General features: G+C 46.6%; 7 protein-coding genes across 17 annotated transcripts in view; 2 read left to right on the top strand and 5 right to left on the bottom strand.

Moving 5' to 3' along the window:
* Positions 1–22,002: 22,002 nt before the first annotated feature.
* On the bottom strand, positions 22,003–33,521 carry oma1 (OMA1 zinc metallopeptidase). Of its 3 annotated transcripts, none has more exons than XM_027025994.2 (8): positions 32,774–33,521; positions 31,981–32,209; positions 31,616–31,789; positions 30,676–30,783; positions 28,309–28,437; positions 27,590–27,664; positions 26,740–26,850; positions 22,003–22,659 (listed from the first exon to the last, which is right to left on the bottom strand). In XM_027025994.2, exons 1-8 carry the CDS (start codon positions 33,199–33,201, stop codon positions 22,513–22,515), a joined length of 1,401 nt encoding a protein of 466 aa, XP_026881795.2. In that variant the 5' UTR covers positions 33,202–33,521; the 3' UTR covers positions 22,003–22,512. The 3 variants fall into 3 exon arrangements, with proteins under 3 accessions (XP_026881795.2, XP_026881793.2, XP_026881796.2); XM_027025992.2 differs by having other exon boundaries at positions 26,740–26,889; XM_027025995.2 differs by lacking the exon at positions 22,003–22,659 and adding an exon at positions 23,618–25,278 and having other exon boundaries at positions 26,740–26,889.
* A 177-nt stretch (positions 33,522–33,698) lies between these two features.
* On the bottom strand, positions 33,699–40,922 carry mysm1 (Myb-like, SWIRM and MPN domains 1). Of its 2 annotated transcripts, XM_027026004.2 has the most exons (20): positions 40,684–40,922; positions 40,073–40,142; positions 39,912–39,982; positions 39,742–39,807; positions 39,547–39,619; positions 39,301–39,399; positions 38,387–38,858; positions 38,058–38,262; positions 37,695–37,825; positions 37,456–37,559; positions 37,192–37,269; positions 36,853–36,938; positions 36,667–36,718; positions 36,508–36,558; positions 35,949–36,023; positions 35,566–35,754; positions 35,123–35,255; positions 34,800–34,905; positions 34,553–34,610; positions 33,699–34,458 (listed from the first exon to the last, which is right to left on the bottom strand). In XM_027026004.2, exons 1-20 carry the CDS (start codon positions 40,740–40,742, stop codon positions 34,120–34,122), a joined length of 2,517 nt encoding a protein of 838 aa, XP_026881805.2. In that variant the 5' UTR covers positions 40,743–40,922; the 3' UTR covers positions 33,699–34,119. The 2 variants fall into 2 exon arrangements, with proteins under 2 accessions (XP_026881805.2, XP_026881806.2); XM_027026005.2 differs by lacking the exons at positions 39,912–39,982; positions 40,073–40,142; positions 40,684–40,922 and having other exon boundaries at positions 39,480–39,619; positions 39,742–39,767.
* A 472-nt stretch (positions 40,923–41,394) lies between these two features.
* scrn2 (secernin 2) lies at positions 41,395–46,995 on the bottom strand. Of its 2 annotated transcripts, XM_027026003.2 has the most exons (10): positions 46,916–46,948; positions 46,366–46,492; positions 45,695–45,857; positions 45,158–45,339; positions 44,581–44,780; positions 44,172–44,387; positions 43,229–43,394; positions 42,772–42,952; positions 42,478–42,636; positions 41,395–41,838 (listed from the first exon to the last, which is right to left on the bottom strand). In XM_027026003.2, exons 3-9 carry the CDS (start codon positions 45,854–45,856, stop codon positions 42,484–42,486), a joined length of 1,260 nt encoding a protein of 419 aa, XP_026881804.2. In that variant the 5' UTR covers position 45,857; positions 46,366–46,492; positions 46,916–46,948; the 3' UTR covers positions 41,395–41,838; positions 42,478–42,483. The 2 variants fall into 2 exon arrangements, with proteins under 2 accessions (XP_026881804.2, XP_026881803.2); XM_027026002.2 differs by lacking the exon at positions 46,366–46,492 and having other exon boundaries at positions 46,916–46,995.
* A 4,338-nt stretch (positions 46,996–51,333) lies between these two features.
* Positions 51,334–91,742, bottom strand: suco (SUN domain containing ossification factor). Of its 4 annotated transcripts, none has more exons than XM_027025999.2 (24): positions 91,482–91,742; positions 74,129–74,237; positions 72,766–72,864; positions 72,237–72,592; positions 71,401–71,517; positions 71,011–71,146; positions 65,276–65,381; positions 63,646–63,773; positions 62,779–62,846; positions 62,204–62,311; positions 61,955–62,060; positions 61,117–61,137; positions 60,807–60,862; positions 59,639–59,730; positions 59,310–59,375; positions 58,399–58,482; positions 57,253–57,343; positions 55,619–56,812; positions 54,782–54,869; positions 54,528–54,632; positions 54,262–54,410; positions 53,576–53,667; positions 52,772–52,824; positions 51,334–52,122 (listed from the first exon to the last, which is right to left on the bottom strand). In XM_027025999.2, exons 1-24 carry the CDS (start codon positions 91,517–91,519, stop codon positions 51,598–51,600), a joined length of 3,987 nt encoding a protein of 1,328 aa, XP_026881800.2. In that variant the 5' UTR covers positions 91,520–91,742; the 3' UTR covers positions 51,334–51,597. The 4 variants fall into 4 exon arrangements, with proteins under 4 accessions (XP_026881800.2, XP_026881799.2, XP_026881802.2 ...); XM_027025998.2 differs by having other exon boundaries at positions 52,772–52,827; XM_027026001.2 differs by lacking the exon at positions 71,401–71,517 and having other exon boundaries at positions 52,772–52,827.
* A 672-nt stretch (positions 91,743–92,414) lies between these two features.
* tmed5 (transmembrane p24 trafficking protein 5) lies at positions 92,415–95,480 on the top strand. Its single transcript, XM_027026019.2, has 4 exons — positions 92,415–92,730; positions 93,610–93,707; positions 93,814–93,994; positions 94,777–95,480. The coding sequence occupies exons 1-4, from the start codon at positions 92,566–92,568 to the stop codon at positions 94,993–94,995; spliced, it is 663 nt and encodes a 220-aa protein (XP_026881820.1). The 5' UTR covers positions 92,415–92,565; the 3' UTR covers positions 94,996–95,480.
* A 2,323-nt stretch (positions 95,481–97,803) lies between these two features.
* On the top strand, positions 97,804–99,444 carry pigc (phosphatidylinositol glycan anchor biosynthesis, class C). Its single transcript, XM_027025997.2, has 2 exons — positions 97,804–97,886; positions 98,162–99,444. The coding sequence occupies exon 2, from the start codon at positions 98,244–98,246 to the stop codon at positions 99,132–99,134; it is 891 nt and encodes a 296-aa protein (XP_026881798.1). The 5' UTR covers positions 97,804–97,886; positions 98,162–98,243; the 3' UTR covers positions 99,135–99,444.
* Positions 99,445–99,538: 94 nt separating this feature from the next.
* The window catches only part of dnm3a (dynamin 3a), a 34,063-nt gene continuing 23,601 nt past the window's right edge, over positions 99,539–110,000 (bottom strand). For all 4 annotated transcript variants that reach the window (XM_027025996.2, XM_035523943.1, XM_035523942.1 and 1 more), the window contains 5 exons: positions 106,535–106,646; positions 105,254–105,418; positions 104,729–104,961; positions 104,275–104,460; positions 99,539–101,161 (listed from right to left, as the gene is read on the bottom strand). In XM_027025996.2, coding sequence (XP_026881797.2) covers positions 101,122–101,161; positions 104,275–104,460; positions 104,729–104,961; positions 105,254–105,418; positions 106,535–106,646 — 736 coding nt within the window. In that variant the 3' untranslated portion in view covers positions 99,539–101,121. The remainder of the gene's footprint in view (positions 101,162–104,274; positions 104,461–104,728; positions 104,962–105,253; positions 105,419–106,534; positions 106,647–110,000) is intronic.

Here is a 110,000-nt window from a genome sequence, read left to right on the forward strand (position 1 = left end):
CCACAGGTGCCGTAGTCCAGTGCCTTGCGCTGAACATCCAAGCCAACCTAGGGACCGAGCAAGCCAAGTCTTTATCTGTCAAAGTCTTTCTTTTTGTTTATCTTTTCCTGGATAAATATTTCGGCTTTGTTCCGAACTCGCGTCCTGATCCTTCTTCATCAGCATGGAACAGGTACTTTTCCCATATGGGCATGTGATCAGAAACATTCCATCTCCGAGGCAATGATGCGCTACTCTAAGATAATAAGACACCATGGTAGAAGGCTGATCTGCAGAGGCCCTGTACATCTGTCTGTCCATCTCTCCTTTTAAGCCTCAGGCGTTCTTAGTAATTCTGCAGCTGTCTTACTAAGACTCTCCCACACTGAAAGTTCATCTCCTTAGGAGGTTTGTGGTGTTTTTTTCCCCTCTGCAAAATAATAATTGTCTCTGGCGTATTTCTGCGCTCGATGTTTTTTCTGTCCACCTCCCTTCTGTTTCTGACTACCCTTAACGAGCTGGCCGGAACAGCGGGCAGGTCTAGCTTGCTTTGTTCACCGGGGAGCCTGAGCTCACGCTGGTACAGGTAACGTGTGTGCAGGGCTGCGGTTCGTACGACCAACTGGGCCTGATTGGGTGTCTGCTGTAGAGTAGGAAGGAGGGAGGAGAGAGTGAAGATGTGATCACAGCCTACTGTGGTATATTTTATTTTTTAGCCCTCTTGTATGAAATGCTCCACAGACAAGCAGCAAAGCTCTCAGTCCCTCCACACCAGCGTTTAAAGCCCAGACAGTTTAGACAAGCATTTTACCATATTCTCTTCTGAATGACAGCGTGGCCCGTTTCAGCCACGACCCCCGGCGACATGTGGCACGCCTGGATCTCAAACCTGCATGGCAGCCATAGGGAGCGCAGTGCCTCCGCTAGGAGCGCTCGTCTGAGCAGACGCAGCCAAAGTTCTCCGTGCACACGACCAGCCGAGCGCAGAGTCCCAAGTAGACACACACACACACACGCACACGCACGACATCAGGTAGACACGCGCTGGCACCCCGAGCATGGCATGCTGCAGGGGCACGTGAGAGCGAGGGTGACAGCGCACGCGTGCAGTCACGTGAACCTCGTCTACACCCTGCACACGCTGACAGAGAACCATTCACCTCTCTTCTCTACGGGTCACACTGTTCTCTCTCTCTCTCTCTCTCTCTCTCTCTCTCTCTCTCTCTCTCTGTCTGTCACTCCCTAACTTTGGCTCCCTCAAGGTCACACCTGCCCTTACAGACGGTGGGGTCTCTCGTTACCACGGTACCCATCTATTTCCCTGCCACACTGTCTTGGCGCCAAAACCCTGGTCAGAGCCCAACTGCTTCTCTCACCCATGGTCCTCTGGTCGTCATGACAACACCCTGTCAATCAAATCCTGCAAACCCCACCCATCCATGCTAAAGTCGCACATACGACTTTAATGGCATACTCATCATCGATACGTTCTGAGTTCATATAATCAGTAGGATATGGGGTCAGAAGTGTGACGCAGTTCTACTGTCAGTAAGAAGAGAGATTTTTGATTAACCATTTCATCAGTTCACCAAGGTTCACTTTTCCCAACTGTGTGAGAAATGTTTTATACATGTATATTCACAAAGATAAATGGTGCCTCTGGCTGAGCAGAGACAGCTGGGTAATATCTACTCCTCACTATTAAAGCAAACAGCAGAGACCAAACCGACTTCTCCCTCTGAAGTCCTGAGCCTGCGCATGAAGTTAATGGAGACTACTCTCGTGCTGCCTAAACAGTGTGGGGTTTATGCCCCTTGACACTAACAGACGTCCAGCAAACGCCTTTCTGTGCAAAGAGAGAAGGGACACAGAGCGTCTCCTCCAACGCAAATAAGCACGAGAACCAACACAGCGTCAACGCGCTGCCTCAGAGCAGGTAATTTACATATATTAATGGGGTCAGCAAGAAACAAAGAGAACCTGATCCTGGACCTGATCCTGGACCTGTGTGCTATGCGTGGGTGGTGTGATGCGTTGGACTATTGCGCACTATAGGAAGACAAAGCTCATTTTTCAATTTCTTTAAACAGGAGTGAGTATACAGGTCTGCCATGGCAGTAAAGATGATGTCCTGAGGGGACGTCCTGAGGTGGGTCCCGAGCTTTCAGAGGCTGCGCTCTCTCCATCTTCATTGCAAAAAAGATATAGTAATGCAGCTAGACTGAGGGGAGGAGACTGAGGGGAGCTGGACTGAGGGTAGGAGACTGAGGGTAGGAGACTGAGGGGAGGAGACTGAGGGGAGCTGGACTGAGGGGAGGAGACTGAGGGGAGCTGGACTGAGGGGAGGAGACTGAGGGGAGCTGGACTGAGGGGAGGAGACTGAGGGGAGGAGACTGAGGTGTCTAACAAAGCCTCCTGATCTCAATGCGGTGAAGTGGGCAAATAGAGATTTGACCCCATACAAAGGTCATTCTGCCAGTGCAGTGGATCAGTCCACACACACACACACACACACAAACACACACTCTCTCTCTCTCTCTCTCACACACACACACACACACATCCTACATGTGGTGAAGTCCACGCCAACCCCAAACCCTAAATATCTAACACGAGACCTTGTGCAGACTAGCGCATGCAGACTCTCTAGCAATGCTCCAGTCTTTAAGCGTCATTTTCAGACATCACATTAAGGATCTGCATTTCACAGTAGCGTAGCAGAAAGGAAGATAAATCTAACTGTCATTCTCACATTACAAAGCATGACACACCCATAGCCGCCTGACAAAGCTCACCGTGCATCGGTCTGCAGCTACTCAGGAGGTGTGTTACGTGTGCTCACTAATTTGAACATTACAAAAGCAACAACACTAAAGGAAAACACATCAGTGAAGACGTATGCTTGCTCACAAATAAGGCTGGATGGCTTTTTAATCAATAACCTGCCTAATAAGTCATCAGTAAACACAAATCGAAAAATATATATATACTAGTAACTGCATACACTTCAGTCGTGCTCAATAACACAGTTTCACCTCACCACACACACACACACACACACACACACACACACACACACACACACAGAATTCTTATGCACCCACTCACAAAGACGCAGAGCTATGATCCACGTTCGTCAGAGCAGGTCAGGTTATAATGATGAATATATGGGAGCACTCCACTACAGATGGAGAAAGAGAGAGAGAGACTGTGTGTGCGTGTCTGTGTGTGTGTGTGTGTGTGTGTGTGTGTGTATGTGTGAGAGAGAGAGAGTGCGAGGCATCTTATCACACATAGTTGGCCAAACAACAGGCACATTTAGAGCCAAAATGGTGGTATTAATTATTCATAGAACTGGGAAAATAGGCCAATGCAATATTTATCTGTGATATTGACTTGACAGTGAGTGAATACTTGAGCACTCCACCAGTCACACACCGGGGGGCGCTCATGACCCCCACAGCTCAGAGTGGCAGTCTTCCCATGGGCCAGATTCAATTAAAGGAAAAACATGTGCTCACACACACACACACACACACACACACACACACAAACACACGCACACACACATCCAGGGAATTATCTGCCCTCCTTCACACACACACACACACACAAATATTCACAGCTTTACACACACAAGTGACCACAGTTGTTAATATAAGGTACATTTACAAATGTGTCCTCAAACACAACACACGCAGAAGCACAGCACAAAAACAGACAGACACACGCACACACACACACACATTAACTGGATAACTGTCAATCAGCAACTCTTCATTTGTAAAATGCATTAGATGGAAAGTGCGCAAGAGTTGCCATTTCTAATGCATTTAGGGATTTTTTCAGTCTGATGGCAAGGCCCTAATCCACTAAATCAAGTGGCTGGTCACATGAGCGATGAAGTGGACTCCAGGAGAGAGCCGTCGCTGGCCTTAATGAGAGGGCTTCCCCGAAGCCACGGCAACGAGGAACTGATTAACGTACCCCACCGCATCACACATGCTCAGCTCAGTGAACCCACACGAGTGAACCAGGAGTTGCTCGAACTACACAAATGAGTAGGACACCGGAAAAGCAAACAGTCCGCATGGAACTCACGTCCACAATTAATTCGGATTTATGTAGTTAGTTGGTTTAAATTTACAGGAGGATGAGCGCCGCAAACGTATGTGTTTGAGCTAATGGGCTCGTGAATCTGAATATCTGAACTCTCTCTCCATCACTCACAATCACACACACACACACACACAATTGATATATACAACCAAATGTGTGGTCTGACTACAGAAGTGAAATAGAAACAGCGTTTGAGCATATAAATGGAGTAACAGAATCAAAAAGGTCTCTTTGACAAGTAAACAGTGTCAGCATAAGAGCGTTGCATGTATACAGATGATTGTTTTGTGTGTACTTAATGAAAGAAATACCAACAACCCAAGTTAGATGTGAAACGCCACGTACCCAGAGTGCAGTGGTTGCCATTCTCTCTGATCTGATTAGAGTGTGTAATGGAATTAGAACAGCAGTGCTCTGCATCAGCAAACACCATGGGTGTAAGTTTTAGCAAAAGTGCAGGTATGAGTGAGTGTGTGTGTGTGTACACATTTGGTGGACTGCACCCTCAGCTCTTATCCTGCATGAACTGAAGGCAGCACGTATACTTTTCAGTTTGTTCCTCCTGGAAGTCTAAATACCAAAAACTGCCCTTACGTCTCTGTGACTGTAACCTGCACCAAAAATGAAGTGTTGTAATGTAAAATCTTCATCACATTTTTGAAACTTAAAAAAAAGCATCTTAATATTATTGAAAAATGGTCTCTCTAATCCCACAAAACATGCACACATCACTAACATTTGGACTGAGCACAGATACAAAGGCAGTGACAACCAGAGGACATTGTACAGTCCTCCACTGTAGACCACCAAACCGCCGGTTCAGAGTCCTCCACTGTAGACCACCAAACCGCCGGTTCAGAGTCCTCCACTGTAGACCACCAAACCGCCGGTTCAGAGTCCTCCACTGTAGACCACCAAACCGCCGGTTCAGAGTCCTCCACTGTAGACCACCAAACCGCCGGTTCAGAGTCCTCCACTGTAGACCACCAAACCGCCGGTTCAGAGTCCTCCACTGTAGACAACCAAACCGCCGGTTCAGAGTCCTCCACTGTAGACCACCAAACCGCCGGTTCAGAGTCCTCCATTCCAATTCAGATTCCAAAACCGGCACTTTTATACATGCTTATACACAGTCACACACACATACACACATATCTATCTATACACACACTCACACATTGTTTTGCATCAGACTACTGCTGAAGTCAAACTGCACACAAATAAACTATGCACTCCTGTTGCAGTCTTGCACATTATCCTACTTGCTGCTAGAGTACTGTACTAAACCAGCACTGTACTCTGAACTGTTCTGGCTGCTACCGGTGACTGCTATGTTCAGGGTAGCATGTCACTGATTCCTATGCACAACTCACTTTACATATTCCCAGTACTGTGTACTGGACTAAATAATTGCACTGTCTACTCATTTTGTATTTGTCCTGTCTTGTATTTATTATTGTTTATTTCATGTTTATTTAATGACATTTTTGCACTATATTGGACTGTTTGCACTTGTGTAGCATGTTGTCTGTTGCACTGTTGTTTTATATTGCACCATGGTCCTGGAGGAACACTGTCTCGTTTTTGTTGTGTACTTGTATATAGCTGAAATGACAATAAAACCTCTTTGAACTTTGAACTTGAACTTTGTAGACCACCAAACCGCCGGTTCAGAGTCCTCCACTGTAGACCACCAAACCGCCGGTTCAGAGTCCTCCACTGGAGACCACCAAACCGCCTGTTCAATGGTGGTTTGTGCAGGACCCTCCAAACGGGCTGTTTCCTCCTCGACCTCGGTCTTGTCCAGCCACACTGCGTCCGCCTTCCCATACAGTGAGGAGTTATTTGATTATATAATTATTACTGATTTAAGTTACAGCTATCAAGATCCAACATGTCCTTCAAATGAGGTGCAATCAAATTGGGCTGCCGACACGTCAGTAAAAGTCTAAATATGATGAACAGACCTTTGGTTACCCTAGAGTAGGTAACCTGCCAGCCCAGCAGATATGGTAGGTTGGCCCATGTCCATATTGCAGGAGTTTCATTCTTTACCCAATTCACCAGAACAACAGATAGAAACTCTTTTACCTACAATGATAGGAATGAAAGGAGTTCATAATCTAATATATTGTACATTCACACAGAGGAACAGAGAGGAAGAGTTTGGGATGCTTTATTCGCGACACTTAGCTGCTATCGGTGAGATAGCAGAAGAAGAATTGCGAACGTACCATTAAGAACCCAGCACAGCGGCTGCAGGTCACCCCAGTGGAAGTGATGGGAGAAGGGGCCTTTATGCCGTGCTTAAAGGATATAAACGCGTACTGTAATGGGGCCCGATATCTGATCAGATCAAGCGGGGGACGCCTGGAGAGAACGCCAGCGCGCGCAGTAAAGACGGAGAAGACGGGCCAGTCTATCTTCCCCCCCCCATTTGGTCCCATCCCAAACCCAGCGGTGCCCTCTATCTGAGACCTACAGACATTACACATGACACTTACGATTCCCTCGGGGCTCAGTTATGATAATCTGACATATTGTAATCCTCAATTAAAATAATCCAAACGCATCCTGAGGGTGTACGCTCTGTTCACTGGGGTGAGTGCGTGTCGGTTCACTGGGGTGTCCACAGAGGGCAATAGTGAGCTACAGCTAGCAATGAAGCAGCACAGACAGACCGTGTTCTCACGCCTGTGCTTTTAATACCCACTCCATGAGGAGAGGGGTTTGTTTTCACTAAATAAAAGGACCCTCGCAGTTCCTGTTTACATCACATAATGAACTCTGGCTGAGCTCGCCGTGCCTTTAATGGAATATAAACAATGCTGAATATTAGTAAACACAATTATTGTTGCAACTGTTTGCACAGTGACAGTGGAGGAATTTTACACCTCTTGGCCCAACGTCACACTACCGCTCGGGTGTGTTTATGCATCTAGTGTAAATATAACTGAACAAACTTAAGTACTGGCACCGGCGCAGAGATCCCTGACCACACACTCTGACCTTCAGAACCTGACAGAGTCTTTGTCGGCTGAGACAGAGAGGAAGAGAGACAGAGAGAGAGAGAGAGAGAGAGAGAGAGAGAGTGAGAGAGAGAGAGAGAGAGAGAGAGAGAGAGAGAGAGAGAGGGAGAGGGAGAGGGAGAGGGAGAGGGAGAGAGAGAGAGAGAGAGAGAGAGAGAGAGAGAGAGAGAGAGAGGGAGAGAGAGAGAGAGAAAGCCAACAGTCACAGTGCAGTCCAGTTTTCTCCTGGGTCTAATATAAAGGCATACACACACTTGAAAAAGATGCATGGATGGAAGGATACAAGTGGATGGATGGATGGATGGATGGATGGATGTCTGGATGGATGGATGTCTGGATGGATGGAGCTCTTTATTCCTTTATGATTATGACAAAGCACTGGAGTCGTGAGCTTCAGGCACTTGGCACCCATGTCAGTCACCAAGTTATTACCACAGGACCGGGTTACCATGGAAAGAAAACAAAAACCCACCCTCAGACCAGTCTTCACGTCAGCAGCTCCCATTAATTACAGAATTGAAGGCTAAATACGATATTGCAGTACTTTCTACAGAAGAGTAACTTGTGGGGGCTGTGTGTGTGTGTGTGTGTGTGTGTGTGTGTGTGAGGCTTGAGGAACGACAAAGGGCGGTAAGAGAGTCCTGCCCTGTATTCTATTACCCCACTGGGCCCAGTGAATGCTTGGCTGTGTTTTTCTAACAGATACAGGAACTCCCTTTTACCCCCAGACACACACACACACAAGAACACGCGTGCACCTTCCCAATGATCGATAAGCAATGATTAAAATGATTTATAGTGGGACTTGGTATCCACTGACTCTAATCCATCTCTGACAGACAGTGTGCATAATGAGAGGCTGGATATAGCATCAGGGCCAGCCTCCCTGCAGACGCAGCAGATGCCCCATAGCCACCTTAACCAACTAACCCACTTTCACAGAGACAGGAGGGGAGGGGCATGTATGTGTGTGCGTGTGTGCGCGTGTGTGTAAGAGGCTAACGATTGCACAGTGAAGAAAAAGGCCCATTTCCATATCAGCTTTTGCATACCATCAAATCCCAACAACAACACCCCTGTTTGCAGTTGAAAGGGAGGTGTCCCTCTTCCAGCCGAAACAGACGTGAGAAAACCGACTCGCCTCTAGCCTCTACATGGACCTCGCGGCTGGCGTCGGGCTCGGAACAGAAGCCAGGAGTTCTACTGGGTTTGAAGCGAGTTGTCCCCCGACGCGCTCCGGCGTTTCTGCCGCGCGCACGTCCTGCGTGGGTCTGGCGTGCGTCCATTTCTGGCTCTGTCAGAAAATGGTGCGAACAAGCTTAGCGCCAGACAAAAGGGAACAGCAGCAGACCGACTGGCCTCCTTCCAGGGAGCACGCCGGCGGACCGCGGAGGGGGCAGAGGGGGTGCTACAGGACCCTCTACAGGACTGGCCTGGGACCAGCTGATAGTCGCGGCCATTTGAACCTGACGTTGCCAGGTCAATCTGTTTTGACTCTGGTGTCCTACAGACAAATCCAGACAGCACACACACCAAGTGAAAAACACAGGGCACACAAAGTGGGTCATATAAGGTAATTACATCTCAAAATATACAAAAATACACAAACACACAAATATTATATATATATATATATATACACACACACACATATACATACATATATATATATATACATACATACATACATTATATATATATATATATATATATATATATATATATATATATATATATATATGTAAAAACAAACAAACACACACAAACACACACACACAAATACAGATCGACTGTGCAATGCAATTACAAATGAAGAATGGAGACCAAGTTCAGAAGCAGTCTTTCATTTCTTTCCTGCTTTCATGTCTCTCTTCCCCCCCCCCCACACACACACACACACTCTGCCTTTGTCTGTTTGAACACTGCGCTGTTTGATAGAGCTGACCTTTTCACGCCTCTTGAGTTTGAATAGATTTGACTCCTTTTCTATGAGCTGCCATCACAGCAGTGTTCAAACGCACGCAGAGGCAGATACAAGCAGACACGTACGTACACGTGCCATTTAGCACAACGTTAAACTAACAAACGCACATGTACACAGAGAGAGACGGAAGGATAGGGAGAACAAAAGTCAGTGACACTGTGCTGAACCGCAGAGAGGGGCCGCCAGCGAGCAGGGGAGCTGAAGTGCCCCGAGCTCCCCGTCCAGAGGACAACACATCCATCACCTGCGCGGGGCGCAACTTCCCCGGATTACAGAATTATGTGTTGCTTATGTGTTGGACAAATAAGACAGCAGGGGGCATGACTGTTAACCATATAAAATGATTTAATATCAATTCATTTTTAAATTCACACATAACAGAGGGAGATGGGGGAGAGAATAGACTTCTATCAGCTTTGTATGAGCTGCCATCTTATTTCAATTTTATTAGGCTGCATTTTCTCAGATTATGGCCCTATTATAACACCCTATATTAGTACAATACATAAAGAAAGAATATATATATATATATATATATATATATATATATATATATATATATATATATACACACACACACACTCACACACACACACACACACAAACACACACACACACAAACACACACACACTGTAAATGCATGTTTGCAATGTATTTGTATTCATCGTCATTCGTGTCATTCAATCCCCTGTATCGTCCTGCTGTATTCCGATAGTAGCAGATAAGCATTGATGGCAACGTTAGCGGAAGTACCTACCTGAGAATTCACCTAGTGCTAGGGATGTATGCCTACTGGACCATCACCCTGGTGAGTCCTGCCGTACACCCTTAGATCAAGACTAATCTCGCCTAATCTCACCTAATCCCATTAATCTAAAACGGACATGTTCCCTGGTGTGTTCCACTGTGCGAGTGACAGCGTTGTACACCATGGCAGCTCCCACATTCATCTCTCTGCTGCTCTGTTTCTTAGGAAGGTAAACCTTCAAAACCTGCTGCCTGCTCTCCTCCATCTGTATTGAGAGTGCGCACGCGTGCACACACACACACAGGCGCATGTAGTCAAACAAAAGGGCTTTGGCCGTTTCCTGCAAACTACAATAGTTCTGCACCGCGGCTGCACATGCACACACGCGGTGAGAGCTGCCTAAATGCGGGCTCGTTCTAGCGTGGCCGCCTTAACCAGAGTGAGCGAGCGAGCACACACCGTGAGTGAGTCTTTGACCGTCTCGCCCTGACTTCACCTCTCCCCCATCAGCTCTCCCTGCTTGTCCACTCACCGCTGCATCTACAAACCGCCTCCAGGTCCGTTTGCTTTCCTCGTTTCGATCTACAGCAACAAAGCTCCAGGATGGAGGCTCGAGTAAGCTAAATGAAGAGCTCAGAGGCTGAGAAACAGAGGAAATCTGAAGACAAAACTTTTAAGAATTCTTTAAACGCTGAAGGCTGATAGAGACGAGCACGAGAACACTGCTCTGATCACAAACTTAAAAAGCGCAAGGCCGACACCCAAAGCGTAACTAGGCTTACACACGAACACATATCACAACTCAGAATGCTACACGTGGCAGCGCATGACCCTGGAGCAGGCGCCGGGTTCTCACACCCTCCCTCGCCCCCTCTCCGCCGTCCCGGAGCACACGGGAATAATGAGTGTCATTACCGGCAGCAAGCAGGCGCCTTTGTCCACGAGGATGTTACCAGCCAGGGCTCTCAGTCAATTATTCAGAGAGAGGCAGGGAGAGAGAGATGTGCTACTTACACCATGTCTAAGTAGGCCAAAGAGATGCAGAAAAGTAACAACAGAGGGAGCTGGGGGGGGAGCGCTCGCCGCCTCGAACGGGTTGGGAAAGAACAACGGAGAAAAGGAGGAAGTGGAGGCTTCAGGCCCATTCCGCCTCAACGTCAATGCACGCGCCACAGCGGATTTTTAAGCGAGCTCGTTACCCTAGTCCCGCCCACAAAGACATAACGAGCAAAACACCGAACGAAGACCAAAGAAGACCGTAGACCTGTCACCGTAATGTCGGCACAGCCGTGCCAGGGCCTTGGGCTTCTGTCACGGTCCAAGTGCTCGTTTCAGGCCTGTCCTTAAAGCGGAAAGACGCGTCACTGTGAATAACTGGCAACCTGCACTGTCCCAGTGAGTGCGTGCGTGCGTGCGTGCATACAGACACGGCTTCACTGAGCCGTCTTGTCTTATTACTGCAGGTCTACACACACAGCTTATGTGTGTCTGACGTATTAAAATTAAGAACAGTCAATTCACTCTAACATTATACACACTGTAACATCACATCAATTATGAATTATGGAATCATCATTTTGCAAACAGAAGACTGAATGTTGTACAAATGACTTTGAACGTGTTTCTCTCTATTTTTCATATATTCCAGTGCCCTCTGGTGGTGCTCCTGTAGCGCGTGCTCTTAACAGGGACCTGAGGAATAAAAGCAGCAGAGATGCTAAAATGCTAATTGAAGACGTCTGCGTTAATGCCTGCTCTGTTGCTGGCATTAGCAGGTATTACCTGGCTCAGGCACACACACACACACACACACACACACACGCAAACGCACGCACACCTCACCCTGAGAGTCATGCCTGCTTTTATTCAGCACAGCACATCAAACAAGAAGAGAGGGAGAGAGCGAGAGGGAGAGAGGAGAAGAATGAGGACCAGAGAGGCAGGGAGGATGAGGTACGGTTAGGAACGTGAGCCGAGCTTAATCTGCGGAAGGCTGATATGGCGCTACTGGCCCGTGCGATCGGGCGTAGTTATTAAGCCAGTGTCATTAAAAGTTGAGGAGTCCCAGAGAGAACCTCTCAATGGGGCTGATCCGGGTGTGCCATAAAAGAACCGGGACTCCGGCTGCTACGGCAACACGGCCGCGGATTAACCGGCTGGGGTGAGCGGGAGGAGATTAAGCCTGATGGGTATCACTGTTGCGAGTGGACTGTGTAAAAGGAGTCAGATAAATACAGCGTGAGGTTTTAGCCTGCATGAGCAGTGGGCGGGGGAAGAGAGCACCACTGTATATAGCATCTGTGGCTCATCCCATTTCCTCCACGTCAGCCAGCAGGCACAGATAGAGCCGCCCTCGCGCGCTCCCCGCTTTTGGCCTGCTGCGCTCAGATGCACGGAGCGGCCAGGAATCGCAGGCACCGCTGCAGACAGACGGACCTGCTTTTTAAAACGTGATTCGTTATTCTCACTGTGTTGATGTGTTCTCCCAACCTAAAGTGTGTAAACAGAAACCTGAAATGTGCTGTACAAAGTTGACTGTTTTTTGTGTTACTGGGCCTGTTTTCACCTCTTAACTATTAAAGACTGAAGATTTTTAAGCAAACAGAGCACACATTTGAAATGCGTGCGCCCACACGCTCACACTCACAACACCACACTGCTCAACACACAGATGCTGTGTGAGCTTGTGCTCTGGGGACTCTCTCTTTAATAGAGGGTGACACACAAGGCCTTGTGTAATACAAGGTCAAAGGTCAGAGAAGAGCCTAAACCCCACATGCAGAAACTACAAGTATAGGGGTAAAGGGAGTGCCCCACTTCACTTGGTCAGATGCCACCTCTCTCTCTCTCTCTCTCTCTCTCTCTCTCTCTCTCTCTCTTTCATCTTTTGCCCTGAACTGTAGTTCTCCCTCCATCAGCATTTCTCTGCACCCCACCCAGCCTTAGCTGCCAACCTCGGTCATTAAACGCCATCTTTGATCGGAACGCGTATAGTACGTCAAGCATGTTTGAAAGTCTGCGCGCGTGATGGACAGGCTCTGCCTATAGATTCCAAGTCTTGACGTGCACCCCAATTTGCCAGACACCACGCACCGCGTGCGTGAGTGATACGTCTGAAGAAGAGTGGAGCTTCTGAACCAGAAAAAGGGAGCATGTAGCACCTGCAGCTGTGGTTCGTCTGCTCTCACGACGAAGCGCGAGGAATTATATCAAATATGTGTCAAAAGCTGGAATTTAACTATAACTGTGATACAACTAAACCAAAATAGGCATACAGAATGCGGTTCAATGACTGGTTGCCATGTTTTATGAGCTTGAGGATGTGGACGAGAGACAGAGGCATGAAAATGTGCTCTGTTTACCAGCACTTCCATACAGACAGGGTAGCTAATAAACCCAGAGAGCATGATGTCCAGTCAAAGGAGCGAGACAGGGAGAGGGAGACAGAGGAAGAGTGAGAGAGAGGAAGAGAGAGGAAGAGAGAGGTAGATAGTAGGAGAGAGAGAGAGGGAGAGAGAGAGGGAGAGAGAGAGAGAGAGAGTAGGAGAGAGAGAGGGAGAGAGAGAGTGAGGGAGATAGTAGGAGAGAGAGAGGGAGAGAGAGAGAGTAGGAGTAGGGGAGAGAGAGGGAGAGAGAGAGGAAGAGAGAGAGTAGGAGAGCGAGAGGGAGAGTGAGAGAGAGAGTAAGAGAGAGAGAGAGAGAGAGAGGAAGAGAGAGGGAGAGAGAGAGTAGGAGGGTAGGAGAGAGAGAGAGAGAGAGAGGAGGAGAGCGAGGGAGAGAGTAGGAGAGTAGGAGAGAGGGGGGGAGAGAGTAGGAGAGAGAGAGAGAGAGGGAGGAAGAGAGAGTAGGAGAGAGAGAGCGAGAGAGCTTTCCTGCTGGTGTGTGTTATTAACATGTAATAGATGTAAACGTGCTATTAACAGCTAAGGGAGGCACTTCAGATTGCCAATCTACATCACAAAGAGAGCTGTCCTCAGTCAACGCTTCAAGATTAAGGAATAATGACTGAAGGACTTTAGATACATATCTGACTTCATATTTTACAGATATTATTTACTACTAAATTAACACTTAGGAAATTGATCTCAGAATTTTAGCAAAGCCGAATTTCAGTCCTATTTGGATTCCATCGGGTCCTTTTCGATCCATGTAAGAACCCGTGCAGCTCGCTACAAAGCGCTAGCACAGCGCACCTGTTCTCCCCCGTGGTGGTCCAGTGGTACAATCCACAGATGACACCGTGGGGTCACGCAGGGTTTCTGACCCCTGGTCTTCTCCAGCTCACCGTAATGAAAAACAGTTGTCCTGCCGTGATGGGCCGGGTCCAGACAATCAGGGAGGATCGATGTGAGCGAACCATCCCTCGTCTCCGCCGGCAACCACCCCACGCCTGAGCCAACAACACTGCATTTTCTCATTATAGGGGTGAAACAATTTGGAGGCATGGAGGTCAGAGTCAGTGAGGCAGGGTTACTGGGCCAGAGGGGGCTATGATGAGGGGGGTGAAGGGTCAGTGACTAAAATGAAATGGAAGATGGCAATAAAATAATGAAATGGTGTTCAGGGAAAGCTTTCAGACAAGATGTGAGGTTTAGCACCAGTAACAGGTCCTGTGATTTCCTAAAAATTTCTCTTCTATTCCTAGATTAGGATGTCTCTCCAGTGTGAAGGGAACCCAATTTGAGTACAGTAGGACGAAACATTCCGCGTGAAAGCACCTAATGAAATAAGCATGTGACACGGCAGTAAAAGGCCACAGGAGGACGAGCACGAGGACAGCAGTGTATAAACCTCACCACCTTGCTGCAGGTGTCGGGCCCAGAGGACAGCTTGTACAGGCATGTAGGCAGGGCCGGTCCGAGGACCGACAGCATCAACATCAGTGTAATAAACAAAACAATAAGTACTAGTTTGTTAGTCAACATAGGTTCAGTGCTCATTTAAATGATCCACAAATAGATGGGTCCTTAGTCTGCATTTGAAGGCTTATTTTAAGTAATTTTATTAAGTACAGCTATCTCGCTGTGTTGGTATTTCTTGCTTGCAGATCAATATTTAAACGAGAAAAATGATCCATCATTATAGTGATATTTCACTTAACAAAGTTAGTTAAAGCAAGTACAAACAACTATGTTGAATAATCGTATAATATTCTTCAAACAACCACAAAATGAGAATGTTTAGATATTTACACTAGATGTTACGTTTTCACTTGATTTCATATTTTTTGCAGTGCTCACGCAACCAACCGAGACCTTGAACAGGGCTAAAGATCTGACTTCGCTACTGCCTGATAAGTGCAAGCACACACACACACACACACACACACACACACACACACACACACACACACACAGGTCTGCCCACTCAAATCCTCTTTCACCACTGCCATTCAGCATTAATTCTCTTATCTCTCTCTCTCTCTCTCTCTCTCTCTACACACACACTGCAGAATTCTAATATATCTTTGAAAACTTTAATATATCACTAACAAGATTTCCTGCTTGAGTGTTTTAATAGCTCAAACTACCCCATCAGCTTGAGTCTTCCTCTGTGTGACAGCTTCAAATCTCCCCCAATACTTGCCCCCATCATGAGAGAATCATTAGTGTTACAGGACCGCTCACATGTGAGGACAGAAAAGTGTGTCACGTCTGAAAATAATTGGCGTCTCAGATATGTTTGAAGGCATGAAGTGTAATGTTCAGAGCGTCCTCAAACTCTTATACTGTAGGACTACAGACGTAACACACCACTAAGACATTTCAGTGATGCTGAACAAAAGCATGATATTGCAGGGCACAGGAAGGAGTCATGCAGCGTAGGTTTAAGATTGGCCTCATGCACGCAGCTACATCATTACTAAACTTGGTTTATATTCCTGTGTCTGAATGCCAATCTCTGTTTACACACAGACACACACACACACACACACACAGCCAGATGATCTGCAGAGAGTCTGTGATACCTCCAGTATATCATGTGCCCATGCCAGCTCCAGCTGTGACGTTCTGTGCTCGGATGTTTCGGAAATTGGTGAGAGCTGAGGACTCTTGAGAGACAGAGAAAGGAAGACAAACCTCCCCAAACAACACTTATCATTGCCATGTCCTTCAAGCATACACATCGCACACACACACACACACACACACACACACACACACACACACACACGCTCCGCAGAGTGCCAACCATGGCGCTGGCACAGCCAGAATGTAGCATGCTTATAAGGCAGCTGGCATCCGGGCCCTCATCAAATTATCTTCAAGGCAGTTTTGACTGGATCTTCATTAGACCCTTCATGTCAAATACTCACCATTTCAAAGAGATGGTAAAATCAGATAAAAGTCTGATTCCTTTGACATGGAAGCTTTTCACCTGCTGACATCTACCCCACATTCTTCACTATGTGACCAGGCTAACAGGGTTTACATCAGTTGTTTTGTCAAAGTGGTGTATGCATGGATGTATAAATGCATTTTTAGATCTGAATTACATACCATTACAGTGGCTGAGTGGTGGATAGGGACTTTATCACCAGACAGAATGCTAATTTCACCTCATTTACTGAGCCTCTGATCTAATGAAACAGTCAATCTATTCATTAAACTCACCACAATCCACTATCAGGACCTGAGACAGCAACACAACTGCTCTGGCATTGCACACACATTGATCTCTGATCACTGTGGGAATCAATCAATTCAGGAGTTAGACCGACTGCATGGCTTCCCCTAAAACAGAGAAGCTCTCTCTAATGCATTGATTCTCCATCAATAAATGGGTTACACTCAAGAATTTATCGAATGAAAAGCTTTTCTGAAATCTTGGATCTTTACTCACAAAACGAGGCAGAGACATGTGGGACAAACGATATCGGATCTGTGTTTCAGCACGGCGAGGCCCGTATGTGTGCTGGAGAGCGTAGTTAAAGGCTGAGGGGTCTCCTCCAACGGACCAGACAGCAGGAGACTCGCGCCTTTCGCTTACTGGACCCTCACGAGTGAGGCTTCGCCCAGCAATTAAACAGGAGCTGAACACGGAGACGGACGTTCCCATCGTGCCGCGGAAGCTCCAGATCTCAAGCACAAGAGCCCCGCTCCCGAATTTCAATGACTCCGGTTTTTTTTTGTAGTCATTTGTGGGGGGGGGGACCCACAAAGGGGGCGTGTAAAGGGCAGGCGCCGTCATCAGCACGGGCTGCACGTGTGTTGTTCGAGGCTGGGAATTGTAATGTCATCATCTGCATGTGTTCTAAAACAGGAGGCGGGCAAGTGTTGGGAAGGTTAATGTGAAATTATTCAAACATATTCGTATGCAAAACAGCCGCCCTTGAGCCACTGACGGCGCCGAACAGAGGCGTGTCCAGATCCCAGGTACTGGAGTAATACATCATCTAGCCTGCCGTTTCTTGGGCTCAGAGAGGACGACACTGGGAAAGAACAGGAGTGACAGAGCTGAGTTAGTAAAAGCTCGTGTTTATGGGCGACTGCGTGGCTGGTATTACACCATTACTGAGAACGCAAATGGCACCTTAACGAAATGAGAGAGAAAGCATGTGTACATGAGACTGAGAGAATGAGAAAGGGGTGTCATTACACCAGACTACAGTACCCAGCAGACCATTCGTCACCCAGTCAACGGCGCGACCAATCGGAGGCGTTTAATCAGATCTGTGGCGCCAGAGTATTGAACTCACCTGTATGTCTTGATTACAAGTGTTAGGTTTCAGACTCACAGTCTTTGCGAAGTGTTGCCGACAGTTTATCTTAAAGCATATCGAGCGTCCTTTTTGGATGGCCTTTCTGTGTGTAGTACCCTGTTCTCGTATTTCTGGTTTTTGTCTTTTTGCCTAACCCTTTCGGATTCTCTGCCTGGTTCTTTTCATCATTGCTCTTTTGACGTGGATTGGCCCCTTTTGTACCCCGGATTATTCCCCTACCCCTGTCCAATGAATAAATCGTCTCCACATCCTCTAGCGTCTAGTTTTGCCCCACCCATCACGGGGGGTGGGGGGTTATATGAAACAAACAGATAAATCACCTAATCACGTTTACAGTCCTACCTAGTAGCGTGAGGACTGTCAGAATTCCAGCACGGTTCTTCCTGCCCCTACTACCATCCAGATGACGACGACAGGAGCAGCATTCGGTGCATCTGATACGCTTATCTGATACAAGCGGGACTGATCAGCATGAGTCTTATCAGATAAGCATATGCTCGGACTTCCTGTGCTCCCCATGTTCCTTGACGCTGGAGTGGAATATGTCAGTTACCCATTATGCCCTGCTGCTTGGCTAAACCCTGAAAACAAGCAGATAAAAACAAAACACCCAGTACAGACCTCCCCTGCCCCCCAGCCGGTTCTTCCACCTCGGTGGTCTTTCACTTCATTTCCACTGCTGATAAGATTTCTGATCTCCTATTGGTACCATTGCCTCATACTCCGTTAAAGGTCCAACTCGGACATGCTAGAGGTGTCTAGGTAGTTCTTTAATACCACACTCTGAGCACATACACACCAGTACCATGCTTCTTGTAAATAAACTTTGAGGGATCAGCCCCTGCAGTAGGTTAAGGGCCACCTGGAATGTTGTTTGGGTAATTATAGATGGTGCCCTTAATCTTTCTGCATTGTTAAATTCTGTCTTATCTATAATGGTGTGAGAAGATTGCTATCAGTGACTTGAGAAGCTTGAAGGATATCTGCTTGGTAACAGTGGTAGGAGATATTAGTGATTCAGTACATCCTAACTGGACTTAAAATAGCTCCCCCTGGTGGTCAAAAAAATTCAGTGGCCGCATTTCATAATCTGAATCGGCTGTTTGCCAGTATAGGTGAGCAGTATTTTTCTGGCCACATATGGAAACTGCTCAGCACAGTATATCACAATAACAAGTAGGCATAATCGACATAATGGACACAACAATGGGCCAAATACAATTAAGATACGGCTTTGGCTTTGCTTGCCGTATTATACCGTTATTCCAGGGGTTGGAACGTCTCGGGCAGGAAGGATCACCAGCAATCACGCCGGTCTAAATCAGTTGCTAAGGTCAAGGTGAATAGTGACGAGGTGAGTCCGGGTAGGGGACAATAAGGCACTGGAGTTTCCACTATCCATGAGGTGTCTGCCGCAGATCTGTAGTCACTGGACCAGACTAGAAGAATAACTGTGCTGGGGCAGTGATTGATGGTGAAGAGTGGGCTGTGTTTTAATGTAGGTGAACAAGTGGTCCTGTTGTTTTCTAATGGAAAACGTTACATAGTTCTGCTCCTTAACCTTCCTTGCAACCTGCAGATCATTTCAATATCAGATGTTTGCGTTTGGGTCACCGGACCATAGTAACAGTTCCAGAGATTACACGGACACGGTATTCCTCACCTTTGCAGGAAAGCTTTGGTGACAGTCAGATCTATTTATACGAAGTGGGTCAGGATTCTGTACCACAGGAACAGGGACAGGCAGGGAGAGTTCATTTTAAGTAACTCTTAACAGATGTACAGCAGAGAGTTGAGCATCTCAAGTGTTCCATATGCCATGCTAAAATGAGAAGTGTTCCTGAATTAAGTCCTTGGTGAAAATGCCATTCTTTGGTGTGTATGAAATCCATTCACATTAAAATGCACACTTCAGTGTAGGCTGAAGTGCACATTTTTATGTTCCAGACATCTGAATGGAGCGTATGGAGCCATACAGAGTAGTATGGAGTGGTATTGAAGTGTATGGGGTGGTATGGAGATGTATGGAAAGGTATGGAGCAGTATGGAGGTGTACAAAACAGCGTGGAGGTGTATGGAGCGGTATGGAGCAGTATGGAGGTGTACGGAGAGGTATGGAGGTGTACAGAGCAGTATGGAGGTGTATGGGGCGGTATGGAGGGGTATGAAGGTGTATGGAGAGGTATGGAGAAGTATGGAGGTGTATGCAGATGTATGGAGCTGAGGGACACTGGAGAAAAAACACTCTTCACAGTGAAATTTGGAGAATGAACCTACAAATTTTCAAATACATCCAAACCATAGACAGATCATGTCATGGAGGATATGGCCCCTCTGAGTCAAGAAACAGCAGAAATACAACCAATCAGATGCAGTGAGAATCAGAAAAGAATACTCCTGTTTAAAGGAGAGAGAAATTCAGAGAACAGATTTCAAACTGGTGTGCTGAAAAGGATGACCACATTTTAAAGTTTGCAAGTAAATAAGGTATGTAATTTGAGTCTGAATAGGGAACTGCTTTTGAGAGATTCACCTTTCTGTTTAACAGCAGATGTGTGGGTGTGGCCAGCAGGACTGTAGGTGTGGCTACAAAGACACACCATAAACAGCATCATGGGATACTGTCAGGCCACCCATGCATGAGCAGATGTTCCAATCTGCCTGCCCACCCATTGCTCAATAGTGATCTTCTGGGGTGAAAATTTGTTGTGAAGAAGAAAATAACCCACAACTGTTCACTATAAATCGATCCAAGACCCCCCCCCCCCCCCCCCCCCCCCACACACACACACACACACATATATGCACATATCTCCGTATCTCCTCAGATCATTGGTTCTCTCAGCGTGGGCCGGCCCACCGACCACAAGCAAACCAGTGGGCGGGAGGCATCTCCACGGAGATGGTCTGCTCTTACCCTCCGGCACACCTTCCTCCCGATGCCGATGCTAACACGCGGCGAGGACGAGGGCTTCAGCAGCTCGAGCCGTTCATCTATCCGCCTACCTTTCTTTACAGACCAGCCGCCTTGCTACTCCAACGCTGCAGCCTGGCGCCTTGACCTTTTGACCTCCACCTGCTCAGCCAGTGACTGAGCGTTTCCAAAGCCATGTCCCCCAGATAGTTCTGGATTTCCTTGATATTTCGGGGTCCGTAGCTCACATTGCAGACTCCACTGTGAGGTGCAGGAGGAGACTGCTCAGGCAGCCATGCACACAGGTCGCATGTCCTGTTTCATTTGTATCAATAATAAAAAAAAATAATAATAAAAAAAAACAAACTTCTGTGGAGTCTCAGTTAACTCAGCTTGGCAGGACAGCACCTACTCTGAGCTGCCCGACATGTCTGGACTCTGGCTGACCACAAGACTCTGGTCTCTGAAACCCCCAGGTCTACAGACTGACTCCATCTTCCGTCTCTCCCCCAGCCTCCCATACCTCTGCTCCCCCTCCCCTCGCATCTAATTGGCTCGCCAGCCCATGGCCGGCAGCCTGCTGTTCCTTATGCAATCTCACAGCTGGTAATGAGTTTCTGCTGGAGCTGTCCCACGGGAGCGGCCAGCCCGAGAAGCGCGGCGGCTAAATTAACGCTTTCCGAAGAAAAGGAAGCACTTTGGCTACAGGGCTGCCAATTTTCAGCCAAACACGCGCTACATGCCTTCACGCACTCACACACACACACTCAAATAGGCCAAGCTGCCCTGCCAGGAGCTGTGGGACTGGCAGTATTGGAGCAGACGTATGCCAGGGGGCAGCGCTATAGTGCGCCGGGCTGTCTGGGATCCCTGGTGAGACACACCTGTCTGCCAGACTCGGGAAGAAGACAAACATCATCTTTAATAAATGAGCAAAACGCCATACTCGGGCAAACGCGGCTCACTTTTTCTAAAAATGTTTTCTTTTCCACCAACCCTCTCCCACCACCCTCGTTTAGAAACAGCCAATGGCTGTGTAGGGATTTCATGTTTGTACACTTCAATAAAGCGCAGGATGTGTTGCACACGATACCTCTCAGCACTAACTACAAAGCATGCAGCCTGTGCGACCCTGAAGGTTGCGAGGGAATCCCTGAACAAGGCCTTTGTGCACTCACAGCTGGACAGAACACACACTTAACACCCGTAGAGACGTCGCACTGTGATGTGTCTAATTGCACAGTCACTGACATTTAAAGAACCTTATACATTATGCGTACAAAAAACCCAAATTATGGTCACAAAAGTGACCAGGAATGGTTCCCCTGCTGACAGACAAATCTCAGATATACTGTAGTTAATTCACCTCTACTGGAAAGATTCAACCGCATCACACAAATATAAAACCTTTGCATAGGCATATAAACCTCTATGATCGAGAGGTAATTCTAGACATCTAGAAAGCTAGAGTTTAATTAAAAAAAAAAGGAGTCAGTGGCCACTTATTACACACCATAAAAACAACAAACTGTATTGTTCATGTACCAAGTGTTCCAAGCATTTAGCATAAATAGTCCTATGCTCACACACACAGAGGACATAAAGACTATTTCAGGCTTTTGATGAATAACGTAAACAATAAATCCACCCGCGTAAGGTTAATTCTAGCAGGAAAGCAAACCAGAAGCAAATTTACAGTTGCTCTCGTGTTTACATAAGTGCACCAACCTCTGTTCCCACTTTCATACGTAAAATCCTTCAAGCCGCACTCATCCTCTGCCTCTCACGCGACCGTATACACGCACACGGCACCGTGACAGCCGGTAGGCCTCTCGCAGCCCGCTCTGGAGCAGCTCTGTCCTCTGAAACCGAGCTCAGGGAGCCAACGGGAGCGTGGTACTAAAACCCTGCTGCTTCTCACTCAGCGTCTGCCACACTAAAGGCCAGTGTGGGCCTGCTGGTCTGGCAGCGTGGAGGTCCATGGGGGGGGTGGTGGTGGTGGTGGCATGAGTTGCTCAGACTCCATCTTCTCCTCGCGTCCATCTCCTTCTCGTTTCCTGGCCTCCTTCTACGGTGGCGGCCGCACGCCGGCGGGAGAAGGTCACCCGGGGGTCAGCGGCAGGGAGGGCGGGGCATTTGCAGCTCGCGCGGATCTCTAGAGCCTGCAGCGGCAGAGAGACAGGCGAGAGACTTGAACTTTGACCCATTGACCTTACACGCACCAGTCTATGGTGCAGATGACGGAGGACTTTAAGAGCAGTGGGAGGGAAAGGGTTAAAAAAAAAAAGCACAGATTAAAACCAAACCCTCTCGGGTATAAGGTTGGACAATATTCAGTATTCAGCATTCAGAATTCAGTCCCAGCCAAGCCTGTTCCCTAAGGAGACCAGACACCTCTCTGGAGACCATCTGATCAGTCTCACGTCCACCTTCTGACATTCCCTCCGAGGACCCGAGTCAGCAAACAAAATCTTTATAATGAATGAGCACGGAGCTAGGCTGGAAGAACACCAAGCCAGCGTGGAGCGTTAAGAGGGACAGTGATCTGGGGACGGGAGTCCTGCAGCGAAATGCTTAACAGAGAAACCTTTTCTGATCAAAGCTACACTCGGAACAATCTCCCCGGAGAAACATATCAGACGCGGCCCTCCACACAGACTCTTTTCATTAGTCGGGGAGAGAGTCGGATTTAAGGAGCACGCGGATGTTTGAAGATTGGGTCATTAGAGGGGACTCACAGCACCGAACAAATATATCAATGTAAAAACTCTCCATCTGAGAGCCGCATGTCCATAGAAGCACAGGGAACAATTACCCATGGGAATGTATTAGAGCAGTGTGTGCCCCGAGATACTTAAGACTGTGTGCCCAATTAAAATACACGCGCCACATATACAAGGCAATAAGTCAACAGATCAACCAGGAGCGGCTGTAACTTCACCAAGAGAGTGTGTGCACCGTGACCACTGCATGTTTACACAACAAATGTTTTTACAGTGTTATTAGACAATACAGTTATCACACAGTTATTACACAATACACAGTTTTTACAGTTTGTAAAAGAAAAACATCCTTATATATGAACATCACTGCACTTAAGTCTGTGGGAAGTTTTATTCATAACGAGTTCATGTAAAATATCAACTACTAACAATGTCTGAACAATCTTAGGCTCTATTGCATTATGCTATCATGCTTCTTTTGGCTGGAATGAATGAATGAATGAATGCCCACTTCCCCCGAGTACAGAGCAGAGACATCAACACGGATGTATCAGCCCACAGACAGGGCGAAAGGTGCTAACATTTTAGCAAGACGACTCACCTTTTCCCTTCTCTCTCTATCTGAGACACACACACACACACAAATATACAGAGAGAGAACTCGGAGCAGAATGGTCTTCCACTTGACTGCCCTGCAGTGGGGCTGAGGCTGTCAATCAAAAAGCCATTCTCACACAGCACTTCCAGCCCTGTCTGCTGAGAGTCCCGTTAGCTCCAGTACGGCGGGACCCCAGACTTGGAGAGTTTTTAAAAACACAGAACTCTGTGGATAAGAACCATGACACGAGCAACGGCCGAGACACTGGTTGGACCGTTAGTGGTGCTGTTGGCCATTTTTGACACTGGGGGCGTCTCACGGGGAAAATGAAGCCAAATCCACAAGATTGCAAAGGATCATACACATGTTGAACCACGTGTGAACACACGCACACACACACACCCATGTGGAGACACACGTGAACACACACTCACAGCAAAGTGAAAAAGCACACACAAGGTTGATGGACAATTAACGTCCTCACCATCTGTTCCTCCTGTGTTTGAGCCCACCGAGTGGCTGAATGCAAGCAGGATGCTTTCATTCACTGCAGCGGGTTCAGACTGAAGGTTAAGTAAGCCCCCGTGAGCCACCAACACACACACACACACACACTTCCCAGCGACCACCACTTTGCATTGTATATTAAACAGGCAGTTTGTGGAGTCAGTGATGTGTGACAAGGGAGAGCACAGTGCATGTTCCTGGAAATGAGTGTCCTCCACACTCAACTCCCTCAATGCTTTTCTCCTTCTCTCTGTCAAAATGAGCTCTTCATTCGGAAGCCCACGGGCGCACACATGTGCGAGTGCAGCTCCGCGGGAAGGACAGGGAAGGCGCTGATGGATCTCATCAGCGGAAAAGGTGCTGGCGGAATTCCAGGGGATCTTTGGGCCTCGTCTGGAACGTGTCAAGCCACGCAAGATCCAAAACGCCGCGCTCGACAACAGACAACAGCTTTGCAGGGTCCTGAAGTTATCAAATCAAGACAGGTGAGAAACTCACCATAAAAGCAGCCAGGCATTTTAATATCAGAGTGGTTTAAAAAGAAACAGCGCCACCTGTAGGCCACCGCTGTTTTGTCTTCAGGCAAAAGGCAGAAGGGTTGAGTAGTCGTTTCATTAAGTCATTAAGTCCACAGAAGGTCCAGGTGCTCCGCTCCATCCATGGGAGAGCAGGCGCGCTGGTGCTCAGGGTGTTCAGACGTGCGGCATTGCATAACCAAACGTTTCTTCTGCACTGGATAGCATTCGGCTAACGCAACAACAGTGTGCGCACATTTCTTCTCTCGCGTCGTGTGTGCGTGTGTGTGTGCACGAGCGCATGAACTCTGCAGAGCGGCAAGGTGGTCTCCAGACGTCTCGTTAGTCCGCGTCTGGTCTGGAAGTCTCTGCCAGGCCTGGGAGCTCCACCCACTCTCCTACGGCTCCCCTTTGGGTCGTACTCATGTATTTTATTATCTGTAAAAAGCAACAGCAAGCACACTGTATGGCTCATGCGTGAGCGCCACAGCATGCGTGCGCAGTAAGGGTTAATGCGAGGCGTAACCGAGTCTGAACACGGAGTAAAGCCACAGACAAACAGCGTGCAGACGTCCCCCAGATGGAGCCCTGACATCCCAGAGCTGAGAAAAATACTGCACAGGATCATATAAATCTGTACCAGCACATGTAGGGATTATGGGCTTGTTTTCTGTATTTGTTGTTGTGTTTTCATTAGCAACAGAGATTGAAGAAAGTGAGAATATCAATTATCAAACACACAAGAAGCCAGAATCATATTCAAGAAAATCTAGGGTTTTTGACAAAGATTTTGGTGTAACAAAATTAATTTTGATGTAAGAGTAATAATGCTGCTAAAAAAAAAACGACACCAGGTGCCTCCACTTCCATAGCACAGGTTCCTGACACACAGCGTACAAAAGCAAGCGCCACACTCCAGACAGTCATGAAGTCTGTCTGTCCCTCCCACTGCCAAAACCTTTTACACCTCTCACCACACTTCAGCCACTTGAACTGCACATTTTAGTGATGGGAGACGTATGAATTATGAGCATACAGCATAGTACACACTACACAAGCACCCAGCATACCACACAACCGCACAACACAAGCGCCCAGCATACTACACAAGTCCCCAGTATACTACACAACCGCACAACACACTACACCACCGTCCAGCATACTACACAACCGCACAACACACTACACCACCGTCCAGCATACTACACAACCGCACAACACACTACACAACCGTCCAGCATACTACACAACCGCACAACACACTACACAACCGTCCAGCATACTAGACAACCACACAACACACTACACAACCGCACAACACACTACACAACCACACAACACACTACACAACCGTCCAGAATACTACACAACCGTCCAGCATACTACACAACCGCACAACACACTACACCACCGTCCAGCATACTACACAACCACACAAGCGCCCAGCATACTACACAACCACACAAGCACCCAGCATACTACACAACCGCACAACACACGCGCCCAGCATACTACACAACCACACAAGCACCCAGCATACTACACAACCACACAACACACTACACAACCACACAACTCCTCCCTGGATAGTCGACTTCCTTGCTTGCTTCTGTGGTAGCTGCGCCACATATTTGAGTGTGGATGTGATTATTTGAAACAAATTGAAGACACTGCTTAATCAAAATCATTTTACATGTAGAAGAATATTTTATGACTCATAAAATGGCCACGTGCTGCAATCCTGTCCAAACGGAGAGTTTTCCGGCCTGCATTTACTCGCCTGCTCAGGTGGCCGCTTGCATTACAACGCAGCGTCAGCAGTCCTGGTCTATACACTGTGGTAATGACCACCGTGTGTGTGTGTGTGTGTGTGTGTGTGTGTGTGTGTGTGCGTGTTACCTCTGGCATGAGCCGGTCGAGGTTCGAGATGCGACTGCGGTAGGAGGGGTGGGTGGACAGCCACTCAGGGGCGACAGGCACACCACTCAGCTGATCAGCCAACTCCATCTGCTGCCAAAACACAGACCCTGCTCTCACATCCGCACACGCCTGGGGGGGGGGCAGAGTGTAAACAGTGTTTCAGTGCCCTCAAACAATCTGCATAAGCCATGATATCATTCTGTAGCATGTTGTCTAGAAAACGCTGCTCCTTCGCGCTCCCACCGCGCTACGCCGGCCTCGGCTAGCACCCTCTCTCCACGCTTTTCTTCAGCCTCGCGTCGGCCCACACGCACTTATTAACGGGCGCTGCAGGAAGCCCCGCGCGGTTTCCCAGGCAACGCGCCGGTGTCCAGGGCCGTGGGTGAGAGGGTAAGAGCGGAGGGGCATCTGTTACCACTGGGAAAGGGGAGCTGTTCATATCACTGGATATAAGGAGGCCAGCCTGGGAGCCGGAACGGCCGCGCGTGCAAACACTGCCATCTAATGGCCAGCGGGGATACTGCACTTGTCATAACACAATCTATATTTTGCCTGTGTGTCTCCTAACAGGCTTCTGCAACTATTGCTACAGGGTTACACCACCACCTTCCTGCACTCATCTCTTCATACAGCCCAGCCACATCAATTATTACTCGAATTTTGCATATTGGCATATCATTACCGACTAACATTTAAACTGAAATGAATTTAAATTCCACACTTAAATTATGCAAGCAGTTTTGAATAATGCTTGCTCATCCGCTTTCACAGACGGCTCAGCGTCGTCGAGCGCCGTGCAGGCGTGCGCTTGGCTTGATGGCCGAGGTACCTTCGCAGCCAGCCGCAGTGCAACCTGGTCGGCTTCCACTTCCAGACTCCGGCTGTAGGGTCGATCGAACAAAAACTAGAACACAAGGGACAGAGAGTATTCCCTCAGGACGCTGCTACTCTCAGATCAGCTCGGATAAGAGCAGCGGCACATAAAGGGGAGAGAATGCAGGGTGAACAAGAGGACACGCTCAACAACACTGTCAGCGAGGGTGCAGAAGCGGAACGAACAGCTCAATCACGTCTAAAGCGTGTCGGACTGCAATTAAAGTCAGCATTATAACACAGAGTGACTTACAATTATTGCTCAGAAGTGCCAATATACGCCATCGTCTGCTCTGTGTTTTGTTGCAGACCCGAGCATGGAGATGTCTCACTACAATTGACTTTAGGATCGGCGTGTTCAGAATGCAAAGACAGCCGCACGGCAGAATAGCTTGGGCCCAACGGCGGCCTATATGGAGCGATAATTCACTTTTAGGAGACACTTTTTAAGAGAAAAACTGCACAGTCACCATGCAGAGGAGATTGCTATCAGCTAAAATGAACCCAAATGTTTCTGCATTTCATCGAACGCTGAACAATTAAAGCACTTGTGCATTATAACGCAATTCCGGCTGTCATGCACACTGAGCAATTAAGGGTAAGCAGGGGCGTGGTCATTTGTCTGGCTACATGGACTCAGTAAGACGCGTAGCCTGTCAGACAGGCAAGTCTCACCTGGGCCAGTTTGCCTTGGATCCAGTGGCCCAGCACAGCAAGACTGTCTCGAGGGCAGACGGTCCACATCACTGTCAGCAGGATAAAGGACAGCAAGTCCACAACGTGAGACATACTGGCCTGCTCAGCCTGAGAGAGAGAGAGAGAGAGAGAGAGAGAGAGAGAGACAGAGAGACAGATGGAGAGCACATTAATTCTTTTCAGTTTATCACCTTTTTTTGACAGGCCAATTATGTGAAAACATTTCTGAAAACAAAAAGGAAAAAGCTAACAATTCCAAAACAACAAAGCTAAAGTAAATTATTACCACCACCAAATTAAAATACCATTATGCAAATGAAGGCGAGTGAAGCCCAACGGTCAGACCCTTTCTCTACGACCGGCATGGCGAACAGCGTTAGCAAAACTGTGCCGCAATGCAGATGGCACTGGCGCTTTATGCCACCTCGCGGAGCCATCAAATCGCTCGCGTTCAAGCGGCAGGGCACGTGAGCCAAGGTGAGCCAGCGTGAGCCAACGTGAGACGCCCACGCTCATATGCTCTTTACTCGCTCGCTCTCGACCGCATCTCGGGGTGTGTGTATGGGCGGCGCGACGCCCCAGAAACACCCAGTCCCAAGGCAGTCAGAGCACTTCAGACGCAGAAGAAACCCCAACGAGGGAGACACGGTCAGAAACAGCTACTGTGCTGCACTGGGACGGCACAGTGAACCAGTTTTATTGGACGCGCAGAGTGACGGTAACAGCCGACACAGGACATTAGGTTTCTGTGCTAGAAACGTGGCAAATGTTTGGCCGTTTAAGTTAATGAGTGTTTGTGGGAAGCTTGACGGAGGCAGAGAGACAGAGAGAGAGAAAAAAGAATGAGATACTGATAGCATCAGAGAGCAAGAAAGCAAGACAGACCGAGTGAACGAGAGAGTGAGAAAGGTTAGAGAGTGAATTAGTGAAAGACAGCAAGAGAAAAAGCTTCTGACTTCTTTTTGGCTGAGCATACTGCATCTCAACTGCTAATTTCCTCAAACCACGGCCAGCAACAAAATCGATAATGACAACCAGCGGTGTAGTTCACCCAAAAAGTAATCCATAAAAAATGACTAATTATATTTTCTCACACAGCGACGGGACTACATTACTCATGTCTATCTGGAAAAATGTAATCAAACTTACTTCTAAGTTTCCTTCTTATACTAAAATATGAACCTGACAACCAATAATCTTTTCACAGTAAACATCACAGACTCACAGCAGACATACAGAAGGCATTTCAGTCCAGCCAAAAGCCTCACACCTTGTTAGATGGTCTGACAAATCACCCATTAAGTTTGCAACAGTAAAAGGTTCTTCAGAATTACTTATCTTCTTACTCCAGTTTTTACCTTTAATCTTTTATAATAAGAATCGTATCCCCCCCCCCCCGCCCCGCCAATATCATTCAGTCTTTCTATCACTATATTTATCTTTGCCTCAACTATGTGAAGAAATTCATACCTCTTCTTGTACTTAATGTACATTTGTGTGTCACAAACTGTTAGCAATGAATGAAATAAAAGGACTTTTTAAATGTCCTAAACGGGGCATGTGGGGTTTGTTGTGTACATTTTTGGGTTATAGTTGCGGGCAGAAAATAAACGCGATGATACATTATTACACGAGGCCTTTTTTTAGTACTCCTGTGTGCATACATGACATTACAAGGAAGTCTTTTATCCAGCAGAGACCAACAGTGCCCACGCCGGTGACAGATGAGCTGGTGGCTTCGCTTGCTTTCGCTGTTACTGGCTGTCAGCGTGGTACGGACCTTCTCACGGCCTATCTAGTCCTTCACGCTACAGCATGGACCGTGCTAACAGCGCAACGCTAGCTAAGGCCTTCGCCTTCGAAGGCCATCCTCGTGCTCAGCGCAGGCTGGTGATGCAACAGCGCTGAAACACCGCCGTGGCGCTAAAACTGCAGTGCCCGCTGCACTTAACGCAGTTTTAAAGGGGCAAGCCCACTTCAGTGCAATTCAACACCAGCGCGGAGACGAAAGCAGGACACGACGTGGGCACAAACCGAGAAAAACGTGCAATTTAAACCCAATGAAGGGTGCTTAGCATCTAAGGCAGAATGCAACGAGAGGAAGAGGAAGGATGGAATATGAATGAAGCTCCTTAAGCACTAGAAGTGAAATCCCAGCCGATTCTGGAGAGACAGGGAAGGACAGAGTGGAAGCCTTGCCGAAAAGACTAGAAGCTCAGGCAGGACTCTGTAAAGAAAACAAATTACTTAAAACGCTGTCACTTCCATATTGGGGGGGAATACTACTGACAGCAGCGATGATCAATGGATCGTGTGATGTGATGTGTATGAAGGGGCGGGACTTACAGCATGACCAATGAGAGCATGGGCCATCTCATGCCCCAGGACAAAGGTCAGCTGGTGGACGTCTTTAACAGCCTCCAACATTCCCGCAAACACAAAGACCTTCCCATTCTACCACATACACAAGAAACAAACAGTCAGAAGACAGCATTGCAATTGCTTAAAATATTCAAGTTTTTGTCATCAGTAAACTAATAAAGTAGTCAGTAGTCAGTCAATATGCCTCATGCTACTCTCTAAACATCCAATACTGCAAGAGTCTTATAGTATAATGGCCATAAAGAATAATTTCTGTCTCTTTATTAGAATACAACCAGAACAGACAGGATATTTGTATGTGTTATTAAAAACCAGAAAACAACTTCTACAGGCTACAGTGGCAAGTATTTACTGTAACCTCGCCTTACACTTTAGTTACAGGAACCTTAAAACCTGAATGGAATGGTACCAGAAGATGACTTCAGAAAAGAATTCAAGATGTGTTTAGTGCCAAGGGAGGACACACTAAATACTGACTTTTGCCTGTAGAAACAATTTTGTTCTGAAAATTGTGGGTTTTAAATTCTGTACATATTTCCTGCATTTTCTGTGTGTACCTTAATAAAAACTGTCAAATGATTATATATGATTATAATGATTATATGATTATATAAATGATTATATAAAAACATATCTAATGGTGGCCTAAAGCCTAATACTTCTGCACAGCACTGTACATACAAATAAAACCTTAAAAGACTGCAGTTATTTCTGTCTCCACCAAGTGGTGGGCAGAGACAGTAACATGCAGCTTGTCACACTGAAAACCATAAGAGGGGCCATTTCACAGCAGGCAAAAACATGTGCATAATGTGAATGTTTACGTGCGCTAGCCGGCATTGACCCGGCTACAAAGTAGCGACTCAGCGATCTTGTTGATTCTCCAATTCCCCGAGTGACTCACAGGCAGCACGAAGGCGTTCAGAGCAGGGCTGTCCACCACGTGGACCGTCCAGGGTACCGAATCGATCCCTTCAATGTCGTGATTCCTCTGAACCAAGTGCTGCACTAACCGTTCAACCACTTGATGCCGGGGGTCGGAAGCTGGAACGAATGAGTCCTTGTGCTGCTCCATGCACTGGTTAAGGGTGAAAGGAAACAAAGTGCATCACATAAGACTACAAGTACCATAAGGCCTCACACAAGCAAGAATGAATTTTAATCAATTAAATACTTCTCAAAATTTTGTACGTGCACTGCGATCACCCGTTAGTCCCTCAGTCTTCTGGCTTTGTCTTCATTTTTTGGAAGTAAAGCAGCCCAGCTTACCTCATCTGAAGCGAACTGAGACAGATCCATAAATTTCTCCCTGCTGAAAACCAGCAGTCTGGTCCTGCCAGTCAACGGGGTCTCTTCAAGGTGCGTGAGGAAGAAAAGCACAGTGACGAGCAGCAGCCCTGACCAAGCACCCGTGAGGGCCCATCGCCGCTGCCACGCCCACTCACGGAAAACCTGCTTCTTATTGGCCGGCAAGGACTTCCACCACAACCTGATGCTCCTACCAGAAGAAAGACCAAGAGAATGAGGACATCGGCGGAACGGCGGAGTTCTCGGCAAATATGTTTCGTTCCTCCTCTCCTCTTGTTGGCATCCACATCAAAGTCAACAAAATATGTTCTTTTAGGTGGAAAACGGGTCACTTTCACATGTGACCAAGAGACCCGATGTGCCAGTGGACTGAATCTTTTAAAGCTAATCACTTGTCTCCTGAGGCTGGTGTACTCAAAGAAGGAATCAGACAGACCTACGCAGTAGTTTAGCTTTAAGAACAACAAATGACACTGATGAGCCGTCAGGCTTTTTTACTGCTGGCATCCACCATTAATAATAATAATAATAATAATAATAATAATAATTTCAATTTATATAGCACCTTTCAGACACAAGGTCGCTCTACAATGACAGATGGAGGAGAGAGAGAAAAGACAACAAAAACAATCGACACAAACACAATAATTAAGGGATAAGAAGAGAAGTTAAAATAAATAAACACTGAAGTGGGGACTAGGGTGTTGCATTACATTTTTAAGTGGGTTACTTTTATGCTCTTTAGACATCTCACCTTCCCAGTATTATAGCAGCAACCTTTTGCAGGGGTTTGAAGACCAGCCATACGAGTGGAGCGGGTACGGCTCGGTGTCTGCCCGAGGTGTGGAACGTTTTTACGGGTACCTTTATGGCTGGGAAACAGCGGCCGAGCTGCAGTCCGTGGACTGTTCCTGGGTAAAGTAGTCTCGGACCTGCTTCTTGGCAGAGTGTCAAACGACTCGAATCAAACAATGAGGACCATTTTAAATCGCAAGCAGCGTGTGTCTCGAATAGCTGGAGTCGAACTGATGCCCAAGCGCACCGGAAGGGGTAAGAGAAGCACTTTAAGCATCGTCCTTGCTGCCACCGGAGCAGAGGCGGAGCGTGTGCAGTCCGAAGGCGGCTGACCACCAGGAAAGAGTTTATCTGACTTTTAAGAGGACGAATGCAAATCATGGCCATTCACCAAGACCCTGGGAACAGACAGCTCCAGACACTTTAACTAGCGAACTAGTTATTAACTATCTCTAAACGTCCTTACGAACACAATAAAACATGTGGTGAAGTGTTAAAACAGGCCGTGCTGGACGTGTATTGTCGTTTTGTAAAAGGACGTTTTTGTCATCAAAGCTCGACGCCAAGTCGGGTTAACATTAGAATGAAATAGATCTGACGGTAGCTTCGTTAAACCCAAACGTAAAGATATTTATGTCGAGTTCATTTGCAATTCAATGAGCCCTCAAACCCCCGTCGTCCCAGCGTGAAGACCCACGTCTGACCGACTACTGTCGACGGTGCGTTACATCAAAAACGATCCGTTCGGGAACTAGACGTGCGAATACGGTTCCAACACGAGTTCACTTGTCAAAAATAAGAAAATATTTACATTTGCTGCATTTTGCTGACGCTTTTATCCAAAGCGACGTACAATTATGACTGAGTAGAAAATATGACAAATGTTATAACAAACAATGTCATACTTTTATTTTTATACATTTTTAAGTTGAGGTGTAATTAAGAATTTCACTTGAAACATTGTACAATTAGATACACTAAAAAAGGCTATTAGCGATTATGTTAATATGAAATGCAATTTTTCCCCAATCTGAAAAAATAAACACTTAATCTAAAAAGTGGGGAGAGAAATTGAGCACAAACATTTACATTTCATCCACTTCATACACTGCATCTGGCTAACCTGCTGTGCAATGGACAGAGGGTGCGCATAAGGTATTTAATGGCTGCAAAACAATTAACACACTAGGCATACCAGTTCACACAGTAAATGATTAATGGGATGGTCTCGTTTAGAAAGTCAGAATAACCAGATTACTCTCCGCAATAGCAGAAATTCTCCCTGGAGAGTCTGTGGACCTTAGGTCAAATGCCTGACTGGATAAGAGGCCCATTCACTTCTTTACTGGGAATAACGTGGTTGCCAGGACCTGGGGAACATCTGCTCCCAGGGGTTCTGGCTTCGGGGCCGAGCTGCTTCTCCATAGCACATGTCTCCTCAAAGTCCAAGGCTATATCGTGGTCCGCTGGTTCAGAGGCAGCGAATGTGTGTAAAGGGGACTGCGTAATCAGCTCATGGCACGTCAACAAGGAGCCAGCCTCTTGCTTAACAATGAAGTGTGTAACAAACAGAGTTTCCATCTGGACCAGAAATGTCTCCGTCTCTGGTATCCCTGGAAGGAACTTCCCCAATGACACAAGCATCTTTGGAAAAGAGAGTTAATTTAAACTTATTACGCAAAACCAGAATCTATTTATTATTTTTAATAAATTATCATTCTTGATTGTGTTTTGTTACCTTTTCCAGGCATGTGAGACTGGAGTTTTTACTGTAGAGCCTTTCCATGGGTATGCACCTGAAAATACAAAACGCATCAAGAGGATTAAACGCTGACTGAAAACAAACGCTCCAGGTACAGTCTTAAAGTCTAAGACACCACAACGTGTTGGGCAGGAAACCTAAAACTCCGCTGAAGCAATGGTTTAGTAGGTCACATTTTATTAAGGGTCCTGCTGGCTTGGTGTGAAAACGGAAATGCACTGACCCATGAGACTGCCTGTATTTGAACACCACCCACTCCGCTCGCCTCATTACTTCTGTCCAATCAGGCGGCTCCGTGGAGACTTCATACTCAAACTTGTAGGGAAGCTCTAAAGTAAACACACGCATCCCAGAGTGATCAGAAAATCACAGAAATTCTGATACAAATATGTTATACCAAGGTTTCCAATAAATAAATAAATAAAATAATAAAAATAAAGGTTTACAATAAGTTAAATATTTTGGGAAGAATGTTGAAACATCATTTGGACAGTCTACAGAGTTTGCCTAATGTGGACTTTAACTGAAGAGAGACTGAATACTCACTGTGTGTTCCAGTAGTCTCGGTCTCTTCCTGAACCAACAGGCAGGTGGTCTGGGATGTCGGAGAAGGGTTCGAGGGGTTATATGGACTCACAATCATCCCTACAAATGGAGCTCCTCCCCGTGAGAAATAGCTCTGCCAGAAACCACAAGCCAGGCGTCAGGATGCCAGAGAGAGAGAGAGAGAGAGAGAGAGAGAGAGAGAGGTTACCTTATCTTCTTTCAGATTCTTTAAAGTATACTGTCTTAAATCAGAGATATAGAAAGTAGCTGTTTCATCCATTTAATGGTCCTTCAGAACCAACTTATTTTAAATCTGATGGTACAAATGATGAACAATTTCACCGCGAGGGATTCATTTCCCTGTATAGGGAAAACCTACTTCTACCATTATTGTTTACTTGCATTGAATCTTTGTTAAGGCAGCACTCCTTAGAGTCTTATACCTGATATTTCGCCTGGGTGTCGATATCTCTGAGAGAAGGGTTGGGCTCAAAAGCTGGATGAGAGTGATACCAGCCAACGACATTGTGACCTTTGACCCCCAGAAGCTCAGAGGCTTGGGTCTGGGAGACAGGGTCCATTTCGCACTGCAGTCCAGTGCTGAGGCTGTTACATGGTTCAGCTGCATAGACCTGTGCACACACACACACACACACACACACACACACACACGATTAGCTACCCACCACCACCATTATAATAACCACACAACGTCACAAGTAACCGATCGATCAGATTTTGGGGTTGTATAAGATTCTAGGCTAGAACAGTCCATGTCAAAAGCATTCAAGTATTAGAGTATCTGCTACCAGATCTAGCTTCTTACCTTCAACACTTTCTCTTCATCATCGTAGGATCCACCCAGGAGGCCAATCACCTCTCCCATAGAGACATGAGCGTGCTGCCAGAAAAGAGAAGAGACCTTCAGAAGCTCTATGAGAACATTGCTTGGAGAAATTATCTTTAGCCGAACATCATCTCTGTTCCCTCCGTGGCATTATATCAGAGACTTGGCCATGGTACCGGCGCCGAATGCTATAATCGGTTTTGCTAAAATAGCATGGTGACGATCCAACAAGAACGTAATCCAGCCTTCACTAGCTAGCTTTTCACATTCCAGGAGGTCTATGAGAGTATCTTCTGTGCTTCATTTCAGTGCACAAATTTAAATCCACGCAGTAAAAGAGTTTTTTTTTTTAAGTGCTCCCTGATAAAATGAACAGCGCCACCATGTGGGCAGCCCCAATCCCTGTGGAGTTCCTGACCCTAGACTACACCTATAAGTGTCCAACTACACTGTGTTTCATTCAGTAGCGCTAGTTTCATAACCAAGCACGGCACACGCACTGAAGTAAGGGCCACCCAAAGGCTGGCTGTAAGCCTACCACTTCCATGACGAGCAGAGCTTCAGCACACACTATAACCCGGAACGGTTCCTGACGGGAAAGGAAAAGTGTGACATTAGAATGCGACTCTTTATGCAACACCCTTTAATGCATATATGTTTACAGGAACGCACATATGAGAAAGGGAGCGTCCCTGACCTGTCTGTCCTCTCCAAAGGTCTTGCATGGAACAAGCTGGAATGGGTCAAAGCTGCAAAGCAGTAAAAAAATAAATAAAGAGAAGAAACTCTTTCTTTAGGTGTTAATGCCACCTTGTCCTAGTCAATGACGTAGTCTATGGATTTTCAGCAAGAAACGGGCTGACTGACGCAGTCACACGCTCACCCTTCACGTTTAGTCACTTTGCAGGGCCGAGGATGTCTCTTCCTCATCTCCTCTCTCCTAACAGCCAGTTCCTCTGCACTCAGGTGCTACAGGGCAAACGTGCACACACACACACACACACACTTTAGAAATTGTGTGACATACCAAACTGAGGTCTTTCTAAACAGCTTGTGTGCAGCAGATGTGGGTCTCTGCGATATATGTGGTAATTAGAGGGCAAACTACACACACACGCTTCCATTTTCTAGACTAGACTTCCACATTCACAGCACTACATGAAATTCACATTCTAACATACATATGTGATGAATCTCAGGTCACACTCTGCAGTTCCACTACCTCATATGTCTGACCCTCCAGGTCTTTGGCGTCACACCAGTTACCCCACGCATCCCGCACCCGCCGTTTCCTCGCACGCTGACAGACAGACAGACAGACAGACAGAATGAGCCCAACGCAGTACGGTTTCCACAAAGCCACCTACTGGAAGCCCAACTGCTTTAACCACATTAGTATCTACTAATCCCTGGTGACAATAGCCAGTGCGTGGGACGCAGGTAGATAAGTAAGGCTGTGAGGGCAGCGTGCACAGGCCTTGCTTACCATGGACTGCAGTCTCTGAGCCAGCTGATACGTCTCCAGGCTGTCTCTGCTCTCCTTGGCCCGAGAACGATCTACCGGCCGTGGGCGGTTATAGATGGCCTGATCTAAGGCAGGGAACGCAGGGACACAAAATGTTCGTTAACCAAATCAATCGATCTGTACGGCAAAGTTGTTCAGTAGAAAATCCAACAAAAGACGCAAAAGCTTAAAAGGTCGGTAGGCAAAGTATGGGGTGTTACCGCAGTTGAAGTTGATGGCTCCTATGAGCTCCAGGTAAGTGTGTATTCGGCCGATGCAGTTTACATCCCCACAGTTCTTCAAGCCAGGTCGCACCGACGTCTTATTCAAGTACTTGGGTTTGCTCTTCTCCCTGACACACACGCAGACACACAATGAAGGCAGGCTGTGCACAGGCACCGAGGCTGGATGGGCCAGCTGGTTCAACGCAACCCTATTACCAACATCTCTGCAATCCCCTTCATTTGCTTTTGAGAGTGCCTCGAAATCCAAATAGCGTGTCGAATTGCATCTTTCCGATCTCACATCACTCGCTACATTTTGGCAAAGCGCTGTCAACATTTCTGCAGTCTCAGCAGACTCACCACTGGTCGAGTATGTAATTGCGGATCTTGAGATATCTCTCTGGGGTTTTTGATGGACGGCCCTCAAAGAACTCTGGGATCGCCTGCTTTTCCTCCTCCGTGATGGTACTTGTGTCCAGTGTCACTTCCTGTTCAGGAGCCTTAAGCTCCTCCTCTTCCTCATGTTCCTCTTCCACCTCCTCGTCTGGACACCTTCTCACTTTATCTGGCACAACACGACAGAAATGTCAGCAGGTTTCAAAAGTCAAAGTCACACAGTTGCTGCTACTTGTACCATTTCCCGTCTCTGTGAATATGCCACAGTTATAAGTGCAATACGAGGCAAGTACCTTCAGCGCCCTCGTTCACAGGCAGGGTGCGCATCTCCGTGCTAGAGGCAGAATCGCAGGCCTCTCCCTGCCCTGCACGCTCCGGCTCGCTCAGTGTCCGAGAGACGTCCACGGTCCCCTCGGGGCTCAGACCAGCAGGTCTCTCCTCTGTTTCCTCTGGACTGGAGATGTGGTCATTCAGTCTGCCTGTAGAGAGCGCGACTGCGGCGGGCTCTACTTGGTCATGACGGTGGTCAGAACCTTTGGGCTCATCCCCGAGATCAGAGTGGCTGTCGGGCTGCGACGCCTCGTCACTGAGGTCATCGGTGATGTCGACATCCTCGTCGTCAGACAGCTGCTCGATGCGTATGGCGTTGGTCAGTGTGGGGAGGCGTGGCGAAGCAGAGGGAGGGCTGGATCCACTGGGCGGGGCATGAAGCAGCGACCTCTGGGTCTTAGCAGAAGACACTACACTATGACCATCAGCTTTAGCCTGGAGGTTACAAGGTTAAAGAGGGAAGATTTGAAATCTGAAGTGACCAGGAGGCAGTGTGAATACAATATCCCATAAACAACAGGACTATCATTTAAGTGATTGCTGTTTCCTAATTACTTAATTTTGCTAGGCAAATGAATGCTAATTACCACAGCACAATAAGAAATTTAAAAACCCTGTGTTTGAACAATCTGTCAACAAAAACAGTTTTATTAGTAACTTACTATAAATGCCATATCAGAAGCCATTTCCAATGGTCGACCAAAAGAGCAACTGATGCTTAAGATTATTACTTCAGAAGATTTTTAACAAAGCCCAGAGATGATTGGAAAAATCACAGCAGTATCAGCACATGAAACCCACGTCTTCAAACACCTAAAGACGCAGCAGGTCCCACGATGGCCGGAGGACACAGGAGGTCCACGCAGCAGTGTCCTACCTTGTTTTTGAAGTATTGCCTGGCATAGCTCTTCACCTGAAGAACAGTCCGAGTACCGATCAGCTTCGAAATTTTGGTCCACCTCCGTCCAAACTGAATCTAAAGATCATACCAACAGTCAGTGTTCCGCAAGCATGTGTCCATCTCAGCAGCATTATTACTGTGTGTACAATAATTACGTATCGGTCACTGCAATCCATGTCAGACAGAGGTGGTGTTTCAAAGAGCAGGGAAACAGTAACAAACCAGGCCTTTCTCAAAGAGGTCCTTCTCCCCCTGTGACCAACGAGCAGAAGACCCAGAACTCTTCACTGGTGACCTGAACAAGATTCAACTCCCCTTAGCAACAGTTACATTGTACATTTACAATTAAGCGGTGGAAAACGATCCTACAAAATGATTTATAAAGACAATAAGAGAAGGCGCTTCTGCTGAACTCACTTCTTTATTTTATGCCTGTCGTTGGTCCACGTCACCTTGGGTACCTTCTTACCAGTGAAATAATATCTACAGCATTGTTAAGGACGTATAAAAGGCAATTCAGAGTGGATTTAGACACTAAAGGTACACAGTGTAGGTGAATCATGGAATGGTTTTAAAACACAGGATACTGCTCCTCCAGAAGCATGGTCTCAATCACCTCTCTGTTCTCCTCACTGATGGAGCTGTCCAGCGTCCATGGCTGAGCCAGAGAGAACATGAGCCGGTTATTTCACTGGAGATGGAGGTGACAGACTGGACCAGTTTAATAAACCTTAAAATGTACCCTTACCAAGACTGCAGTAGTGGTCTTCCACGCTGAGTGCAAGTAGTCATGTTGAAAGATCCTCGCCCCGGTGTGGCTGGGAAAACCAAGTACCACTCATGTATTAACGATAGCTAGCTAGGTGCACTTTTCTTTAGTTATTCTCACACCTGAGTACAGTTTAGGAGGTAACTGGAACGCCTAAACGCCCAAAAGCATTAACCTCCACACTGAAACACCGGTCTCTTAGAACTAAACCGCTTAAAACCACAGGTCAAATAAACCAGGAAAGCTAACCTAAGATAAAGCTAGCATTGACACAACAGAGGCAAAACACAGACAAATCCAGCGCTGGCTGGATTATAATCCCTAGGAGATTATAATGAACGTTGATGAACTTTATTCTATCAGTAAAAGTGTATTATTAACAGAATCCAACGTTTTATGCGTATTTGGACATGTCCAAGTCACTTAGCTAACCTGCTAGCTAGCGTTAGCACGGCTAACTCAGCTCACACTCAGGCCTACGTTTGACAGGCGTGCTCATCATGATACCCCCAAATCACGTCAAAACGCAATTGCCCCCGAGACTGCCACACTACGAAGCTCTACGGGGCATTTAGAAGCAGTTTTTTTACCCTTCATCGGTGCCACATTCGTCCCCTTCGATGTCAACAACGTCCAGCTCGTCCGCCATACTGCTGCTGAGAAGACGAGCGGTTTCCCACAGTCACCACCGCGACACCTCATGGCAAGGTAATAACTATCGTATAACACATAACGAATAATAACTACCCTATAACACACACAACTACCATATTACAACTAATAATAACTACCATATAACATAATACTACCATAACACAACTACCATATTACAACTAATAATAACTACCATAACATAATACTACCATAACACACAACTACCATATTACAACTAATAATAACTACCATAACATAATACTACCATAACACACAACTACCATATTACAACTAATAATAACTACCATAACATAACACTACCATAACACACAACTACCATATTACAATAATAACTACCATAACATAACACTACCATAACACACAACTACCATATTCCAACTAATAATAACTACCATATAACATAATACTACCATAACACAACTAATAATAACTACCATAACACACAACTACCATATTACAACTAATAATAACTACCATACAACACAACATTTATTGAGCGATATAATAACCTATGCAGAATATGCACATGCAATATTGACATACGATCTTACGTATAATACACAGGGACACACAGGATAGAGTAGTGTAAAGAGTAAGAAACAATTGTCAGAAATGAAGACATCAAGCACAGAGTCATTAAGCCTTTATTGACTTTCACCTCTTAAGGGTTAACTGAACAGCTGAACCCCTCACACTGGAATGATCAGAACTGCTCTCTCTCTTCTCTCACACACACACACACACACACACACACACACACACCTTAGTCATCCATTACTTACTCGTTAATTCAGTGCATATGTGGCCATCCTGTGAGACAATGACATGATTATGGTGCTCAACTCACACAAACGTAGTTTCTGGGTTTGTTTGTTTTTGTTGTTGTTTTTAGACACACTTTTAAGTGGCGCGGACATGAAGATTTGTTGCATGGCGTGAGAGGACCCGACAGAGGGACTGAAGCTGGCAGCGACCCCCGCGGCCCACCCGCCCACCCGCCGGCAGATCAGCAAGCACTGGCGACGTTCACGAGACATCTGTAGAACGCCAGAAAGTCCACGTCAGGGAGACTGTGCAGAGATGGATAAAGACCCAGTCAAGTGAATAGCTCGTGTTGTAGCTTGCATGAGTTGAGTCATTTATCACCAAAAATGCAATGCAGAATAAGAAATAATCAAATAGAGTTGATCTGTGTTTTGTGGCAGCTTCTTCAGCCTTTATCAAAACTGCATTCTACATAGATGCTCTCTCCATCCATACTCTTCTGCCTACAACCAACGGTAGCGAACACACTGCGCAAATGTTCTTTCTATGACAACACAGTCATCCAGGCTTAATATCAAGATTTGGACCCATTTTGACACTGGGACTGTATATACCACTAAATCATGGATCAGGTTTCACACACAACACAGCAGGTTCATTAATATTCAAAAGCTTTATGCTCCCGTGACATTCTACACGTCATCCAGAGCACGCGCACACTCGCTGAGTATCACCCAACATCACTGGGACTGGACACTGCAGCTGCTGAACACAGAGCACACCATTCCAATGCAACCCATACAAAGTCCCTAACAACTACAATACTTTTAGTCATACACATTTAAAAAAAAATTTAGACGGTAACCATTAGTGTATGGCGTATGAGTAATTCTTCCCGTTTCTACTGGTCAGGAACCTCACACAAGGCTGGTCTTTCTACCTACTCTGTCTCACTGGTAAAGCTTGATCTCCGCGTCCACACAGTCAAAGAAGAGGCCCCCAAGCTCCTGGGCCTCCACCTCCCCCCGGAGCATGGCTTCAATCTCCTGCAGACACTGGGACTCCAAGAACTCCATAGTCCTCTGTAGAGACACTCCAGCATCCTGACGCACACACACAGTGAGCATGCAGCCAAGGTAGTTGGTCACCTGGCTTATCGCTATTAAAGACGTGAACATGTTACATTTCAGAGAACGGGCAGCATGCCGGCCGCTAGGCTCACAGGACTATAAACTGACCGGATTAGCCTCCGCGGCAGCGAGAGCAGCCTGGTGGGCTTTGTACAGCTCGTGTTTCCTGTCCACATGGCGCTGGAAGCGAGGCTGCGTCCTCGCAGGATCATCCGGGCCATACTCTGGAGACATCACCATGGCAACCGGAGCCACACCTTCCGTGAAGATAAACGGCTTGAAAACAGACCTGAAGATTTAGGAATGTCAAAATAAGACCCACAGTGAAAAGCTCTTACACCATTATGTATAAAATGAATTTCACAGAACATAATAACAATATGAACAATAACACTGTATGCACACACCCAACATCTAATGCTAGCTTTAAGCAGTGTCACTAATGACATAATAGAGAATTAATCCATACCATTGCAGGATTTCTGTGAACTTTGTGATAGTACCTACTAGGATCCCTCATTATCTGATGCACTGATAACATTCTGTCGTCCCTTCTGGTGCCCACCTGGAGGGGTCGGGTGTGGCAGTGAAGAAGTGAACACAGGGCGTGGTGGCGTCCCGCGGGAGGATGGACACCATACTGCCAGTGCTGCAGAAACCTCCGGAGTCCATGCAGATGCCGCTCGGCTTGTCCCTCAGAATCTTCACCATAACCTCTGCTGTCACGGAGCCTGTGGTGCACGCACGCAGGGAAAGTGTCGGCTGATTACAAGTGCAGCACAGCCAAACCTTCGTGTATCAAACTCTCTTATCCTTCATCTTTTACACAGACACTCATCACCTCACAGACTGCCCTAGCTAAAATATTTTAAATATGTATTTTTCATCTGGGTCTAAGCTTAAAATATTGAAAGATTAAGTTTAAAATTGTCCACTGATGATGTGTGTGTAATTACACACACACACACACACACACACACACACACACATCTAGTCATAAGGCAATTCTTTTACTAGAAAAATACTCACTGGCAGACTTCTCAACAGTAGGGGCAGTAAGATTTAAAACAGTGCAGTGCTTGAGAAATATTTAAAATGTATTAGAAGTTGTACCAAATGTTTCAAATAATATAATGAAATGAACAGAAATGTAAGAAATTAACTGCAAAAGCAAATAAAGAAAATGAAGTCATACTTAAATTTCTCAACAAGATTACTACTCATTCACACTAATTCTTCCAGTCTTTGATTTCCTTTTTCCTGGTTCCCAGTGCTTTTTTGGTTCTGGAATTACTCTTCTGCTTCTACTTCCTGTGCAGGTTCTTGTGTTTCTGACCTTTGGCATGTTTTATTCCAGGTGGTGGGTCTTATAAGAAGCTGTTTGCCTGGTGACAAGACCCAGATCACTGCCATATCTCACAAACTGAGAACTGTAGTACACAGGTGGTTCACCTACACAGGTGCGATGCACAGTACCCACCTACACAGGTGCGATGCACAGTACCCACCATCATGTTCCTGCAGCAGGGCTTTGCCTCCCTCATAACGGGCCTTGGCCAGCTCCATCCTGGCGGGGGGCTTGTCTGGGGTGAAGGCAGAGGTGAAGCTAAACTCTCCCTCTCCGCTCCACCAGCCCTGGGCCTCGGCCACCTCACGCAGCTCCGGGTGCTCGGCTGAGATCTCTGTCCCTATTGTCAGCTGGTTGGAGATGTTCTTCACTCCCTCTGTTGAAGAAAAGAGAGAAAAAAAAACAAAACAAAAAAAAAAAAAAAAAAAACATGAGAGTTCAGGCTGCTATATTAGTATCCATATTACCCAGAGTATTCTTTTATATCTGACCAGTAATTCCAACCAGTCACAATGTTCAGGAGCTGCACTACATACAGCTCTAATCCTTTGATCTCTGACTGGTCTGACCTGTGAATTTCTGTGCAGCCCACAGCCTGCCGCTGGTCTCCAGGACCCAGGCCTGGTGCCGGTCTGCCAGCAGGAAGGTGTTGTGGTAGCTGAAATGATCCGGGTCTTCCTTGCAGGCTCCGCCCTGGCTGTACTGCTCCAGAAGCTCCGTGATCACCTGCAGGGCCTCCTGTGCATTCTCTCCACGCTCCAGTCCCAGCCTGAGCACACGCGCCACACACCGGGATCAGAGCCTGCGGCTGGGCTCTAGGCCCAGGCTGACGTCACTCGTCCACCCACTACACCACCCAGGGAACATGCATGCGGTCATCGTTGTCGTGCTCGGGACAACACACGACACGGCACCTCAGCTCCAGCGCCGAACGAACCGCACACGGCACCACACGACGCCAGCCAGTGCAATTCGGTGCAACGTGAGGCATGTCTGTCGCGCCGCTCCGAATCCACACTAACGCTTAACACTGAATAAAGAATCTCCAAGCCCACCCTAGCCCCATGTCGCACAGTCTACCTGCTGTCTACACCCTAACCACAGCCCCAGACGGCGGAGGAGGACATGGCACTCAGCCAGACTCACCGGACCAAGTCCATGCCCAGCAGAGCCTCGTCCTGACTCACAGGCTGCCGGGTCCACACCCCCTCGTTCCCAATACACACGCCGTGTTCGTTGGCTCCCATCTCTGCCCCCCACAGCCAGGCGGGCCTGCTCAGCACCACTGCATGGGTACGCTCCACCTGTGGGACCGAGATGTATGTGCACTGGAAGGGAAAACAGAAGCATAATTAAGCACTCTGCCTCTCACCCAAGGTTCAGTACTGGCAGTTGGACGTCCCCAGCATGACACACACGTGTCAAACAAGCTTCCATTTTTGACCTAGTTACAAATTAGTCAATGCACTTTTGTTTACTGATAAAGGGTTCAAAAAGCAAGAACAGGGTGAGCTAATGTTGGTTTAATGCATAAACCCACTTTACTAAAGCCACTGGAGCTGGAACTTAGCTTTGCATTTTTTTTTACAGAGGCTCCAAGAGGAGTATTTTATCCCCAATCAGTTCTGGAGACATTCCTAGAGACGTAAAAGACGTTTAAAGGGGTTAAAAGGAGCCACCCACCTGCACAGTGCCCCCAGGGGTGTGAGAGGCTCCAGGGTAGTAAACCACTTCCTGCACCTCGTCTCTTGGCCGGTCCGAGTTCTTCCCAAATATCACATGATCATATTTAGAACTCGGTGGTAGAGACACAAAACAGTCACATGACTGGGGTGGTTCAGCCATCCTATAATAAACAGATGGACTGAATTAATAGAGAATATCGAAAATGTGCGTCATATTGATATGAGACTACTTATAATCATCATGTACTTCGCACAGTTTGAGTCCAACCAATGCAACACACTTGATTATGGTAAGGAAGCTCTTAGGGGCATCTGAATGTTAAAGGCACCTCTGGAACAGGAGTTGGCATTCTAGTACCGCAACCCATGAACCCAGTACACAAACCTTACATATGTACTTCAAATCATGCAGTTTTTCAAAAGGCACAACTTACACCCAAAAGGAATTCATTTGCTCATTGTTATTCACTCATATGCCATGATATAGCTGTAGTGATACAGCAGTAGGCCTTTCCTCGGGTCATTGACCAACTTCTAAGATTTGGATTATTTCATTTAATACTACAGTTTTGTTTCTGGTTGTGTGATTTTGCAATAGACATTTTGTGTAAAAATCTTTTAAATCCATAGAGCACTTATTTTTAGAGACAGTTCACAGACTACACAGACCCTGCGAGAGAAAAGGCGAGTCTCTGGCAACATTAGACCTTTTGTTCCCATCTGCACCGAAACAGCCCGCTACGAAACCAGTCCGTTTGGCAAATCATTTAATCGCATCAGATTGCTGTGTAGTTATCTAGAGAGAGAGAGATACAACACAAGCAGAAATGCATCTGCCTGACAGTGATTAGGAAGCAGTCTCAACGTTAAATCTTGCACAATGCTAAACTGACAGCTAGGCTGCGGCTTATCCGTTCACCTTAATATGTCCAGTTTCTGCAACAAAAATGCGTTGTTTGATGGATGGAAAACCCCAAGAAATCGCTGTTAACACATAAAACTATCAGAGATAATTGAAGAGTTTGACAGGACGGTTTATTTCTCATAGTCTAAGAAACGGCCTGTCTGTAATAACGCTTCACTTGTAACCCGCATTGTGTATAAAGCTGGCACAAAAAATATATATATAAACATGACATGTGCATGCGTTACTTTAATTTTCAGTAATTCCAGTGTAATTTTCCAAATCATTGATACATCAATTTAATAAAGTTATTACCTTTTTAAAGCTCCAATTCGGGAAGCAAGCCTGTGGAAGGCAGGGTTCCCACTGTAAACCTGGTACGAAAGCGTTTTTAAAATAAAAGTCTTTTAATTTGATTTCTGGGCTAGCGCCTAACACAGAACGAGCAAATTGTTTAACTTGATTTAACTTAATTTTACTAATTAAAATCTGGCCTGGGCTAATTAGAAAATCCAGGTGGATGGTACAAAATACTACATGAACTTTTATTTTATGAACCATAACTATCCACATTTAATTGTTGTTGTAAAAATTCTGCCTATTCACTGAAGGTTGAGGGTTGCGAATAACAAGGCTGCAGCCAGTTACATGGCCATGTGATTTCGATCAGCAGTGCTCCTGTCCATTGACTGTAGTGAGTAAAACCAAACCCTCCTTCTGCTTTTAGATCACCGTGAAGGTGCTGTAACATCTTCCAATGTCATTAAAAACATACATAATTTCCTCTGCACATCTTAGATCCAAATCGGCCTGAGTGAGGTGTGTTCTGTGCTGCTAATTCACTGTGGAACAAGTGTTGGACCATTCTACTGTAGTGCACAGAGCAGGTGCAGTCTGAAGAACAGTGGGGTTACACACACACACATCCCTCTGGTTTGGTGCGCATAATAATCAAACTGAAAACACCAGATTAGCAATTACCCAGAAAATTGCTGACATTAAAATACAAGGATCTGGCTATGATGGACATGACACACGAAGCCGAGCAAATGAAGGCTTTTCATGAAGGTTTCATTAAGGTAAATTAAGATAGAGGAAACAAGAATCTAATGTTTACTGTGGTAGAGCAACTGGAGCACAAATAATGAAACCCCATATACTTTATAATAAGAACACCACAGCTGAAAAGCTGATAAACACACCCAAAATGTTCAGGTGCAACTCACGACAAAGATGCTTTATTAATTTATTTAAAAGGTAAATCTACATAAAATACATCAAAGTGGCTAAATCATTATAAAATTCAACATACACACATAGTTCATTAGAAACCCTTCTTTTATGAGAGCCTTACTTTGGATGATGTTGAAGGTTACAGTTTTGCAGGAACAAAGTTATGGCCTGATTAATGAAGTCTAAATGCTCTTTTGAAATGATTCAAGAGGACCTCTTTAAAAAGGCTTAGTGATCACTGTAGCTAGAATTATGAAATAGTAGCCTACTGTAGTTCATCCTGCTAATTACATTTCTGTAGGACTTCATGCTGTGATGTGTATTTCTATATTTTAATTGTCATATGAACTGTGATAATTCTATTTTATGTAGGCTACATAATGTAGCTGCAGTATTTAAAATTCAGATTCCAATAGCATCTTGATACAAATTACATAAGGTAATTTTAAATGTTTGTATTGCATTTAACATACTGCCTTTCTCTTGTGTCAGTGCTGTTTCACATGGTCTGCCAGTTAGGGGTGGAAATAAAGAACACACATTGTGGAGTATCAGTCTAAAAGGCCATCTTCAAGTTTGGAATGCTAGATTATATATAGATTATAATATTCAATAAAGTGTTCACTCATTTTATGGCCAAAATACAATTCTCAGTCTACCTTCCATTAAAAAGGTTTGGTGTATTGCTTTTATGGTCTGTATTCTATTGCATGTACATTGTTCCTCCAGCCACAATGTACTGGGAAGAGAATGTGCTACCAAGCCAAAAAAAAAATTTAAAAAATCTCAGACTACACAGAGAAAGACAAAAAGAGAGAGAGAGAGAGAGAGAGAGAGAGAGAGACGAGACGACACGAAAGCAGTGACGCATGCAAACCAGCATGCGATGTGATATGGTCTTAAAGACCAACAGTGATGGTATGTAGAAATTACATGAGACATGGAAACCTTCCAAAAAGTACTGCAATTTTTTTCCCCCCCATTTTCCAAAGCTTATTAAATCTCCTATACCTTACTGAATAATTTCAAAGTTCAACTTGTAAATGAAATACATTTTAAAAAAAAACAAAAAATACAAGGCTTACAGATAAACATCTTTACTTAGATATGATCTTTTTATATCTAAAGCCTTGTTCATTCTACAGTGGAAGTGTCCTTTTATTGTAGTGCTTTCGTTACCCAGAAACCACTATACCCAAGATGAAACTAAAGCATCAAGAAAAACAAATAAAGAATGCAGTTAAAAACACAGCTATGAAAGACAAAGTGTTTTTATTTAGAAATTCACAGTTTCTATTGGCACTACATCTTAGTAGTTACAGTTACTCTTGTTTCAAAAAATACTGCGCAGCTCATCCTCATAGATCATCTGGTGCATGTGATGCCATCTACTGGCCGACTTGAGCCTCTGGCCACTAGAGGGCACCAGACAAACACAAGCACGGGGAAAAACGAACGAATGATAGTGTAGAAAACAAAATGCATGAGGAGTACTTCAAAGTGCTGAGGAAGAGTGCGTGTCACGTACAGACACAAGCCTCTGATCAATAGGTTGTAGGATAGATTCATCTTTTTCCATTCAAAACATCCATAAACACTCAAAACAAATTACACAAGCACATTTACATACAAATTCTTAAAATAAACAAACAAACAAACAAAAAGCCAAACTTGATGTAGACAAAGAGCATTAAACACGCCCTCTGAAACTGGAAAAACTCTCAATCACATTGCAATGTTGCATTCAAAACCAGTCCAACCTTTCCCATTTTTTTTTTTTTTAATAGAATTCACATTACTCCACCTTGAGAGGGAGCTCAGTGTTGCTTTCAGTCTCACCCTAAACACATGACACGAGGACCAGCCAGTTAGCTGAAGACACCGTCATAACACACAAACATGTTTGACTGAACAAAACCTACAGTGGGATGTGGTCTGGCAACTGTGCTCCAGCGAGGACACACCTACACAGAGACGGAGACACAGATGGTGAACGAGAGTGAGAGAGCGCAGCAGCTACAATGTCAGTGTGAGGTGGTGGTTCATTGACATGGGCACATGTAGGAACGGAAGAGAGAAAACTGAGTGCTCGAGAGGTTTTACACCAACGGAACGAGAGCAAGTGGGTTTGAACCATTAGCGCTGGAACAGAAACAGCTATGATTAAACAGGGATCCAGCACTTGGCTGCCAAAATTATAAAAGGCAGGAACTCATCAGAACAGATCCATCAGCAACCATCTATCCCCAAACGACGTTTGTTTTTCGTAACCCTCAGAAGGGCTCAAATAAAACCAGATGCACGTTTACTACCGTTTGACATCTGCTTTATCATATGCTAGCATTAGCAATTTCAGATGCATAAAAAAGTGAAGACCGTCATCATCCAAAGATCAATGTAATGGTGCTAAGTGATGCATTTAGGCTAGCATTCAAGACTCCAGCTTCTGCTGTTAAGAAACAGCATACAGAAAACTTGAGACGAAGGTAGGAAACAAGAAAACACCTCACGAGGGTGTGTCTGTACCCTAACACATTTTTGGAATAAGTATGTGGGAATGCATACTAGGTGTGTTTGTGTTCGTCAATATTCTTCAATCACAGGGACATTAGGAGGGTTAAAACACCCTGCTCGACCCATGACCTTGAACTCAAAACAGCTCAAGTCAAAAAAGTGACATTTAAATAAATAAATAGATAAATAAAACAGTAAACAGCATTCACTGTAAAATCCCTGTGTGTGTGTGTGAGAACATACAGTATATAGTTCTGCGTAGGTGTATGTGTGTAGGTGTGTTGAGCAGGCGCACAGCATAAACAACAACAGTGGCTCATGCAGTAAACTCACTCAAAAAGCTGGAGTCAGGACATGGAAAAAAGCCTCAAGAAATTTAAGTTCTGTATTTGACTTCATGTTTAAATGCATGTGATTTCTAAGTGTGCATGTATTCATGTAATTTCTGGATGTGACTGTGTGCATGTATGTATTCATGTAATTTCTGGATGTGACTGTGTGTATGTTATTTCTGTATGCGATTGTGTGAATGTGTGTGTTGTCACTAGTGTTGAGTTCAGATCCTGCCTGAACCTGCAGGATGGAGAGAGAGAAAGAAACAGGAGGAAGATGAAGGCTAGACTAATGGATCTGTTCTTCATACGGTTCTCCTCACTGTTAAAGAGGGGGGTAGGGGGCATGCTCTTCTGTGCAGACTCCTCCCCCTTGTCCTAGACATGGGTACCACGGCCTACTGACATGAGATCTACTGATAAGAGTCAGGTGCTGGTCCATGCCAGAAGAAATGACTTTGATGGGGAAATACGGTCTCATTCATACTCCTCAAACGTTTGTGTGTTCTTTGTATCATGCCCCTCCACAGAGAAATAAATTGGGTTTCTCTCCAAAAACGAAAGAAAATGAAAAAGGACCCTTCACCTCTATCTGTGGTCTGTACATGTCCTCGTGAGAGTCTGATAACGGACAAATAAAGGCACATAAAAGGAGAGGATCTCAGAATGAGAGGGTAATGGTGTTTTGGGTGGGGGTCGTTGCCAGGGAGTACAAGTTCCATTCTGTGCTTGAGCATTGTGGCAGATTCTAGATCTAAATGAGAGAGCGAGAGAGAGAGATACACTACACGTCTAAGACCATCCATTCCCCCTATCTGATGTGGAGGTGGTGACCTGGTGAGGGAGTGATTCAGTAACTTTGCCGCACTGAATAGATTTTGGTGGGAGGCGGTGCTGAAGGAGGCATTCGCTTCAAACTCAGACACGGCCAGTGACCGCCGCCACCCCAAATGTCCCCACACCGAGGTCCTGTTTCCCCTTCATCAGCTGAAGCGCTGGCATGACGGCCGTTGTCACGGGAATGGGGCTGCGCAGGAGGCCCATCCTGCAGCGCCCGTGCGGCTGGGGCGGGCCCGGCCCCTGCTCGGTCATCTTGGACCGACGTCGCTTCAATGACCTCTTTTCTGTCCGGTTTGTGGTAGGCTGGAGCGGCTGGCTGCCGACGCTCTCGTGCCCAGCAGCAGAAGAGGCACTACAGCAGGACTCATCTGACGCCGTGGATGAAGTGGATGAAGAGGAGGAAGACGAGGAGCCTTCCGAGCCACCCTCAGACATGCCCCCTCTGGATGAGCAGGCAGACACGTTTCTGTCACGTGCCGACGGCAGGAAGTGATCTGCGTGGAGGCCGTTGCTTTTCAGGCCACCTTTAGTGACAGTCACCGAGGCGCCGGCAGCCCTCGGGTTCTCCGCCTTCTCCACGCCTTTCATTTTGCAGCGCTTTTTCTGTGACATCACACACACACACACAGGTTAGAAATTCAAACATGCATCTAGATGCACTGGAACCACCTTTACACCAAGGGAGCACGGTGCTAGTTTATGTACATTAAAAAGCACTAATCACAACACCAGGTGTTTCAGAGTGAATCAGAGACAATATGTGGATCACCCATAAATAAGCACACTCATAGTACACGACAAGCTTCTGAAACTGTGGTGACACTGATAACTACCAGGAAAGCATGAGATGGAGTAGGGCTGGGACAACACAAGAGGACACCGCCACCACAGCGCTTCATCAACACCCCCAACACCTTTACATCCAAGTCAGCCAAGAAGTAGTTCGCCACCATTACCATTACCACCAGTTCTACATTACGCCTTGCTTTCTTTCTTGTGCTTTACTCATACTTTTTTTTTGGCGTTCTTGGTATTTTTATTCCGGGCCACTTCTTTTTTGGTCTTTAAAAAAAAAAAAAAAAAAAAAGGAAAAAAAAAAAGAAGTTTTAAACAAATAGGGGCTAAACAAACACTAAGAACTAAAGAAGTGAACAGGCGAGGTATTTGGAATGCAGCCCCCTATGAACCACAAAAGTCATGTGCCCACAGCACCCACCCCCCACACCCAAGGCAGGTGAAGCGAACACTGTACCTTTTTCTCTGGAGAAAACCTTAGAGGTTCTACAATGTACAAGTCATCAGGACCTACTATAAGGGAGAGAGGAGGCCAGCGTTAAGGCGTGCTAGTGAGAATAATGAACACAAACTTGAGGACACTTGCAAGTAGCAGGAGTTACTGCATAACAAAACACACAGGAATAACAAAAACGGCATGAAAGACAACCGAATTTCTCATTTTTGTTTCAGATTTTTTCGAAAAATAATATTCTGTCTGTTTAAAAAATAAATAAATAAATAAAAATTAAAAAAGCTGCAGTTAGTTACTACTTGCAAATGTCTCGACGTGAGCCAGCCAAAAAAAGAGAGAGAAAAAGGTGGCTCTGGTGTCACATGCTCAAAGCTAAAACGTGTGTTCAGTGTGTCCTGGACCCTTTGTTTTGGTTTAGCAGGCATCTGGGGTGGAGACACTTCACACGCAGACGTTACCAATGGCAACAGAACCTCATCATCATGCTTAGCTCTCCTACAGAGCAGCGCAAAGCCGCATGGTGGTGATCAGAATGACAGGGCCAGCACAGAGATCTCCTCACATTAGGAGACCAGCAGACGTCTCCCCCGCGCAGCACACGACGTGTAGTACACATTTAGCATGAGGGCATGTTGTCAGACTGCAGCACAGCACCGCAGGCTTGAGAAACAGGGGAGCACAGCTTGGCTGACTGGAGAAGAGTAAGCCAGGAGGAACTGGCTGCTGTGAGTGTGAGATGTGTAAAAAAAAAAAAAATTAAGAAAGAGAGAGAATATAGAAGAGTCTTGTCTCATGTGAGACTCTTACCTTCTGATGTAGGCAGCTGAAAAGATGTGGCGTGAACGAGAGGACACGAAACTCTGCGCTTCAGCCTTGTGTCATCATACGATGAGAAACATCTGAGTGGGAAGAAAGAAAGGAGCGAGAGGGAGACAGAGGGACAGAGAAAGAGAGATGGGAAAGTGTGTGTGTGTGAATGAGTGAGAGACAGAGGGGATATTAAGTAAGAAACAGCAACAAAGAAACAGAAAGGATGGGGCCATTCATAGCTGCAGGGGAAGGTGGGTAATAGCTCCATTTCAACAGTTCAATAGTCTGTGGGAGTGTGGATTTTTGCATGTGGCTGTACCTATTGGGACTGGGGTAGTGGTTGTGTCTGTGTGTGTGTGTGTGCGTTGTTGCCTTACCTCTTTGGGCTGGGGTAGTGGTTGTGTGTGTATGTATGTGTGTGTGTGTGTGTGTGTGTGTGTGTGTGTGTGTGTGCGTTGTTGCCTTACCTCTTTGGGCTGGGGTAGTGGTTGTGTGTGTGTGTGTGTGTGTGTGCGCGCGTTGTTGCCTTACCTCTTTGGGCTGGGGTAGTGGTTGTGTGTGTGTGTTTGTGTGTGTGCGCGCGTTGTTGCCTTACCTCTTTGGGCTGGGGTAGTGGTTGTGTGTGTATGTATGTGTGTGTGTGTGTGTGTGTGTGTGTGTGTGTGTGTGCGTTGTTGCCTTACCTCTTTGGGCTGGGGTAGTGGTTGCTCACAGGGACAGCTGTGCTCTGGCTGTGACTTGGGGAGCCACGACAGCACTGCACGCACAGAACTAGACCCAGCAGCAGACAGAGCAGCAGAGACACCACCAGATAACTCTGCCTGTCTGACACCTGTGACGCACACACACACGTGCGCAAAGATGCACTTTAACAGCAGCATCTGCGTGTCCGTGTCCGTGTGTGCGTGTCCGTGCGTGTCCGTGTGCGCGCGCACGCGTGTGTGTGTACCTCTTTCTGTAACTGGCTCACAGTAGCAGACAGGTTAAGCATGAGCTTGGTGATGTTCTCAAGCTGGCTCTGTAACATCTGGATGGACTCAGTCTGCTTCTGATCCTGTAAGAGCGCACACAACCATATCAAACCATATCAAAGAGCAATTCAACATGAGCCTGACAGCAAACACAAGCACATCAGCCTGCAAAACACTACAGTTCAAATCTATGGATGCCATTTCAGTTTAACATGTATCTGATGCTAATCACCTGCTCTTCTGCAATCCTGGAAGTGTTCTGCAGTTTAATGATGGTCTTATTAAAGGCTCTCTGCATCTCTTCCATTTGTTTTCGGTACCTGAGTGACAGCAAATGAGACCAATCAATAACACCACACAAGAGCACAAACCAGCCAATCACACTTCAAATAAGTAGGAAATATCATTAAATAAACAAGTGTGTGTGCATGCGATCACCAGCTTCTTTATTAGAAAATCACTATCAGTGTCACACATCTTGTAGGTACATTTTATAATTTACAGACTCTGTTCCATCTGTTGCCATGCAGTTTATTAGTCAACCTCCATCCCGTTCATCATTGGTCAGTTTCTGACCTCAGGGCCACTGTTGATTGGATGTTATTTAGGTGAAAGTGGTGCTGCTGTATTCAGAATAGTCTGACATAGCAACGGCTGCTATGAAGGAAAATTCGGATCCACAGGAAGAAATTAATCAGAAAAACTACATTAAATTACTTACAAGTTAATTTTCAGTTTTAATTTTTCTTATTAGGCTGAAGACTGGTGAAGTCACTGTGTCTCAATCCTTTCCCTAGCTGGCTGTCCAACAAACCAACTGTATATTACTGAGAGAAATCATACTGCTTTGTATCTGTGACTTATAAATTCTATCATAGCAGCACAAACAAAACCCTAAAATGAGTACCCATGACCCAGCTTGTCTCTGACGCAAGACATACTGTGCATTGAAAATTATGTCATGAATGAAACACGTGTGTGTGTGTGTGTGTGTGTGTGTGTGTGTGTGTGTGTGTGTGAAGTGAGAGAGAGAGAGAGAGAGAGAGAGAAGAAAAAAATGGAGCCTGACCTCTGGCTAAGCTCCTCCAGGTATCTGCTGCTGAGAGACATGTTCATCTCCAGGGCTTTGATCCTGTTGTTTAGCCTCATGAAGACAGACTCCTTCTGGTTGGAGCCGTGCACCTGGTTACCATTGCCATGGCTCGGCTCGGACGCGTTCTGTAGCTCAGCATAGAAGTCGGTAGCGGCGCGCTGCTGTCCGCCCTGACCGGCCGCCACGCTGAGCAGTAGGTCCTCCACCGGCTCCTCCTGGGACGAGTCAACCATCTGCTGAAGGTCCTCCGGCCCTGTAGCTCGGTCAGGTTCTGAAGCCTCGGGGCTGGGCATAGGGAGCTCGGTTGGGGGTGGGATGTCGGTGGGCTGGGTGTGCGTGGGAAGAGGCTGCAGTGGCTGTTCTATGGTGGGTGCGGGAGGCTCAGACATTGGGGGGTTCGTCTCAGGTTCTGGAAGCTCGGAGGTAGGAACAAGGACGGAGGCGGTGGGGGTGGGGCTGAGGCAGTCACTGATGCTGCCGTGGGGAGTAGTGGCCATCTCATGGACGTGTTCCAGGTACGGGGCCTGGCCATTCTGGGGCTCGCCCGTAGGGAGGGTTTCTGGAATGTCTACAACAGGAGTGGGTGTAGAGATGTCGGAGAAGCTGGGAGGTGGAAGAGGAGAGGTGTGGCTGGGCTCCAGGACGACGGTGTCAGGGACAGGCTCCGCCCCAGACTCCACGGGTCGTGCAGGTGCAGGGGTCAAGTCGGTAGGGCTGAGCCCCTCATCCTGCGGTTGTGCCGGTTCCTCCTCTTCTGGAAGGTTCTCGGAGGGTGGGGAGGGCGTCTGGGTGGGGGTGGGCACAGGGTAGGGTCTGTGTAGTGGCGTTTGCAGGCGGGTGCATGTGTGGCCGTGGCTCTGGCGGTCTCTCTGCAGGGCGAGGGCGGCCGAGCAGTAGAGGTGGAGGTGCTCGTGAAGGCTGGCCAGACATGACAGGGTAGACAGGTGGCCACAATAGACTCCATGCTCTCTCTTCCATGCCTCCTCCCTCCTCCTATCCTCTTCGTCATCTCCCTCCAACAGTGTCACCGTGGGCGTGGCTGGCTCCTCCTCTTCCTCAATGAGGATAACAACGCGGTTCTCCTCGGGGGCCGGCGCTGACGGGGACTCGGAAATGGGGACTTCTGGATCGGGTTTTACAAGAGTGGGATCCAGCTCTGAAGTGTGCATACTGGGAAAGCAGGAAGAACATGAGCACTCTGGGCGCGGGATCGGATGAACAAGCATGACAACTGGAAGCAAAAAAAAACTGCTGTGCACTCACTTCACTAGAGGACTTACAGGTTTGTATAAAAATAAACTACATTTCTATTACATATTAAACATGGCTGTGTTATGTGTAAGTTTAAAAAAAGAGGCAGGACATTGCAGACTTTATTTCACTTATTTTTAGACATGGAGCTGAACTGTTGGCTCGCTATGTGAACAAACACTGACTAGTTTGAGCCGGAAAGCATTATACCTGTGGCTGAGTATTGAGCAAGGATTTGGCAGCATTAAATGATTAAATGACACACACACACACACACTCACACTCACTCATGTGTGTGTGTGTGTGTGTGTGTGTGTGTGTGTGTGTGTGTGTGTGTGTGTGTGTATATATATACGCACATTGCTTGCTGCTCTGTGGGGGTGGGTGTTGGTGTGAATATGGTCTCTGTCGATAGACCTGTGCCATTTTCTGTCCCTGAAGACATATTCCCTGCAAGAGACCAAACAAACTCACTAATATACTGAGAGAGTAAAAGTGGAACCCAGACCAACCATGAAGATGCCACGAAGACACCATGTACAGGGACATTTAGACTCACACTGAGCAGTAAGTGGAAACGGGACGCAGAGTGCGAGAGAAAGTACACACATCAAAGTCACGGCCCACTGCTGAGCGTGTGGCTTCAGCACAGACCCCCTTTCTCACACCCACACACAAACAAAGAGGCTTATTGTTCATCGACCCCATCAATCAAGACTGAACACATGTTGAAAAAAAGCAGAGACAGCAGGGAAGCACCCCCAGAACAGGACAGCATGAAAACGGGCAACAGCACTTCTTAATCGGAAACAGCAGGACAACACCAGAATAAGCCGATGGACCACCAGCACTCAAAGTTTACACACCTACTAGCCAAAACTGCTTAAGGTGTCAAAAACAGAGGAATAAACTTCCTGGTTGTTGGCAGGACTCCAGTTCAACAGCATCTCTGACCCTAACCCTACCATATAGCATGCATTCTATGAGTAGATGACAAAGCACTTTTGTCTGCCAAATGCCATAAATGTAAATATAAATGAGGAAAACTAATGGTAAAGACCTAAACCCACAAGTCAGTAAAATACACGCCACAATGTGGTTTGGCTGAGTGAAACACCAAGCCAAGTCCCTCCTGATCACTCCTGGCTCAAGGCTTATTTGCTCAGTGAGAGAAGCAGCTTTGCCTTTGACTATTGCCTGAGCAAACATTGCGCCTACTTCTCACATACTGATCATACAGTAAAACACTACTCATTGTTCCATGCAGTATATCAATTTTTTTTTTTTTTTTACTCTTCAGTTTGGCTGAAATGAAAAGACAGCGGTAAAGCTGTAATAAATGGTGGCCATTAGCACTGTGTCTGTCCTGGCACTCTGATTCTTGAATCTGCGCTTGGAGGGTCATTCGGGTTGTTTGGACTGTGTTTGCAGGGTTACCCAGGCCGGTTGGGCTATTTGCAGGGGGAAATCAGTGGGGGTTTGAGGAGAAAACCATTATATTGTACCATTCATCTGTGCTCCATCCTCAAGCTCTGGTTTTCCACCCAGGACATTTGCAGCAATGTTGTTGACCATAGTGAGGATGGCATCTGCAAAGAAGGAAGAAGCACAGCTGTGATTAAAAACACTGGCCTACAAAAACCATACTGAACGAACACACACACACACACGCGCTGTAGATATGGCCATGTAGGTGGGCAGCCACAGGAAGATCTGATGGCGAACACCCCTTTGTTGTGCATAATTTTTCAGACCACTGCTCATTAACTTTGACATGGGGGCCCCTGTTAAGCAGAGCTAAACAACATAAGGCAATAAGAGTTCAGTCCCCCCACAGCAGCACATGCAGTGTGTGTGTGTGTGTGTGTGTGTGTGTGTGTGTGTGTATACAGTGTTGTGCATATTTCTTGCATCATTTTGGAACAGGCAGTCACTGTGCAATGCAAAACCATTGAAGCAACAAGGCCAGAATGCCAGGCAGCTGGACAAGGACTACATTTCTAGAGTGCTAACTTGGAGCACAACACATCTTAGTGGTTTATAAATTTCCACTAAACTGGGTGTATACTTGAACAAACTCATCCAACGTCTTGCCTTCCAGCTCATATAGTTCCCGTTGAAAGCACTACCATGAACCAATTCAGCTCACAGTCCAAAAGCAGGAAAGAGTCATCAGCCACTGTCTCTAGACTGAACCTGAAGATATGAGAAATCAAAAAACCCTCAACAATGATTCTTATTCCCACATGATGGCCTTCAAGATACCAACACCACCAGCCTGTTACAGGGACCCGACATCTTTAGGTGTACTAGAGACACCCGGTCATCACTCTGTCCCCAAAGCTGGCCAGTACCCAACAGGTGCATTCTGAGAAGGTGGAATCCACCAGGCAGAGGGAACACAGGAGGTACGCACTTGTGGCAGAGCCCAGGAGGTTCTTCGATGGCTTGTCCTCGGTGGGAAGGTAGCCCCGGGGGTAATCTGTGAAATGGAGGTCTGGAGTTAAGAGAACAGCTTCAGTATGGCCGCTACTGCTGTAATATGCAAGATGTGTAATATGTGTAACAAATCCAGTTAGATGTACGCTGCCTGTGGTTTAGGGAATACGGAAGTAGCATCCTATTTAGCGAACCAAATGGCGCGCGCACATGCATGCGCACACACACACACACACACACACACACACACACACACACACACACACACTGCTGAAAGACACAAAGACAAAGGGGAGGTCATCATACCGTAGTCCTCATCCAGGTACTCGACCCTCTCTGAGGGGTACTGGGAGTCTGCGATCTCATCATACTCCTCCACCATACTGGTACCAAACACCCTGAGAGAGCACGAGAGAGGAGATGGATCAAGAGGGAGTGGCAGGGATCCATGCATTACAGATGCTTAGTCCCATACAATATCTCACCAAAGCAGCTGGCACCACTACAAGCAGGGGCACGCGCATTTATGTTCAAGATTTCCTTTAGCTGAAAGATCGATCGCTACATTTCTTGCAACTCACCTATAGGGTCTCACAGCCTTTATATCAGAAAATCCTTCATCCAAAATGCCACATTTCAAGATTTTGCCTTTTTTAAGGAGTTTATGTAAGAGGGACGTTTATTCACCTGGGGAGGCTGGAGAGACCTCTGATGAATGTGGTATCAAACAAAAAAAAAAAAAAAGCAGCTCAGATTTTTAGGACAAGAATAAAGCTGTTTGAACACAGACCTGAAAATGCTCAGGAACTGAATTCATGTTTCCAAAGCAGATCAGAAGTGACTCAGAAGCTACAGGTCTGAGGCTCATGCATGTCATTAGAGGAGAGCTGGTCTTCCTGTTTTCCATAGCCACCCTCCAACAGTACATAAAAGAACTGCTTTATAGTGTGAGTGCGAGTGTGTTGCTGTTGCTTTGCCTCAGGCTTGGCCACTGCACTGGCCTCTAACCCACATTACCTGTTCTGCCAAGGCGAACAGACCAACTCCCACAGCCAAAAATGAACTCAAGCCTAACACCACCTCTAATAAACCCCCAAAGGGGAAAATCACCCTTCACTATGAAGGCCTATTCATAGATTCCTCAGCTCTCACTTACATACTGTGTCTAAAAGATTATCCAAGAACACTACTTAACAAATGTTTTTGGACTAGACTAAGGACCACAAATAGGACCACCAAGATAACTGTAATGCCATGAAACCACTGGGTATGGGGCTTGACACTGTGCAGCAGTAACAGCCACACATACACTTCCCTGCTCAGAAGATCTCAAACAAAATGTGTGCCCTCCCCAACTGAGATACTACTGTATTTTGTATGTAGTTACTACCAATCCGCTCAACCTAAAAAACATAAAAAGACATACTTGAAACAGGCCCAACAACCAAAGAAAAAAAAAAGTCTGCCTAATCACCTGATGAGGCTGAGGGGGCAGAAATGTTCGGATCCGAAATGAGAGAGCAGCTCAACCTACAGAGAGGGAGAGAGAGAGGGGCCAGAGCATTAACACAGAGGGACTGCAGGACGTCCACCTCCTCATCCCAGCCAAGCACAGCCAGAGTGACGCGTTTGTACAGAGCAGTGAGAGGAAACAGAATGTGTGGAAGCAATTGTGCGCACGCGTGTGAAAACGTGACGGCATCAAGCGTATTGGGACTTGGGTCCTACCACCAAAGGCTCACACTGGTGTATATTTAAAATGGCCGAGAGAGGAGAATGCTAACCTTCATGTACTTGATGAACATCTGAGGCAAGACAAAGACCAGAGAAGGGGAGAGAGAAAGAGAGAGAGAGGAAAATAAAAAAATAAATAAATAAATCAGTAAACAAAGAGACTTCAGGTCAGACCTAAGCTCAAACATACCTGTGTTTAAGACTTGAAAGACTAAGCAGAGAGAGAGAGAGAGAGAGAGAGAGAGAGAGAGAGAGAGACCCCCACTGCATTAAGTAGCAAAGCAGATTATGAAGGCACAAGCCCACAGAGAACACTCCCCAGCATAATAAATTGGGTTTCACTTTTTCATAATTGACATGCTCACATGCACACACACAAACAAATAATGATTTAATAAAATGAGTCACACTTAAGTATGACAAACTTCCAGAACAAAAGAGAAAGCACAGAACACAACAAGAGGAACAAGTGAAACAAGAGGACCACGATGATGTCATGCACTGCCAACTACAGCCGCAGACAAGTCAGTGTGACTCAGATGCTTGTCAAATTACCATCCACAATAAACAGGGTCCTTTTAACTCTCACACAAACACACACACACTCCGTAGCCATGTCCTTAGGGACAGCTAGACAATAGCTTGTCCCTGACCACAGCCACCTTCTGTGCCCTCTACTGCTACTCGGGCACATGGAAAAGCAGCAGAAGAACATGGCGGCCAGGAGCACAGCTAGGTAACGGAAACACGCCAGACCCTCTCAAACGAGGGGCACAGAGGCCAAGCAGGAGGAACAAGACACCACGGGCCAGCGCAGCGTCCCGCCATCCTCGTAGGGGAGCACCTAGGTAGTGGAGGCAGCCTCACGTTTGGGCCTATGAACTTTACCTTGACGTATTTGGCATAGAGCTGCTCGTCCAGAGGGAAGCTCTGCACTGTGCGCTCGTCCCGCGCATGGAATGTGCCTAGCTTGATCCATTTGCTGGTTGGGTACCTGACAGTGGGGGAGAGAGAGAGAGAGAGAGAGAGCGAGCGAGTGTGTGTAAGAGTGAGAGAGAAACAGGTGAGAAAGCGAATGGGAAAAAAAAAAGAAAAAAAAGAAAGACATAATACAGTTGCAGATTGCTGTTCTCATACCTGTCACTTATGGACACCAGAAAGTCTTTTGGTGTGGAGGAGAAGAGTTCAAAGTTCGCAATGTCAAGCTGCTTCACCTGGATTGGCTCACAGAGCTCAATGACGAACCTGAAAGCACAAATGCATGGGGAGGGTTTGGAGGTGGGTGGGATTATGAGGTGGGGGTGAGGGGCATAAGATGACAAAACAGCTTTACAAGGTCACTTTTCACACCTAATTTATATGCCCAGAATACACGTGCTGCAAGTTCCCATTGACCCCATCTGGTGATATAAATATCATTGGCTGCACTGTCACACATGTGCAGGTGCGTACTGTGTGTAGCTCAGCAGCTGGGCCAGCTTGCAAGAAGACTACGTGAGAGTGTTTGCATGTGCATGTTTATACAGGTGCACGTGTTGAGAGAAAAACAGGTGAAGGACATAGGGAAGCTCTGGATACAGAATAACCCCCCCCCCCCCAACATTTCACAGAAAGATTAATACATGAATCTCACATGCTCATTTTCTGCTGGGCTTCAGTAGTCCAGTTCACTGTGAGCAGAGGTAGTGCTCAGCCTAGCTGGAGGGACTTACCAGATCTTATTACTGCAGGGGTTCAACATGTACAGATCCATATTCTCCATTAGAATGGCAGGAGTGCTCTGAAGATGAAGAAATCGCGCACATACACGCAGTTAGACAATTCCACTGACACACATTTAAATGTGCACATAACTAAATTGTAACAATGCCTTTATATGCCTGGACTGTGTCATTGTCTCATTGGTATTCTGACTATCTTCTCCCATGCCCCCTTTTCCTCCCCCTCAGAGCATGTCTGGATTAGACCCGAGCCCCTCTACCCTGCCCTCTGCTGGCCCTAGACCCTAGCTCCTCTACCCTGCCCTCTGCTGGCCCTAGACCCTAGCTCCTCTACCCTGCCCTCTGCTGGCCCTAGACCCTAGCTCCTCTACCCTGCCCTCTGCTGGCCCTAGACCCTAGCTCCTCTACCCTGCACTGTGCTGGCCCTAGACCCTAGCTCCTCTACCCTGCCCTCTGCTGGCCCTAGACCCTAGCTCCTCTACCCTGCACTGTGCTGGCCCTAGACCCTAGCCCCTCTACCCTGCCCTCTGCTGGCCCTAGACCCTAGCTCCTCTACCCTGCCCTCTGCTGGCCCTAGACCCTAGCCCCTCTACCCTGCCCTCTGCTGGCCCTAGACCCTAGCTCCACTACCCTGCCCTCTGCTGGCCCTAGACCCTAGCCCCTCTACCCTGCCCTCTGCTGGCCCTAGACCCTAGCTCCTCTACCCTGCCCTCTGCTGGCCCTAGACCCTAGCTCCTCTACCCTGCCCTCTGCTGGCCCTAGACCCTAGCTCCTCTACCCTGCCCTCTGCTGGCCCTAGACCCTAGCTCCTCTACCCTGCACTGTGCTGGACCTTAGACTCTCTACCCTGCTCTCTACCTTGGCTTCATTATTGGCTGCGAGGATTTTGGCCCCACACTCCACTGATGCGTAGTTATTCTTAAAGTTCTTCTGAATCTTCTTGCCTGGCTGGGGGCTGCCGTTGGACGAGGAGTGCAGAGACTGACCTGGAACAAGAAGAATTCCACTCATGGTTAAAATCTCTTTGGGTGCCTTATTTGATCTTATTGTGATTTATTCTTGAATGGCTCAGTATGTACACACGTATGCAGACATCCTTTCCGAAATACCTATACCTGTATGTAGCAATTTCTGTGTGTGCAGGTAAGTGTATCCCATAAATGTGGGATTTCACTTAACTGTGTTTGCAGACACAACGAACAAAAGCTTTTAGTGAAGGGAGAGCTCTGAGAAGTTAGTCAGTGGTTAATGTGTGACCACATTTACTACAGAGTTCCCACCAGCCGTCTAGCACTCAGGCCTCCGTGTCCTGTGGCTGTCTCAGCTGAACTAGAGTAACAACAGTTCCCTTAACAGATCTGGGGGAGGGGGGGTGTCTTTCCATTTCTTATTCTGTTCAGATGTCCTGTTCCGTGACACAATAACCTAACTAAAGGTGAACAGAAAAGAATAATTAAATACCTTGACCTGACTGTGACATGATCCCAATCATTTTTGATACAAAGCAAGGCAAGTTTTTATTTATTTGTTTTCTAATAAATTACACAAAACTGGGATTCATGTTTGTAATGTGTGATGCACCAACCTGAACTAATGGATCATCCATCATCAATATCTGTTTGCAAACCCATTACAGTATTAGTCAGTGTACACTGTATACCTCATAACTACATAAACAGTGCTGGTAAACAGGCCTCCAGAGAAGCCTTGTGTGTTAGTGGATCAGGCTAGTCCTTCATGACAAGCCAGCCGTCTCTCATATATATGACTGTCAAAGACGAGGGTTAGGAAGAGTGATGGAGAGACTGCCGAAGACCAAGAGAAGCATTGGTGTTTCAATAAAGAAAACAGAAAATAGACAGACAGGCACAGAGACAGACTATGCACAAATTAACCGTTTAACTATTAACCAACAACAGTTTTTTAAGCAATATAAAAAAGTATAGTAAAAGAAAAATAGGCTACACATATCAGTGATCTCATGGGGGCATGTTAACATGTGCAATCAACCATAGATCCCTACAGCTCAAGACGGATGACGAGGTTGTGTGTAAAATATACCTGTAATATACCTGAAATATAGCAGTAGTACTAGTACAAGTACGATGTAGTAGACTTGCAAAGCAAACCACCAGAAGCATTGGGAGATGCAGGACAACAACCTCTGCACGCCACGTTAGTAGGGAGAAAATGCCATGTATTACCACATCCCATACAGAACTACCATTACCATGAAGCATGTTTTGTACTGGGTCACTGACACTGGTCCACTGTGGATATTACATTTTAACCCTGATGGTTAATGAGCATCAGCACAGCTATGTGGTTGTAGAAAGGGAAGCACACGAATGAGCACTCAAGTGTACTAAAGAACTCACTCAGAACTTCACATAGACATGAATGTTCACTGGACTGGCATCCAGTACTGTGTGCATATGTGCTTGTGTGTGTGCGCGCGCGTGTGCATGTTCTGGTGAAGTGTTCCCACTTTTCTTCTCCTCCACCTCCATCACTTTCTTCTTCCACTCGTCAAAGGTGGGGATGTCCTCTTTGCTGGGGACAGGGGGGTCCGTCCCTGCTTCAGAGTCAGCTGCCTACAAACAGGACGGCACAGGTCACTTAAGAGACACTCATTGTCCAGGAGGACAGACGTGCCGGGAGGAAGAGTGCTCATGGCTTCCAAGCTGGAGACAAGCAACTCTTAAATCATATTAGACTCACATACACACTCACAAAGGAAGTGCACTGGATGCATGGCTTTTATCCGGGAGATTTTCTGATGCTATTGCAATGCATGTACACTTGTTTCGAGATGTGAAGCATCTAAACACATTTATACTTCACACTTTTATTATAATTTCGAAGTTGTCCATCTCTGGTTAATTAATTAATGATGCTGTGCTGTTGAGGATAGGACACCATGTTAACAAACTGCATTCCACTCTCAATGACTGTGGCAGAGAAGCAGGTACGCATACCTACCACAGCCATTACAGTGTGTGTGTGTGTGTGTGTGTGTGTGTGTGTGTGTGTGTGTGTGTGTGCACGCGTGTCCTCCAGCAGTGTGGCATCACCTGTAGAAAACTGAGACCAACCTTTTCACTTTGTGTACAATGAAGTACAAGGAAGAGAGGCCAAGAGAAGGGAGGCTAGAAGCATGGACATCTGCCCAGTGATATACAGCAAAATCTCACCAGGAAATTCTGGGGCTAATACTTGCCAAAAACGTTCCCCATCAGGAAGGCACATGATAGTCTGATGTTTTAAATTCTATCATTCCCTTTCCCTAATACACTGAGTGCTTGATATGCCCATTATCATGTGCATGCACGTCTGTGTGTGTATACACACACACACGTGCATGCACATCTGTGTATACACACACACACACACACACACACACACACACGTCTGCGCGCGCACACACACACGTCTGCGCGCACACACACACACGTCTGCGCACACACACGTCTGTGCGCACACACACGTCTGTGCGCACACACACACACACACACGTCTGTGCACACACACACACGTCTGTGCACACACACACGTCTGTGCACACACACACGTCTGTGCACACACACACACACACACATCTGTGCACACACACACACGCACACACACACACACACGTCTGCGCGCACACACACACACGTCTGCGCGCACACACGTCTGCGCGCACACACGTCTGCGCACACACACACGTCTGCGCACACACACACGTCTGCGCGCACACACACGTCTGCGCGCACACACACGTCTGCGCACACACACACGTCTGCGCACACACACACACGTCTGTGCGCACACACACTTCTGTGCGCACACACACACACACGTCTGTGCACACACACACACGTCTGTGCACACACACACACGTCTGTGCACACACACACACGTCTGTGCACACACACACACACACACACGTCTGTGCACACACACACACACGTCTGTGCACACACACACACGTCTGTGCACACACACACGTCTGTGCACACACACACGTCTGTGCACACACACACACACACACACACGTCTGTGCACAGACACACACGTCTGTGCACACACACACACACACGTCTGCGCGCACGCACGTCTGCGCACACGCACGCACGTCTGCGCGCACACACACGCACGCCTGCGCGCACACACACGCACGCACGTCTGCGCGCACACACACGCACGCCTGTGCCTACACACACGCACACACGTCTGTGCATACACGCACGCACGCACGTCTGTGCACACACATGCACGTCTGTGCACACACACGCACGTCTGTGCATACACACGCACGCACGTCTGTGCATACACACGCACGCACGTCTGTGCATACACACACGCACGCACGTCTGTGCATACACACACGCACGCACGTCTGTGCATACACACACGCACGCACGTGCATACACACACGCACGTCTGCGTACGCACACACGCACGTCTGCGTACGCACACACACACGTCTGCGCACACACACACGTCTGCGCACACACACACGTCTGTGCGCACACACACGTCTGTGCGCACACACACTTCTGTGCGCACACACACACACACGTCTGTGCACACACACACACGTCTGTGCACACACACACACGTCTGTGCACACACACACACGTCTGTGCACACACACACACACACACGTCTGTGCACACACACACACACGTCTGTGCACACACACACACGTCTGTGCACACACACACACGTCTGTGCACACACACACGTCTGTGCACACACACACACACACACACACGTCTGTGCACAGACACACACGTCTGTGCACACACACACACACACGTCTGCGCGCACGCACGTCTGCGCACACGCACGCACGTCTGCGCGCACACACACGCACGCCTGCGCGCACACACACGCACGCACGTCTGCGCGCACACACACGCACGCCTGTGCCTACACACACGCACACACGTCTGTGCATACACGCACGCACGCACGTCTGTGCACACACATGCACGTCTGTGCACACACACGCACGTCTGTGCATACACACGCACGCACGTCTGTGCATACACACGCACGCACGTCTGTGCATACACACACGCACGCACGTCTGTGCATACACACACGCACGCACGTGCATACACACACGCACGCACGTGCATACACACACGCACGTCTGCGTACGCACACACGCACGTCTGCGTACGCACACACATGCACGTCTGCGCGCGCACACGCACGTCTGTGCACGCGCACACGCACGTCTGTGCACGCGCACACGCACACGCACGTCTGTGCATACACACGCAAGTGTGCGCGCGCACGCACGTCTGCGCACACACACACACGTCTGTGCACACACACACACACACACACACGTCTGTGCGCACACACACGTCTGTGCGCACACACACGTCTGTGCGCACACACACACACACACACCTGTGCACACACACACACACACGTCTGTGCACACACACACACACACACGTCTGTGCACACACACACACACACACACACACGTCTGTGCACACACACACACACACACACACTTCTGTGCGCACACACACACACACGTCTGTGCACACACACACACGTCTGTGCACACACACACACGTCTGTGCACACACACACACGTCTGTGCACACACACACACGTCTGTGCACACACACACACGTCTGTGCACACACACACACGTCTGTGCACACACACACGTCTGTGCACACACACACGTCTGTGCACACACACACACACACACACACGTCTGTGCACAGACACACACGTCTGTGCACACACACACACACACACGTCTGCGCGCACGCACGTCTGCGCACACGCACGCACGTCTGCGCACACACACGCACGTCTGCGCGCACACACACGCACGCCTGCGCGCACACACACGCACGCACGTCTGCGCGCACACACACGCACGCCTGTGCCTACACACACGCACACACGTCTGTGCATACACGCACGCACGCACGTCTGTGCACACACATGCACGTCTGTGCACACACACGCACGTCTGTGCATACACACGCACGCACGTCTGTGCATACACACGCACGCACGTCTGTGCATACACACGCACGCACGTCTGTGCATACACACACGCACGCACGTCTGTGCATACACACACGCACGCACGTGCATACACACACGCACGTCTGCGTACGCACACACGCACGTCTGCGTACGCACACACATGCACGTCTGCGCGCGCACACGCACGTCTGTGCACGCGCACACGCACGTCTGTGCACGCGCACACGCACACGCACGTCTGTGCATACACACGCAAGTGTGCGCGCGCACGCACGTCTGCGCACACACACACACGTCTGTGCACACACACACACACACACACACGTCTGTGCGCACACACACGTCTGTGCGCACACACACGTCTGTGCGCACACACACACACACACACGTCTGTGCACACACACACACACACGTCTGTGCACACACACACACACACACACGTCTGTGCACACACACACACACACACACACGTCTGTGCACACACACACACACACACACACGTCTGTGCACACACACACACACACACGTCTGTGCACACACACACACGTCTGTGCACACACACACACGTCTGTGCATACACACACGTCTGTGCACACACACACACGTCTGCGCGCACGCACGTCTGCGCACACGCACGCACGTCTGCGCACACACACGCACGCACGTCTGCGCGCACACACACACGCACGCACGTCTGCGCGCACACACACGCACGCACGTCTGCGCGCACACACACGCACGCACGTCTGCGCGCGCACGCACGTCTGTGCATACACACACGCACGCACGTCTGTGCATACACACACGCACGCACGTCTGTGCATACACACACGCACGCACGTCTGTGCATACACACACGCACGCACGTCTGTGCATACACACACACGCACGCACGTCTGTGCATACACACACACGCACGCACGTCTGTGCATACACACACACGCACGCACGTCTGTGCACACACACGCACGTCTGTGCACACACACGCACGCACGTCTGTGCATACACACGCACGCACGTCTGTGCATACACACGCACGCACGTGCATACACACACGCACGCACGTCTGTGCATACACACACGCACGCACGTGCATACACACACGCACGTCTGCGTACGCACACACGCGCGCGTCTGTGCACGCGCGCGTCTGTGCACACGCACACGCACGTCTGTGCATAAACACGCACACGCACGCCTGCGCACGCACGCACACGCACACGTCTGCGTACACACACGCACACGTCTGCGTACACACACACACGTCTGCGTACACACACACGCACACGTCTGCGTACACACACACACACACACACACACACGTCTGCGTACACACACACACACACACGTCTGCGTACACACACACACACACACACACACACGTCTGCGTACACACACACACACACACACACACGTCTGCGTACACACACACACACACACACACACGTCTGCGTACACACACACGTCTGCGTACACACACACACGTCTGCGTACACACACACACACACACACGTCTGCGTACACACACACACACACACACGTCTGCGTACACACACACACACACACACACGTCTGCGTACACACACACACACACACACACGTCTGCGTACACACACACACACACACGTCTGCGTACACACACACACACACACACGTCTGCGTACACACACACACACACACACGTCTGCGTACACACACACACACACACGTCTGCGTACACACACACACACACACGTCTGCGTACACACACACACACACACACACGTCTGCGTACACACACACACACACACGTCTGCGTACACACACACACACACGTCTGCGTACACACACACACACACACACACGTCTGCGTACACACACACACACACACACACGTCTGCGTACACACACACACACACACGTCTGCGTACACACACACACACGTCTGCGTACACACACACACGTCTGCGTACACACACACACACACACACGTCTGCGTACACACACACACACACACACACACGTCTGCGTACACACACACACACACACACGTCTGCGTACACACACACACACGTCTGCGTACACACACACACACGTCTGCGTACACACACACACACACACACACACGTCTGCGTACACACACACACACGTCTGTGTACACACACACACACACACGTCTGTGTACACACACACACACACACACACACACACACACACACAAACACACACCTGCTGGTCTTCTGTGGGGTGTGAGGTGTTGACTGTCTGCTCCAGCTCCATGAGGTCCAGCTCAGGTGAGTCCGGAGAGGTGATCAGGTCAGCACTGGTCCCTGTGACCTGAGTATCCACTGGTTCCACCTCCACACTACAGAGTAGGACAGCCAGGGTATCAGAGGGGGAGAGGTTGGGGTGTCATTAACAAACGTGCCCATTCCTGAGAAACCTCATTTTGATTTGACACAGTTTCTCAGTGCCAGAATAGGGCAGCAGATGACAGAGGCGTGTTGGGCGTCTACCGTCTCCTTGCAGCCTGGTTATCTCGCAGTTATCCCATTACCTGGCTGTTATGAGGTAATGAGCAGGTAAGTGGCAGAGAGCCAGCGTATGCTCAGTACTCACCTGCTGAGGGCGGCGCCAGGGGCAAGGGCCTGACTGGAGAGGGCCACGGAGCCCAGCTCACACTGACTGGCACTAGAGTTCTTTAGTGGGGCACCAGGACTGGCAATCTCTAATGCACTGAGGGGAAAAAAAAAAATCAGACGCCATTTACCAGGGAGAGAGAGAGAGAGAGGGCATGCAAGTGAGAGAGGGTGGGAGGGAGAGAAGGAGAGAGAGAGCGAGAGAGAGAAAACCTATGCTGGGTCCAGACAGATCTTTCGCGTGGACTGCAGGTTGATACGCAAGTCCTGGAGATGACTGCTGCAGTCAGAGCAAATAAGGTTTGGTGGATGTTGCCCTATCACAGAGTGAGCACAGGAATGAAGGATCCAGGTCTGATGCCTGGGTCTGATGCCTGGGTCTGATGCACTGGTGCATTTCAGAGAGCATGCGCAGCCCTGAAGTCCAGCCAGGACACAAGCCATGAGGAACAGTGCAAAGTGCAGGTCCCATCACAGACTGGAACGCAGCTGAAAAGCCCTGATCGAAGTACATTAGGAAACCCAGAAATGAATGGACATATTGAATGAACGAACACACACACGGACAGGCCGTCACCAAGCGGAGGACTGAAACAGAGGACTGAAAGGAAATTCATGGATGAAATGGGTGAATACCTACTACGGACGTTCTCTGGAAACATACCATCAGAGAGAGCAAATAAGCAGACTCCAGGCAGGAAGCAGTAATCAAAGCAACTAAATTCATAATATGACAACACGTCAAGCCAATTCAACAAAGCCAATTCTCCCGTGTGTTCTCAGTCCTTGGTCTCGGTCTGGCTTGGCTATCCTCACCTGGAGGGGCCATCAGTCGCGGTGTCTGAGGTAGCTGAGGCTGGGCCTGGGGCAGGGTGTGGAGCTGAGTCAGGGGCGGAGTCAGGCTCGGCCATGACGGTGGCGTCGACGTTGGGGTCTGACTGTGGCTCATCGCGGAGTTCAGTGGAAGGGGCAGTAAGAGCAGCAGACTCCACCTTGTCCAGGGAAGGCATGGCCTGGAGAATCTCCGCCTCTGTCTGGAGCAGAGGCGGAGCCTGGGTTTGTGCGGGGTCGAGCGCTAGCTGTTCCGGGTCAGGATGGGGCTCTGGTTCAGAGACGGGTTGCCCTGACTCTGTATGAATGCTTTCCAACAGCTCCTCTACAACGTTCACAGTCTACCAAAGAGAGAGACACAGCTCAGCAATCACAGGCTGCACAACAAAAACAGGACCAATGAAGACAAACGCAGGGATGAGACGTCAGGCACAAATACAAAAGTTTCAGAAATCCAGCCGACCACAGGACAACACCGCGTAAGCGGCGAGACGCAGTGGTGGCGTTCAGGCACCTGCGCATGTCGGGATTCGTCCGGGACGTCTGCTGACGGCTGCTCTTCCATCTCTGCCCCGACACTGGACAGCAGCAGCGCGGCTCGCTCCTCCTCGACCTGCTGGTGGAGTCGAGATGGGTTAAAAGCGCAGCGCACACACCCACACCCACACACCCACCCACAAACACCCACACCTACCAGCTATGCTAAGGAGTTTGAGGGATGATCTAAGCATAGACCCTGTAGGGGCCACGTTGCCAGTTGTGAGAGGGATATTGTAGCACAAGATATACTTTATTTAGAATATGAAGTCATCTGTTTGGAAACTTTATAGCTTATAGTATACCAACCCTTCCAGTGAGTGGACAGTACAGGTATAAGATGCTGTAGATAAACTAAAATAGATTATAAAAAAAGTATATGACATCAGCATCAAGACTTCCCTACAAGCTTTGCGCACCTTTACATTACATCCTTTAAAGCCAAGTTAGAAATTATGCTGTGTGGGTGTGTTTAAGAAGGCACGAGAGAGAGACAAACAGAGTGAGAGAGAGAAAGAAAGTGAGAGAAAACCAGAAAGCAAGCAAGAAAGAAATGATGAGAGAGTGCAAGAGAAAAAGAAAAAGTGACAGAGCGAGCGAGCAAGAGAGAGGGAGGTGGCCTTTAAAAGGCAAACAACTGCCACGCTGGTTTAGTTTAGCCGGCAAACATGCTACTACAATCCGCTCTTAAATGCCCCAAATTTTCTAAACTGACCTAATATAGTCCAACACTAACCGCTTCTGCTAAGACCAGCCTCTTTAAAGCAACCACAGGAAACACTGGTTTAAAAACAAACAAACAAACAAAACAAAAACAAAACAAACAAAAAAAACACTGGCTAGTCAGTCTTTAACCCTGAGAAATGCAGACAACAGCGCCTGCATACATGAAAAGGTTAAATATTTTTAGTGCCATCACTATCTTTAGTGGGGATGAGACGGGACACTGCAGCCTTTAGTGTGGGTGACGATACAGAATGAACCTGGTGACAGTCAAGCAGGAGCCAGTTCTTAAACATGGGGTTTAGACGACATACAGAGACACAAGGCACTGAGATGACGCTTACCCTGAGAGAGTAGGTATTTCCACGGTAAACCCTCACTGCCCTCTCTCACTACTAACTACATGACTAAACAGAACAGAGGCACAGAGAGGTTTCAAAACTGACTTGGTTCTTTTAAATAAAAAGACATTCAGAAGAGAGGCGTGGTTTGCACTATGACGACGCTGACATTTCATTCCTATTTCTCACTTAGCAGTAGTTACATTTATAGCAAGCATACAGCTCAAGTGTGGGTTCTAAGGATCGGGCTGACTTGTTTTTGTGGCCATACATCACCTTCTCGTGAGCCCTCGCCTCCACTGCCGTCTGAGGGCCGCCATCCCGTGCAGCGAGACCCGAACCTGGAGAGGACTGCTCTGAACACCAGACATGACGACGGAGGGACCTGCGGCAGGTACGCAGGAGAGACTTATTAGTGCACCAACAAAGTTCAGAAGCTGCAGCAACCACAAATGTAAAAATACGCACGCACAAAAAATTAATGCAATAATACAAAATTAAATGACGTCTGTGCAATTCATTGATCAGTTGCAAAGCATGTGTGCCAGTCCAACCTACAGCACAAACCCCTCCCTCCACAACCCTTCCCCCACCATGGTGGCAGTAAATCTTGGTCACTGTGAGCAAACAGATTCCTTGGGGCAGACGGTCCCTTCAGGTGCTGCCTTGGGGCGAGGCATGGTGGAATTTGAACAGCTCTATTGAACGAGAAGCTTCAGAATGAGATTAGACGAGATCAGCGAGTCTACAACTCACTGCTCATCCAGGGTACCACCAAATCTCCACAGCCCTGAACAGTGTTGTCATAACAAAAACCTTGAGATTTAGAGGCAGGAGAAGGCTTTCCTTTAATGCATGCCTCTCAGTCCCACCCCAGTAACATAACACTGTATTAAACAGATAACATCAAACCACATAGTACCAGAATCCCAAAAAACACTGACAAAAGTGCTTTTTTGTTTGTTTGTTGGTTGTGTACAGGTTTCTGTGGTGTTAAAACAACAGGAGAGAGACGTTGCCGGTATCACTCAAGCTAGGACTAACTGGTGTGATGCTCTAATCATGTAATACTGATTATATTATCATGAGCGCCAAACTGCCAGAGGTATGGTCAGAGAGACGGAGTCGTAGAGTCTGGCAGGCCAGTGAAGCCCTTTACACACGTCTGCTTGGTCTCCCAACAGCTACTACATCAAATCTGCTCGTACAGTCAGTACAGTGCTGAAAGTATGGGTTTCACTTCCTTATTCAGGCCTCCACTGCCCAACTCAAATACCATTCAGAGTTTTGGAGAAATAAGAATGAAATCAAGACTTCTGGTCAGCTACGGTGTATGGTCTTCTCAGTACATGAGTCAGTGTTTGCAGGCCTTGCTTTGGAAACCAGAAGTTGCAGCTGAAAGCAGCAGCTTTCCTGTTAACTCTAAATTAGGCCAAATTAATGCAAATCAAATGTCCCACATATATGAGGCAAAATAGTAAAAGGGGGGACAACACAGTGAACAGCTCAGGGTGCAGCTGACCTTACAGGTTGAGTAGCTGCTTCACCATCACAATCCCAGCACCACAGTGTGTGGGGCACAAGGGTGAGAACACAACTCTTCCACCAAGCACCATCAGAGTATCTTTAAAAAGCATCACATGGCTGTCGACAACAGCTGGACTTGTTATTGTGACACACACACACACACACAAAACTGAGAACTTCACCTTGAAACCTGGCCTGATACCTGCACAAACGGAAGCAGGTGTAACATGCTGTCAGCACCCAAGTTTATATAGAGAACACACAGTCACTGGGTGAAAAACATCAGACAATTCAACTGTAACCCCCACTTTATTATACCAGAGCTGTAAAATTACTCCCCTAAAAGTCTCAACAGTTTCACGTTAAATGGTTGTGATATAATCCCTGTTCTTCATTTTTAGATTCCATGTGTTGCTCATGCTTGGATGCTCGTCTGCAACAAGGACCGTGCCAACAAATGATCCGCTCAGAGAAATGTGACACCATCCATACACAGCTCTTCCAACATGGTCCCATGGGTTAGCCGAGGCAAAAACTATAATTAGTGCTCCAACTTTGAGCCATTTGCCACCTCAGATGGCACACGGTTCACCGGAAGACCAGGAGGTCACACTTACCTGGTGCCCTTAGGATGCCCAGACCAAAGGCCTGTTCCTTTGTCAACAAGGTTAAAGGACAGTTCAGAAAGAAATTTTTTTTTAAATCACTAGTGTGACATTGACTAAAAGTAGCCTGGAGAGCATTCCTTTGTTTTCTTGTTTCTTGTTGTCTGTAGAACTCTACAGTCTATAGTTGTCATTACACCAACATCCCCCATCAGCAAAACCTCATTATAACTCCATTATTCAAAACATTTCATGTATGTAGTAAACATGATACACACTTCCTCACTGCTGAAATTGTACTGTTTGTGTTTGTACTATTTTAATATTTGTTTACTTTTAAACTACATAGACTAAATGCATTTTAACTCAGAAATATTCCATTTTAATTTAAAAAGCAACAGTTTTGAAAATGCATATGGATAGCCTGTGGATTGCACAGTGACATGTTTATCGCTACATCAGTGCTACAAAGCACTGAGAAGTGTAATGAAGCAGAGGAGACTTGGTACAGTTTGCGTTTTCCACAGCCCTGCTCCTGAGGAACTGGCGTCCTGCACAGCTGAGAGTTGATGGACTTTATAAGGTCGAGAATATCAGAGACATATCAAACAAAAATGTTTTAATATCAATTTGTTCAGACTTGTTCCGTTGTTTACGGCAAACTGTACAGAACAGGTGCACGGTAACAGACACAGTTTAGACTAGCTTAGACTGTGACTGCTTACGATGGAATTAAATAATAACTATTAAGTATTACTATTAATTATTTTTTCTGGCAATTTGTGGATTGGACAAATTCTTTGTTCCAAAAGTATATGGACATGCTCATGTGATTATGTGGCATGTCACATCATACCTTGAGTAACTAGTAATACTAGTACTAGTAACTAGTAATAGATGGGTTGAGCTACCAGAAGTTCAAAAGAGGCAAGGAACTGAACTATCCAGATCAGCACCCACCCACACTGGACTTGACAGTGTGTCAGTACAAGCCGGGATCATCATGACTTACAGGAAAGTGTAACATTAATCGGTGACAAAAAATTATCGTGGATTTTTTTACATGCAGCAAAAATATTTCGTAACAGAGAATCAGAAAAAAAATAAAAATAAAAAAATAATACAATTCAAGAGAGTAAATGCATGTACATGCTGTACTTTTTGCAGTATAAGCATTGAATACTACAATTACATGCAACAACTAAAACCTCCTTATAATTCTGTTTTAACTGGAGGGACAAAAAACAAAACCAAATCAGAGTTCACATCCCTCTTCTGAAAATCAGCCTACCACACAGGCCTTCCTTTCTCCATGAGAGAACAAAGCATGTCGCACAACGACTACATGCCGATTAACCGTGGAACTCTGAGCACTGCCTAAACTATGTGGGTTGAGAGGATTGTGTCTTCTTCTAGACACTGCCAGCTATCCCCCTACTCAGGGACAGGACTGAACCCAAGGCCATTTGGGACAGCAGACTCCCAGGCTCTTCTGTCCAATTCCTGTGGCGAGATCCAAGGTGACAGCCTGCAAATCTGGGCTTCTGTTGCTTGTCTTGCAGATGAGGTGCTTGCGGGAAACTGGCGGGAGTTAATCGTTGCCTGCGCAGCGCAGTAGCCCAGCCAGAAGTGAAGTCTCGCTGGAGCACCAGCAAAGGGCCAACTCAGACCACCCATTTGTAAAACTGCTTTGTGACATCTGTCGTAAAAAGCATTATATAAATAAATTTCATTTGATTGTGTGGTTGGTGGGTTTTAAAGACGTTTTGCCCTAAACCATAATATGTTATGAGAATGATAGTGCTTCGTCTGTGAGTGAGGTCGGTTTCACAACCACTTCAAAACTTTACAATTCCACACAAAAAAGGTGCTGCGAAACTTTTATAGCAAGCAAAAGAAGCTTGTTTGGTTCCCCTTGGCACAGACACAGACAGAATCGCCTTTCGTTTTTCAGGGACGTGCATCGAGTGCTTTAGTGAACACCAGTTCTCCATATTCATTATTGACACTGGTGTGTGGTTTCCATTGCATCCATATTTAATGGAGCAGTCAGCTGTGGGGACCAGGGCCGATGCATCAGGCACTGAAGGCAGGTTACCTGGGCAGAATCTACTGCTGCGTGGCAGGTAGTGTGAGAGAAAATGGTCTACAATGATAAACAATGAAGGAGAGACATCAATTAGCTAGTGAGCTATTGAATATGACAGATGACCTGATCTTGTGCCAGGATTCGTGCCAGGGTTCATTCTTTTGGGCTGCCTAGCCGAGTGGCTCCATGGAGTTCCAGCAGCCGCTTAGACAACATAAAGATTTGCTTTTCGTTTTTTTTCTCCCCCTGTTCAGAGCACCAGAGCCACTACAAGACCAGTTCTACAGCTTCCAAACCCCAGGGCAAACATCACACTTCATGATCAAAGGCTTTTACTGTACATCTAAAACTGACACAGCACTTAAAATCCCATTTTGAAAAGGAGCCAATAACGTCACAGCACTAGTCAGTAACGCATTACTGTATTATCTACTCAATACTATGCAGTAAATGTACAATGCAATATCTATGCAGTTCTGTATTATCTATGTACGCATTATGCAGTACTGTATTATCTATACAAAAATCTTAGAAGGCTCTATTTGATTTAAAGCAGAAAAATTTAACCACTGTGGTGCCATTTCAGCAAAATGAATGTTTAGTTATTTTGATAAAACCAAACACACCATATAATCATCATAAATACTAAGAACAGATATGAGATGACCAATATGTAATAGAAATATGGTCCATCAGATAGTATTGGCTATAGAAACACAGGTTCTGATGTTTTTTAACTGATCATAAATTTCTCTTGTGAGACAAGAGTCTAAAAATAAAAACACAAGCTACAAATATCACAATATTTTACAGAAACAAACAAAGAAATCCATAGGCCACAATTCCAAACACCAGGAAGTTATTGCTCATCACACATTTAAATGCTAGGAAGAAGAAGAAAAACAAAAAACAAAAAAAACAAACATGAGTCTACGACGATGACAAGATCCCACCTAAAGGTCTACCACATTTCCCTATATATGAACACTGGAATAAAACAGATCCTGTTCAGATACTAATTAGACCAATTATATCTAGGCCAGATAAAATGCCATTGTGATATATACATGCTTTTTTTCTGCATATCCCAGCTTCTTTTTGGACTTTTTTGGAAGCTGGGGTCAGAGTGCAGGGTCAGCCATTGTACTGCACCCCCAAGGCCGAGAGGTTAAGGGCACTGCTCACGGGCCCCAACAGTGGTTGCATGGCAGGGCCAGGATTCAACCCACAATCTTCCACAACTGATAGCCCAAAAGTCCTACCCACCGGGCTACCACTGCCCATTCAACAGGTATTAGAATGTATTAGACTGGAGCCTGTAATTGTGGGATCAGGCTTGTTTAAGACAGCTCTATTACCCCATTCCTCAGTTAGGGAGGAGACCAAAGAACAAGTTCATGGTGATGGTGCATTTGCTCACCATCCAATATTGGGTACCAGTCACAGCCCTTTTCCACCAATAAGGAACGGGTTCCGTTCTGGTTAGCGTACCATTCCGGTTCACACTTTTGGGAACTTTGGAGCTATTCCAAGAACTGGCCCATATTTGCACAAATTTTTATTGGAACCAAGGATGTGTCATCAACGGAGGGTGTGGTACAGTGCACAACTGAAGCAAACAGTCGGAACAAGATAGCTGAGCGCATAGATTACCTGCAATCATTTGTGCTGTTGGTACAGATGTTTTTTTTTTAAATTAAAAACAGTTAGCTTGGATTGGTGATGAGATGGACAATAGTAACAGAAAAAAAAACAGATTTTAAATGTTAATATAACAATATTAAATATATTATTAATAAACCTAGCCTACATGCAGTGTTAACGTAATCAACTTGCGTTGGTGTAACTGAATTCAGAGCCCTAGTCATCTGATTTGCTGGTCTGTTAGCATGTCATTGAGCACAACATGGCAAATCATGTCATCGTCCAGCTGCTCTGCGCACCAACCTTAATACTCCAACTCAACATCCCCCACATGTCATCACGGTCCATGCTAAAGAAACTACTATTTTATGGTCCCAGCTGGCAACAAATCTTTCGTGTTACGGAATCTAATTATTCTGGTGGAAATACCCCAAACGGTTCAAAATTAGGTGCGCGAACTGCAATGGTTTGGTTCCTCATTGGTGGAAAAGGGCCATCTTAGCATTCAAGAAGGTACCAAGGGTTCTTTCCAACAGGTGATTAAACCAGAGTCGCAGTTCTGTTTTTCAATGAATGCACGGATGATCTCATGTACTGAGGCAAACGCAAAGCCTTATCTGATCTTTCAGGTTCCAGAAGTTCAGGTCCCATTAAACATGCAGTATGACATCACAGGACATCCAGCTACGCACAATCTGTGCCATCAGATGAACATAAACTCTTGAATTAGGAGCTCTGTTTAAGTCTTAAGTCTTCAATCTCGTTACATATAATTGAGAGTTCTTGTATTAATTATCTGTTAACAGCAACATACAGAAAAAGGACAAAGCTTTGCCTTTGATTTCAAACTCTCTCGGTTCTGCAGTCAACCATGTTCCTAGATGATGTCACTACAGGTGCGACTAATGTTTGCGTTGAGGAACACGGAACAGATGGACTAGTGGAAAATATTATTTAAGCTGTTCTTAGGAGTGCCATATCTGTAAACAATTCCAAGGGCAAAGAACATCACCCACCAGCTGAGCTCAAAGAGATATCTGTGGTGCTATGCAACAGAGGCTGGAGGGCCCACGCAACACTACTGCCAGTCCAGACGCAGGGACATGGGTAATACTGCATGCTTCCTTATTACATTTCCATTTCCAGGGTAACTTCACTTTAAATCTAAATGTAGTCTTTTGGTGCTGCAAGAAAATCTTTGAGATTGATTTCTGATTTTGAGTCAGCAATGCAGCACGAGTCTGTAGCCCTGACTAATGAGGGAATCTAGCCTTAAATGCCCGTGATTTTTGGCCTTTACACTTCTAAAAAGTCAGTGATCCTCATTAACTTTCCAAACCACTATAGGGCTTGTTTACATCAACCACAGAGACGTCTCTTCCAGCTCCAGTGACAGAGGTCCTGTGGTCAGCAGCTCTGCAAGTGAAGGACGAGCTGCCCTGCTGTGCGCATGCTGTGCCGTGACGCACTTTAACGATCATCTCTCCCTGCATTATTCAAGAGACCCTGAGTCAAGCCTTCGAACTGCGCTGCTGGTTCACGGAATGTATGCAAAAGCCTGGAAAGTACGCAAAAGAGAACAGAACAACAGAGAGCACCTGCACTGGCGAGCAGTCACTAAACGTCCAGATATACTTTACATATACATTCATGGAATTTAGTTGACGATTTTAACCAAAGCAACTTACAATTATGACTGAGTGCAACTTGAGCAATTGAGAGTTAATGGCCTTGCTTAGGGGCGCAACAGCGGTGGGGCTTGAACCAGCAACCTTCCGATTACAAGTCGAGCACCTTAACAACAGCGCACTTCAAATGCACGTGGCCTGAACTGGCCCAAAAAGGAGCACGCCATCAAGTGCAAGAACAAAAGCTGCTGACGTTCAACTCAGGCAGCGACCACATGCAGCAAAGGCTAGGCTTTAAATAGCACTGAGACGCAGTTTCTGCCACTCTTCATCCTGCCCCACAAACACAAACACACGCAGCAATGAGAAATGGCAGCACTGACCCAGTGTGAACATCAGCTGCATTTTGAAGTGATAGAAGCTCTGACTGTTTTCAAATCAGTGTGGATTCGGAAGTTGTGTGCAAGACTGAGATGCACTGAAGATGTTATGAGAGAGAGAGCGAGAGAGAGAGAGAGAGAACAAAAAGACAATGCAGATAAAGAAAAGCCAGAGACAGCTCCAAACCAAGCCAGGAGGCTTGCCGGGGTTCTGGAGACATGTACAGAGCCACGTGGCTGAGGGGACGAACAGCGGCGCTGACAGGAACACAGCCAGCACTCTGGTAGAAAAGAAGGCCACTGCCCAGGATGGATCAAAGCACTACGTCACTGGCTCGGAGCAGGAAAGGGATGTAGGCTGGGGCAGCCTGCACCCACTGCGCTGGGAGATCCGGAGCCAGCACACAGGAATCAAATCCCACTCACCTGACATAAACCTTCCATGCAGCATCCCTGGGGTGTGGGGTGGAGTGGCTGCGAGTTATAGAGTCAGTGACATGTTGGCCGATGTGAGTTTCAGACTCAGTGTACCTTCAGTGTACCTTGGCTGAAAGTTGAGATCACAGGTGTAGAAAACGAAAGCCTAACGTCTCACGACGATGATGTTGAGAGGGCTGGGTGACACGTCGACGGCGCCAAGACCAGAGTCAACGATAAGTTCAGAATGGAGTAAAATGAAATTGATGAAAAACAGAAGAGGAAAAATGAGACTATTTACAAACTACAGCCGTTGGAAGATGATTTCAGTGTGAGCAGGGTTGAATTCCCAGAGCACAGGGCTGGAAGGGAGAGGGAGACATTTTTCACCCTTACACAGCCTCCAGAGGAAACTCACCACTGCAGGTGCAGCAGTAGCATGAGCTGTTATAGCCACCTCAGGAGCATCACCGTGCGTGAGCACATCTCCCTTCCCACATTAAGGCTCAACCACACAGCTAATCACAATTCAACGCATCATCTTCACATAGTGTCATTAGAGCACAACTGTAGAATGGATTCAGGCAGTGGCTGAAATCAAAAAGATGCCGTCCTGTACTTCGGCCTGGCTCCCATGACAGAGTTTACCTCTGTGATGTCACAGGGACATGAATATACCCTGAGCTAAACAGGAAGGTCAGAGGTGAAAGCAGGGTTCACAGGCTGAGAGGTGGCACCCTGGTAACGGCATAAACATCGAGAAAGAACACCAGAACACTGATTCATGCACTAGTCCAACAGAGTTCTCCTTTATGGGCAATACTTAGCCAGAAGCTTTAAAAGGTTTAATAGAACAGAGGAAGAATCCCAGTCCTCTTATCCTTCAAAAACAGGAGTAAGACAATTTCATGTTCAACTCATCAGTCCTGTGGGTTTCCAAAACAACCACTGTTCAATCGGAGGCTGAGGCAAATGTTTAGCTGTTGCCATTGGATACCCAAGAAAGGGGATGCAATAACCATTAACAACCTTTCTTTCAATCTACAGGATGCTCTGTGGGAATTATTGAAAATTACACAACAATTGCTAACAATTACTTTTTAATTTAAATGTTTTTTTAAACAAACTTATCTACTAACTTGCATCACCTAGAATGCTTTTCCTTCATTTTTTTCCTTCAGTGCTTTAATACCCGTTCTTATATTTACCGTTGGGATTATTGTGTGACTGCCAGTCCACTCGCTATCTAGGCTGCCAACTCTGTATGGAGAAGGTCACCAGACTAGCCCATAACTTTCATGTTAAGGCTAATTACAGGCACTCAGCCGGAAGTGGTGAAAGCAGGATCACATAACCTCTAATGCCAGGTCAGTATCAATAACGGTCATCAGACTACACCTTCTGATGTTTAGGACTCAGAACATCCTGAATGGAACCCATTAGGTTCTGGCAGAAGGAGGTTAAGTACATTTATTAGTGGCCTGATGGGTGTGGACGCTAGCTAAACAGTATCAGCCCGTGAATAAAGCACTCAAAGCAAAGTACAAAAGGAAATAACTACAAGAGAGAAGATACAGGTAGCAGCAGCCACATTTGATCTGGAAATGACGCAGGTCTGTGACGTAGCGAACAACAAGTGTAAGTGAACCAAAAAGCCACACTGGTCAGTATGGGAAAAGAAAAAAAACTCTGGAAAAGGTCGCATTTAGGACTTTCAAAATGATTTCGGCTTAATGTTACTTCAGCTTAATAATTACATTGATTTGCAAAGATCGCGCCTTTTATAGAGCTGTTAAGAGAACCTTCATTTTCTAATGAAACTTCACAGAAATTTTGGACAACCAGAAATTTCTAAATAAAAGTTCCTAATATGAGCTTGATGATAATGCGATACCTGCTCTACCCAATTTATGCTACCGTGCCTGAATCACAGCCAAGATGTGTGGTGTCTCAAATCCATTTTTAACCAGGCATGAGCATAAATGGAGCCGTAGGAGGAAGTTACATTACATGCCAGCAGGGATGTGTGGGGAATTTGTAGGACTGTGTGTGGCAACACCGTTCCTCCTCGTTAAACATGGGCAACAGCAGCAGACTGACAGACTGAAGTAGACGCCGTCGGGTCTAGTGAAAAGGATGATATGGATGAAGCCCTAACTGACAGCAAACACTAGTCATTTTCCCCAGACTGCACAGTTAACACATGACTACACGTACACACGTAATTTGTTGGAGTAGGAAGGTGTGTGAGGAATTCTCAGTAATCATAGCCTAGCACACATCTGCCTCAGCATGCATCACACACTTATACTCCAAATGCTTTAAAGAGAATAATTTAAGTAAAAATAAAGTGATAATAAATCAAGCTTTAATTAGGCCAACTATGTCCAAGCTCCTTAATGGTCACCCACCTCTTTATTTTGTTCTCTTCTATTCTTCATCTTTCATCCATCTCAGGCCAAACACAGGGAAATGCCAATATCAAAGCTAACCCAGTATGGGGGCATGATGTAGTGGCTGTCTGAATCTGGTCATACAGGCAGGTCCTGTGCAGAAAGCATTGCAGTGTCTGCTTGATGCCCCCCTCACCACAGAGTCCCACATGGTTGTTAGGAAATGGACAATGGAGTGTGGAGACAGCCACAGCTATTTGTAGTAAGTACACAAGTAAAAAAGAGGAAGATAGAGAGGCATTGAGGGGAAAATATTATATCTTGTCCTCTGTCCTCAGAAGAAAAGCTGCTTTGGTCAAGTTTCACCAAGTTAGCTAGCTATAGGCACAGATTGATTATCTCTAAGTGACCAAAGTTTTTGTCATGTTGAAATACAAATTAGAAATTTACTGGACGAAGGGATTGACAAAGATGCGTCTTATATGTAAATGTATATGAGCACACAGGCCATATTTTTGAATGAGACACAAGCAGGAAAAAAGTTGAACCTATTTGTGAATAAGCTAGGTCATGATACTCATGATGCTAGCTATTTACTTACAGCTTGCTAGTACATAACGGTATCTACACTAATATTATTTGCTTTCAATCAAAAAGCAAGTAACTTTAGTATAGATCAGGTTAATTTACTTTAACTAATCTATACTAGACAAAGTAAATTAAACTTGAGATAGCTTCCTCAAGCTAGCTTGAAGCCAGGATTCAGACAAAAGAAAAGGGGATAAAATAGCACAGCATGCATGACTGACTAGCTTCATACAGGTTGCGATCAGGCTTGTGATAAAACTGGCCCTCTTTTCAGTGCCAAATGCTGAGCGAAGCTTTGTTGACATTGTCCAAGGTTTGAGAAACTGTCAGGTGTGAAATGTGCAGAGCAAACTAATAACTTATCCGGGATCTTATTATTAAATAAGAACATCACCCTCTTTGAAGTTTTGTTCTTCACAATACCTGCCAAACTGTTTCAGTTTCAGTACAGGTCTGGGGTAGAATGCAGGCTGGTGTATGCAAATTTTAAAAGGCCAGAAATATTAACCGTAGCAAGTTTCAAGTTTGGTTTATTTGTCACATACATAGTCATACACAGTATAACTCGCAGTGAAATGGTTGACTAAGACCGTTATGTAACAGTCTAGAATTTTTGGAATTGGACCATTTTCGGACCACGCTTTGCTTGTGTGAACTTTACATTTGGAGGAGGTGAGGAGAGTTTGAGGTTCACTGTATATCAGTTATTTGTACCGAACTCTCCTTATTCAACTATGCCAAGGTAAATACGGTTTTCTATTCTATGGCACCTTTAACATGTAAATGACACTACAGACAGGAGCCTTTATGCTTCTTAAATAATCATCTATCTAACTAACTAAATACGTCAGTCAATGTAACACGCAAATGAGAATATTTCACTTGGTACCTGGTGACCCGAGACAGAGCACTTTATCAAAAGGTGGCAAAAACTAAAGAATGCAAATGTAACGGTTACACCAGAGACCAGGGTGAGCCACAAGCAAAGCAGGAATATGTCCTGTCCCACAGCAGGAAGAGAGTGCATGCCAAGGCTGAAATGAAACCAAGATAACACAGGGGAATCTGTATCACTTTACTGAACGAAACCAACACTGTGATAATTCATGCAATATTGTATGGACAGGACTACTGTTGTCATTGGATATTCTAAATGTGATTATATAATGAAATTGTAAAGAAAAAAAAAAGAAAAAAACTGTCATTCAATTGTGAAAATTAATATTAGGACAACAAAGGGGCCTAAAGGGGAAATATAGAGGGGAAAACAAACTCGCGGAGTTCTCGTGTGAGCCTGACGCACTTAAAGCACTGCATAACAGACAGGAGTTACACTTCACTTTCACTGATTGAAAAATGGAATGTAGGTCAAGCAGAAACAATCAAATAACACAACAACAACGGCGTGGTAATGGTTGCGGGGTTTTCATACTCCAACTCTGCTGCAGAGAGAGTGATCTGCACTCTAAAAGTCTGGGAATACTTTGGACTTTGGTCAAATTTGTGGAACCTAGAGTTCAAATTGTACACTATGTAAGATGTTTAAGGTACACTTAGCCTGCCAATCCAGCACTACCAACCTGAGGGCACATCTTAAAAATGAGCAAGATCTGATGTCCGACAGTCCACGCAAACAGCCATGTCTCGATTCATGCTGTACACTGCCCATCACAAGCTCACCGACTGCAGTAGAAGAAGGCCTGCATGAAGAAAGCACGTTCATATACAAGGACATGAGACCAATCAATATAGTTGATGGGACAGGCTTTAGACAGTTCTGTAAGGATTTGGGACTAGGATAATGTATCCCTAGCAGTTGATTTTTAATGATAAAAGCTTCAGAGCTATATAAACATAACACAAACACACATGGTAAATGAACAGACTTATTATACCTAAGACACTACAAGCTACAGGAAGCAGCTGCATGTATGAGCATCACGTGTGACCTTCTCTTCTGGGTGAATAACATCACTCCACTGAACACTGATACGAACCAGCAACGTGACAAAGCGCTGTGACATTTTGTTGCTCTGGCAAAAGCTCTGGGCTTATCGTCACAGTCAAGGTGCATACCACTGACTCAGGGTCCTGTAAGGGGGTATGTGGGTGGGTGTGTGTGTGTGTGTGACATCCCCTATTTAAAGAACACGTACACACACACACTCCTGAGAGAAGACCACATGAACAGCAAAGACTGCATGAACAGACAGATGATGGCGGTTTGCCCATGTCCACATATTGAGAAAGTTTCACTCTGAGGAAAACAACCCTCCCACCAAAAAGGTAGAACCTTTGCCTTCACTGTTCTCTCCAGGCCAACCCACCCCCACTCCATATCCTTCAGCTGAGACCAACCATCCCCCATGCCATACGCCTTTAAAGTGACTATGCAGTTTCTACATCACTCTACTGTTTATGTTAACCACTCTGGACTAAAAAGACTGAAAGCCATATGACAAAAGGACATCATCTTAAACTTAAGGGTTACAGTTATACAGCAGGTCCAAAAAACTATATTTAAGTCACAAACCGATGGAGGGATTCACATAAAGAAAGAGTGAAAACAGTGGAAAGGCCCTTGGCTAGTAAACACATTTCCTGCAGGACTACTGAGAAAAAAATTTAAATGTCTTTTTGCGAAGGCTACTTCTTTTGTTCCAGACCAGACAGCAACAACATAAGCAGCTGTCAGACAGCAGACTAACTAACGCAGGGATCCTGACTTTGTCGGCACAGTGGTGATCGTCTAACGTGGAATTACATCGCTACCTTAGTATTAGGCTGGGAATATTACTGCGCTAAAGGCATGAGATCGACATGCAAAGAGAAGTGCTTTTGTCACTCACCAACACAATCAAGGTCATGGTTCAATCCCCAGGTTACACACACACACACACACACACCAGCATGACTGTAAGTCCCTTAAAATAAGGCACATCAGATGGCCATCACAGCCTTTTGTAAATCAAATAGCGCTTTTCACTCTGCAGTTTATGTGCAATTGAGCAAAAGAGTTGCCTTGGATTTGGATTATAATGCAACACAGCTGAACATGGCTTCGCTGACAAACACACTGAGGTGGACATCTGCTCTAACTAGTCCCTCAGACAGCCCAGCCACTTGTGAGGGAGACACTTACTGGTCCTTACCAGGCTTCATCTCAGTCACTGCAAGGGTCAGGTAAGAAGTTGGAGAATGAAAACATGGACATAAACCCTTGTGCTGGGTTTCATCGTCAGGTCATGACTCTTCTCTCCACAGAGCCGTTGAGTAGTAGTTCATAACAGGACCAAATCACAAAGCCGGCCTCTGTTTATTATTAAATTCCTGCAAATAATTTGTCTTTGCAGCATGCCATTTAATTAGGCCTGTGTGTAAAGCGGTGGGGGGTTAGCTCCAGCACTGAAGGAGGGGACAGTACAGATAACATCATGCCAAACACAAGGCTCCTCTCTTAGACATAAGAGGTCACATATCAGATTCACACCGGTGGGTGAAAGACAAAGTGTGATTTGGCCTGAGTGAGCAGACAGAAAGTACAGGCCTTGAGCCTGAGTGAGCAGACAGACAAAGCACGGGCCTTGAGCCCGAGTAAGCGGATTTGTGCCAGAGCAACACTACACGCTGCTCATAACTGCAGGCTGTGTTTCTCTCCAGCTATCTTTTTCCTTTCCGGATTTCTCTCCTCTCTCTGCTTCAGCGTCTGAATCGAAAAGCAGATTACAGCTCTGAAAACTGGAAACAATTATGCCTTACAGTGAGCGAGAGAGGGAGAGAGAGAGGGAAAAGTGACAAAGTTGTATTCTATCTGAAAGGAGTGGGGCCTGTTTGGAGTGCTAGGAATTTCTGCTCATATTAGCAAAGTTGGAGACTGGAGTTGGAGGCCACGCTGCCCAGTACACTGCCTGCGGGACAAAGCACACCTTTGAGCAGATGAGGAGAGTTTGGCTTATGCCAACCTTTTCCTCGTCACTCTAAAAATAAGGATCATGTGCATGTCATTCCGTTAACGTTGGCTCTGTATTCTCAACACAGCAGTTTCAAACAGTGATTTTACAGACCAGAAATTATATGTTGTATGAAGTGTATTAAATAATAAAAATTGAAAGCATTTTAGACATTACAAAAATATTATTGAAGGAATAAAAAAATAATAATAATAATAATAATAAAAAAAGAGACCAAATGTGAATTCACAGCCCAGAAATACATTCAATACATACTTCATTATACTCATTCAAAACAAACCAAATGATGGCAAACAATAAATTCACCTTCACTCTGAGCACAGCCATATGACCACACATAACTCAGGCTTCAAATACAACTAGGACAGAGAGCCTGGAGATATGTGCTCAGAATACAAATGAATAAAGGGGGAGGCCATGCATGCGCTCTCGCTCTCGCGCTCGTGCTCGTGCTCTCCCTCTCGCTCTCTCTCGCTCGCTCGCTCTCTCTCTCTCAGATGTAAACAGAATACCAAAAAAACCTTAATGGACCCACTAACAAAAGTTTCAGTAAAGTAATCTGTGTTAGGGTAAAACACAAATTAATCTGTTATTTTATACAGTTATATATAAAATAACCTGTCAGATTTAAACATAGTTATCAACTGCCCTACTTTTATAAACAAGATTTGAGGACAATCACTTTCATATACATACATATTCAGATCAAAACACCACACTTGACTTAATTATACTGAAAATACAGTTTCAAGCATGACATAATGCTGAACTATTCGTAGAGTTACGAACCCGACCTTGCAAAATCAGAATGAATAAAGGTGAAACTGTCAGTGATCTGGAAAAGGGTACTGAAAATAAGTAAAGATCTGAAAGAGTCATTATCTGAACTGGTCACTTCTTTCATATGTTTACTTTTAGCAAATGTGGCATCACAGTGAAAGCCCCCAAAGAAACCTTCTGTGTAAACCTCTGTATGTACGTCACACAGCAATAGTGCTCTAAGCAGTTTAATAAACAGCAAGTAACGCCTGTTCCTCACTATAAGACGTTTGTTAGATATCATTGAGCCGTTTATTGCCTGTGTCAAGCACAATACTGCATTACTTGATGAGTCAAGGGAATTTTAGTTTTATGGGTTTTTTTTTTTTACCTTGGGTCAGGTAACTTCTTAGGGTAGAAAGATGTGTTGCAAAAAACTAAACTTCAAGGCCAAGTTAATTAATCTCAAAACAAACCAAAAGAAAAATATACAGAAATGAAAAAACTAAAGTTGGCACACCTTTAAGATTTAGTCTAAGATTTAGACACCAAAGCATTAAATCAACACAAACGTTATAATCTGTGTGTGTGTACATATATATACAAAAATTATATATATTATATTATATATATATATTTTTTTATATATAAAAAGATGCAACATCAGGGAATTCTTAGGAACTTTCTTGTTGCTCCCTGCAAATATTTTGGTCAAATGCAAGATACTTTAGCCTGCATGGTTTGCCTCACCTGTGAGAATAATATAGGTTACTGTTGGCACACATTTTGTAGATGGTTAAAGTGGTTATGTAAACTGATTTGGGAGACAGCTGAGCTCATTAACGAAATAAAAACGAATGAAAAAGACGCACACACGATAATACGATAGATAACAACAATAATAAAATAATGCTTGTGAAAACATTCCAGAAAATGTTAAACGCCCGCTTTCTACTTAAATCTAAGATTGCATTACCTAGCTAGTTAGCTACTTAGCCAATTTAAATCTACTGTTCTAAACCCTGTCATTGGTTTACGACATCAATTATCCACCCTATAACCCAACCTTGCTGCACTAAAGCTATATTTTAACCATCTAGCTTTTGACCAGCTGTCTAAGATAACAAGAATAAGCAGCAGGCATACCCCAGATTTCCTTCGCTAGCTAGGTTAGCTAACTGTCGTTTTACAATCGCTAGCGTCCTGCATCATAAGAAATCAAACCCACACGTTGAGCGCACAGCAGTAGTGGCTCTCTTCAGTAACATCTTCAGCTAACTAGATACCGTCATTCCACAGTAGTTAAACAAGAACAAAAAAAAAGTTCACGGTCGTTCACTGGAAAACTACTCGTACTTTGCAGACGACAAACGACATTACGAAAGAATAAACAGCGCATCTGTTTTTCGAAATGTATGTGACACGCTCAGTAAGCTAGGATAGCTAACCTAGCAAGCTAACGCTGGCTAAGATGTCTAACGTTGTTGAAGATTGTAGGCAGGCCACCAAAATTTGACATTTGAGCGTCAAAGACAGATCACTATAGCGAGCAAACGCCGCGCTAAAACAGAGCGATAAGTAAGACACCCGAGCTGTGCGGCTAGCGACAGCGGGACGGTCTGACTCACCAGCACAGGAGAGCTACACTGAGGTAAACCCACTTCATTATCTCCCCGCCGGGACCAACATCCTCGCCTTCTCCGGGTCGTCCTCGGCTACGTTTGATACACGAATCTCCTCCAAAGCATAAACACAGAGGTAGGAGAGTGAGTGTGTGTGTAGGTGTGTGTGCGTGCACGTCACGCTTCAGAACAAACTGGTTTAACGGCCGTCAGCTTCGCCGCTCGCGAGCTCCGAACAGCCTCTACCTTTCTGACTCCGTTGCTGCGGCTCTGGCTCGCGAGCGCTTCACGGACGATTAACGACCGTCGGCCAATAGGGACTCGCCTGCGCCGCTGCGCCACGCCCACGCCGCCGCTGCGCCACGCCCACGCTGTAGATGAGTTGGAGGTTTTGTCGTCGGACGCGTCACCGCCAGCGATGAGCACATTTCAACCGTGCTTGAGCGATATTTAAACACGCAGTCCATACTAAACCAATGAATTAAGACGTAACTGAAGGACTAGTCTCCTTGTCCTCGTTCATCTATCCTCTGTAATATTAATATTAATTGTAATAACCTTTAAACTATGAGTTTTCAAGTTCAAGAAGAGAATAAATTTCGTATAAATCTATGTGACGTTTGACAGTGTTTAGAAATGTTTTTTCTTTCCTAGATGGAAAATATGTTATCGATAACCTTATCTGTCTGTTGTACTGAACACACAATCATGCTTTTGGCTCTCAGGTGAGGAAGCGCCAGGCTGGAGACTTCATATCCCTAAATGCAACACGTTGGGATTGTCGAGTTAGTTGCCTGTGCGAATTAGTTGTCTTTATAAATATTTGTTTTACTTAATATTTTAAATTATAAAGACGTTTTTCTTCGACAATCCAGAACACTTTCTTAACCCAGAACAAATTAGAATATATCTCCTTCTTAATAAAAATAATGTTCCGTTTCATATGGCGGGGTCCTAAAGTCACAGCATTACCAGCTCGTGTCCTGAGAAGTTTGTGGAACTTTTTTCGCTTTGAGAAAGTTCTCCTTGGGTTAAACAGGAGTCTTTTCAGTGGCCTTTCTTTGAACCTTTTGTTTTGGTTAGAGGGACAATGTGGCCGACGGTGGTGTTCTCGCTGTTTGTGCAGTGGTCTGTGGGCGCCGGCGCCTTCACGCAATCCCTGGACAGCGACTTCACCTTCGCCTTACCCGCGGGACGAAAGGAGTGTTTTTACCAGACCATGGAGAAAGACGCCTCCCTGGAGATTGAATATCAGGTCACCGAACTCCCCGTGTCCTTATCGGGCTTAACGCAGCTTTTGACCGCTTATAACGCTGGTTATAAGGGTCTGCTTTAACCAGACCCTCGCCCCGAGGTTCTCGGGTTGTGTGTTGCGCAGGGCTGTTGGTTATTTCGCAGTCACCAGTAAGGCTCAGCTGGATCAGATTTGCCAGGTGTTGGACTTCGGCCACGCACATTTTGGTACTGCAAATGAGGATAGACGTTGCTGTGTGGTCTGCCTGAATCTGGTCCATGTCTATGCTGTAGCACTTTTGATGAAACTCTTTTGGCGCTGACTCTGAAAGATGCTATTTTGCAAATTCAGCTTTAATATATCTGAGTTTTGAACACGATAGACTCAAATGCTAACCGAGTTTGAACTGAATACTATTACGATTGCCTTGTATTTATATAACGCAGCAAGCAACTGCAAAATCACTTTGCTTCAGTTAAGTATTTATTTGACAAATGTAATAACAGTTTTTACATTAGTGAGTCCAGCAAAGCGCATACTTGTGGCACAATCACACAATTTCAATCAAATGTTGAAAGAAAGTAGGCAAAGTGTCACTGTGCTGCACTGTGGTCTTTTCTTCTGGGACAAGATCCTTTGCAGATTAGTGTCCAAACTGGGGTGGGAGCTAGACACAGCAGTGTGTGTGGTGGGCTCAGGGCCATAAAGACAAAACGGTATAGAAACGAAGAAGATATGTGGCTTTGCAAGTTGAGCGAGTATGTCCTCCTTATTCAGTGTATTTCTGTAAGGAGTGCTCGGACTACAGAATGTTTGAATGCAGGTTTGTTGGAGTTGGAACACTTGTCTGAGGATGTGCATTGTTTCCTGACACTGTGATGGATGTTGTTGGATCTCCAGGTTCTGGACGGGGCCGGTCTGGATGTGGATTTCTACCTGTATTCTCCCAGCGGCCATGTGCTGTTCTCTGACTTTAGGAAGTCTGACGGAGTTCACACGTAGGGCTAACACCCACAGCTCCCCTTCACACATGCTTTCTCCCCGAAGAATATGCCCGCGCTGTTATACACTAGATATTCTGATGCCTTGATTCATTTGTTTCAGAGCGGAAACGGAGGCGGGCGACTACATGTTCTGCTTCGATAACTCCTTCAGCACGTTGTCTGAGAAGGTTATCTTCTTTGAGCTGATTCTGGACAACATGGGCGAAGGAGAGGACTCCGAAGACTGGAAAGAGTACATGCAGGGCGCCGACATGCTAGACTTGAAACTGGAGGACATCATGGTAAGGGGCTGGTGCTCGTGTTACGGACTCGATTGAGGCGGGGAAGGTCCAGTCGCTGTCAGTTTGGTTTGTGCTCAGACCCTGTGCAATTGAGCACAGCTGGTTTGCCTGTGAATGATATAACTGGTTAAGTGCCAGTTATGTGCTGTTATATGCTGATTTAGAGCCTGTGTATCAGCTGCAGAGTGGTTGTCCGTCTAATGTAAAGCATTTGTGGCATCCCAGCATGCATCACAAGGCAGGTGTGATCCAGCGTGAGACTGACATGTTGGTATGGGGCGCTTTTGTACTAGAGTGGAAGAACCTGTGTGTGGTTTATGAGCACAACCATTGCTTCCATTCACAGAGCTGGAAAGAGTTCCCAGATTCAATATTAGTTTCAGGAAGTTCAGAATTTAAACTACAGCTGTGCAGGAAGTGCTTCCACTGGGACAAAGTGCAATGGGACCACCGTTTACGTGACCACCCTCTAGGGGGATGGGGGCTGGAGTATGTGTAGGTGTTGGGGGTGGGCATTTGAGTGCACATGCAGTTATATCAATAGCACAGCATTGTGTGTCTGGAGTAATTATTTGAAATTACTTCATTTCTAAAGGAACAATAACAAATTATAGCTGTCTGGGAAGAACAGGGCAAGGCAAACATATGTTACACAGTTCTGCCAGATTAACATGAAATGGTGAATGAGTGTGAAGGTGTTCTTCGCTTTTTTCAATCTTCCGCTCTTTCACGACCCTCCGTCTCCGTGTCTGTCTCGCTCCGTATGTGGCTGTGTTCCCCAGGACTCGATAAACGGCGTGAAGGCTCGCCTGGGGAAGAGTCTCCAGATCCAGACCGTGCTGAGAGCCTTTGAGGCTCGCGACCGAAACCTGCAGGAGAGCAACTACGAGCGGGTAAACGTCTGGTCCTGCACCAACATGGTGGTGATGGTCCTCGTGTCCTGTATCCAGGTCTACCTGCTGAGGAGTCTCTTCGACGACAAGAGGAAAACGCGCACGTGAGCTTAGCGGAGCCCTCCCGGACACACTAAAGCTCAGGGAGAAATGAAAACACCCACCCTCATTCAGGACTGAACTCAACTCCTTAATTCCTCTCACTGTCCACTTATGTTCTACTGAAGACAATCGATTTTCCTGCACAGGCTGAGCTGAGGACAACCCAACATAAGAGACTTGCAACCCTATGCTGCTACGTCGTAGAGACATCACGTGAAGCCCGGCGCTTGGTGGGGGGATTTTTTTTTTTTAAACAGGCGCAAAGAATTAATGAATGGATATTTTTGGATTTTTCTATGATGCCAATTTTGTAGTGAAAATTCATTAAGCCATTAACTGTAGAAACCTTTTCAGGCACTGAGACAGATCACTTTGGTTGCTTGTTTTCTTTTGTCAAAGCCTTGAGTTTAATTTTAGGAACCTGAACTAAAACATGGAGAAATTTCATATCTGGCTTGCATTAACATTTTCCCCATAGTTCTGAAAGCCCGTTCACCATGATCACTGGGCTACTCTGGTACCAGATCCTGGTACTGTATTTGTTTGGCCTAGTTTTCTTGTGTGAAACGGCTCTGCATTTTATCTGCGCTGTGACTCTGATACAGACAGACAGTCTGCCGTGACGTTTTCTCTCTCGACCTTGCCTGTGGATACCACCAGCCATTCTTTAGCAAATTTTTCCTAGGTCACATGCCTTTCTCCGAGAACTCCACAGCATGCAGTGTGCCCCAGCTGGGCGTGGGAGACTGGGACAGCACGGAGGGCAGCCTTTGGCTCCCGCTCGGGAGTAACGGCCTCCTGCCGCAGGCTAGGGCTCCGGAATGCGTGACCCAGAAGCCGAAAACGGTTCCGGTGCTGGCAGCCTTTGCAGACAGCAGACCAGGGCAGAGTCACCTGGGCCTCTGGGATGGATTGGCGACCTCCTTCACCCTGTCATTCTGTGTACAGTACGGGTGTGGTGAAGCTTAGCCAAGGCCTAGATGTGTGTGTTGAGGACCATGTGTCGTGGATATTTCTCCTGATATTTCTATAGCATAATTACACCAACTGGCCTTTTCTCATTAATAGGAAACCTGGAGGGGTAAGAAGTGATTTGTGTACATTTTACATGCTAAGGTCTTGTTTACAAGGTTTACTTTTTTTCCAAAACCAATTTGATATTCTAATTGATTCACATTAATGAAATGTTAAATTATTATGCCAATTATGTTTAGTCTAATTTAGACTCTTTTAAGGTTGTTGGTTATTTTTGGTTTGTTTTTTTAATTTGTAATTTCTGCCATGTGAAGTGCAAACGGATCTTTGGCAACTGGAGAGAAAGCATGCATCCCAAGTGTCTGAAATTTTTTTGACAGCATTTGTGGCTTAATATCGCCACCTTGTGGGGGTCTGTGGTAAGAGCTTCCTAAACCATGTAAAGCATGAAGGTGTTATTTTAGCATAGTACCCAGTGACGTTTCTAATGTGCTTTTGGCATCTTGACAAATTTCAGATTCTATTCCTAAAATAGTGTTATCTTTGAAAATGGTTCTGCACCATAACCCTTTTATGTTCATTTTCCCTATGCAATCTGAGTAAAATATTTACATTTAGGTCATTTGGCCGTATCAAACCAACAGTCAGCAGAAACATCCAGTCAGCTTTCCCACTGCTCAATGTGACTGTCAGTTAAAAGTAGTGGATACATATGTGCAAGTGTATAACACTCTGAAGCTGTGTCACACATACTAAAGACATTAAAACTATATTTATAATACAATATACCTTGTGGTGTATTTAATTTTCTGTTATAACTTGTATCATGAAGCAAGTTTAAATACAGGTCACTGCCAACGCATTAAACATAGAAGAGGTGTTGGTTGCACTGGGTCCAGATGGATCAGGTCCTCGCTGGCCGTCAGCAGTGCTGGATAGCTGAGCACATCTTAAAAGCAGAGCCAGGGCCCACCACAGCACACAGTGGCTTCAGACTAGAAGAAAATTACATCACGAAGCTGACATGTTCAAACTAAGAACACTAGGAGATTCGCAAAGCAGCACATGCCGGTGTACAAATAGGAAGCTGAATTCTCTAGCTGCCCCTGAGCCTCGCTTAATGTAACGTGAACATAATTCGAGACCTCATCTTTAATTCCAAAATTCACACAATATAGACAGAGCTTTGGCACAATCTCGATTTATGTCCTATATGTTTGTTTCCTGTGTGGAGGTCCTGACTGATTGGCCTTGATGTTACAGATTAGGGGCTTGTGTAGGACAGGCGCAGGAAACCTGCCAGTCTGGTGCTGGGAACACAGCCAGTTTGCCCTGGTTTACATGGTACTGACAAAAAAAAACACAATATATAAATATGTAGTTTAATCAGGTGATCCTTTGAGGTTTCTACAAGGATAGTTTTGTTAAACAATTAACAAAGTAAAAATATAAATGAAAGAAAGCCAACAAAATAGTATCTGATAAATGCACTTATCCTTTTTATTTTCATGTATTCTTATTTATATCTTTTTTTACACTGAGATCAAGTGTAATGTAACGGAGAAGGCTTTGTGTCTCCTGTAAGAAGGTAGAACACTCTGAGGGTACATTTGGTCCAAAAAGGTCCAGCAGATGGTCCACGCGTGTTTACCCCAGGGCATAATAATTCAGATCAAAACTTTACTTGCTTTTCAGTTACTACTTCCCTGGGCTCCACATTTTGAGTGATGATCCATATCTCGTCTCCCTTGAGATACAGACCACCTGCGTATTTCAGAGTGAAAGTAAAATATTTTTTCATGCTAGGAGGTTTAATTATCGCCACATACCGCCGTCCTCCAGCAGAGGGCGCACGGAATATTCGTCACTTCCGGGAATCCTAATGGCGAGCCGTAATCTGCACTAAAGGAATATCTGATTTGGTAGGTATCGATTTTAAGCATTATTTATAATATCCTTTATCTGCTAGTCTGTTATATTTATATTAATAAGAACTGTAGTGCTGTGTGTGTGTAACTGTTGTGTGTGTGTATGTTTGTTTGTGTGTGTGTATGTGTGTGTTTAACAACCATGCTAGCACAGCTGCCTTAGCAAAGGCGAAACGGCAAGCCCTGCTTCACCCCTTTAGGCTCCTTTTCACAATTTACCTCAAAATTAAAAGTTACATTACTGTTCTTTTCTCTTTAACACACGACAGGGATGTCAGTTTCAGACCAGCGGTAGCTCTTCGTCGTGTCCTGGTCTGGCTAAAGGCTTCCCAGCGTGTCCTTATCTGGTCGATGGGCGCAAACAGCGGCCCGGGCGCGTCCCCGTGCGCGTCCCCAGTCGGTCCGTGGCGCAAGGTCCTGTACGCGCGCCAGCCGTTCCCCGACAACCACGTGGACCGCCGCTTCCTGGAGGAGCTCAGACGCAACATCCGAGTCCGTCAGTACCGTTACTGGGCGGTGGTCCGCGAAACGGGCCTGGTTGCCCAGCAGGTGTCTTGCGTGGCAGTGTTCATCACCTTGTGGTCTTGCATGGACCAAGGGCGCCTGGGCCCGTCTGTGCTGCTGTGGGCCGCCACCGGCTGCGCCCTGCCGGGCTACGGACTCTACGAGATGCTGGGAGGGAAGGACAGGGAGCGCCCCCGCCTGGCCGACCTGCAGAGCGCAGCCGTGTTTCTGGCCTTCACCTTCGGCTTCTCCCCCGTGCTGAAGACGCTGACCGAGTCGGTCAGCACGGACACTGTGTACGCCATGTCCGCGGTGATGCTCCTGGCCCACCTACTGTCCTTCCCCTACACGCAGCCCAGTCCCCCCGGCAGCCTGTCCCTCAACGCAGCGCTCTTTGCCTCGGTGTGCCTGGCCTCGCGGCTGCCTGGTGCGCTACACACCTTCGCCATGCTCAGCTGGGCCTTGCTTGTGTTCGCCCTGTGGCCCTGCCTGTTGCATCGCCTCAGGGAGCGGGCCGAGTGGAGTTTCCCTTGGGCAGCAGGACTGGTGTGCGCAGGCGGGGTTGGAGGACTGGGTGCCGTCTGGCCCGGAGGGGCTCTCTTGCTGTCTCTGGCGCTGCTGGTGCTGACTTTAGCCTGTCCGCTGCTCCTGGTGTGTCTACAGCGGCACAAGGATAACATTCACGGCCCTTGGGATGAGGCAGAGATTAGAGAGGACCTGTCACGTTTTCTGAGCTAAGGAGACGTGAAAATAAGAGAATGGAATTTATTTTTAAAGCATCATCTATTTTTTAAATTAAATATTGCACATTTTAGGACGCTGAGGAAGGGAGCTGTTAATTTTGAAAGTTTTGCACTTTGATATAGAACTCAGGGAAAATACAGCTGTTATGACCTGACGGTTCTACAACGCTCGCATCGGTTAATGAACTGTATTGACTAAATATACTTATTTGTACCTTTTAGTGGTTTGGCTAATTGTGAACAACTGGAACAGTATTTTAAAAATGAACAGTTACTATTAAAATAAATAGGTAAAATTATTTAAAGTTTTGTAATAACTTATTTATTTCTTGCTATTACGTGTAATAAAAGCTATTGATTAAGGTACCTGTGGCAAAAATATCTGAATAATTAATATCCAGGCTTGCGTTAATACGAACACTATCAGAACGTATATTGTCGACCTTCTAGTAATGGACCTAAAATGTTAACAGCACGGTTAGGTTTATAATAGCAATCGTTCAAAGACAAATTGACTCCGAATATTGTCGCATTGTCCACAAGATGGCGCTCACAGCCTGGCAGCCGCCTGTGTGCCGGGTGTGTGGCAGCGCTCTCCAGTTCTACCAGTGAGGCAGGCGGGACAGTGTTAAGGCACGTTATAAATGTCACAGTAAACGACTGACAGTAACATTAACGTTTAAATGTCAGTAAACTAATGACTAAGATTAATGTTATAAATGTCACAGTAAATGACTGACAGTAACATTAACGTTATAAATGTCAAACAAATGACAGTAACACTAACGTTATAAATGTCACAATAAACGACTAACATTAACCTAAATGTCACAGTAAACGACTGTAACAACGTTGTAAATGTCACAGTAAACGACTGTAACATTAACGTTATAAATGTCACAGTAAACGACTGACAGTGACATTAACGTTATGTCAGTAAACGACCGACAGTAACATTAAAGTTAGAAATGTCAGTAAACGACTGACAGTAACATTAACGTTGTAAATGTCAGTAAACGACTGACAGTAACATTAACGTTATAAATGTCAGTAAACGACTGACAGTAACGTTAACGATATAAATGTCACAGTAGGCAGGCTCATCAAACGTTAGTGGCTCCCTGTAATATACGACTGAAAACGATATCCATTTGTAAACGAGATTTGGACATTCGCAGAGTTACACGATCTCAAGTACAGAAACATTGTGAATATACATACCGATACAAATGTATGGCTCGTGACTCCATCACCTACAGAGGAGGGTGTTTGCCTGTCGTGTATGCTTTTATGAAGGAATATTTTATGAAGTATTAGCGTGGATGAAAGAGTATTTTATGAAGTACTTGCATGGATGGAAAACTTATCGTCAAAAAAGGGTTTAATTTGAGCTAAATATAACATTTCCGAAACATATTACAAAGCAGCGAGTTTCAATTGTTTTTCTAAAACTAACGCCCAGCAAAATTTCATATTATGAACTAAGACGAGGCTAAATAAAAAAAGAGGAAATATGAAAATGTGTTAATTTGTAGTTTCTCTGTATGACCTCCATCATTATTTACAAACTCCAAAAACCTTGTTTATTTATAGTTTCAGACTTTCACACTCCCAAACACATACACACAGAATAAAACGCAGCCAAAGCATATATCACAATGCAAGACACATGTACAGAACAGGAGCAAGTCTGGCTGTCAAGTGTGGTACAAAATACTGCCTAATGTTGCCCACCAGTCACCATATCTCCAGGCCAGAGAGCAATTCACTTTAGTCCCAACTTCATTTCAACCGCAGGTCACGTTATTGACTCAGGTAAGTGCCCATCCATCATCAGAATCACTTCATCTGGCCCGCCCATCACCAAAAGCAAGGTGAGCGAATGCAAGAGTCCAAGTTTGCTTGGGGAAACAGTTAGTCCTTCTCATCCGTGTCCTGTTTGGGCTTCAGCTGGACGCCGGCTTTGTGTCACCTGGTGGGTGTTAATGTAGTTGCCGTGAAGGCACTGCTGGTGGCTGTCTCCTGACACACACACACACACACGCACACACACACACGCACACACACACAGAGCATGGTATGAGTAGTAATAGAGGAGTTCTCTTGTTTTTATTACGATCTCATGGCTCTGCCAAATCCTGTTGGCAAAATGACAGTGATTTAACGGCTTCAGTGTTTACACATGTTTATGATATCATGCATGCCAGATAGTGCACTTTGAGAAACTGTACTACGAATAATTGATTAAAAATCTAAAGTGTTACATTCTAATTCTGAAAGAATTTCTTACATAAAACTTTCAATATTTCCTGACACTGGTCTCTGTTCCGCCAGCCAAAGCAAATACAACGAAAGATAAAACTATACAGTGAGAAATTTCGCCATCTAACAGCTACATATCTACCATAATTGTTTTCAATTTCACAATCTTTTCCTTCTGAGATTGTGTTTTCTTAAGACGAGCCTGGGAAAAAGATCGTCACAATAACATGTGTGTCTCGATGATTTCTCCACGAGACTCTGAGACTGAGTTGGCACGAACCTCCACACATGCTTGACTCCGTGCTCTGGGCCGTCACAGACTGGGTCTAAACGTGTGAGAGACAGAGAGTGTGTATGTTGGGGGAGGGAGCGTTCCTGCAGCGCGGATCCAGGAAAGATCCCTGTGGAGGCTCAGGAATCTCACTCTCTAATGGAGCTGGCGGAGGGAGAGGCTTTCTGGGATGGGAACGGGGAGAGGGCAGCTTCTACTCTCCCTGATCTCAGCAAGTGCCGGACAATCAGATGAAAAGAGGTAGACGATGGAAAAGAAAGCAAATCAGGGTCTGAAGAAACCGAGCAGACCTCACAGCCTGGAAACATCAGTGGCAAGTTCTGGAGAAAGCTGTATTACTACAGGCTATTAAATATCATTTACTGTGATAAATGGGGAGAGTGAAAGAAAAAGCAGAAATGAAATGAATGAGTGCGAGTGCTTTTGGCAGGACAAAATCAGGTCACTGTGAGCAGATCCACAGTGCACAGCTCACAGATCTAAGATCAGCGCTTCCAAGTGTACTTGGGACGTATCCAGATATGCACCAGAGAAACTAAGCACCACTCCAGCATCTAGACTATCTGAGTAAGCCTGCTGGTCCTGAATCAGTTTTGTTTTAGACACCTAGTAAAATCAGCAGCACGACATTGACTCTTGCGGGTTTTCATGATATGAATTTTTATTGTTTTGTCATATTAGAGTAAGTACGGCTTCACTGTAAGTACAGATAAGGTCAAGGTGAAATCGTGGATGAGCACAGGCTGTTCATTCGAGAATAAAACCGGCCAATGAGAATGCTTAGGTGGACATGAGGGGTGAAGGTCAGAGGGTCAGGCCTTCGGCCGGCTGCGTAGACACACGGGGGAAGAGCAGAGAGGCGATGACACTACAGAGATACCTGACCGAACCCAGGACCCGCGTCGGGGAAGGCGTGCGAGCATTGGGAAATGCTTCAACAGAGGGAAACAAGGACCAGGAGAGAAGAGACATGCATGACCAAGAGTGGGAATGTGAGAGAGAGCGGGAAGAGAACTGGGTGAAATGAAGGAGAGAGGCGGGTGGGTGGGAGAGGAAAAGCAGGAGAAGAGGGTGGAGGTTCGGGCCAAGCCATGTCGGAACCCCAGAGGAAATGAGGTGGAGAGGAACCAAAGGAAAGGCCAAAGTGTGAGGGAGAAGGAGGGATAGGCAGCAGGGCACACGACGGAGGGGAAAACCGGAGTGAACGGCAAAAAACGGAGGGAATGGCGGAAGGAATCAATCCAAACGGGGGAAGCAGCGGAGCCACGAGGCAGGGAGCGGCCATCGGAACGCCAGCGGCACGGCTGAGGAGTGGGATTCCTGAACTAGAGTGGGACGCGGAGTGGGAAGAGGTGTGTGGGACGCGGAGTGGGACGCTCACAGATGACCCAGTGTGTGGCCATGGTGGAGGCTCCACCCGAGAGCCTCCAACGCACTGCTGCTTCACCGCGGCCCTGATACTCACAAGGTCCTCTAAACCCGAGCAGCACTACCAAACATCCGCGTGAGATCCGTCCTGATTTACTGCCTTTGTGAGGATTCGGGCCACCGAGCGAATGTGGGGGGTGTGGAAACATCCTGATCTGAATGCTGGGGAAAAGATTATGGAAAACACATTTTCCAGTAGAGCTCCACCCATCTCAAGTAACCTCCACCCTCACTGAGGCGATGTTCCAACTCAGGTCCGCGTGTGCGTGCGTTCAAGCTCTTTTTTTTTTAAGCGTTGTTGGGGTTTTTCTTCCCCCTTTGATCTGTGGCCGTACGCTGTTTTATCATAGTAAATGTGTGCAGGGAAAGATCAACCGCCACTGTCATTACGGAAACACAGAAACACAGCGTTACGGAAACACAGAAACACAGAAACACAGCGTAATGAAACGTAATGAAACGGAAACACCAACGACAACACCAAGGGTGTATCCCGGAAAGGCCAGAAATCCCTACCATGTGACTGATGTGTTTTGCATATACAGATATGATTGCCAAATAATTCCTCTAAGAGAGCAACACAAGAGTACATTAACGAGTACATTAACGAGTTTCTGATGCCAGACTTCAGACTCACATATAGTGGTCAGTCCAAGGCAGGAGCTTGGACACTATAGAATGTATTATATGTGGAATGGGGGGGGCCTTTGGCATTCTGCCGGTATTTAGTCATAGGGGCCCCAAGCATTTCCATACTGAGCCTATTTCAGCTCAGACCCACCTCAGACCATCAAGTGTTGATTAGTTTATTCAGGTGTACTGTGAAGGGATAGAGTGAATATGTGAGTGATTTGAGCTATTTCTCCCAAAAAAAAAACTTAAAAAAAACATTTAAAAAAAAGACCTCCATATGTTAAGCACCAATCCGAGTGGGTAGTTCAACCTCGCCGGGACCTTCACAGCCCACGCTCGACGCCCACGATAGTACTGCTGAGGCAGGTATAAGGGCAGGGTGAGAAGGATGAACACAAACGCCTTCATTAAGGTGTCACACCTGGAGGATTCGAGTTCTTAAACTTCCTGTGGGAACCCAGACGACGTGTCGGGTGAAGTGCAGATGAAGAAGGGCTGTGTGCTGGCTGGGTAGATGTACCTGGGCACACTGGGAGGGGCTCGGTCAGGGCGTGCCGACGCCTGCGTGGAGTCTGTGTGGTTGGGGAGGATGGGTGTGGAACAACCAGAGCGGACCGGCAGGGAAGGCGCCAAGGGAGCAGGGCCACGAGCGGGGGCCAACGGGGCAGAAGGAGCTCTCTTAGGAGCAGTGGCACCTGGAGGAGATCTGAGAGAGAGAGAGAGAGGTTGAGCATGAGTACGGATAACAGGACATAAGACGTAACCACAAAGGTGGTTGGTGGTGTAGTGTATGTGACTCACCCCCCACAACATCCTTAACCTTTCACCAAAACCTCCCCAACACTCTCAGCTGGTTAGAATCACCCACATCAACCTCTGAGATTATCCTGACCGTTCAAATCCAGTACAATTTGTCCATCGCGTCAAAATCCACAGCCCCCAGCCACGCCCGAGCTGCCTCGCCCGTGTCCCACCTGTGGCTGGCGGCTACTTGCAGCCAGGAGCTGTCCACGGGCGGTGGCAGCGGCGTGGAGGTGGTGGAGGTGGCGATGTCGGCGATGATGGCCAGCGCCTCCTTCAGGGCCGAGTGGGTCCGCAGCACCTCCTCCCGTCGCTGGGCCTGCTCCGGGGACTCGTCCATCAGGACCGGCTGATCGCCGCTGGAGTACAGCTGAGCTAGCAGCTCCGAGTGGATAAACTCCTTCACCTGCAGGGAGGGCGGAGGAGAGTGGAGAAAGGAGGGGAAAAGGGGTAGGAGAAATAAAGAATGAGGGGAGACGAATGAACCTGAATGAGCAGTGTTTATTGATACAGGACTCTGGGCCGCTGATAAACCTCCACTCATGCTGGTCTACGATCTGGAGGAGTAACGCTCCACCGATCTTCTACCCAACCAAACAGCCTAATGCTTCATCCCCCACAGCGCCCGCTCGGGAGGCGTGGCTGAGGGCTTGGGGGCGGGGCCAGACGGGGAGGGGCGGGGCTGAGCGCAAACTGACGTTGTTGATCATCAGGTGCATGATGGTCTTGGGCATCAGGTCTCGCACGCTCTTGTAGACAATGCTCATGTAGGAGTCCACCAGGTTGCGGATGGTCTCCACCTGCCGCTCCAGCTGCGGGTCCATGGAGAAGTTCTCGGCTTGGCCCAGACCCTCACCCTCCATCTGACCACCAGGGGAGAGAGAGAGAGAGAGAGAGAGAAGGTGACGAGCCGGGAACGGAGGCGCAAGGCCCGGGGAGGGCGGAGGAGCGGCTGATTACGGGCGCTGATGCTGCTGAGCTGCAGAAGGAGATTGTTTCAGAGTAGGAGTGAGAGAGAGGGGAAGAAGGTGAAAGAGAAGAACAGAGAGAAGAACTGGAGGTTTTCTTCAGCACACAGTAGGGGTGTGGTACAGTTGTGTCTAAACTAATTACGGGCAGCCCTGACAGAATTCTGACATCACTCAGCAGGTTTCATTGATTCAGAGAGGAGGGGAGAAAGAACAAGAGAATGAAAAAGAGAAAGAGAGAGAGAAAGCAAAACATGAGTGCGCTGATTAGAAACAGAGATTGACGGCCCTCCCTCTCTGCTCCTCAGTACGGTGACACAAGAGCTAAAGAATGCAGGCAGCCTGCTGATGGGGGAACAGCCGGGAGAGAGCCAAGCAGTCTAACAGCACACACACACACACACACACACACTCACACACACACCCTCCCACCCACACATGCACGCACACACACACACACACGCGCATCCATGCACGCACAAACACACACATACATACACATGCACCCACACATGCACGCATGCACATACACACAGGTAAGGTACACTCTTGGAGAGTGGACACACACTTAGAGAGGAACACACACACACACACACTCACACTCAATGAAAATGCATGGCAACACACACAGAGTCAATGCACACATGCACGCTCACACTCAGAGAGAACACACACATGCATGCTCACACTCAGAGAACATTACAACTCAGATACACTAAAAGTTAAGAAGGCAGACGCAAACTGCAGCTTTACGTGGGAAATGTGTTTTCTTCATTCTAACTGCCTGTTTTGCAGAAGGCTGCTGCTGGCACGTGTGACCCTACGCAGCGTAGCTTCACCCTTTCCAACAGCGGTGTGGGATATATACGATAACCAGGCACAGCACGCAGATGCAAAGCCTTCCTAATCCCTGGACACACGCATCAGAGGGCAGTCTGGAGTAAATGAATGGGGCAGGTAAGTTGTTTGTCGGGGTGGACCCCGGTCCTGGGTGTGAGGCGGGGGCCTTACAGGGGTTTTCTCGGGGTGGACTCCAGCACGCAGCAGAGAAGCCTTCCAGCTGTCCACCTCCTCCTGCGTGTCGCACGCCAGCTCCAGATGCCTGTAGTCCTTGTACACGTTCCTATAGCGACAAAAGCCATGCGATCAGTCTGTGGCCATGGCAACGCTCGCACTTGCATACAAACAGACACGGTGGAAGGAGGGCGCGTCTCCCGGCACCCCGGCGCCTGCTGTGACCTCACGGGTCAGCCGGGGGGGGGGGGTGAGTGTGTGTGTGTGTGTGGGGGTTTCTGGCTCACATCTGTGCCTATCCAACCAACACCCAACTCTACCTGGCCTTTAGGGTTTCGCTCTTTAAGCCGGTTAAGTAATGTTTTCGCATCTTTGAAAAACATGTCTTCTCCCGGAATTCTCAAAGGACCGTCTCCAAGGCCTGGCTTACATTGGAATCTTTTTCTCCCAATATCTTCCAGTCCTTCTCCCCTCTCTCCTCTTACCCCTTCTCTCTTTCACCCTCCACCCTCATCTCTCTCTCTCTCTCTCTCTCTCTCCCCCTCTCACGGTGGTTTAGCTCCAGGACAGGCAGGAATCTGGAGTCCAGCTCCTGCCATCTGTTCCACATTCCCCCTAATGACTGCCTTGTTCCTCTCCTCCTCCTGTCCTCCCTTATCCCTCCCCCACTCCACCCCCACACCCCGGGTGAGCAGCCTGTTGTTTGGCTTTGTTGTGCTCATATAGGGTGAGGGAGGAGGACGTGCCCCCCCCCAGCTCATGGTCTGTGCCACCCTGCACCTCCAACCACCATCAAGGAAACAGGACCCATGGCTGAGGTGGCAGAGAACATGAGCGCAGGCGCGCATGCACATGCACACGCACACACACACCCTGTGCAGTAATCCACCCATACAGACACACACACACACACACACACATTGTGCCTTTAGTACTCGCCCGCACACATATACATACTTAATCCACACATTACACTTAATCCACCCATAAACACACACCCAAGCACACACACCTACACACACACACACACATAAGTGTGTGTTCGCATAGACACACCACCGCTCATCTGGATTCACACGCTCACACACACCCGTGTGATTCACACAAAATTCGCACAAACCGAATAAACACTCAAGCATGCCTTCTGCAGCACTAAAAAAGCATTCCAACAGAAGCCACATGCCACAAAACCACATTTCCACATACCTCAAACTCGTAAACTTCAGATACCAAACACTGCTTTAGAAAGCTCTGTTATAAGTCAATGGTACGACGCCTAATTGGCTATTGCTTCAATCTAAAGAACGTTTCAAAAATGCCTGGACAACTTAATTATAACCTCTGCTATAATAACAAACACCACCTACCACTCACCCATATTCCCTAATATTTCTGCCATCATGTGAGGTACCAAAACATAAAAATGGACCTTAAAAATGGACTACTCTGTGGAAACGCCGCAAAACCAGCCTTGATTAGCCAAGAGGACTGAAGCAAAAGCAGAAATCACACACCTACACCACCATACACACCTACACACTGACAATGAGACACAACACCTACACCACAATACACACCTACACACTGACACTGAGACACTACACCTACGCCACCATGCACACCTACACACTGACACTGAGACCACATCTACAACACCATACACACCTACACACTGATACTGAGACACTACACCTACACCATCATACACACCTACACACTGACACAACACCTACGCCACCACACACACCGACACACTGACACTGAGACACTACACCTACGCCACCATACACACCTACATACTGATACTGAGACACTACACCTACACCATCATACACACCTACACACTGACACCACATCTACACCACCATACACAGCCACACACTGACACTGAGACACTACACCTAAAGCATCATACACATCTACACACTGACACAGAGAACACATCTACACCACCATACACACCTACACACTGACACTAAGACACTACACCTACAGCATCATACACACCCACACACTGACACTGAGACCACATCTACGCCACCATACACACCTACACACTGACACTGAGAATACATCTACACCACCATACACACCTACACACTGACAATGAGACACAACACCTACGCCACCATACACACCTACACACTGACACTGAGACCACATCTACAACACCATACACACCTACACACTGACACTGAGACACTACACCTACACCACCATACACACCTACACACTGATACTGAGACACTACACCTACGCGACCATACACACCTACACACTGACACTGAGACCACATCTACACCACCATACACACCTACACACTGACACTGAGACCACATCTACACCACCATACACACCTACACACTGACACTGAGACCACATCTACACCAACATACACACCTACACACTGACACCATATCTACACCACCATACACACCTACACACTGACACTGAGACACTACACCTACACCACCATACACACCTACACACTGACATTGAGACACTACACCTACGCCACCATACACACTTACACACTGACACTGAGACCACATCTACACCACCATACACAGCTACACGCTGACACTGAGACACTACACCTACACCACCATACACACCTACACACTGACACTGAGACACTACACCTACACCACCATACACACCTACACACTGAAATTGAGACACTACACCTACGCCACCATACACACCTACACACTGACACTGAGACCACATCTACACCACCATACACACCTACACAATGAGACCACATCTACACCACCATACACACCTACACACTGAGACCACTTCTACACCACCATACACACCTACACACTGACACTGAGACCACATCTACACCACCATACACACCTACACACTGACACTGAGACCACATCTACACCACCATACACACCTACACACTGACACTGAGACACTACACCTACGCCACCATACACACTTACACACTGACATTGAGACCACATCTACACCACCATACATAGCTACACGCTGACACTGAGACACTACACCTACACCACCATACACACCTACACACTGACACTGAGAACACATCTACACCAACATACACACCTACACACTGACACCATATCTACACCACCATACACACCTACACACTGACACTGAGACACTACACCTACACCACCATACGCACCTACACACTGAGACTGAGACCACATCTACACCACCATACACACCTACACACTGACACTGAGACCACATCTACACCACCATACACAGCTACACGCTGACACTGAAACACTACACCTACACCACCATACACACCTACACACTGACACTGAGACCACATCTACACCACCATACACACCTACACACTGACACTGAGACACTACACCTACGCCACCATACACACTTACACACTGACACTGAGACCACATCTACACCATACGCACCTACACACTGACACTGAGACACTACACCTACGCCACCA

This window comes from Electrophorus electricus, chromosome 3, assembly GCF_013358815.1.
Source record: "Electrophorus electricus isolate fEleEle1 chromosome 3, fEleEle1.pri, whole genome shotgun sequence".
Lineage (NCBI taxonomy): Eukaryota > Metazoa > Chordata > Actinopteri > Gymnotiformes > Gymnotidae > Electrophorus > Electrophorus electricus.

Bases quoted from the DNA above. Each gene is read 5' to 3' on its own strand.
- oma1 (XM_027025992.2), bottom strand. From the start codon at position 33,201: ATGGCCATGATTTGCATTCGTCCTCTTAAAAGTCAGATAAACTCTTTC. The intron at 32,210-32,773 runs GTGAGATGTCTA...TTCTTCTGGTAG, and splicing joins GCTGCTATAATACTGGGAAG to GAGCATCAGGTTGTGGTGGA. The intron at 31,790-31,980 runs GTAAGCTGGGCT...ACCCTTAACCAG, and splicing joins CTCAGTTCGCTTCAGATGAG to TGCATGGAGCAGCACAAGGA.
- mysm1 (XM_027026004.2), bottom strand. From the start codon at position 40,742: ATGGCGGACGAGCTGGACGTTGTTGACATCGAAGGGGACGAATGTGGC. The intron at 36,939-37,191 runs GTAGTGGAACTG...TTTGCCCTGTAG, and splicing joins TGGAGGGTCAGACATATGAG to CACCTGAGTGCAGAGGAACT. The intron at 36,559-36,666 runs GTCAGGGACGCT...CTTTCCCGTCAG, and splicing joins CCTTTGGAGAGGACAGACAG to GAACCGTTCCGGGTTATAGT.
- scrn2 (XM_027026002.2), bottom strand. From the start codon at position 45,856: ATGGCTGAACCACCCCAGTCATGTGACTGTTTTGTGTCTCTACCACCG. The intron at 43,395-44,171 runs GTGGGTACTGTG...CGTGCACCACAG, and splicing joins CCTGCTGCAGGAACATGATG to GCTCCGTGACAGCAGAGGTT. The intron at 42,637-42,771 runs GTCAGTTTATAG...TGTGTGCGTCAG, and splicing joins CTGCCGCGGAGGCTAATCCG to GATGCTGGAGTGTCTCTACA.
- suco (XM_027025998.2), bottom strand. From the start codon at position 91,519: ATGAAGTGGGTTTACCTCAGTGTAGCTCTCCTGTGCTG. The intron at 59,731-60,806 runs GTGATTAGGCAG...GTGCTCTCTCAG, and splicing joins TGCCCCCTCAGCCTCATCAG to GGTGTTTGGTACCAGTATGG. The intron at 54,411-54,527 runs GTACACACACAC...TGTGCGTCACAG, and splicing joins TGAGCCAGTTACAGAAAGAG to GTGTCAGACAGGCAGAGTTA.
- tmed5 (XM_027026019.2), top strand. From the start codon at position 92,566: ATGTGGCCGACGGTGGTGTTCTCGCTGTTTGTGCAGTGGTCTGTGGGC. The intron at 92,731-93,609 runs GTCACCGAACTC...TTGGATCTCCAG, and splicing joins CCCTGGAGATTGAATATCAG to GTTCTGGACGGGGCCGGTCT. The intron at 93,708-93,813 runs GTAGGGCTAACA...CATTTGTTTCAG, and splicing joins AAGTCTGACGGAGTTCACAC to AGCGGAAACGGAGGCGGGCG.
- pigc (XM_027025997.2), top strand. From the start codon at position 98,244: ATGGGCGCAAACAGCGGCCCGGGCGCGTCCCCGTGCGCGTCCCCAGTC.